The sequence below is a fragment of the Mesoplodon densirostris genome, chromosome 11, assembly GCF_025265405.1.
Source record: "Mesoplodon densirostris isolate mMesDen1 chromosome 11, mMesDen1 primary haplotype, whole genome shotgun sequence".
Lineage (NCBI taxonomy): Eukaryota > Metazoa > Chordata > Mammalia > Artiodactyla > Ziphiidae > Mesoplodon > Mesoplodon densirostris.
In genome coordinates, this window is record NC_082671.1 from 80,736,357 (window position 1) to 80,854,508 (window position 118,152).

The following is a 118,152-nucleotide window of genomic DNA, read 5'->3' on the forward strand; positions in this document are numbered from 1 at the left end:
AAACTCTAAGCACTTCTGTGAAAGCCAGTTTACAAGGCCTATCAGAAAACCTGTCTGTTTATTGACGTTATTTTAACTGAAAGTGGCATTATCCTTCTTGGCATCAGACTTCACTTTGAAAGACTTTAGACTGTGTCTGAAATCACAACCACCTTCCACAGAAGACTGTCACCGACTAGTTGTTTTCATAGACATACCCAGGGTAGGGCTATCAGAGTTAGCAAATAAGAATACAGGATCCCCAGTTAAATTTGGATTTCAAATAAATAGTGAACACTTTTTTAGTATAAGTATGTACCATGCTTATACTAAATTCAGATTTAACTGGGCCCCTGTATTTTAGTTAGCATCCCTACCCAGGTATTGAAGATAATTCTAGAAGAGGAGTTTCTGTAACTGCTTTGTGTAGTGGTGGCATTACAGGACTAAAATACAGTCTCTCAAGGCAACTACCTTAAAGAGGATAATCCTCGTTTACACATTTAGATCATGAGATTTTTTTTAAGGTTCACCTTATCTTATTGTCAGACTTCATAACATCATAGCCAAGAAAGCACACATTAGGAGGTAACAAGCTACAAAAAGCATGTGGATTTCATTAGTATACGTTGTTTATTATACCTTGACCAATTTCTTAAATTTTAAAACAAACTACTTCCTGGCATCCTCTCTAAAATCAACCTATGCTTATTTAATGAGTCAGATCAACTGTTTTTTTTTTTTAAGAAACCATTCTATTGAGGTAAGATTGGCATGTAAAAAGCTGTACATATTTAATGCATACAACTCAATGAGTTTGGTCAGATCAACTAGTTTTATTCAAGTATCTTAGGGAACAATGAATAAAACAAACAGAAAAGTTGTACTACCATAACAAAAAATGAAAAGGGGAATTCCACATTAGAAATTGGCCTTAAGTTTGACCAGTTCCTGGTCTTAACTCTGTTTCCTCTAACTTCAGTGGTGAAGAAGCATGAGAATGTCTAAGGGAGTACCCCAGTGACTCATACCTTTGTTTACCCATCATCTAGTGACGGCAACTTGTCCTTAAGAACCCAGCAGTAAAACACCACCAGCTTATAGAAATAAGAGGTCTGAGGCTGTGAGGTTTGAGGCATATGGCCAGGTGTTTTGTATACTTTCAAGTATTTTAATAATGCTTATTAAAATATAGTCAGTGCTTCCTGACATAGTACGCCTTCTATACTCAACATGAATTTGCTTTGAATCATTTTCTTTGTGCTTCCAGTAGTTTCCAGTTTTGTTTTTCAAAGCAAAAAGTTACTTTTCTTTTTTTGAATATTTATTTTACTTATTTATTTGGTTGCACCGGGTCTTAGTTGCAGAGGCTCCCTAGTTGTGGCTTTCCAGCTTCTTAGTTGAGGCATGTGGGCTCCTCATTTGTGGCAGGCAGTCTCCTTAGTTGTGGCTCACGGGCTCCTTAGTTGTGACCTGCAAACTCTCAGTTGTGGCATGCATGTGGGATCCAGTTCTCTGACCAGGGATTGAACCCTGCATTGGGAGCGCAGAGTCTTAACCACTGTGCTGCCAGGGAAGTCCCAAAAAGTTACTTTTCTATAGAAGGCAATCAGTAGAAGAATTTGGCCAGAAAGCAGGAAAGGCAATAAGGCATCTTTTCTCATTCTGTCAAGAGGAAATGTCTTTTAAAAACTTAGACTTTCTTTGATTAGCCAATTATTGTTTTTCAACAATCGTATCTTACTAATTACAAAGTGAGATGCCTAAAGTTGGAAGAAAGTTGAGAATTGTTACTGCTTTGGCAAATCTGAGTCTTGGCCTAAGGGTAGAAAGTAACTGAGATGTTAAAGATGAAAGAATTGCTAAGAGGTTCAAAGAAAACAACCAAATGAAAAAGAAAAGAGAAGGAAACAATTTTTAACTCTAAGAAAAGCAACAGCATACATAAGAAAGTCAATTTCTTCTTAGTACACTATGTGCCTTGGCTGTGAATGATATTTATACAAAATACATGCTGAATTTTCTCTAACACAAATCATGATATAGTTCTACCAGGAAAATTGGAGACACGATGTGTGTGTATATGTGTGTGAAGGTGGGGGAAGGAGGGACTTGATAAGGGCGCTAAGTCTTCAGTTTCCCTGGCAGGAAGGTAATAGAACATACTTAAACTATAAAACATCAGGAAATAGTTATAGTACATAGCTACTTAGAAATCTGGAGGTCAATACTAGAAGAAACAGCTAAAAAAACATAAAGTGGTTTTTCTGGAGAGTGAGAATCAAGGGTGAGGACACTTGTGGGAATGGGTATTGCTGGCTTGGTGATAAGCCTTGTGATACCATTTGACTTTCTTACCCATATACACGTATTAGCTTAACAAAATTAAAACTTTCATAAAATCAAGGACCTCTCCTAAAACTAAACTAATATCAAAATTTTTAATAATAATAAAACAAAAAGAGGAGATGACTGTTTGGGGGCAGGATATGGAATATATTCTTAGTTTCAAATAAGTTCCACAAATAAATAAGACTTCAGGAACATAACCTGTTTATAAGGATGGGCCTTTCTACATTTCAAACCAGCAATGGTGTGAGATCTGCCTTGGGAGGTTCTAGATACAGCCTGGCTTCCCCCACCTTGTCACCTTGTTCAATTCTTTCCTGTTTCATGTTGGGAATAAACAGTTTTACCTCTCGGAGGATTGCAAATCACCAACCTTAACAAAGCTAATGTTTCTAGGTCCATCAAACTCAGTTTTCCTAGAAGTGAACATGGGACTGAACTTTTGAGGCCCAACGGCCCGTTTTGGATCTGAGAATGAGCTGGGAAACTCAAACCTCCTTCCTTTTTTTACTCTTTTCAAGGAAGTAAAGGGACTTGTGATGACGCTTAACGGGGAGGACTTTTTCCAGATTAAGCAAACGGGGTGCCATGGAAAATAAAAAGTGGACAATACATTCAGCTTAGTGGGACTTTGCAAACTTCCAGAATTGTTCAATCAGACTTCAAGTCTCTGGGGAAAAGAGAAAGTTCTTAGTCTACTAGGTTTATACTTGGGTTTAGGTTAGGTTGCAGGTGCTTTCCGCTTGGCTAGCAAAATCCCTCCAACTGCTAGAATTTGAAAAGCAGCCAGGGCTGAGCTGGGAGCATTTCTCATGTTTGTGCTGGGCCAGGCTTCCCCCAGGAGCCGGTTATCCTTTGCCATCAAACACCCATTGGTCAGAGAAAGTTCCAACGTATCACCTGATCCAGGTGGCTGCCCTGAGGAGAAGAAAGGAGTGGAGGGGACACTCACAGAGCCAGTGAGCAGGGCTCTTGCAGTGTAGGGAGACACTCCTTCCCTTCTACCTTTACAAGAAGGGACATTCTGGTGTGTTTGTTCTCTGCTATGGGCCCTTCTCCTCATCCTAGAAGCTCTGGGCCCATTCACTGCAGTAGAAGGATCGTTCTCTGCTAGTTCCATCACAGAGAGGACTGGCCAGGGACCTTTGCCTGAATCTCCAGTGACAGCAGCCCATGCCACATAGAGCTTGAGAGTCAAGGACAACCTTGTTTCTCTGGTGCCGCATTCATAAGACATTTCCCTTAGACATTTCCAGGTTTCAGGAACAGTAGAAGCACATCTTCACTTAAGCCTGAAATGCAAAAGTTGAATTACCTAGTAAATTAGAGAATGGGTATCTATTTTGAGATAGGTGTCTTTATAAAAAGCTTCACCATGGAACTTGGGCTATTAGACTGATTAAAATTCTACTTAAAATACAACTTTCTCAGACATGTATAGCACAGTAGTGCTAGGTCTGGGTATAAATGCTAAATTAAAAAATGCCCTCGGGCTTCCCTGGTGGCGCAGTGGTTGAGAGTCTGCCTGCCGATGCAGGCAGGGGACACGGGTTCGTGCCCTGGTCTGGGAAGATCCCACATGCTGCAGAGCAGCTGGGCCCGTGAGCCATGGCCGCTGAGCCTGCGCATCCGGAGCCTGTGCTCTGCAACGGGAGAGGCCACAACAGTGAGAGGCCCGCGTACTGCAAAAAAAAAAAAAAAAAAAATGCCCTCAACTATTTTTATGGATGATTTTCTGCTATAATAGAAATAATAGTTTGTTAACTTTCCTCCTAAATCCTATTCCACAACTAGAATATAAGATCCTTGAAGTCAAGGACTATATGACTCATTTCTTTTTATCTCAATTCCTGACCTAGATCTTATACATACTAAATTCTCAATATATTCTGTGTGTTGATAATGACATTTACAAATACATTCTTTTATTTATACAAAATATTGAGGAATAGCCATCAAAAAATAAGATTTAGATTAAGAGTATATTAGGTCTTTTTTTTTCTTTTGTGCATATTCTAATTTTTCTACAATGACTGGGGGTGGGTGAGAATCTCTGCCCTCGACAACATTCTTTCCCCTAAGAGAGCAAATGGGCCACAAATATATTTGAATGTAATAATAAAACATAAATAAAAATAATCAAAGGTAATTATTGAGCACTTACTGTATGTCAGGAACTGCTTTGAGCTCTTTAAATGTGTTAGCTCATTTAATCCTAAAAATGATACAGCTAATCACAGCCATCTCAAAATCATCTTAAATATCCTGTGCTCAAAAACTGGGTTATTTCCTGATTTTATGCAAGCAGAATAACATACTTACTGTACAATCCTATTCATCACCACATTATGTGTTATAAGTAGAGGTGCAAACAAACTAAGGAATTGTTTATGTGGTTTTTTTTTGGTTATTTTTGGCTGTGTTGGGGCCTCGTTGCTGTGCTTAGGCTTTCTCTAGTTGTGGCGAGTGAGCACTGCTCTTTGTTGCCGTGCGCAGGCTTCTCATTGTGGTGGCTTCTCTTCTTGTGGAGCACGGGCTCTAGGTGCATGGGCTTCAGTAGTTGTGGTGCATGGGCTCAGTAGTTGTGACTTGTGGGCTCTAGAGCGCAGGCTCAGTAGTTGTGGCGCACGGGCTTATTTGCTCCGTGGCATGTGGGATCTTCCCAGACCAGGGATCAAACCCACGTCTCCTGCATTGGCAGGCAGATTCTTAACCACTGTGCCACCTGGGAAGTCCTGAAATTGTTTTTTATGAGTAGAGATTTTGAAACTGACAGTCTACTGGGTCTCACATCACTGCCTTGTGGCATAAAGAGGACTGACTCACTAGATAAAAATTCTCCAAGTACCACCCTGACTAATTCATCTTATAAGGCATGGAGTGATCACACATGCATTTAAAATGATTCTATTTAAAGTAAAATACAGCCTGTAATATACAGAGTTTTCGAGGTTGGTCTTCTAGCCCTGAGAATTCCCCCATCAGATGGGCAGTGGAAGCTAGTTTACCCTACCCACGGTTCTCTAGTGTTTCCAGGGAAGCAAAAACCATGAATAATGAAAGCAAAGAGAAGTCCGTGCAAATCCAGGGCCAACCCATCACCCCACCCAAACCAGAAAATCAGGAGCCTAATACCATGGAATGTGCTGTGCCTCTCCCTCCCACCAGCCACCCACCAGCTGGATGCAGGACTTCCTGATATGTTCCTGGAACTCAGGGAGGATGCAATTGGGAGAACAGGTCAGACCATCACTGCCATAAACTGGAGCAGTCACTGCAGTACAACAGAATTTATTATGTTAAAGAAAATAATGATAAAGAGTGCTAGTACTGAAAACCATTTCACTTATTTACTGTAGATCAGCCTCCTGACATTCTAGGACATTTCTGCCGTCAGGCCCAGAGTGAAGAACAGACACTAAAGAAGGAAGGAGTGGGAGTGACTAGTGTTGATAGAAAGGAGAATCGGAATTTTGGAGCTGAGAAGCCCTAAGATCTTCCATTTCCCGAAGAGGAAACAGAGGCACAGAGAGACTCAGGGAGTTACCTAAGATCACACAGCATAGTCAGTACTATTGGAATCTAGAAGTCCAAAGCACACTGGACTTCCGGTTCAGTGTGCTTTCACCAGGGATATTCCTTTTTTATTTAGTTAGTTTTCTTTTTTAAATAAAACAATGAAACATTTCAAAAAATTTGGAAATTTTGGCAACAACAAAAAAAATCACCCATAATCACAACTTTCCAATAACTATTATCATTTTTGTATATTTTCTTCCCATGTCTTTATTTTCATGTTTAACATTACCATAATCATTAACCATACATATTTCCATTTTTTAAAACAAAAGAAAAAACATTTTCTTACAATTTCAGTAATTTTTATGTGCATTCCTATTTCTTTATTGAATGTCTACATGCACCAGGTACTGTTCTAAATAAAACAATGTCCCTGTGCCACAGAACTAACATTTTAGTGGGGTGGACATAGAACATATAAACAAGTAATATATGACATTCCCCAACCAATGATGATAATTTGTGCCTGAAAAAGGGTGAATTGTGGGGTGAATTCTCATAGGCTGAAAATGTAATTAACATTAATTTTCAACAAGAAAAACATTTTTTTCTTGAGCCTCCCTTTTATGTTAAAAACAACACCAAACCCATCAAAATAGACACAAGGATCTCATAAATAAGTAATTATCATAGGATTTATGTCTGTGTTCACAAAGCATCCATGTGATACCCAGAGTTTATGTAATTAGATGTTTAATGCAAAAAAAGAAAAGATGAATAATAAAGACTAAAAATATGGATGAAATGATGCACAAGATGAACACCTCCGTGAGTCCTTTTTTTTTTAACATCTTTATTGGAGTATAATTGCTTTACAATTGTGTGTTAGTTTCTGCTTTATAATAAAGTGAATCAGTCATACATATACATATGTTCCCATATCTCTTCCATCTTGCGTCTCCCTCCCTCCCACCCTCCCTATCTCACCCCTCTAGGTGGTCACAAACCACCGAGCTGATCTCCCTGTGCTATGCGGCGGCTTCCCACTAGCTATCTATTTTATGTTTGGTAGTGTATATATGTCCATGCCTCTCTCTCACTTTGTCACAGCTTACCCTTCCCCCTCCCCATATCCTCAAGTCCATTCACTAGTAGGTCTGTGTCTTTATTCCCGTCTTACCCCTAGGTTCTTCATGACGTTTTTTTTTTTTTTTCTTAGATTCCATATATATGTGTTAGCATACGGTATTTGTTTTTCTCTTTCTGACTTACTTCACTCTGTATGACAGACTCTAGGTCCATCCTTTAAAAGGAGGAACTTAGGGCACCCCTCATCATTTTCAAGACTGCAAGGATGATACATGGGTGCATCTACTAAATGTGCTCAGAAGCTTCCTAAACCCCAGAAATCCAAATCCATCCTCCTAAATGTGAAGAATGACTCATAAGCTAAATTGGCGGTATTAAATAAAACTGATTAAGTCTCTCTACCTGTGACTGGCACAGATGGCACCTCCAGTGGAATCCTATGGGACATAATTCATTTTCCTTGTGGATATGAATTATCAAAGCAAAAAATGCACTGGACAGAGTTATAGAGCCGTGTAGCTGATAGGGTCTTGGTGCTCGGCCATGTATCAAGCCTGAGCCTCTGAGCTGGGAAAGCCAAGTTCAGGACATTGGTCCACCAGAAACGTCCCAGCCCCACTTAATAACAATTGGCGAGACCTCTCCCAGAGATCTCCGTCTCAACACTAAGACCCCTCTCCACTCAACGACTAGCAAGCTCCAGTGCTGGACACCCCATGCCAAACAACTGGCAAGACAGGAACACAACCCCACCCATTAGCAGAGAGGCTTCCTAAAATCATGATAAGTTCACAGATAACCCAAAACACACCACCAGAGGTGGTCCTGCCCAGCAGAAAGACAAGATCCAGCCTCATCCACCAGAACACAGGCACCAGTACCCTCTACCAGGAAGCCTACACAACCCACTGACCCAAGCTTATCCACTGGGGGCAGACATCAGAAACAATGGGAACTATGAACCTGCAGCCTGTGAAAAGGAGACCACAAACACAGTAAGTTAAGCAAAACGGGAAGACAGAGAAGTACACAGCATAAGAAAGAGCAAGGTAAAATCCCACCAGACCAAACAAATGAGGAGGAAATAGGTAGTCTACCTGAAAAAGAATTCAGAGTAATGATAGTAAAGATGATCCAAAATCTTGGAAATAGAATGGGGAAAGTACAACAAACGTTTAATAAGGGCCTAGAAGAACTAAAGAGCAAAAAACAATGATGAACAACACAATAAATGAAATAAAAAACTCTCTAGAAGGAATGAATAGCAGAATAACTGAGGCAGAAGAATGGATAGGTGACCAGGAAGATAAAATAGTGGAAATAACTACCACAGAGCAGAATAAAGAAAAGGAATGAGAAGAACTGAGGACAGTCTCAGACCTCTGGGACAGCATTATATGCACCAACATTCGAATTATAGGGGTCCCATAAGAAGAAGAGAAAAAAAAAACGGACTGAGAAAGTATTTGAAGAGATTATAATTGAAAACATCCCTAATATGGGAAAGGAAATAGTCAATCAAGTCTAGGAAGCACAGAGAGTACCATACAGGATAAATCCAAGGAGAAACATGAAAGACATATATTAATCAAACTATAAAAAAATAAATACAAAGAAAAAATATTAAAAGCAGCAAGGGAAAAGCAACAAATAACATACAAGAGAATCCCCATAAGGTTAGCAGCAGATCTTTCAGCAGAAACTCTGCAAGCCAGAAGGGAGTAGCAGGACATATTTAAAGAGATGAAAAGGAAAAACCTACAACCAAGATTACTCTACCCAGCAAGGATCTCATTCAGATTCAATAGAGAAATTAAAACCTTTCCAGACAAGCAAAAGCTATGAGAATTCAGCACCACCAAACCAACTTTACAACAAATGCTAAAGGAACTTCTTTAGGCAGGAAACACAAGAGAAGAAAATGACCTACCAAAACAAACCCAAAACAGTTAAGAAAATAGTAATAGGAACATACATATCAATAATTACTTTAACTGTAAATGGATTAAATGCTCCAACCAAAAGACATAGACTGGCTGAATGGATACAAAAACGAAAGCCATATATATGCTGTCTACAAGAGACCCACTTCAGACCTAGGGACACATACAGACTGAAAGTGAAGGGATGGAAAAAGATATTCCATGCAAATGGAAATCAAAAGAAAGCTGGAGTAGCAATTCTCATATCAGACAAAATAGACTTTAAAATAAAGACTATTTATTACAAGAGACAAAGAAGGAGACTACATAATGATCAAGGGATCAATCCAAGAAGATTTAACAGTTGTAAATATTTATGCACCCAACATAGGAGCACCTCAATACATAAGGCAAATGCTAACAGCCATAAGAGGAGAAATTGACAGTAACACAATCATACTAGGGGACTGTAACCCCCCACTTTCACCAATGGACAGATCATCCAAAATGAAAATAAATAAGGAAACATAGGCTTTAAATGACACATTAAACAAGATGGACTTAATTGATATTTATAGGACATTCCATCCCAAAACAACAGAATACACTTTCTTCCCAAGTGGAGAAGAACTTGAGAAGAACAAGTTCTTCTCAACTTGAATGTTCTCATTGAACATTCTACAGGATAGATCATATCTTGGGTCACAGATCAAGCCTTGGTAAATTTAAGAAAATTGAAATTGTATCAAGTACCTTTTCCAACCACAATGCTCTGAGACTAGATATCAATTACAGGAAAAAAATCTGTAAAAAATACAAACACATGGAGGCTAAACAATACACTACTCAATAACCAAGAGATCAAAGAGGAAATCAAAAAATACCTAGAAACAAGTGACAATGAAAACACGACGACCCAAAACCTATTGGGTGCACAGGGAAGAGGGAAGTTTATAGCAATACAATCCTACCTTAAGAAACAAGAAACATCTGAAATAAACAACCTAACCTTACACCTAAAGCAATTAAAGAAAGAAGAACAAGAAAGCCCCAAAGTTAGCAGAAGGAAGGAAATCATAAAGATCAGATCAGAAATAAATGAAAAAGAGATGAAGGAAATGATAGCAAAGATCAGTCAAACTAAAAGCTGGTTCTTTGAGAAGATAAACAAAATTGATAAACCATTAGCCAGAGTCATCAAGAAAAAAATGGAGAAGACTCAAATCAACAGAATTAGAAATGAAAAAGAGGAAGTAACAACTGACACTGCAGAAATACAAAGGATCATGAGAGATTACTAGAAGCAACTATATGCCAGTAAAATGGACTACCTGGAAGAAAGGGACAAATTCTTAGAAAAGCACAACCTTCCGATATAAACAGACCAATCACAAGCACTGAAATTGAAACTGTGATGAAAAATCTTCCAACAAACAAAAGCCCAGGACCAGATGGCTTCACAAGCAAATTCTATCAAAAATTTACAGAAGAGCTAACACCTATCCTTCTCAAACTTTTCCAGCACATAGCAGAGGGAAGAACACTCCGAAACTCATTCTATGAGGCCACCATCACCCTGATACCAAAACCAGACAAAGATGTCACAAAAAAAAACATAGGCCAATATCACTGAAAAACATAGATGCAAAAATCCTCAATAAAATACTAGCAAACAGAATCCAGCAGCACATTAAAAGGATCATACACCATGATCAAGTGGGGTTTATCCCAGGAATTCAAAGATTCTTCAATATACGCCAATCAATCAATGTGATACACCATGTTAACAAATTGAAGGATAAAAACCATATGATCATCTCAATTGATGCAGATAAAGCTTTTGACAAAATTTAACACCCATTTATGATAAAAACCCTCCAGAAAGTAGGCATAGAGGGAACTTACCTCAACATAATAAAGGCCATATATGACAAACCCACAGCCAACATCATTCTCAACGGTGAAAAACTGAAACCGTTTCCACTAAGATCAGGAAAAAGACAAGGTTGCCCACTCTCACCACTATTATTCAACATAGTTTGGGAAGTTGTAGCCACAGCAATCAGAGAAGAAAAAGAAATAAAAGGAATCCAAATCAGAAAAGAAGTAAAACAGTAACTGTTTGCAGATGACATGACACTATACATAGAGAATCCTAAAGATGCTACCAGAAAACTACTAGAGCTAATCAATGAATTTGGTAAAGTAGGCAGATACAAAATTAATGCACAGAAATCTCTTGCATTCTTATACACTAGTAATGAAAAATCTGAAAGAGAAATTAAGGAAACACTCCTATTTACCACTGCAACAAAAAGAATAAAATACCTAGGCATAAACCTACCTAAGGAGATAAAAGACCTGTATGCAGAAAACTATAAGACCCTGATGAAAGAAATTTAAGGTGATACAAACAGATGGAGAGATATACCATGTTCTTGGTTTGGAAGAATCAACATTGTGAAAATGACTTTACTACCCAAAGCAATGTACAGATTCAGTGAAATCCCTATCAAACTACGAAGGGCATTTTTCACTGAACTAGAACAAAAAATCTCACAATTTGTATGGAAACACAAAAGACCCCAAATAGCCAAAGCAATCTTGAGAAAGAAAAATGGAGCTGCAGGAATCCGGCTCCCTGAGTTCAGACTATACTACAAAGCTACAGTAATCAAGACAGTATGACACTGACATAAAAACAAATATAGATCAATGGAACAGGATAGGAAGCCCGGAGATAAATCCACGTACCTATGGTCACTTTATCCTTGATAAAGGAGGCAAAAATATACAATGGAGAAAAGACAGCCTCTCTTCAATAAGTGATGCTGGGAAAACTGGGCAGCTACATGTAAAAGAATGAAATTAGAACACTTCCTAACACCATGCACAAAAATAAACTCAAAATGGATTAAAGACCTAAATGTAAGGCCAGACACTATAAAACTCTTAGAGGACAACATAGGCAGAACACTCTATGACATAAATCACAGCAAGATCCTTTTTGACCCTCCTTCTAGAGAAACGGAAATAAAAAACAAAACTAAACAAATGGGACCTAATGAAACTTAAAAGCTGTTGCACAGCAAAGGAAACCATAAAGAAGACAAAAAGACAACCCTCAGAATGGGAGAAAATATTTGCAAACAAAGCAAAAGAGAAAGGATTAATCTCCAAAAAGTACAAGAAGCTGATGCAGCTCAATATCAAAAACACAAACAACACAATCCAAAAATGGGCACAAGTCCTAAATAGACATTTCTCCATAGAAGATATACAGATTGCCAACAAACACATGAAAGAATGCTCAACATCACTAATCATTAGAGAAATGCAAATCAAAACTACAGTGAGTTATTACCTCACACCAGTCAGAATGGCCATCATCAAAAAATCTATAAACAATAAATGTTGGAGAGGGTGTGGAGAAAAGGGAATCCTCTTGTACTGTTGGTGGGAATTTAAATTGATACAGCCACTATGGAGAACAGTATGGAGGTTCCTTAAAAAACTAAAAAGAGAACTACCATTTGACCCAGCAATCCCACTACTGGGCATATACCCTGAGAAAACCATAATTCAAAAGAGTCATGTACCACGATGTTCACTGCAGCTCTATTTACAATAGCCAGGAATGGAAGCAACCTAAGTGTCCATCGACAGATGAATGGATAAAGAAGATGTGGCACATATATACAATGGAATATTACTCAGCCATAAAAAGAAACGAAATTGAGTTATTTGTAGTGAGGTGGATGGACCTAGAGTCTGTCTTACAGAGTGAAGTAAGTCGAAAGAGAAAAACAAATACCGTATGCTAACACATAAATATGGAATCTAAAAAAAGAAAATGGTTATGAAGACCCTAGGGGCAGGACAGGAATAAAGACGCAGACATAGAGAATGGACCTTAGGATATGGGGAGGGGGAAGGGTAAGCTGGGACGAAGTGAGAGAGTGGCATGGACTTATATATACTACCAAATGTAAAATAAATATTTAGTGGGAAGCAGGTGCATAGCACAGGGAGATCAGCTCGGTGCATTGTGACCACCTAGAGGGGTGGGATAGGGAGGGTGGGAGGGAGACACAAGAGGAAGGAGATATGGGGATATATGTATATGTATAGCTGATTCACTTTGTTATGCAGTAGAAAGTAACACAACATTGTAAAGCAATTATACTCCCAATAAAGATGTTAAAAAAAAAAAACCAAACTGATTAAGTCTAATTCTTGTAACACCACCTACCCCTACAGCACAGTTCTCTCCATGGACTAACCAGTATAATGGAAGGTAGTGATGTGATAGGGGGAAAAGTGTACATATATGTATATATCATCTCCAGATAAAAGAGGATAGGGGATGAGGAGTAGGGATGGGGTTAGGAGAGTCACATCTCATATAGAATAATCAGAGAAAGAAGGTCTGACTGCTCAGAGGTGACATTTCAGCACAGCTGTGAATGACATGAGAGAGTGAGCCATGGGACTATCTAGGAAAAGACCATGCTGGGAAAGAAAAAGTAAGTGCAAAGGCCATGTGGCAGAGCTTGCTGGATGTGCTCAAAGAATGGCAAGGAGGCTGGTGTCAGGGAGCCCAGTGAGAGAGGCAAGGTGGTAGGAGCTAATGGTGTCCAGGTGCTAGGTTAGGAAGGGCCTTTCTGGCTGTGCTCAAGATCTGAGTACTTTGGAAGTCAGTGGAAGATTTTGAGCAAGGAGTGACACAAACAGATTCATATGTGAAAAATAAACTATAGGTCAGAGAGATAAATTAGGAGAATATCATGGGATTCAACTGAGAGAAGGAGGTAGGTTGGATCAGGGTTACAGTGATTCAGACAGAGAGAAGTAGTTATATTGAATATTTTAGTTGTATTTTGAATATACAGCCACCAGGATTTGCTTTGAGTTGAATGTGACCTATCAGAGAAAAAGAGGAATCAGTACTATTAACAATAGCAACAGCTAACAGTTACGTAATGCATGGTCTGTGCCAGGCCCTGTTTCTATGCTTTACATGTATTAATCAGAACTGCAATAATACTTCATGTCTTTCTAGTGCCTTCTCTATGCCAGATTCTAAATGCTTGAACACACATCACTCGCATCATCCTTACAACAGTCCCATAGAGTAAGCACTATTATTGTCTCCACATTCAGATGAGAAAAATTGAGGCAGAGAGGGCTTCAGTGGTGTGTGTAAGAGTGACCCAATAGGAAACGGTGGAGCTGAGCTTTGACCCCTGGCATTCTGGATGCAGGGTCGAGATTCCTAAATGCTGCACACAAGACCTCTTGTGACGTCAAGGTTTTGACCTGAGCAACTGGGTAGGTGGTGTTGTGATCAACTAAGACAGGAATATCTGGGGCCTATTAGACCTCCAACTGGAGCTGTTGTGTGGTCGTTGGATGTAAAGAATCTGAAGTTCAGGGGAGAAGCCAGGGCTGAATGATCAGCATATATATGGCATTTAAGGATAAGGGACCAGGTAGAGGAATAAAGTTCATTTGACGTCAATGTTAATTTGTTAATTTGAATTCAAATTAAATGTCTGTTGGGTATCAGGTATGGTACTAGGCACCAGACATACAGAGGTAAGGGAATCACAGAGTTCTTGCTCTTGAGAATGCATCAGGCAAGAAAGAAGAGAAAGAGGAGGAGGAAAGGGAGGAGGGGAAAAGGAGCCAGAGCAGGAAGAAGAAGGAGAAGCCATTAATGCTATTGGCCTGTGGGCTTTGCCTAATGAACCCAGCCGCAACACCCCATCAAAAAGCCGGATAATTCACAAGCCTCTGCCCAATGATTCATCAAGTATGAGGGGAGAATAAAGGGTTTTTCAGGCATACTGGCTCTCAAAAGAATTACCTCCCATGGACTCTTTCTCAGGAAGCTTCTGGGTAGTGTGCGCAGCCCAGAAAAGGGAGTCTACCAGAAAAGAAACCTGAGATTCAGGTAATAAGAGACCGAAAGGATAAAGACTGGGGAAGTCCCTGGAATCTGATACACTGAGATCCCAGGGCAACAAGTGTGCAGCGGGTCTGGAGGTCAGTTAAGTCCACAGTGATTACATGTTGTATTGAGACATATTGATGGAGATTTACACTCTTGGGGAAGAGTTTGGGAAAGAAATGACTGGGGGAAGGAGGCAGGGGGTCTCTTTTTGAGAGTATGTAGATACTCCCTCAATCTCCCAGTCTTCGGTATAGAAGCCCAGCCACAGTTGTCCCCAGTGACCTCTGTCCACAGTTGCTCTGGGTTGACCTCTTCCGCGAGTGAAACTTCAGTTTTCTGCTGGGGTGGGGAAGGGACAGTTGCCCCCTGTGGGGGGCGGGAGGGAAGGCAAGGAATTGGGATAAAATTTCCTTATGTACACATTTCCACCAGTTGTTTTCAGACCCCTCCCCATCAACTTGTCTCTCTTTAAGAATTATTGTTACCTCCAAATCCTAATCCTTTGGTGGCCTCTGAGTCACATATAAGCCTACTTCTGGGCCCTCCATACTGCTGGCTTGAAGTTCAGCTTCCTCTGGTTTTTTAAGTAGGTTTCTAGTTATTCATCTGCTTTCCAGCTTCCAAAATTTTATCCTAGTTCTTTTGTCTTTCACTCTATCTTTTATGGTTTATGCTGTTTTTATCCCACTACAATCAATTTTAGTGAGGTTTGGGAGGAAACAAAAGATAAATATATGTGTTCAGTCTGCCATGCTGTTTAAAAAGTAGTTTTCTTTTAAATTGTAAAATATTTGCTTAGAGCTTAATGAATAATTATAAAGTGAACAGTCATTAACCAATCCCAAGTCAAGAAATAAAACCTAGCTAGCACCCTAAAAGCCCTCCAGGTGTCCCCTTCCTGATGGCAACTAGCTACCTCTCCCCAGAGGTAACACTAATCTGCCTCTGACTATTACAGCTTTTCCTTCTTTTTCTTTATGGTTTTACCACCCAAGTCTCCATTGTGAAACAACACAGTTTAGTTTGATCTGTTTTGGAATTTTATATAAATGGAGTGAAAAGTGAATATTCTTTTGTGTTTGGCTTCTTTTACTCAGCTCTGTAAAATTCACTCATGTCATTGTTCACATCCATTTTGATTGGATGAGTATGCCCCAAACTGTTTATCCGTGTTTCTGTGGATGTGCTTTTGGGTTGTTTCCAGTTTGGAGTGCGTCTCCTTGTTGTGAACATTCTCGTACATACTCCTCAGCGCACATGTACACAAGTTTCATTTGGTACACAGCAGGGAGTGAACATTCTGGGTCACATTACATGGATATCTTCATCTTTCTATTACCCATCATTTTCCAAAGTGCTTCTACCAACATTATATGCAAGTTCCCAGTGCTTCACATTCTCGCCAACGCTTCATATCATTTGAGTTTAGTTTTTGTCAATGTGGTGGCTGTGCAAACCTAACATGTATCGTGGGAATTATTTTGCTTTGTTTTCCATGTACTTGCCATCACTTTATCACCATGCTTTATGAAAGGATTTCTGAAACTCTTTTCTCATGAAGGCCAAATCTGTAAGGCAATCTGTTTGCTCCATTGTTATTTCTTGTAGTTGTTCCACGTGGAGCCTTCTGACCTCCTGCTCCCATCTGGACTAGCTGCTTACTCGTCCTTCTCCACCTGCTGTTTCTTGTCATCCTTTCTGCGTTTTCTCCCTCTTTTCGTGGAGCACATTCTCCAGAAGCTTCATGAGAAACAATGTGTAGGGAATAACACTCGAGGCTTTGCCTATTTGAAAACATCGTGATCCTCCTCTCACTCTTGATTTGACAGTTTGATTTGCTCTAGAATTTTAGATTGGAAATAGTTTTCCTAAAAGAACTGTGAGGATATTATTTTATTGTCCTCTAGCTTTCAATGTTGCTGTTGAGAAATCTCATGCCATCCTGATACCTGATGTTTTTATGTGACTTTTTTTTTCTCTCTGGAAGCATTTAGGATTGTCTATGTGGTCTGGTGTTTCACAATGTTGGGTCTCAAGTGGGTGTTTTTAAATTCACTGTCTACACACAGTGAGAACTTTCGACCTAAAGAATCACGTTCTTAAGATTTTTAGAAATTTTCTTGTATTTTCCTTTGAAAGTTTCATTCTCTCCATTCTCTCTCTAGAATTCCTATAATTGTGTTTTAGACTTCCAGGATTGAACCTCTAAATTTCTTTTCTTTTAGCTTCTGTTTTTCATCTCTCTGTATTTTTTGTTCTGCTTTATAAAAGGTTTTCTCAGCTTTACCTTTTAACTCTTCCACTAATTGTTCATTTCTGTTCCTTATTTTTTAATTTCCAGGAGCTCCTTCTTATTCCCTAAATGTGACATTTTAACAGCCAACTCTTCACATTTCATAAATATGGAATTTTCCTTGTTTTCTCAGGAAATGATAACTCTAGCTTTTTTTTTTTTTTTCTTTTGAAGGTTTTCCTCTGCTTTCTGCAGTGACACTGTTTTCTTAATGTTTCATTCCCAGTTTGTTTTGGTCTCTGTCTTTTACGTGAAAGGTTTTCCCAAACGGATAGTGATCCCCGGCTGTCATTCAATCAAGGAGAGAGACACCACAAGCTAATCAGAAACTGTGTGGAGACTGGGCTTGTGGATGAAAGGGTCTCACTTTAGGATGATCATGTGAGGGCCCTGTCTTTATATAGAACCCCTAAATGCCAGTGTTCTCTTGGGCTGGTTGGTTTCTCCAGAAAGGAATCCTCTCCAGTCCTGCCTGAGAGAGTATAAAAATTTGGCAGTCAGCATGCTGGTATCCAAATAGTGGAAAGGATGGGGAGGGTGTCTCATCACTCTTTAGGCAAACATTTTCTAATCCCTGTTTTCTAGGAAAACACCTCACTCCAGGCCTTAGCTGTGACTGGTTCCTCAGCCAGAGGTTCTTTAATTTAACCTTTCCAGGAAGGGTGTTTTTAGTTTTCTGACAAGAAAATGGAGAGGGAGTTACCTGGCTGCCCAGAAAAGCCTTCTAGGTTTCCATTCTACGTCCCATCCTTACCTTTAAAGGTATACGGCACCTTTGTTTCTGACTCTTCCTGGGGGGTACTGTGCTACAATCTGTTTTGTTCTTGTTGGCCTCCTTCCCTTAAGGTATTTAATAGGTGAAGAAAGCTAAAACCCAAGTCAATTTCCACTTGTTTATCTGCATTCATTCTTCCAAAATTGTCCTAAATCTTTCACTGGCAGTCACACCTTCTCACCTTCTCTTTGTTTTTTTTTTTTTGTCTTTATTTTTTTTAATTCCTTTGATGGCATTTTAGTCATCTTAGTGCTGTTTCAGGAAGTAGTGGAGTATGTGCAATCAACATATTTTATTAGACATTGTTCCTTCTTTGTGTTTAACTTTCTGTATCCAAAAGAGGAGTTGAGATTGCTTGCAATAAAAGATACATAGGCAAAAAAGATTGAAATCTGGGGAAAACAACAGAAGTCAAGCAGCAAAAGAAGGGAAATATCTGTGCCAGAAAACCAGGCTAAGGATGTGGGCTGTGATAGCACAAAAGTTGGCCTTACTGAGCTACCATAGCAGTTCTGCTAAAAACAGAAACATAAGGAGTTTCATAGCCCTCATTCCCTAACAGGAAGCACACTAGGGCATCAGATAAATCTCCTCCTACTAAATTTATTGAGCTGGTTGATCCTATTACCTAGTCAAGTACCTAATACTGCAACTCAGAATTGATTACACTGAGTTGGTTAGAGTGAAACTCAGATAAGAAACAAAATAAAAGAAGACCTGTGGGAGTAGTTCTGAGTCATTTACACCTCTCCCACCTCAAGCCCTGTGGTGACCCCTGTGGATGATGAATGTCACCTGCCACATCAGTAAACAAAGGATGTAGTAAGTCATCTGTCACTGCAGCTACCCCCCAACCGTGCACCCTGAGGGGATTCAGGATGGAGAAAAACAGGATACTGGCCCTAGATAGTTAAGGTGTATACCAAAGGAGTGATTTCAGTAAGCCCAGACTCTTGCATCTTCCCATATATAGAAAAGCACTAAATGCATTAACTTGGGATGTCTGGTTTTCTTTAATTAACAGTAATCTTTTGATGTTCTGACTACTTGGTTTTTGTTGTAAAGACTCCTATATATCCTGATTCCTCCCTTACCTCTTCAGAGCAGTTCCTCAGAGCTATCTGAGAGACTATCTCCCAGGCTTAAGTCCTCAGTATGTCTGCTGAATAAAACATAATTCTCAACTTTCAGGTTGTGCATTTTCTTCAGTCGACATCACTGACTCTTGTACTGCTTTAAATTCCCAACTTTACTCAGTGTTCCTAGGTGGAAGTGGAACCGAACAGGACACTGTGGGGCCTTCCCAGGACAGGCCTTTCCCCCATATCCTCTGCTTTAGCTTCTCTCCGAAGTACCTAGATAACAGTATTTGATGTACATTTCCTGAGTTGTTTTACAGATGTGAAACCCCCCTCACCAAATGGAAGATGTTAACTACTTGATGACCATAAGCACACAGGCCCAGGCCTCCTGGAGCCTAAGGACTGACAATGTGAACCCCTGTGATACCACCCTGTTCCCTCACCATCAGCTAATCAGAGAATTGTGCACAAGCTGATCACATACCCTGTGACGCCCCGCCCCACCCACCTGGCTTTTAAAAATGCTTTGCGGAAACCCTTCAGGGAGCTTGGGGCTTTTTAGGGCATGAGCCACCCGTCTCCTTGCAGGGCCCTGCAATAAACCTTTCTTTGCTCCAAACTCCAACGTTTCGGTTTGTTTGGCCTCACTGTGCGTCGGGCACACAAACTTGCGCTCACAATTTTGGCTAAGCCAGCCGAGGAGTCTGTGCCCGTGGCAGGTCGACCCCAGCAGAGGGCAGCCCCTTCCCTGAGCCTCCAGCAGCTGCCAGAGCCCATTTCGCTCAGGAAATCTTGGAGGCACTGTCCCCGACAGGTGTCGGCCGCCCATGGCACGAGGCTGTTTGGAGCCGAGAAACGTCTGGAGCCGCAGTCCACATTCGGTGTCCTTGGGTGAGTCACTCCAGCTTGCGCAGGCTGGGAATTCTCTCCACTGCATCTGGGCTGCTTCCCTTGCGGGAAGTGAGCCACTGGGTCCACTTTCTTTTGAGAGCTGGGCCAATCTGTTTGGAGGCCTCCGTCTGGGAGTGGAAGCGGAATTTTAGACTATACCTCCTCAGATTTTCTGTCTTTGTGACCGTAGCTTAGTGGTTTGTGTTTTTGTGTGTATCATTTTGGGGTGAGCCACTCATGGTCCATTCTCTTTCAGGAGCCAGGCTGCTCTGGAGCCTCCGTCTGGGAATGAACGTGGAATTTCTGGACCATGCGTCGTCTGATCCTTTGTTTGTGGGACCATATGTGTGTGTGTGAGTACTTGCATTGACCAGTTGAGACGTCTTTGGAGAATAATGGGGTTCGTGTGTGATGACCCCAGGGTATCCTTCCCTGTTGCATTAGTTTCACCCGAGGCAGAGCATTGGGCTTTTCCCTTGTGAACTAGCCTTGGTCCTTCATTCAGCTTCATCTCCTATGGGGCATTGGTTGGCGTTCTCTCCTTTTGGACTTATGGGGCATCGGTTGGGAATCTTCCTTTTGGGGCTAGGGAACTGTGACCCTGAGAGACCGATCTGAATTGCTGTTTGCTTGATATTTGATAACACTGGCCATGAGTAATTAAGTATGGACGATCAGAGCTCTGTTCCATCTTACAGTCCCCTGGGGTATATTTGCAAAACTAGGAGATCTTTAGCTATGCTCCCTAAATGAAAGAAAATGCCTCTATACTCTCTGAGATCTGGAGAGCAAAAGCCCTTAAGGGCTCGGCTATTACATCAAAGTTGGTCTTTTGCAATTGCTTTTATCTTGAGGGTGTGTGTGTGTGTGTGTGTGTGAATGAGTGTCTCGGTACCTGAGTTCAATCCCTTTTTCTCTTCCTGGTTTTGCTGAAAGTGAGGCATGCGAATGTGAGCAGATGATATGTATTATTGTCTATTACTGTTATTTGTTTAAACTGAAGTGGATATTTGGGAACTGGAAAAAAAAGAAAGTTCCCTGAAAATAGCCTAAGATGGCTAGGTTTTGTATTAGTTAAAGGAGGAATTTGCATTTCTCTTCCTGTGCCTTTGAGATGTAAATGATCTACCTGGGATCTCTGGAGCTTATCTAATCAAACTATATTGCTTGGAACTGAAGAAAAAAAGGGATGCAGGAATAACATTTTAAAAAAAAAACCCTCAAAACTGCTAGGAATGCTCCCTCAGCCAAACTTTAATTCATAAGCTTCATAAGAGTCAAGAACAAATAGTAAAGCCTTAGTCATCTGAGCAAGCAACTTTAATGTATTCCAACTGTTCTTTGTAAGCTAGTAAGTTTGTATTGTAATACCCCATTCATAACTGAGTTTTTTCAAGTGACGCTATGAGATCTCTAGTATTGTTTGTTTATATGTCTGTGTACACATTATACACATGAGATATCTCTGCCTTTGGAAAGTATTATCAAAATTGAATTTGTAGGGCTTCCCTGGTGGCGCAGTGTTTGAGGGTCCGCCTGCAGATGCAGGGGACATGGGTTCGTGCCCTGGTCCGGGAGGATCCCACATGCCGCGGAGTGGCTGGGCCCGTGAGCCATGGCCGCTGAGCCTGTGCGTCCGGAGCCTGTGCTCCATAACAGGAGAGGCCACAACGGTGAGAGGCCCGCGTACCTCAAAAAAAAAAAAAAAAAAAAAAAATTGAATTTATAAAGAGCTCTATTTAATTCACTTTAAGTGCTTACAAAGTAAATATAAAAGAAGCTAGACAAAATGAGTTTCAAGTTCACATGAACAGGGAAATACTCTATTAAGTTAATACCTGATATTAAGGTTAGTTTAAGTTTGTTGATCTAATTAATATAGATCTGTCTTTAGAGTCATCAACATTAAGTATAATACGTTTACTGCACCTAGGTTTAATAGAAGTTAAATGAAATCTTGTTATATCTGTTGCAAATCTGTCAGCAAGAAAAATAACTTGGTATGATGATTTCAAGATCCAATTAGATCACTCTCAGGTTTCCAAACTTCACTTTTAGAAATTCTTGGGAAATTCTTTTATTTATTTTTTTTTAGTGGCTTAAAAGAACAAATATTTATTATCTTACAGTTCTGCAGGTCAGAAGTCTGACATGGGTCTTACTGGGTTAAAATCAGGGTGTTGTTACAGCCGCTCCTCTTATCCAGAGAACCTGTTTTCTTGCCCTTTCCGGCTCCTAGGGGCAACCTGTATTCCTTGGCTCGTGGCTTCTTCCTCCATCTTGAAAGCAGGCAAAAATCTTAATGCTGACAAGCACGGTAAAGTAGCGTCAATACGACAGCATGTTTAGCATTTTCTTTTAGGCAACAAGCAGTGCTGGGTTGTGGGGATTTATGACGATGAGCAAGCCCAGTCCCTTTTCCCAAGGAGCTTATTTTACTCTCACAGGAGATAACAAAATGGCATAGATGTTTGATAGAGGAGGCACCTTTCAGAGCAGCTCACCAGCTCACCACCTCCCACATGGGAAACTAGTCCCCCTTCCCCACTCTCAGGGTGAATCTGTACAGCCACAATGGGAACCCTGCCCTTCTGGCCACTGCTGATGAGATTGGGGTCCAGAGACATGGGACCCAAGCTGCACCAATCAGATTTCCTCTCCAAGGGATTGAAAATTAAAATTCAAAGGTGCTAATCAACCTCTGTTGTTTACTGAATTAAGGGCATATAAGCACTGGCTTGGACATTTCTGGCCCTATAACTGTGGCAGTGCAGAGAAAACCCATCTGGAGAGAGAGGGGAAAATGAAGCAGGTATGTAGAGTGGCTTCCTAGTTTCTGCTTTTGGACTCATGGAATCTGTGAGATTATCCTGCATTAATAGCCTTGATTAAAACGACTACAAGACCATACCAGTATGAAGGCCAAAAATGCAGTACAAACATGGTAAAAATGCTCAAGACAGGGAGAGAGTACATCTGGTTGTGGGCTGGTAGGATTAGGAATAGTGAAATATTTCATGAAGAATGTTGAAAATTGAGTCCACCTTTAATGATGGGTGAGACTCTATCACCCATCTCACCCAGGAGGAGGTGGGGGTGAGAGCAATTATACAGAACCATAGATGGGAGAGAAAACTAGGGGGGAGGCATGTGCCAAGGTGAGTGGGGATGGTTGTCTTCTTGTGAAGGTTTGAGTTCCTCGCATGAGCTATGACACATGTCAGCACATTCTAGGTCGTTTTTCCACTTGAGCATAATTACCAGCAAGTGTCAGTCTGTTCTCATTGACCTCCCTAGCTACTCTGCTTTAAAAAAAATTAAAGAGGCCATTCAGAAAAACTCCTATATTTCTACAGAAGACAAAAGGATGTGTGAAGCAACTAATAATACAGTGCTATAATTTTCAATATAAATTTCTTATTTCCTTGTTTCAGGATAAATGGTAAATAAACATGTTCCCAGCAGTGTGAGGTGAGTAATAGGAATACCAAACATTATTTCACTCCAAGGAAACCTGTTTGGCTCTGTTGGCCATCTATATCTAGGGCCTTCAGATGTAGCAGGCCACCAATTTTCAGGGCCACCGATTACTTTTCTGGGGAAAAAGTTTATTTTGCCAAATTTTAAAAACATACCATAAATGGGACTGGGAAAAAGGTGTAATATAAACCTATTGTGGTTTAAGTTTCTATTTTTCACAAAATATTAAATGTGAATATACTTCTAAAACCTGAATGAACTGTGCAGTTATAAGGCATTGCATGAATAAGCTTATTATGTATTTTTATATGTTTATAAGTACACTGATTAGTGAGAGGGATAAAAGTGAACTCAGTAGGAAAGGTCTGGAGAGAAACAAAAAATGTGAGACCTTCTACCCTATAGCTAATATTATTTACCTTATTTAGGGAGGGATCTGGTTTATAAACTAAAGTAACTTTTAGGCAACAAGACAATAATGTTTTAAACTTGAAGGCAGCTCATGTAACTTTCTTAACTGCTGACTTGTTAATAATTTTAAATATTATTTGTTCCCAAACCAATCTTTTTTTTTTTAATTTATTTTTTGGCTGCATTGGGTCTTCGTTGCTATGCTCAGGCTTTCTCTAGTTGCAGCGAGCGGGGGCTACTCTTCGTTGTGGTGTATGGGCTTCTCATTGCAGTGGCTTCTCTTTGTTGTGGTTCACAGGCTCTAGGCATGCAGCCTTCAGCAGTTGCAGCACGTGGGCTCAGTAGTTGTAGCTCATGGGCTCTAGAGTGCAGGCTCAGTAGTTGTAGTGCATGGGCTTAGTTGCTCCGCGGCATGTGGAATCTTCCCAGACCAGGGCTTGAACCCGTGTCCCCTGCATTGGCAGGCCGATTCTTAACCACTGCTCCACCAGGGAAGTCCACCAAACCAATCTTTATCATAGCCTTGTATTTAGAGCTTCTGTGAGCTTGAAATCCTGTCCTTCCTTCAGCAAGTGTCTGACACAAATATAATCCCATTACAACAGATGTCATTGCAACATTCTGTGTATCACGGGAAGTGTTTCCTATTGCAGCCATGACTCTTCCTTAAAAGGATGTAGTTTGTATAACAAGACAGTTGGGGATAGTGCCTGTACCTAATCTTAATGAGCTTTGACTTTACAACATCCTGTGTACTAAGTGTGTTCCTAAAATCAATGCATATTGATTATAAAACCAGCAGATCACATGTCAAAATGCACTTGAGAAATGCTTTCTTCAAGGGCTGTGAGCAACTGAGTAAGGGGTAGCCCGCTGTGACTGGGCACCGCAGCGTCCCTCTGTGTCCCCCATTCTGAATCAGCCACTTCACTCGTGCTCCTGTCTGCTTCTATGTGGCCCTAGTGTTAGGGGTCTTCTGAGTGGTTTCTTGAGGAGAGAATAGCTGTTTGTCAAAACAAGAGGAAAAACCAGAGACTGTCAACTTTAAGTAGAGAAGGGTAAGGTAGGAACTAGTCATTGGCATAGTTGATTTGTGTTTTTAAACCTGAGGACTTCTAACTTTGTCAGCTAAGGATGACCCATGGGGAAATAGTAAAAATTCTTGGGAAACTCTGAGAAAGAAGTTTGTTTGGTGAAGGTTGTGGTTAAGTTAGATGTGGCAGAGACTGCTGGTCATCCCCCAGTGTCTATTCTCCTGTTCTTCTTTAGAAGTAGGGCCCCCAAATTTAGTTTGGCCCGTGGCCCCTTAGCACAAAGACTTCATTTCCCAGCCTCTCTGGAAACTAGATGTGACCATGTGACTAAGTTCTATTCAATGAGATATAAGTGGAACTGTCACATAAAATTGATGGGAAATGTCCTTGAAGGATGTGGACATACCCTAAGCAGCCCTTTCCTTCCTCTTGCTGAGATGGAAATCAAATCTGAAGATGGTAGAACTGTAAGAGAGGAGTTTGGATCCCAAATCATTTCATGTAGCCTCACCCCTCTCCCCACCTCCATCCTCAGCTACTTATCTTTGGACATCTTTAAATGTGAAAGAGAAGTAAACATTTATCTTGCTTACACCATCGTTATTTTGGTTCCTGTTGTTCTCAGCCAAATGCAATATTAATTGATAAAATGGGTAAAGAAAACATAATGATAAATTAAAGACAACTGCTGTAGGTCTAAATGTAGCTTTAAAATAAAAAGTAGTTCCTGATGTAGCTTCGCTCATTTTTCCTCCAAAATGTCTATGAAACACAGAAAAAAGATGAAATTTGCAACATTAAAAACCAAGACTGGGCTTCCCTGGTGGCACAGTGGTTGAGAGTCCGCCTGCCGATACAGGGGACACGGGTTCGTGCCCCGGACTGGGAAGATCCCACATGCCGTGGAGCGGCTGGGCCCGTGAGCCATGGCCACTGAGCCTGCGTGTCCGGAGCCTGTGCTCCGCAATGGGAGAGGCCACAACAGTGAGAGGCCCACGTACCGCAAAAACAAAAACAAAAACAAAAAACCCAAGACTGAGTCAATTTATTTGAGAGAATTTCCTAATAATCCCTTCCTTTGTCTATTCACATATTCAACAAATATTTTTAAAAATAACTACCATGTACCAGGTTTTAGACCCAGGGAGTATAGTGATGAACAAAAGAAAGAGAAAGTCCCTGCCTTCATGGGGCTTCTATTCCAGCTGGAGAAGACAGACTACAAACAAGATAAACAAAGAATTATGTCAGAGTGTATTTGTATATTAAACAACAACAACAACAACAACAAGGTAAGGGGAGTAGAAAGCGATAGGTGGAATGGGCAGGGAAGGTTTTTGGAGGAGATGACATTTGACCTGAATGAAGTGAAGGTCGGAGTCATGGTGATATCTGGAAGAAGAGCATTCAAGGCAGAGGATGCAACACATGCAAAGGCCCTGAGACAGAAACAGGCTTGACATGTTCCAGGAACAGTGAGAAGATAATGTGGCTGGAGTAGAGTAAATGGAGAAAAGAAGTGGTAGGAAAAGATGTCTGAGAGCTGGTCAAGGGCCAGAAAATGTAGGATGAATTGCTAGGAAGTCACATTTAACTGGACTAAAAACATGCATCGTGGTCCATTTTGAAAAGGAAATGTCTCCCTAAAAGTAGGTGGGAAGACCACTTGTCCTCCCCACAACTACTACTACTATGCTGGGTTCAAAGTCATAACATCTCCCATCATCAGAGAATTGGACAGCCAACCCTCTGTTGTCTGGGTGTTTTCCACCAAAATGCCTCTCTCTCCGTGCAATCAGAGGCCATCATCTCCGGAGAACATATCATCTCACTTAATCCTCTGGCAGGACGCTAATGGGGGTAGAGTACACTGGCAGCACACAGTGAATCTTGGGAGGGGTCGTAAAGTAAAGCACTATAGTTTGTGTGGAGATGGAAGAACCCCAGATGTAGTGGATGCTATAACTTTTATGGTGCTGTTTCATGGTGAGAGTTTGAGCTCCAGGCGGTGACAGTAGGAGAAAATACTGTCTCTGTCCAAGAGAGTCATAATAAGTGCAAACATAGTATATTTCACACAGTTGGGACATAATTCCAAACCATGTAATTGTTTAAATAATTAAATCACTTGGATTTAGCTTATATTTCCTTCTTTATTTCCTTTCAAAAGTGTTATACACATAACGTCAGTTTACAAAAAAATAAAGTCTGATATAGCTTTCTTCACATAGCAGGCTGGGCTAAATGCATTCTGTGGGTTGTTTACCAAGGGTCAACAGGTAAATTATAAAGATGTATGAAGATGAACAAGGATGGCTTGAAATATACCTATGCCAGGGCTTATTTGGCCAGAGGGCCTATTTTAGAAGAAAAACCTGAGGATCACATTGCTTTACAGGCATGACTCATGTTGTTAGTAATATTTCAAGGCAAGCCACTTAAAATACTGAGTGCTACTACTGCAAATGATCTTGTCTTCATATGCTTTCAGGTATCTTCATTTAGGTGTACATATTTGTGCCTACATTTAACATGTGTCTACATTTGTACTCTACAAAGGTATAGCATTGTGATTAAGAGAACAAATTCTGTAACAGACCTGGATTAAAAATCTTAATCTCTACCGTTTCCTTGGGAAAGTGTTTTGGCCAGCTTCCTTATTTGAAAAATGGAGATGATTTCTATACCAAGGGTAATTGTAAGAATTACACTAGTTAATGTACAAGGTGCCAAGCGTGTTATATGTCACATGGTAAGGCTCATTAAATAGTAGGTATTTCTGATATTATAGCAACTATCATTTGTAGCAGAGACTGTTGGGAATCAAAATTGTTTGTTGAATGAAAGCGCAGGCAACCAGTAGCACAGACTTGTTCCTGTCCTTTGTAACTGCTTACGTGCCTAAGGACTGGGTCCTCAGCTCACTGCACACTGTCACCCGAATCGCCCATCAATTTGTCACATAAGGCAATTGAAAAATTCCAGGTGTATCTTCCTGTAAGGACCCGGTCTGTTGAACTGGAAAGCTAAAAGTAAAGGCATGTTAGCATATGGTATTTGTACGGGTGGGATAGGGAGGGTGGGAAGGAGATGCAAGACGGAAGAGATATGGGGATATATGTATCAGTATAGCTGATTCACTTTGTTGTAAAGCAGAAAGTAACACACCATTGTAAAGCAATTATACTCCAATGAAGATGTTAAAAATAAATAAATAAAGGCGTGACAATTGCCCTTCGACCCACCTCTCCCATAGGTCACCTGCTCATTTAAATAGTGCGTTCCCTAGGGTGCCACTTGATAAAATTTTCTCTGAGCGCTCCTTGAGGATTCGCCAGAGGCGGCTGGAAGCTTCAAGTTCTCACCTGCCCAGGTGTCCGCGGCGCTCGGGGAGCCAGCCACCCTGGCCTGGCACCTGGGGGTGGGGTCCCCGAAGTCCCATTTCGGGGGGCTCTGCTGGCTGCGGTGGGCGCAGAGGCTGCTGCCAGAGCGTACCCTCCGTCCCCTTTCGCGAGACGCTGGGTGCCGGCGGGGACCGACACCTGCCAGACGCCTCTAATCCCCTTAGGGCGCCGCGCCCGCCGCGCGCGGCTCGGGAATCAGTGAGAGCAGGGCGCGCAGGTGAAGCTCCGGCTCCAGCTGCGAGCCGCGGAGCCGCCAGTTTACGCGCAGGGCCCCGGCAACCGCGCGGCCATGGACTCACCGCGGGGCATCGGCACCTTCGTGGTGTGGGACTACGTAGTGTTTGCCGGGATGCTGCTCATCTCGGCCGCCATCGGCATCTACTACGCCTTCGCGGGGGGCGGCCAGCAGACCTCCGGGGACTTCTTGATGGGCGGCCGCAGGATGACCGCCGTGCCCGTGGCGATGTCCCTCAGCGCCAGCTTCATGTCGGCTGTCACCGTCCTGGGCACCCCCTCCGAGGTCTACCGTTTTGGGGCCATATTCAGCATCTTTGCCATCACCTACTTCCTTGTGGTGGTCCTCAGCGCGGAGGTCTTCCTCCCGGTATTCTACAAACTGGGAGTTACCAGCACCTACGAGGTACAGGGTGAGGGAGGGCCCGGGGAGAGGTGATGGGGTGAGGGGAGTACTTTTCAGGCTCCTGGACGGGTTTTCCTGGGGGCAGACTCTCCACCACATCCAAGTCTCTCTCCGTTCATATCCATCACCTCTTCTGCCCGCCCCTTTTGGGGAGAGGTGTCTTGTAAAGGCGAAAAATAATCTTGGGACTTAACTTGCATGAGCTCAGGGGAAGAGAGAGGCTCCCAGAGTAGACGGAGTTATCCGGACTAGTGCTCAGTAAGGCCATTTCTGCTTTAACATCTTTGATTCCAAGTCAAGGGGAAAGATTTTTCAACTTATTATCTTGGGGAAGGGTAAGTCTCAGCTCCTCCTCCTTGAAAGGAATCCCCTCATTCCGGGTCCTTGGTCCACTCACTTCTCCAGGAAGTATGGGTACTCTCCGCTCCTTCCCTCTCCACAAACATGCCTTCCACGGAGAGTCAGGCACCCACATGGTTAAGGTTCTGAATCTCGTGTTTGAGACCAGATTCTACGCTTACTAGCTGGGTAACCTTGGCTGACTTATTTAACCTTTTGTGCCTCTTTCTTAGTCTCAAAATGGGAATAATTATACTACCTACCTCATCTGGTTGTTGGGGGGATTAAATGAGATGATGCAAGGGCAGCATTTAGAATCGTGTCTGGCACAGGGTAAGTGCTGAATGAATGTTGACCATAAGTATTGGGGTGATTGTGGTAGAGGTTGTTCCCTTGGGATCACTAGGAAAATTTGGCTGCAGAGTTCTTAAGCGTCTCTGCCTTCTCTGTGGAGAGATGATTAAGGGAAACCATCTTTCCAATTGCACAGGTCCCCTGGTTATAAATTTTCTCAAATTGTCGGCCAGAAAGGGCTTTGCAAAGATAGTGTGAACGTTTGGTTTAGTTTAAAGAGCTGTTGAATGGGAGTGTCGGGCGGGGGGGATAAAAGTTTAGAGGAGTGGTCGGGCCCAGTTCCATGAGTTCCATGGACAAACGTGCAGAAGTGTTCCCTCTAACAGACCATTATCCAAGGACCCCGAGCCTCATTCTCAGCAGCCACCTTGTCCTTGAGTTCATGTAGTGTTTGCCCCAACCCAGAGCCACTGGATGGTGGTTTCTTAGTGAGGCTGGTTCAACTGGTGCTGGGGATGGGCCCCAAAGGCACAACAGGTGTTGGTGACACACTGCCTGGGCTCTAATGAACTCATTGCAGGGTGAGGTGCCCCTGGTGCAGCATTGCCTTCTTTGCACTCTGGTCATCGTGTTTGAGAGCGTTTAGTCATTGCCCCAGAAGTGAGCAGGGTAGAGTTTCTTTGTTTTGCTCAAAAGTGACAAACTGATTACCCCAGACAAACTCAGTCTTAGGTCTTTTTTGTTGTTGTTGGCCCTTATAGTGTTTTGAAAAAAATTTAATTTAGCATTTAATGATGAGAAGTCAAATAAAATTCCAGATTCTGACTTCTTCTGAAACTTAAAAGACTAGTGACACTGGGCTCACATTCCCTGTGGCAATGGGAACCCCATTTTATAGCTGTTGCTGTCATTCCCTATTAATTTCTATATTGAGGTCTCTTCATTGTATCTGCATGGTTACTGTCTTATGGTAGAGAAATCTATCTGCATTTAGGTCTTTATCAAAAATGCAGAAGGGAAAATGGAAAGGACTGAAGGGAGTTCTTGCTTTGAGGGAGATGTCAGAGGACATATTTCTTAATGGATATGAGGAATATTTCAACCTGGTAATATATGAACGCCTGGCTGATCCAGTTGGTGTATTTTACGTGATGAGATCTGTAGGCATTTTGAGTCTGTGAGCTCTGATCTGTAGTTAACTCCAAAACCCAGAAAGGGTTTGAAGAACCTGGCAAGAGGACTTCAGTCCCCATAGGTGAATGCTCCTCTCATAATCACTGACCTGTGCCTCTTTGGGTCAGCAACATTAACTCAACCAGAAACAGATTTCCCACACATTTGCAGGGGTGGAGGCTAAGTTAGCAGGGTTCCAGCTAAAAATGGCAAAAAGTGAACGTTTACTGAATGCTTAATACAGGCTGGGCACTGGGTTGCCTGTTTGACATACATTATCTGACTCAATACTCAAAATAATTCTTATACTGTGAGAGCCCCATTTTGCAGACAGAGATTCCGAGTAAGTTAAGCTACACAAGAGAGCCTGAAGCAAAGTGGACACATGCCTAGAGGCTGTGCAGTGGTGCATACTGGCTGCTTCTGAAGGCTCCGGTGAGTGTTATAACCCTGAGCGGAGCTTAGAATGGTGCAGGCAAAAGAGATGTGGTGCAGGACACAAGGGGTTGTGGACACACTGGGGGTGTCCACGCCTAGCAGATGCCAGACCACTGGGGACAGGGAAGTTAGGTAACATGCTATGTCCCTGGCAGTTGGTCATGGAAAACACTTTCTTGTGGCATATTTTGTTTGTTTTATGCTGAGAGGTGGAATCAACTATACAGAATAAGAAGTCCAGCATTGAGATACCCTGGCATTCTTGTGCAAGTATGAAATCTTTCCCTAGTTCCAGATTGTTAGCTACAATTGGCTGTTCAGAAGCATTTGTGATATCTATTTATCACTGCCTTCAAGGTGTAGTCCTGATAGGTGTATAGCAACTTCCAGATTCACAGAGAAGAAATATACAGGAGCCCAACTGCATTCACCGTTTCTTCAGGATGTTTCTGGATCCAGCAAAATCAATGTGTTTGAACTACGTTGCCAGACTCTCTCTCTCTCTCTCTCTCTCTCTCTCTCTCTCTCTCTCTCTCTCTCTCTCTCTCTCTCTCTTTTAAAAAACATTCAATAGAAATCTTAGTGTCCCTAAGTTATTCAAAGTACTGAGGACTATGAGAGATCTCAACTGACTATAGGTGTTACTGAACCAAACTTGGGTCCTCTCGTCCATGTGCAGTAAAGCCAATCTACTGACACCAGGTTGCAGTGGAGGAAAGTGCAGCTTTTATTATTAGTCTGGGGCAGCTAATGATAAAAAAATCCTGAACTCTCCAGTGGGTTTTAGGGAAGCATTTTTAAAGGCAAGGTGAGGGAGGGGAGTCACAGAGTTTGTGACCACCTTGTGCACAATTCTCTGATAGATTGGTGGTGAGGTAATAGGGCAGTGTCACAGGGGTTCACATGATCAGTCCTCAGGCTTCAGTAGGTCTGGGGCTACATGCTCATGGTCATCAAGTAATTAACTTCTTCCATTTGATGGAGCTTTTAGCATCTGTAAAACAACTCAGGAAATGTGCATCAGATACTGTTATCTTGGTACCTTGGGGAGGAACTAAAGATTCGGTGACTGCCATATTGCTGATTTACTTTTGAATTGTTACTAGTTCTCCAGGCCCACCTGCTCCTTTGTCACTACATGCTCACACCCTTTCAATCATTAATTCTTGACCCAGGCTTTTGTGACTCAGGGGAGGCCTGGAAGACTACAGCTCTTCTATAAACAAGAGGCAGGCAGAGGACATGGGGGCAGGGGTCTGTCCCGGGAAGGTCCATAGGGTCCTGCTTGGTAACATAGACACCTACTGTTATTCTGTAGTTTTGTCTAGAAATCTAGAGCTATTCTCTGAGCCTACTGATCAGTGACTTGATCTTTAGGTATTTCTTTAGCAGCCCAGTATCTGAGATGGACAAAGACTGTCCCTGCCATTCGGTAAACAAAGGATGTTGTGGCCACCAAGCCATCAGCCACTGCAGCCACCCCCATGGTGCACCCTGAGAGGAATCCAGGATGGAGAAAAATAGGATAGTGGCCCTAGATAGATAAGATGTATATGAAAGGAAGGCTTTCAGTAAGCTCAGACTCTTGCATTTTCCCATACACAGAAAAGCACTAAAATCATTAACTTGAGACATCAGTTCTTTGTGATTAGCAGGAATCTTTTGACGTTCAACTACATGTTTTGTTTTGTTTTGTTTTGTTTCCCAGCAAATACTCCTATATATCCTGGCTCCTCCCTTACCTCTTCGGGACAGTCCCTCAGAGCTGTCTGAGAGGTTGCCACCCTGGGCTATAGTCCTCAGTAAGGCCTCAGAATAAAACATAATTCTCAACTTTTAGGTTGTGCACTTTTTTCATTCGACACTGAGTTAGTGATAGAATTCTTGGTTCTGTCTTGAGTTAGTATTGTGAGAGGGGGAAAAAAGAAAAAATATATATATATATTTTTCTTCAACTTGCTACACTCTTACCTCCATCACATTTTCCTCTTCAGTTTTCTTTAGTCTCCAGTGGTATGGATACACGTACCTAGAAAAGGCAAAGACTTCTCTGTCAATTCATGGACATTTTTTTTTTTTTTTTTTGTGGTATGCGGGCCTCTCACTGTTGTGGCCTCCCCCGCTGCGGAGCACAGGCTCCGGATGCGCAGGCTCCGGATGCGCAGGCCCAGCGGCCATGGCTCACGGGCCCAGCCGCTCCGCGGCATATGGGATCCTCCCAGACCGGGGCACGAACCCGTATCCCCTGCATCGGCAGGCGGACTCTCAACCACTGCGCCACCAGGGAGGCCCGACATTTATTTTTAATAGAGTTTTACTAAAACAACTCAGAAGAAATAACACAGCTCTGTTCCCATGCTTCAAGACACTTCTTGGGTTTTCTAAAAAGTCTTCCAAAATATACTTGGATGATTTCGACTCATGTAATTCACTGAGATTCAAATTCTCAAGGCCTATGGATTTGGTTACCAGCTTTTTAATGTCTTAACTCTTAAGTGAACAGTTTACAACATTTCCCCATCCACTTACATCATTTGATAGTCTCCAAAATCCTGCAAAGTAAGTGGGGAAAGAATGATTACTATGATCCACATTTTCAAAAGGAGGAAATTGAGATTTAGAGTGTCCCAAGCTCGTAGAGTCAAGAGTAAGGCTGGGGGCTTCCCTGGTGGCGCAGCGGTTGAGAGTCCGCCTGCCGATGCAGGGGACACGGGTTCGTGCCCCGGTCTGGGGAGATCCCACACACCGCGGAGTGGCTGGGCCTGTGAGCCATGGCTGCTGAGACTGCGCATCTGGAGCCTGTGCTCTGCAACGGGAGAGGCCACAGCAGTGAGAGGCCCGCGTACCGCAAAAAAAAAAAAAAAAAAAAAAGAGTAAGGCTGGAACAAGGGCTGGAACTCTTGCCCCAGAGCACTCACTACACTGCATTGTATATTCTTTACTCATCAGTTATTTTAGGAGTTCCTATTATGTCAGTGCCACTCACTCACTCTGGATGAATCTTAGACACATGGACAGTTTTCTTGTTATTTTGAATAACAGAGTGGTTAGGTGCACAGAGTTTGGCATCAAATGGTCCTAGATTTGCATTGTGTCTCCAACAATTATTAGGTTGCAGCCTTGGTATTCTCTCTGTGCTCCAGTGTCCTGGTTTCCAACATGCACTTATGTATAGTAACTGCCTCATGGAGTTGTTGGGAGGACAGGGCATGCAGCAAAAACTCTATAAAGGGCTTCCCTGGTGGCGCAGTGGTTGAGAGTCCGCCTGCCAATGCAGGGGACACGGGTTCGTGCCCCGGTCCAGGAAGATCCCACATGCCGCGGAGCGGCTGGGCCCGTGAGCCATGGCCGCTGAGCCTGCGCATCCGGAGCCTGTGCTCCGCAGCAGGAGAGGCCACAGCAGTGAGAGGCCCGTGTACCGCAAAAAAAAAAAAAAAAAAAACTCTATAAATGTTAGCTGTGATTATGAAGCAAAAATATCTGGTGTCTTTTCCTCTGATATTTACCTAATGTCAGTTTTTCCTTCCTCATTTTTTCTGCTATATGAAAAGACTACTGTCAGCCTTAGAATTCTCTCTATGTGTAGTAATAATATTCAAGTTAAACAATGTCTTGGACCCCGGCTTCCTTCCAGCTCTAAAATCCTAGGATTCTAAATCTGTAATACATTCTGATATATGATTTTGGAGATAAGCACACTACTGACATACCTTGGAGATATTACAGGTTCAGTTCCAGACCACCACAATAAAGGGAATACTGCAATAAAGCGAGTTGCAGGAATTTTTTGCTTTCCCAGTGCATATAAAAGTTATGTTTACACTATGCTGTAGTCTATTAAGTGTACAATAGCTCTATGTTTAAAAAACAATGTACATATACCATAATTTAAAAGTACCTTATTGCTAAAAAATGCTAACCATCATCTGAGCCTTCAGCAAGTCATAATCTTTTTGCAATAGTAACATCAAAAATCACTGATCAGAGATCACCATGACAAATATAATGATAATGAAAAGTTTGAAATATTGCAAGAATTACCAAAATGTGACACAGAAATATGAAGTGAGCAAATGCTGTTGGGAAAATAGAACCGATAGACTTGTTTCACGCAAGGTTGCCAGAAACCTTCAATTTGTAAAAAATGCAGTACCTGTGAAGAACAAAAAAGCAAAGTGCAATAAAATGAGGTATGCTTGTGTATTATAAGATATCGCAGATGTCACGCTTGGCTCTGAACAGAAACTCACTTAGGCTGATTTAAGTTAAAATTTTTTATTGTAAGGATATGGGAGTAGCTCATAGAATAGGTGGAAAAGCTGAGCAAACAGACTTTGAAAAGGACAGAAGCGAGGGCAGCCTCTTCAGGCCACCCTGTCAGTATCAGCCTGCTTCTGCTCCAATCATTTTCTGACTTTATATCTTGCCTCTAAGATTCAAATACCCATTGAGAAGAGAAGCTGATTGGCTGAACGTGGGTCATGTGACTATCTTTTGGCTGAGGCTGGGCACCTTGATTGACATTTCCACCACAATTGCCTAAAGTGGGAAAGGGTTGATTCCCTAAGTGTATCAAAGGAAATGTACTGGGTAGATACCAAGAGAAAGGGGAGGACAACACTTTGCTCATTCTAAAAATGCAGAATATAATTCCATTGGTATGACATTCTGCAAAAGGCAAAACTCGTAGGGATGGAGAACAGGTCAGTGATTGCCAAGGTTTAGGGGTGAGAGGAGGGTTTGACTACAAAGGAGCCAGAAAGGAGAAACTTTTGACGGAGTTTCCTGTGGGTGATGGAGCTGTTCTGTGTTAAAACCCATTGAACAGTACTCTAAAGCAAGGGTCAGTTTTTCTCTATGTAATTTAAAATAACAGTGAAATAGGAATGCAGAATACGAATTAGTTATGAAGTTGCTTTAAATTTCTAACTCCTTTACTTCTTAAGCTGCTGGTTTTTAAAAAGTGTCCAGAAGTTTTACATATTAACCATTTTTCCTTTTTTGGAAACAGTATTTAGGACTCCGATTTAACAAGTATATTCGTTTCTGTGGAGTAATCCTCTTCATTGTTCAAACAGTAAGTAGCCCTCAGTTCATTTATTTTCTCTTTTTTTCATGTACAGTGTTTTTAAACAGGGCATCTGGGTCAAGCTTATTTGGTACATACATGACAGATAAAAAAGGGATGTTGAAAATAGGAGGAAACAAAAAAGGACAAACACTTGTCACTACATAGCATTAATCCTTAAGATCATTAAACAGTGTTTCAGCAAATGCATTACTTCCTGGGAAAACAGAATGATTTAAGTAAACATGGAATATTATATTGATCAAGCAACACTTACGTTACTTTAGGAAAGTATGCTTTTCCCTCTCACACCTCCCTCTGTCCCCACCAAAGTGACAGTAAGGGCATTACTGAGATGACAAAGATATTTGAAGGAACTGTAGTAGCTGATAGTAGGAATTGTAATAAAAGGAAAACAAGTTGTATGTTTCATAGTATTTTGCAACATATTAAGCAATAAATTTAATAGGAAAATTAACTGACATAGGAAGACATTAGGAAATAATTTTCTTTGTTTGAAAGCATACTTTAAAAAATGAGTCAGTGCTCTCTTTTAAAAATCGAACTGTAAAACCCACTTGATGCACTCATTGATGTAAAACAACAAAATCATGCACTCTGGCGGAGTTTTTAAAGCCAAGAACACAGTCCAGTACTTCAAGAATATGCAAGTGTAGATTTACTGCTTGGCACAAACGGAAAGCAAAGATTTGCCAAGCAATCAGTGACAGAGAATGCTTCCCATCCTTCATCCAGGCTGCTGGAGGCTTATCATGATCATTGTCACATCATTTAGACCTATCTTCCTCTTGGTAGCTAAGTGCTTTAAGAATGAGTTTAATAATGGAGGTCCAGGAAGGCGTTTTCATTCTCATCCGTTTTTATAATTCATTTCTCCATTCAAAAGCGACCCAAGCATTTGCTACAGCAGGACAGAGTGCCTTTGCAATTATTTAACTCGACTCCATTTTACATGTTTGTAAATTATGTAACTTAAATTGTATCTGTCCTTAACACTTGCAGTATAAAAGGAAAGAGCCCTCTGGGGTCTGGTAGAGATTCTGACACAGAGCTGAGGCTGGTAGCCCTCATTCGACAGCGGAGTTCAGACACTCTTTGGATCATTGTTAGAACTGCCAACAGAAATGAAAAAGTGGGGACAAATGTTAGGAAGGTGGCCTGTGGTCACATTTTCAAATCTTTAACTTGGACAGAATAATGACTGTGAAAAGCTAGTTCATTCTTGCAAAAAGAGGGGAGCTTTAGAATCTGCTATTTGAAAGACTTACTTCCATAGGTCACTCGTGCAATTTAATCATTCAACTACTGTATAACATGTTTTTTTCATATGTTTTATACAGTAATCATAGAATTAGCTTCTATGTATTTGAAAGATCAAATGCAATGAAAATGGTATTCTGAGAAAAAAGAACATATTTATCTTACTGTTGTACCCCAGATTAATAAATATTTGTTAAGTGTATGAATGAAAAATAATAAATAATATTAAAAAGGTAGAATAGAATTTTTGTTGGCTTTCAGGAAATTTTAGGGCAGATTTACACTTTTGTTTAATTAGTGGTCATGCAAACTTTTACAAACAAGGTTCCACAATTTTCACTGTTTTCCCAATTAATTATGCAGTGATTAACAACAGCTTGAAAGCATATGAATGAGGAAGCATCTCCTTTTAAATTTGTATTCTTTCTCTCTTTCTAATTGTTCTAGATCTAGGAAAATTGATTTCAAACTTGAATTGATGTATCAATGACTATCTGCACTAAGCACAACATGAAAAGTCCATATTTTTACACAAAATTGGTCATAAAAGATTTTTGTGACCTATGACCACACCACAAATGGAAAAGGAGAGTCAACTTCACTTAAATAACATTTTTCAAGTTACAAGCAAATTTTATTAAGTATATTGAAACTGTAGTTTTAATTCATAATTAAATTTATAGAAAAATATCAATATTTCATTTTGTAATTCATAAACCATTTATTTGGTTTTCTTTTTTCCCCTAGATTTTGTATACTGGAATTGTTATTTATGCCCCTGCCCTGGCTTTGAATCAAGGTATGTTTTAGAGTTACCAATATGTTACTCACATTTGGGGGTTCACTTTTAACAGAACTTATTCTATCTTTGGGGAGATGGGGAGGTGGAGGAATGCTTCCAGTAACCTGCATCAGCTTGAGGCGGGCCAGGTGGGTTCAGTGTCTACACTAGCAGCTTCTCTGGGTTCCTGGATCATAGCTTCAAAAGGTCTGTAGACTTCACTGGGCGGTGTTTCTCTGGGATGTGCCAACCAGCCATTCTCCATCCCTTCAGAATGAACGCCCCCTGTAGTCAAAATCATGAAAGACTGCACTTCCTCCCTTTGTGGCTCTAACTTGGAGCCCTTCTCCAAGAGGCTTCTGCATTATTCAGCTCAGACTCGGTCCCGTTGTAAAATCTGGCAGGGAGAGAAACTTTTCTTCTCCCCATTTCTAATGTGGCCCAAAAAGAAGAAAAAGAGATCTGTGTGATTTGAAATATCAGATTGCTCCTAGTTACCAAAGGACAGATGGCTATAGTATCCCTGTAAACAAATGTGTGATGATTCTAGTGATCAACAAATTACTATACTTTCTAGATTTGGGCAGATAACAGCTGTGAAACTGAGATTGTTTACTGTGGCAAATGTGTGTGTTAGTCATACCTTCAAAAGGCTTCAGGGGAACTCTACATTCTCTGAATTCTTATCAATCAGAAGTGAATTTATCTCTAAAACTTCCTTGTAAAATGGACAAGTGGACTCTGTGATGGGAACAATGTGGTACAGTTCCTCAAGTTAATATAAAATGGACAGACAACCCCAAAGAAAACAAGAAAAAAAAGAAAGAAAATGGAAAACCCCAGCTAACTCCACATTCTAATTTCTTGATTTCATAATACATAGATAATAAAGCACAACAGTATTGTTACAAAGAAGAACTCCATTATATAATGTGCTATTGAATTCTGAATGTTAGGCATGTTCCATGTCGATATTACCAACATCATGGTTGGATCACTTCATATGTAAAGAGCTGAACTATAAACTTCATAAGTTACCTATTGGCTTTAAGTGTAACTAAAGATGTTGGCTTTAGAGGTTTTTTTTTTTTTTTGCAGTACGCGGGCCTCTCACTGCTGTGGCCTCTGCCGTTGCGGAGCACAGGCTCTGGACGTGCAGGCCCAGTGGTCATGGCCCACGGGCCGGCTTTAGAGTTTTAAAGTGCAGTTTTGGGAATAAGAAAGCACTGCCTTCAGTGCTTCAAGAACTCTGTTCTTATCAGTTATTGAGCCACTCCCTAGGAGTAAATTAGGATCCAAAGACTGCATTTTGACTATTTGAGTATCAGTTGTGTATTTTGCTGTACCAAGGGAGTAGACACAAGCATAGACAGGGTACTTGGTGTGCAACAGATGCGCCATAGAAACTTGTTTAGCTGAGTTGGAACTTAACATTCTCTAGATACAATTTTTTTAAACTTTTTTTTTTTTAATTACGGAAAACTTCAAACATACACTAAAATAGAATAGTGTATTGAACCCTAATGGACCCTTAACTCTACACTAATAATTATCAACTCTTGGTTTAATTCACTTCCTATTTCCCTCACTAGATTATTTTGCTGTAAATCGGAGATATTTTATCATTTCATCTGAATTCCATATGTCTTTTACATACTTTTTTTTTCATTGAGGTATAATCAACATATAACATTATATTAGTTTCAGGTTTACCATAATGATTCAATATTTGTATATATTACAGTGATCACCACAATAAGTCTAGTTAACATCCATCATCATACATAGTTACAAAATTTTTTTTCTTGTGATGAAAGCTTTTAAGATTTGCTCTCTTAACAACTTTTAAAATATGCAATACAGTATTATTAACCATGCTGTACATTACATTCCCATGACTTATGGATTCCATGACTGGATGTTTGTACCAGGATGTGTGTTTTTTGTTTTTTTTTTGATAAATTTATTTATTTATTTTTGGCTGCATTGGGTCTTCATTCCTGCGCGTGGGCTTTCTCTAGTTGTGTTGAGCTGGGGCTACTCTTCGTTGTGGTGCGCAGGCTTCTCATTGCGGTGGCTTCTCTTGTTGCGGAGCACGGGCTCTAGGCATGTGGGCTTCAGTAGTTGTGGTGCGCGGGCTCAGTAGTTGTGGCTCGCAGGCTCTAGAGCGCAGGCTTAGTAGTTGTGGTGCACGGGCTTAGTTGCTCCGCGTCATGTGGGATCTTCCCGGACCAGGGCTCAAACCCGTGTCCCCTGCATTGGCAGGCGGATTCTTAACCACTGCGCCACCAGGGAAGTCCAGGATGTGTTTTTTTAAACACAATTGTACCTTTATCATTTCTAAAACATTAACATTAATACCTTACTGTCATCGATATAAGGTCAGTGTTCAGATTTCCCTGATTTTTTTTTCAGTGTTTGTTAGAATCAGGATCCAGATAATTTTATGTAATTGTAATTATTTCATTTGTCTCTTACGTTTCTCTTTCTTGCTTTTTAAAATCAAAAACCATATTTTATTGAGATATATTGTAGCTTATATACAATAAAATGCCCAGAACCTAAGTGCACATTTGGATGAGTTTTAACAATTTTGTGTACTTGTGTGACAACCACCCAACTCAAGATATACAATATTTCTATCATCAAATCCCAGAAAAATTTTTTTGATTCTTTCTAATGAATCCCCCCTTCCATTCCAAGCAGCCAGTTTTTATCACCATAAATTAGTTTTTCCTGTTCTTAGATTTTATATAGTGCCTTTTTGCATCTGGTTTCTTTTGCTCAACATAATGTTTTTGCGGCATTCATTCACGTTGCTACATGTATCAGTAGTTCATTCCTTTTTATCGCTAGTATTTTATCATATACATCTACGAAAATCTGTTTATCCATTCTGTTGTTGATGGATGTTGGGTTATTTCCAGTTTTAGGCTATTTTGAATTAAGACTGCTAAGTGCATTCTTGTACAGGTTTTGTTTTGTCTTGCTTTGCTTTTTGACACACGTTTTCATTTTTAGTGGATGAATACCTGGAAGCAATATACAGTTAAATACACACTATTCTGACCCAGCACAGGGTAGGTGCATGTAAAAAATTTAAGAGAAACTGCCAAATAGCTTTTCTAAGTGGTTATATCATTTTGCATGCCCACCCCACAATGTGTGAGAGTTCCAGTTATTCTGTGTCCTTGCCAGATTTTGTATTTGTCTTTTTGATTGTAGCCATTCTAGTTGTATGATCTATTATCTTATTATGGTTTTAATTTGTATTTTTCTGACGACTGTTGATGTTGAGTTTACTGAGTTTACTGGCTCATTCATAAAATGAATACAAAACAGACAAATAACCTAGCAAAAAGTAGGCAAAAGACTTGACCCGTCACTTTACAAAAGCAAATATTCTACCACCCCATTACATAGCCTATTTATACGTTTACCCAGGCCTTTTAAAATTTCTCTCAGTAATGTTTCTTAGTTTTTGATATTGAAATCTTGTACATATTTCTTAGATTTATTTCTAGATAATTGATGTTTTTTATGCTATTGCAGATGGTATTGTTTTATAATATCATTTTCTAATTATTCATTTGCAAGTAAGGAAAAATACAATTGCCTTCTATATGTTGATCTTCTATCCTGAGAACTTGTTAAATATATTCATTAATTCAAGTAGGCTTTTGGCATATCCCTTATGATTTTCATGTTGTTTATGAATAGAGACAGTTTTACTACTTCTTTTCCTGTCTGCATGCCTCTAATTTCTCTTCTTTGTCTTAATGCGCTGTTAATGTAGAAAATTTTATTGATTTTCAAATGTTAAACCAATTTTCATCCTTGGGATAAACCTCACTTGGTCATAATGTATTAACCTTTTTATATATTGCTGGATTTGATTTGCCAATATTTTGTTAAGGATTTTTACAGGTTATGAGGAATATTGCCCTGAAATTTACTTTTCCTTTAATATCTTTGTCAGGATTTTGGTATCAATTATACTGGCTTTATATGATTTGGGAAGTGTTCCCTCCTCTATTTTCTGAAAGAGTTTGTATAAAACTGTATTTCTTTCTTAAATGCTTGAAAGAATTCACAATGTGGGCATCTGGGCCTGATATTTGTTTGTTTTCGTAGAAAGGTTTTGGTATATGGATTCAGTTTCTTTAATAAATATAGAGTTATTCATATTTTCTTGTTCTTATAGAGTCATTTTGGTGAACTGTATTTCTTGTGAGCTAGATCTAGAAGCTTTCTCAGACTTCATTTCAACTTTTTGGAGAGACTATTCCATATGCAGTTTTCAACTCTTTTGAGTTAATACCAAAGAGCGCAACTGTGGGATTATATGATAAGAATATGTTTAGTTTTGTAAGAAACCACCAAACTGTCTTCCACAGTGGCTGTTACCATTTTGGATTCTTATCAGCAATGTGTGAAAGAGTTATGTTGCTCCACATCCTTGCCAATATGTGATGTTGTCAGTGTTCCAGATTTTGGCCATTCTAATAAGTTTCTTGTTTTCATTTGCATTTCCCTGATGACATATGATGTGGAGCATCTTTTCATATGCTTATTTGCCATGTATATATCTTCTTCTGTGAGGTGTCTATTAAGGTCTTTGGTACATTTTAAAATCAGTCTTTTTTTTTACTGTTGAGTTTTAAGAGTTTTTGTATAATTTGGAGAACAGTCCTTTATCAGGTGTGTCTTTTGCAAAATTTTCTTTCATTCTGTGGCTTATCTTCTAATTCATCTGATATTATCTTTCACAGAGCATATGTTTTTTAATTTTAATGGAAGTCCAGCTTGTCAATTATTTCTTTTATAGATTGTGTCTTTGATGTTGTATCTAAAAAGGCAGCATCATATATAGGTCTATGAGCCATCTTGATTTAATTTTGGTGAAGGGTGTAAGGTCTGTGTCTAGATTCTTTTTTTTTGCATGTGGATGTCCTGTTGTTCCAGCACCATTTGTTGAAGAAACTATCTTTGCCTCACTGAATTGACTTTACTCTTTGGCCAAAGTTCAGTTGACTTTAATTATGGGGGTCTATTTCTGGGCTCTCTGTTCTTTTTCATTGATCTATTTGTCTATTCTTTCACCAATATCACACTCTCTTTTCTTTTTTTTTTTAAATTTATTTATTTATTTTTGGCTGTGTTGGGTCTTCGTTTCTTTGTGAGGGCTTTCTCTAGTTGTGGCAAGCGGGGGCCACTCTTCATCGCGGTGCGTGGGCCTCTCACTATCGCGGCCTCTCTTGTTGCCGAGCACAGGCTCCAGACGCGCAGGCTCAGTAGTTGTGGCTCACGGGCCTAGTTGCTCCGTGGCATGTGGGATCTTCCCAGACCAGGGCTTGAACCCGTGTACCCTGCATTAGCGGGCAGATTCTCAACCACTGCGCCACCAGGGAAGCCCCATACTCTCTTGATTATTCTAGTTTCATATTAAGTCTTTTCTACTTTTTAGTTTTATCTTTTTATTTTTGGCCGCATTGGGTCTTCGTTGCTGTGTGCAGGCTTTCTCTGGTTGCAGTGAGCAGGGGCTATTCTTCATTGCGGTGCATGGGCTTCTCACTGTGGTGGCTTCTCTTGTTGTGGAGCACGGGCTCTAGGCGCACGGGCTTCAGTAGTTGTGGCTTGCAGGCTCTAGAGCACAGGCTCAGTATTTGTGGCACATGGGCTTAGTTGCTCTGCAGCATGTGGGCTCTTCCCAGACCAGGGATTGAACCTGTGTTCCCTGCATTGGCAGGCAGATTCTTAACCACTGCACCACCAGGGAAGTCCTCATATTAAGTCTTGAAGTCAGGTACAGTCAGTTCTCCAGCTTTCTTCTTCTTCAATATTGTGTTGGCGATTCAGAGTCTTTTGCCTCTCCATATAAACTTTCGAATCAGTTTGTCAATTCTCCACAGTTTGTCATTACCCACAAAATAACTTTCTGTGATTTCCATTGGGATTGCACTGAATCTGTAGATTAAATTGGGAAGAACTGACATCTTGACAGTATTGAGTTGTCCTATTCATAAACATAGAATATCTCTCCACTTATTCAGTTCTTTCATTTCATTCATCAGAGTTTTATAGTTTTCCTCATATATACATCTTGTATATATTATACATCTTGTATATATTACATATACATCTTGTATATATTATATTTTTTTAGATTTATAGCTAAGTATTTCATTTTGTGGGGTACTAATGTAAATGGAAATGTGCTTTAAATTTCAAATTCCACCTGTTTTTTGTTGGTATATAGGAAGCTGATTGACTTTTGTTTATTAACCTGTATCCTGCAAACTTACTATAATCATTTATTAGACCTAGGAGATTTTTTGCCAATTATTTCAGATTTTCTGCAAAGATGATCATGTCATCTGTGAACAAAGAGAGTTTTATGTCTTCCTTCCTTCCTTTGTACCTGATCTTAGTGGGAAATCTTCGAGTGGCTCACCATTAAGTATAATGTCAGCTGTAAGTTTTTGTAGATAATCTTTATCAGATTGAGAATGTTCCCCTCTATTTCTAGTTTATTGAGAGATTTTATCATGAATGCATGTTACATTTTGTCAAAGGCTTTTTCTGCACCTATTAATTTTATAATATGATTTTTCTTCTTTAGTCTGTTGATGTGGTGGATTCCATTAATTGATTTTCAAATGTTGAGCCAGCCTTGCATATGGTGTTTAATTATTTTTATGCTCTTAAAATTTGATTTGCTAATATTTTGTTGAGGATTCTTGCATCTATATTCATGAGAGATATTGGTCTGTAGTTTTCTTTTCTTGTAATGTCTTTGTCTGGTTGGTATTAGGGTGTTGCTGGCCTCATAGAATGAGTTATAAAGTATTCCCTCTGCTTCTATCCTCTGAAAAAGATTGGTATAATTCCATCCTTAAATATTCAGTAGAATTCATCACCCTCTGAGCCTGGGGCTTTCTGTTTTGGAAGGTTACTAATTATTGGTTCAATTTTTAAAGTAAATATAGGTCTATTCAGATCATTTATTTTTTTCCTGTGTGAGTTTTGGCAGATTGTGTCTTTCAGGATATTGGGTCATTTCATCTGGATTTTCAATCTGTGGGCATAGAGTTGTTATCCTTTCATTAAAAAAATATAATATGCCCCTTTACTTCTTAAATAAATGGTAACAAATTATATAGATTTTTCTCTATCTTGGCCCCATTTTAACACGCACAACTTGCCTTTCATGGACTGGTAGAATAATGTGTTTATTTGAACCATGACAACAAATATCCTATGACCCCATTCAGTCTGGGTAACTACCTCCCAATATCAAGCGGTGTCTTAGCTTAATTACAATATAAATGCTTTTTCATGTATTTGATTTAGCCCATGTTGGATACTGTATGGTACCTGAGGGTAGAAGCCAGGTCTATTTAACTCATCAAATAAAGTTTTAAACTCCATTTGTTTTGGTACATTTTTTGATACTTGGACCTAGTTTATGGCTAGTAGGTGTAGAGGTAGGTGCCCAATAAATGGTATAGCTTCCCCCTGATGATTTTTTGAGAAGTGCTTATATATGTTTCATAGTTACACGTGCATTTTCTTTTCTTCTACAGTCACAGGATTCAATCTGTGGGGTGCTGTAGTGGCTACTGGTGTGGTCTGCACATTCTACTGCACCATGGTATGTCAAGAACATTATTTCTCCTTTCACTCTACACACTTGCTTTGCAAAATTGAAAATTTCAATCGTTGCATGCTGCAATCTGGGTTCTTCATACCTGCCTCCCACAGTATAACTTTTTTTGTAAGGAATATTCAGTCCAGGGTAAAATTTGATCCTTTGTAGGACATTGATCATAACTGATATTTTTTTCTTTCATTTGAGCCATGCCATGGTCCCCAACCTTGTCTCCTAATTCACTCTCACTGTTGCTGTGTTACTATAGCTGTGCTCATAGTATTCCTCAGCTTAGAAACCTGAGATAACTTCCCATTGCCTTTAGGCAGGAGCAACAGTCAAAATATGTAAGAACCAGTATGGCATGGGCACTGATATTATCATGGTTGCTGATCCTTAGCAGTGGTGCACGTCTTATGCAACCCCTGATATTCTAGGTCTTAATCCTTTAGTTGCTCAGTGTTTTGGAAGACAAGGCCCTCAAGGAGGGGCTGGTTCAGGGACTGGAGGGGGACACTTGGGAAATTTGTGGCGGTGGCTAGTACAAAACAATTTTAGTTTTTTCAACAACTGGTATGTCCTTCTTTGTGCATACTGGTTGAATTTCAGCCCTGCCTATGGGATAAAATCTATGATATTGCCATTTGCAATTTGACTCTGAATTTTTTTCCCAACAGTATTCGCACACCACTCCATGGCACTCCAAAATATATATCTGGCTGCACTCAACATGCCACATATTTTAACTTCTCTAAGCTTTTGCCCATGCTATTTTCTCTATTGGGAGGACCTTACATCTTGGACTCTGCTTATATTTGAAAGTTTGGTCTAAGTATTACCTTCCTGACTATCTCCCTTGGGTGCACTTCTTGGCCAAGATCCACGTTTTCGTTATCTTTGTCCAGCATGGTGTATAAGCATGTAGATGCTTAATAATGTCTGGTAGAAGCATTAATCCTAATGTACTTTCCCTTCAAAGGGTGGTCTTAAAGCGGTTATCTGGACGGATGTTTTTCAAGTTGGGATCATGGTGGCTGGATTTGCATCTGTGATTATACAGGCTGCATTGATTCAAGGTGGAGTCAGCACTATTCTAAATGATGCTTATAATGGAGGAAGATTAAACTTCTGGAAGTAAGTTGCTATTTACTTCTTGGTTAATATAACATTCCTTTTGTTTTTTTCTGTTAAAAAAATCTCTTGGCTGAAATAGTAAGTTTACATTAGAAAACAAACAAACCGTTAAGGATGTGGTACAAAAATTTGAAGCTGGGAAGTTAATGCGTAAGGAATTTCCACCAGGTCTTTAAGGGGTTAGTCAGTTGGTAGTTAGCTACATGGAGCTGAGGATGGTGCTTCCTCCTGAGAAGGGATTGATAGCAAAAGAGTATTTTCTTCCAGATATTAAAGTCTGGAATAGGTTGAAAGGTGTGGGTAGGGAAATAAGGGAAGATATACTAGAGAGAGAAGAAAAGGAAACCTCTTAAGAAAAAAACACTAAAAGACAGTGATTCCATTTTGACAGTTCTTTGTTTCAAGCAGCCTAGAGAATTTCTCTTTTAACATTACCCTGATAATGTATAGTATATTATTATTATGCTACATATATATGTGTGTATTATATGTGTATAAATGTTACATAATGTACATTATATATTAAATATTATTTATTGAAAATTGACTAGAAAAGTTACAGCTGATGCCTCAAGTCTCAGTATAGCATAAGATATAACATCTTCAACAGCTATTTACTTTTCTGAAAGAAGGCTAATGGAGAAACTAGGTATTTCATCACAAATATATCACACAATTAAAAAAAATAGTTTAGGGCTTCCCTGGTGGTGCAGTGGTTGGGAGTCGGCCTGCCGATGCAGGGGGCGCGGGTTCGTGCCCCGGTCCGGGAGGATCCCGTGTGCCACGGAGCAGCTGGGCCCATGGGCCATGGCCACTGGGCCTGTGTGTCCGGAGCCTGTGCTCTACAACAGTGAGGCCACAACAGTGAGAGGCCTGTGTACCGCAAAAAAAAAAAAAAAAAAGAAATTTTAAACACCTTGGGATCAATAGTGTCTTCCTTGTACATCACATTCAACATGCAGGGGGGGCTCATTTTGACATAGACCAACTTATTTTCTCTTTCAGTAGCCCTGTTCTGAGATGAGCAAGCTGAAATCATTGGCAAAAGGAAAGAAAATCATTTTGCACTTGGTGGCTCTCTTCCCAGTTTTCTGAAAATAGGAGCTAATGTATGAGAAGAATGTCAGAAATTGAACAGGGTCAATGTGTTAATTTGCAAGAATGAATTACAGTGAATCAACTTCAGCTATTCTCAATAGTTTTTTTTTCTTTTACCGCAAGATTCAGATTCCAAGGAAGAGAGCCTCCAGTTGGCCTAGCGTGGGCATGATTCCATCCTGTAGCTAGTGCAGAGCAGAACATTTTGGTTGACTACTATTTAGACTATTTAATGGAGAAATGGTAGTTTCCCCAAGACAAACCTAGGTTGCTGTTACCAGAAGAAGGGGGAATGGATACCAAGAGGCAGAAACAACCAGTGGCTACTTGGGAGATGTGGATTACTCCCAAATCTCTTCCTAGTCAGCTAGGTTGAGGGGAAAGAGTGTGGAGTCAATCATTTTTATGCAAAATAACTGTCACTTTATACAAAGAGTACATACATTGCTGCATTGAAACGATAACTTATACATCAGTAAGAGGTTCTAAAAAGTAAAAGATTAGACATTTTTATGACTGTTACAAGGTTGCCAGCAATTAAGAAATAATGAAAAGCCTTATTGTATATCCCTTGTTATTCAAATATGTTTTGAGAATATGGTGGGCAATAGATCTGCTCTTGTTTTGATAAATGAAGGGAAGGATTTTGTGTTGGTATTTTCTGTATGGTCTATAGTTGACATATGTATTCTGTATTGCCAAAACCACTGAATTGGATGTTTTAAATCTTGTCTTACTTCCTTCAAGTAACTCACTGAACCCTTTGGTTCTTGACTTTTATTAGCTAGTATAGTAGCTACTTTCTCTATGGGAGAAAGGGCCAACACCCTTAAAACTCTTAGACTTTGATATTAAGTGTTAGAGAATGGAATAGAGAAAGGGCCAACACCCTTAAAACTCTTAGACTTTGATATTAAGTGTTAGAGAATGGAATAGAGGCTCTTATCTTTCCATAAGAATGCTGGAAAAATACATAAAAATGTAGCACTTTACTCAACTGATCTCAAATATAAGCTTTGAAGTGGAATTGCAGAACTTCATAATTTTCAGAGAGTTTCCATTGAAACTAATTCTGCAGAAAATTTTCAAGCTTATATTGTGTATGAGAGATGAACAGACTCATTCCTTCCAAGGTGATACATTAAGAAGGATTAAAAGATGTGTTGAATGTGGAAGTTGAGCTTTCTTTGTAGCAATGTTTTGTAAATGTCATAACGACTTTGAACTATGAGTACTTAGTTTGTGCACACAGCATTTTTTTTTTTTTTTTTTTGCGGTATGCGGGCCTCTCACTGTTGTGGCCTCCCCCGTTGCGGAGCACAGGCTCCGGACGCGCAGGCTCCGGACGCGCAGGCTCAGCGGCCACGGCTCACGGGCCCAGCCGCTCCGCGGCATATGGGATCCTCCCAGACCGGGGCACGAACCCGTATCCCCTGCATCGGCAGGCGGACCCTCAACCACTTGCGCCACCAGGGAGGCCCCACACAGCATTTTAAGAACAGATTATAATGACATGAAAACCATTAAACTGCATTAATTGAATTCTTAAGCTTGAATATAAAGTAGAACTATGACTATACATGTGCTAGGGGAGGAATTACACACACAAAATGTGTCAGTATTGTGTTCATTTCAGTACAATTTCTATTGCTGCAGTGTACCTAGGAATCTCTTTCTCTCTCTCTTTTTTCAGCTTCATGCTCCTCTCTGATTACAGCATGGCAAACTTGTTTAAATAATTTCCTATGGCCATGGGAGAACAATTTCTGTAAATGCTCAGAATGATTGGAAAATTCATTTTTTCCCCCAGTCCCATCCAGAATTTCCAAATCTCTGAAAGTATCCATTTTTATTTCATTGAACTTAAGAATATTTCTACCTTTTATATTACTTAATCGATACATATTTATGTATGTATATTTATAAATATTTATTTATATTTATGTAGGTATACATTGCTTGTTTCCAAAATTACTCTAGGAAGTTTTCTGTAGTGTTTGGCTGAGACTTCAAATTTGTTTTCTGTTTGTTTTCATTTAGTTTTAATCCTAGCCCTTTGCAAAGACACACATTCTGGACGATTGTTATAGGAGGGACCTTCACATGGACCAGCATCTATGGAGTCAACCAATCCCAAGTGCAGAGATATATTTCCTGTAAAAGCAGATTCCAGGCAAAAATGTAAGACAAACTATGGTATATGAATCATCAATAACTATCAGTTGTCTTTATGGAAACTCTTTCAAAAGTCAAGCTTTGCTCAAGTTTAAGTCTTTTGTGTCATGAAATTCTAAGAGATAGATAAATGATATACTACAAAAGGATCACATAGAACAAAGTGGCATTGTATGTTTTAAATCAGATATTTAAAAATATTTATATCAATTATTAAGTAAAACAAATCTTATCAAATAAATAGGCATTTATTCTGCATCTGTTTGTATGAGGAACTGTAGAGAATAAAAAATGATAAATATATGGCTCTTGTCATGTAGGAACTTAGCATCAAATTAGGAAAATATATGCAAGTATGTGAAACGTAAACTAACACTAGAGGTATAACAGTTCTGTGAAACAGTATAACAATATAGAGGAAATGTTCTAGAGCATTATATTGCCAGATGTGCTGGTGCATTTTATTTTCAGACACAGTTGTGGGTTTATAACCTTGTTCTAATACTTGCTACTTGAGTGATTTGGCGTGAGTTACTTAGACTCTCCGAGCTTCAGTTTCTAAACTTGTAAAATGAGCATAAGATATCACACATCTCGTGGAGGTATTATAAAATACTGGGTTTGGGACACATGTGGTAGGGATCCAGTAAATGTGAATTCCTTTTTCCACGTCAAATCATGGGATGTGAAGGCAGGGGATAAGTGAGAGATTCCTGTCAAGCAGGCAGGTCCTGAAGAATGACCATATGTGGGCAGGTGAAGAAGTGTGGGAGAGCATTCTGAGTAGGCAGAGTGATTTGGGCAAAGCACAGAGGTGGGAAGGACAGCATGGTCAGGGGACTCTCCAGCCTATCTTGGCTTCAGCGAAGAGTACGAACAGTATCTGGTTCTTTGTCAGGAGGCCTCAGATAAGCTTGGTGACTAGTGCTCTTCATGCTGATATATCAGGCTATGCATTTAGGGGCTATAAAACTCTAAGTAGCTTCATTAATTGTAACAAGGGGGTTGGAGTAGGAGGAGTGGCAGTTCTGTTGCTATTCAAAGGGGAATGTGAGAAATATATGAGGTCACATGTCAATATATGAGAGTAAATTGGTTTAGACATTATCTGTCTTTGGTAAATTCCACAATGAAAAATCTATATGAATATGAGTATAATAACTGGATATGGAATCCCCCAAAAGTGAGCTTAGGAGTTCTGCTACTTTAAGACACTCTAAAGGAATATAATTCATATATCTATTAATCCATGTACGTTAGCACTGATGCCTCTCCCAAAGTAATTGTGCACATGCTCTTCTTTGGGAACACGTTTCTTTGAGAACATGGAACTCAAAAAGCCAATTTTATAACTGAAAGAACAGCATTAGAGCTTTCTTAGTAAGAAACAGTTTCCTTCAGAATAGTCCAATGTGTCTCTTTAACAAGAGCTCAGGGGGACCATTTTCTCCCACTTTTTAACATTGGCTCCATGGGAAGAATGAGTCCCAGCCAAAAAGTCAAGACCTACTGACATTGATTGACTGGGTACAATATCAGATCTACATGAATGGCATTAAAGTAAAATAAAACAATATAATAAAGTGTTAACTCATATATAAGTGAGGTGTGGTGACTGAGAAAGTGTCTGGGTATATTTTCTGATGATTTGGAAATGAGATATAGTTACAGTACTTTTAGACAATAACAAAACATGTGGTGAATGTAGTCAGTCAAGGAAAAAGGCTAGCAATCTGTTGTGGGACCTGCTGCAAGGTAGCTTCTCCTGGAAGCAGACTCTGAGATGGAGGTTAGCATGCCAGAGTCTACTAGGGGATCACCACTGGAACAGAGAAGGAAGGGAAGGAAGAAGGATTGGCTAGAGGGAGAAGTTGGACTGTAATGCGGTCTCAACAGAGGCCTCAAGGGGAGCCCCAGAGCTGGGATGACCCTTCAGACTGTCCCAAGTTGGCCTGAGGGGACTTAGCCTTTAAACCTCTGAATCCAGTTGTCATCTTATGCAGGCTTCTCTGGGGAAGGAGGTACGAGTTGGTGGGTGTGGGGAGACCTCTCTTCAGCCTAGGGCAGCTTATCAGTGTCCACTACAGCACCCCCCGGGGGGGGGGGAAATGTAAAAATGTAGCCACCCTAGTGGGAGAAATATTTACTATCAACTGATTATTAAGACATAGCATTCAATGATATTAACACTAATAATACCAATAACTACCATTTAACAAGTGTTTATTACATGCCGTTGTACTATATGATATATACTATTTTATTTAGTTTCACATATAACTCGGTGAGGTAGGCATTGTTATTTCTAGCTGTAAATGAAGAAACTGAGGATCAGAGAGGTTAAATTACTTGCCCAAGGTCACATATGGTAGGGAGAGCTAAGATTTATGCTCAGGACTGACTCCAGTGCTATTATGTAAACATTTACACTCTACTGGAGCACACACCATTTATTAAAATGCTGGACATTGTTTTGGAAGATACCTGTCCAAGGAATACAGGTTTGCCTTTCCTATTTAACGGATGGCATCACAAACTACATTTAAACAAGCTTGACGAGTTGCTATGTAAAGGCTAACAGTGTTTAGCAGTTTATAATTGCATCACTTTTAAAGGTAAAAGGAATAATAGTCACTGCCCTGTTGACTATTAAAACCTCTATTTCGTGACAAGACGTCCTGAAGGACGGTAACTAGACACAATTATAAAGCTAATAATGCCCATGGAACTCTGACCAGGAGGATACATTCATTCAATGGCAAAATCCCATCTGTTCCAAGTATTCCCAAATACAGTGTTGACTGACATCATAAACAGAAAGTTAGGCCAGAATAAAATCCGTAGCATTTTCGAGAACCAAAAGAGAATGCACATCTATTGAATATAATCATGAAAGTCTCGTCTATTTATGTAACAATTTTCCTCATCTTTGAGATGGAAATTAAAATTGTCAGCTGCTGGTTTGTTTTCACTTCTTTAGGTCTCTCTACATCAATCTTGTGGCACTCTGGTTGATCCTGACCTGCACAGTGCTATGTGGGCTCGCCATGTATTCCAGATACCGTGACTGTGATCCTTGGACAGCCAAGAAAGTGTCTGCACCAGACCAGGTCCAGTACCATGTCTTTCTTACACATGCAAGAATGACATTCAGAAAGCTTATTAGCTGGGAGGAAAGAGTGTTCATGTTCTTGTAAAGTAAGAGAAAATAGGCACAATATAATCATTTTTAGTTTCTATAAAGCATTTGGAAAAAATTTATTTTAGCAGCTATAGCAAAAATGAAGAATGCTACATCCAATAAAAATATTGAAATACCTGGCTAAGTTTCAAGGTAGGTGTTAAATAGAAATAGCTCAAGGCTGGGAGTAGAAATATAAACACAGTTTTAAAAAAAGCCCAAAACTATATACAAACTGTGGTACCGTAGAACATTTTGTGGGTTTAGATTGTTCATTGATAAGCAGTTTACCTTCCAGTTGTTTTTTTTTTTAATTTATTTGGCTGCGCCAGGTTTTAGTTGCGGCACACGGGATCTTCGTTGCCGCGTGCAGGATCTTTTTTAGTTGCAGTGTGCGGGATCCAGTTCCCTGATCAGGGATCAAACCAGGGCCCCCTGCATTGGGAGCGTGGAGTCTTAACCACTGGACCACCAGGGAAGTCCCACCTTCCAGTTTTTAAATGATAGGGAAATGGATCTAAAAGTGAACATTTATTGAGCACCCGCTATGTGATGAGGTTCTGTGCCAAGAGCTTTGCATGCTTTATTTCTTTCAATTCTCACAACCCTATAATTCTAATTTTATAGACAAGGAAATGAATCTCAGAGAGGTTATATAATTTGCCCAAGTTCACGTAGTTAATGAATAAGAATAGCTGCAAGCACTCATCAAATACCATGGGCCAGGCACGATTCTAAGTGCTTTATATAAATTTTAACTTTTAATCCTCACAGAAACAGTGCTGTGATGATCTCCCTTTCAAAAATGAGGACACTGAGGCACAGAGAACTTAAATAACCAGCTGGTAAACCTGGAGCCAGGATTCCAACCCAGGCAGGCTGCCGCCAGTGTCCTAACTTTGAACCTCTATGCCATAGACCATCTTTCAGAAAGTGTAGCTAGAATCCAAACTCAGGACTGCCAGAGTCAATTGTAAATTAAGGGCCCAGGGGACTTATTAGAATGATGACAGGTTGAACTTTATGTTGGTGTAAATGAATAACATACTCCCAGAAAAATACAACTTTGTGGGGTTAGGAAATGAGAGCATCCTTGATCTGTGTATCTCAACCCTATCTTTTTTTTTTTTTTTTTATGCAGTACGCGGGCCTCTCACTGTTGTGGCCTCTCCCGTTGCGGAGCACAGGCTCCGGACGCTCAGGCTCAGCGGCCACGGCTCACGGGCCTAGCCGCTCCGCGGCATGTGGGACCCTCCCAGACCGGGGCACAGACCCGCGTCCGCTGCATCGGCAGGCAGACTCTCAACCACTGCGCCACCGGGGAAGCCCTCAACCCTATCTTAATCTTTGCCCTGCTGTTGATAAACGGATCTTTCTATTTGTTCAGAGAATCCAAGAATCGTATTTACTCTGAAGATGGAGGCACTATTCCATTATATTTTCTCTAGTCAAGAATATTTTGTGATTTTTGTCAATCGTAATTATCTGTGAAGACCATAGGGGCTAAATTTTTTTTCTAATATGGCTTCCTCTTACCCTGGGCCAAAAAAATCCCCCAAAAACCAAAAAAACAACAAAAAAATTTTTTTTAACCTACAACTTCCTAACCTTGAGACCACTTGTCATAAATTGTACACAGGGGGTGTCTTGCATGCATGCATTTATCATTTAGAGAGCATGTGATAAATTTTTGAAAAAGAGATTTTCTGTGAATGATTCCACTAGTGTATTGATTATTAACCAGTTAATTCAATTGACATTTTCCTGGGGTTACAATGGAAGTAAGGCAGTCAGTAGAAGATCAGGTCAAAAGCTTAACCCAAGAGAGCAAAGATATGTTTCTGCTACACTCCGCTGTAGCTCACAGTGAGGAAGCCAGATTAGTGCCTAGTTATAGTTTTACTATTTTTCTATCAATCTTACCTGGTGGATTCTACCTATACCTGAGGGGTCATTCAGAATCTAAAATATAAGGCTGAAGATTTTTGAGAAAGTTGACGATAGGGTAGAGGATTTTGGATCTCGTTTTAATACTAATGATGGAAACTTAACTTTGGCTTATGTATAGAATACTTCTTGAAGTTAAACTTGTAAGATGTCTTGGGAAAATGGGTGTTGAACTCATAGAGTAGTGTTATTCTCTTTTTCTGAGAATAAAGAATTAATAAGCTTTAGTTGTTAAACGAGATCAAAGAGGCTGATGAGAATGGGCATAGCATCCACTGTGTACTATTGGGAGAAGGAATCAATGATGTTTCAGTGAAATGAGAGGGCATTTTTCTAGAAAATTATCCTCTTAGGACTCTTTTGATTGAAAAACCAGTTTTGCCGAAAGACTGCCACGTAACACCATGCTGAAGGCATACACCTCCCCATCCTTATTTAATATTTATTTTTTAAAAGGTAACTTATCAAAAAGCAAGTATTAGGAGGTTTTTTTTTTAAAGAAGCAAGTTGAGGGATTTTGTGAGGTTACTCTCCACTCATCACTATGTCTCATACAACAGTTGACCCTTGAAAAACATGGGGGTTAGGGGTAGCGACCGTCTGCACAACAGAAACCTATGTATAATTTTTGACTCCCCTAAAACTTAACTACTAATAGCCTACTGTTGACCCGAAGCCTTACTGATAGCATAAACAGTTCATTAACACATATTTTGTATGTTATATGGATTATATACAGTATTCTTACAATAAAGTAAGCCAGAGAAAAGAAAGTGTTATTAAGAAAATTATGAAGACAAGAAGACACGTTTACAGTACTGTACTGATTGATACCATAAGTTTACCTTGTCTGTTTACAAGATGAATCGTCTGTCAGTACCTACATCAATGTTGTGTTATGTGACACAAAACACTGCAGATGTTACACTTTTTACTAGCACAGGATGTCAAAAATGAAAGATAATGTACAAAATAAATTCATATTCATTTACAGGTATAACAAGTCATGCATTGATAAAGAAGCAGCAATATGATTGCTTTATTATAGCCTAGTGTAATCGATACGATCGCTTTGTGGTAGCCTCGCCTATAATAATAAATGAATCATTATAAAGTTTGGATGGCATACAGTATTACAGTCATATTGATCATACAGCATTGGAAAGATTGTTTGTTTTTTTTAACTCACCCGTGATCATCGGTTGATGCACAGTTTCTCCAATTATGAGAGAGGCATACTGTGTAGTATAATTATATAAATATAATTCTTTGAAAGCAAAGTTATAAAACAGTAAAAAAAACCCCTAACACATTATTTTTATATTAAATGTCACTCACCTCATGCCTATGTAAGGGTAGGCTATCCTTGCATACATACTATGTAATACAAATCATGCATACAATGTTCTATACGTACATTTTTCTGTATTTATTGAAAAAAATCAACATTTAAGTGGACCTACACTGTTCAAACTTGTGTTGTTCAAGGGTCAACTGTATGTGCAACTATAATTACATTTTCAATCCTGAGCAGTGATTGACGTTCACAAATATAATCTTGAGTCATCAAGTAAAGTTAAATTAAGTGAATTCTTCTTACTTAAGTGCAGAGGTATGTAAAATATTTCCTTTAAATTGATTTATTATTCCAAAGAATGAGAACAACTACCTATTACTGAGCCTATTCTGTGTACTATACTAAGAATTTACACAGATTATCTAATTTAACTTTTATAGCAACTCTATGAGGTTAGGATTATTATTCCTATTTTATAGATGGGGAAACTGAGGCTCAGAGAAATTAACTAACAAAAGCCACATCTGTCTGAATCCAGAGCCTGTACCCTTAACTACTGTGCTATTCTTTTCTTTAAGTGTTAGCAGGTAAAGAGTTTAATTTTATATATTTGGACATTTCAGTTATGTGGAATAGCTTCCTCCAGTTCTTGAAGAACACAAGATAAAGGAGGTGTTAATTAATTTCATTTCATAGCAAATAGTACTCAAGAGTAAATTTTGGAATTTTTCAGCTCATGCCTTATTTGGTACTGGACATTCTGCAAGATTATCCGGGACTTCCTGGACTTTTTGTGGCCTCTGCTTACAGTGGAACATTAAGGTATGAACTATGACTCTAATAATACAAGATTTCCCTTTTGGGATCTTTCTTTTGTTATTGGATATTTGGGGGGGATAAAGCTGAATTCTGGACATGAGCACAAATGGCCCCCATATAGGTAAAGTACTCCGTGTCTTCTCTCTGTTGGTCCAGCTCTTCTCTCTACGGGCTGGATATTGTCATCAGTCTCTTTTGTTTTTTTAATTAATTAATTAATTAATTAACTTTTGGCTGTGTTGGGTCTTCGTTGCGGTGCGTGGGCTTCTCATTGTGGTGGCTTCTCCCGTTGCGGAGCACGGGCTCTAGGCACTTGGGCCTAAATCAAGTATACTTCAATAAAAAAAATTTTTTTAAAGTAATGTAGTAGAAATCTGGTTATATTTCAGAAGTGACAATATGTTTTCCCTTTTCTTTTACCTTGTTAAAGTATTATTAAAGTTTAAACATTATTCATCAAAATTGTGATTTTCCCTTACAGCACAGTGTCCTCCAGTATTAATGCCTTAGCAGCAGTAACTGTGGAAGACCTAGTAAAACCTCACTTCCGATGTCTCTCAGAAAGATCTCTCTCTCGGATTTCCCAAGGAATGAGTAAGTTTTTGTTTCACAGTTCCATTTTAGCTCTGGGAGATGATTTTTAGAAATACCAGAAATTCTTTTCCATGGAAAATATAGAGTAAGTGAGTGTGAGTGTATATACACTCACATGCGTGTGACTTAATGCAGTCATGCCCATTTGCAATCAAGATTTGAGACATACTTCAAACAATTGTCAGGCTACCACAAAAAACAATTGCCAGGGGTGCTATTTGGCTAGCCTTCTTTCCTACCTTCTTCCTATCCCAAATCTATGTTAAAATTCTTAGCCATAGTTAAAAATTTAACCCTTTACCATCTGAAACTTAGACCACAGTTTTAAGAAATATTCTTAGTTTGGAACCAAGAGCTGTGCTTTTTCTGTATTACCTAAGAGGGCACTGCCAGTTTAAGATACAGTCTGTGTGTATGGATGGAAGATAAAGGAACAGAGCATTATGAGTTTTTACTGGTCTTGATTGTCTGTTCTCTCTGCACATGTAGACTGTCCAGAAGGTAATAAAATTGTCCAAGGTATGCTCAACTCCTTCATTTAATATGAATGCTTAAATTCATAGATTATAGGACCTTATTAGGGGTTAAATATCATATTGAATGGAAAGGTCTTTAACCTCAGTTCCCAGATGTCCCAGCTGTAATAGCTGACTCAAAAAAACCTGGCTAGCGTACTCCCTTCTTCATTTTCAAATCTTGGGTATACATATTTTGGGATGAATGACTAACGAACTTATTATTTTAAAAAGAATCTTTAACCTCAATAGCACTAACAGACTGTCAAAGACATAGTAAATAATATTCTGTTTTAAACCATAGTTCTATATATAATTGTCATGACTGTAGCCTGGAATAAGTACTTAATTTATATTCTTCAGTGTCCCCTAAATTTAACTAGCATTGCATCATTTTATTATGTACCTGATTTTAATCCTGGAGCGTAATTTCAGAATGGTACAATGTTTCCTAAAGGGTATTTAGATGGGTTCATTATGGGATTGTTGAAGCTGTGTGGTTTAGTAGAACGAATAGAAGCTTTTGAAGCTAGACAGACTCCGTCTTGTTTCACCAGTTAACTAGCTGTTAGCCTTGAGCAAACCCATCTGAGCCTCTGTTTCTTTATATGGAAAATGAGAACAAAAAATATTCACTTTGCAGGTACTATGAGGTTTAGAGATAATCCATGTAAAAGAAGAGCCACTAACTGGTACTCAGGAATGATGTTGATGATGATTAATAACAAATCAACTCCGCTAGTGTAGATGAGGCTTTCATTCATTTTGAAAGGTTGTATATAGTCATTATCTTGAGGTATATACAGTAAGGACATCATAGAGAAGAACACGGCAAATGACTTGAATGTTTCCGATAACTTTGAGTACAAAAAACCACAATGGTGACCATTCATGAGCTGCCAATTAGAGAAGAATTTAGCTAAATATGTTGGAAATACTGTTTATAATAGAGTTTGGAGGTATGAAAAATCATTGCAACAAAAGCACTTTGAAAAAAATTAATGTAAGTTTTTCCATTCGGGTGCAATAAGATTACTCACTACGCTTAACAAAGGTGTGAGTGCTTGTGTTAAGTAAGATAGAAATAACATAAGGAATTCAGTAATTTTTTGATGAGCACATTTCTCATTCATTTTATTTTTTGTATTTTGAAGTTTATATGTGGAAAATTATATTTTCAGATTTCAGATTTCAGGTGATTTTTGCTGAATGGAAGTCTTTAAAAATAAGAATAGAGGGTGGGTTTAATAAAAAAAAATTTTCCTATAGTAATTTTGAAAGCAAAATGTATACTTGGAGAAAATCTGGAAAATACTGAAAGCCAAAAGAGAAAAAAAATCCCGTAAGCTGACCACTGATGGTGGCTTGAGAATTTGTATAAAGTTTCAGGAAAATAGTTTGGTAGAAGGAGGAATATAATACTTGTCTTGAAACTGCCTTTCTTTCCTAGATTAACAGGAAAGGTTTGTGGATATTCATGGAGATTATGAGAAGGTTAAAGGTCCTAAAACACTCTTTGGTGTGGATTGCTACTTCCCAGGAGAAATGAACACTTAAATTCGGAAGACTTTCTGAAGTTTATTACTCCCTTCCCCCATTATGTTATACAGAGCAGAGCTGAATTGTGTCCTGTTTCTGGCAAACTGAAAACAGACACCTGAGCCTTCCTTTTTTTTTTTTTAACATCTTTATGGAGTATAATTGCTTTACAATGGTGTGTTAGTTTCTGTTTTATGACAAAGTGAATCAGATATACATATACATATATCCCACATCCCCTCCCTATTGTGTCTCCCTCCCACACTCCCTATCCCAATCCTCAAGGTGGACACAGAGCACGTAGCTGATCTCCCTGTGCTATGCGGCTGATTCCCACTAGCTACCTATTTTACATTTGGTAGTGTGTATTTGTCCATGCCACTCTCTCACTTCATCCCAGCTAACCCTTTCCCATCCCCGTGTCCTCAAGTCCATTCTCTATGTCTGCGTCTTTATTCCTATCCTTCCCCTAGGTTCTTCAGAACCTTTTAATTTTTTTTAGATTCCATATATATGTGTTAGAATATGATATTTGTTTTTCTCTTTCTGACTTACTTCCCTCTGTATGACAGACTCTAGGTCCATCCACCTCACTACAAATAACTCAATTTTGTTTCTTTTTATGGCTGAGTAATATTCCATTGTATATATGTGCCACATCTTCTTTATCCATTCATCTGTTGATGGACACTTAGGTTGCTTCCATGTCCTGGCTATTGTAAATAGAGCTGCAATGAACATTATGGTACATGAATCTTTTTGAGTTATGGTTTTCTCAGGATATATGCCCAGTAGGGGGATTGCTGGGTCATATGGTAATTCTATTTTTAGTTTTTTAAGGAACCTCCGTATTGTTCTCCATGGTGGCTGTATCAATTTACATTCCCACCAACAGTGCAAGAGGGTTCCCTTTTCTCCACACCCTCTCAATCATTTGTTCTTTGTATATTTTCTGATGATGGCCATTCTGACTGGTGTGAGGTAATACCTCATTGTAGTTTTGATTTGCATTTCTCTAGTGATTACTGATGTTGAGCAGCCTTTCATGTGTTTGTTGACAATCTGTATGTCTTCTTTGGAGAAATGTCTATTTAGGTCTTCTGCCCATTTTTGGATTGTGTTGTTTGTTTTTTTGCTATTGAGCTGCATGAGCTGCTTATAAATTTTGGAGATTAATCCTTTGTCAGTTGCTTCATTTGCAAATATTTTCTCCCATTCTGAGGGTTGTCTTTTTGTCTTGTTTATGGTTTCCTTTGCTATGCAAAAGATTTTAAGTCTCATTGGGTCCCATTTGTTTAGTTTTGATTTTATTTCCATTTCTCTAGGAGGTGGGTCAAAAAGGATTTTGCTGTGATTTATGTCATAGAGTGTTCTGCCTATGTTTTCCTCTAGGAGTTTTATACTATCTGGCCTTATATTTAGGTCTTTAATCCATTTCGAGTTTACTTTTGTGTATGGTGTTAGGAAGTGTTCTAATTTCATTCTTTTACATGTAGCTGTCCAGTTTTCCCAGCACCATTAATTGAAGAGAGGCTGTCTTTTCTCCATTGTATATTCTTGCCTCCTTTATCAAGGATAAAGTGACCATACGTGTGTGGGTTTATCTCTGTGCTTTCTATCCTGTTCCATTGATCTATATTTCTGTTTTTGTGCCAGTATGATACTGTCTTGATTACTGTAGCTTTGTAGTATAGTCTGAAGGCAGGGAGCCTGACTCCTCCAGCTCCGTTTTTCGTTCTCAAGATTTCTTTGGTTATTCGGGGTCTTTTGTTTCTCCAAACAAAGTTTGAAATTTTTTGTTCTAGTTCTGTGAAAAATGCCAGTGGTAGTTTGATAGGGATTACATTGAATCTGTAGATTGCTTTGGGTAGTAGAGTCATTTTCACAATGTTGATTCTTCCAAACCAAGAACATGGTATATGTCTCCATCTGTTTGTATCATCTTTAATTTCTTTCATCAGTGTCTTATAGTTTTCTGCATATAGGTCTTTTATCTCCTTTGGAAGGTTTATTCCTAGGTATTTTATTCTTTTTGTTGCACTGATAAATGGGAGTGTTTCCTTAATTTCTCTTTCAGATTTTTCATCATTAGTGTATAGGAATGCAAGAGATTTCTGTGCATTAATTTTGTATCCTGCTACTTTACCAAATTCATTGATTAGCTCTAGGAGTTTTCTGGTAGCATCTTTAGGATTCTCTGTATAGTATCATGTCATCTGCAAACAGTGACAGTTTTACTTCTTCTTTTCCAATTTGGATTCCTTTTATTTCTTTTTCATCTCTGTTTTCTGTGGCTAAAACTTGCAAAACTATGTTGAATAATAGGGGTGAGAGTGGACAACCTTGTTTTGTTCCTGATCTTAGTGGAAATAGTTTGTTTTTCACCATTGAGAATGATGTTTGCTGTGGGTTTGTCATATATGGCCTTTATTATGTTGAGGTAAGTTCCCTCTGTGCCTACTTTCTGGAGGGTTATATCATAAATGGGTGTTGAATTTGGTCGAAAACTTTTTCTGTATCTATTGAGATGATCATACGGTTTTTATCCTTCACTTTGTTAATATGGTGTATCACATTGATTGATTTGCATATATTGAAGAATTCTTGCATTCCTAGGATAAACCCCACTTGATCATGGTGTGTGATCCTTTTAATGTGCTGTTGGATTCTGTTTCCTAGTATTTTGTTGAGGATTTTTTTTTTTTTTTTTTTCATTTTCAAAAAAATTTTATTTTCTCAATATGTCATTTTTGCCAATATACACAATGAAGTGTGTATATGACTGCAGTTTCTTAATCTCTCTGAAGTTCAGTTTCCTTATCTGTAAATGTAGATTTCACCTACCTAACAGGGTTGCTATAAATAATGTATTTAAAGCACATAACACAGTACATGACACATGATAAACAATACAGAGTACTATTTAATTGCAAAGAATGTGTTGTCAATATTAATTCATAACGACTATCTATTTTCTTTCACTACTAATAAGATGTTCTTTAGCTTTTCCTAAGTAGAAAACAGTTACCGTATTCAGAAGAACAATTACTTATGGGTTCTTTCCACTGCATTATGTAAGAAGTAAGAGCTGCTAACGTTCTCCTTCTTCATGAAATGCATACTATTTTTCCCATGATAAAACTGTTCTATCAAATAAAGTTCTTTCAAAGGTGGCTGTCCCATTTCTAGGAAATGAATTGTTTCTTAATTATTTGGCCTAAAAGATGATGTCATGGATGTCACAAGGAGAAAAATACTTTCTGATATAAATGTCTTTTAACATTCTCTAGCATAAAAGTTTTTATTAAAGTTCTAGGGAAAATGCTAATCACACATGAAAAATAAAAAGCTGACAATGCATACACAGATAATACATTTAATACATATTCTTTAGTTTTCAGATAACTCCTGATATCTCAACTGAAATAAACCTTTTTCTGGATACCAACCTGTTTGTGGGTTGATCAGAATACTGCCAGGTGGTATGCCTGTCGCTTCCAAGGGAAGCAAAAAGAAGCTAGTGCTAGGAGATGCGACTTGCCCATTTAGGCCACCATCAAAGGAAAGAGAACTATGAGTGCTGACAGTTGGATAGACGACAGGTGCGCCATGAGAAGACTGGCTGAGAGCTGTACCTGGAAGAGGCTGCTGGATGTGAGAGAGAGAGCCCGTAGATGACCCTACACTACCAGAAGACTCAGAACCTAGGGGAGGAGTAATGAAAAAGAGGGAATTTTTTAAACCTCATATAAAAACGCAGGTTTTAAATATGTAACAATAAAATTCACATTGCATAACATGCAGTTACCATATAAAAGCATGAACTATTTTTGACTTACTGTACAATTTTGCTTCCCCTCCCCACCAAGAACAGGTTTAATACAGCAAAACTGATCACATAAGTTGCCAGAGAAGTCATAGCCAAAGCATGCAACTAAAGCAAGTCTATAATACTGGGTTGGCCAAAAGATTCGTTCGGTTTTTTTCCGTAAGATGGCTCCAGTAGCACTCAGTCGTCCCCAACTTCATTCGAAACAAGTTTGTTAGACTGTATGCGACAGCTGCAGTTAAAAAAGGCTTACCAAAATTGGTGAATTTTTGTATAGCCATTTTAATATTGAAGATGGAAGAAAATAGCAACATTTTCGGCACATCATGCTCTATTACTTCAAGAAAGGTAAAAACACAACTGAAATGCAAAAAGAGATTTGTGCCATGTATGGAGAAGGTGCTGCGACTGATCGAACACGTCAAAAGTGGTCTGCAAAGTTTCGTGCTGGATACTTCCTGCTGGACGATGCTCCACAGCCGAGCAGACTAGTTGAAGTTAGCGATCAAACTGAGACGTTAACTGAGAACAATCAACGTTATACTACGCGGGAGAAAGGTGACATACTCAAAATATCCAAATCAAGCACTGAAAATCATTTGCACATTTGCATTGCTTGGTTATGTGAATCACTTTGATGTTTGGGTTCCACGTAAGTTAAGCGAAAAAAACCTTCTCAACTGTATTTCTACATGAAATTCTCTACTGAAACATAATGAAATCGTTCCGTTTTTTTTTTTTCTTTTGCGGTAGGGGGCCTCTCACTGTTGTGGCCCCTCCCGTTGCGGAGCACAGGCTCCGGACGCGCAGGCTCAGCGGCCATGGCTCACGGGCCCAGCCGCTCCGCGGCATGTGGGATCCTCCCGGACCGGGGCACGAACCCGCGTCCCCTGCATCGGCAGGCGGACTCTCAACCACTGCGCCTCCAAGGAAGCCCTGAAATCATTCAGTTTTTAAAACACATTGTGACGGGCGATGAAAAGTGGATACTACAAGATAATGTGGAATGGAAGAGAACATGGGGCAAGCGAAATGAACCACCAACCACACCAAAGGCCGCTCTTCATCCAAAGAAGGTGATGTTGTGTAAATGGTGGGATTGGAAGGGGGTCCTCTATTATGAGCTCCTTCTGGAAAACCAAATGATTCACTCCAAGAAGTACTGCTCCCAGTTAGACCAACTGAAAGCAGCACTCAACGAAAAGCGTCCGGAATTAGTCAACAGAAAACACATAATCTTCCATCAAGGTAACGCAAGATGGCATGTTTCCTTGATGACCAGGAAAAAACTGTTACAACCTGGCTGGGAAGTTCCGATTCATCCGCCGTATTCACCAGACATTGCACCTTTGGATTTCCATCTATTTCAGTCCTTACAAAACTCTCCCAATGGAAAAAAATTTCAATTCTCTGGAAGACTGCAAAAGGCACCTGGAACAGTTCCCTGCTCAAAAAGACAAAAAGTTTTGGGAAGATGGAATTATGAAGTTGCCTGAAAAATGGCAGAAGGCAATGGAACAAAATGGTGAATATGTTGTTCAATAAAGTTCTTGGTGAACATGAAAAATGTGTTTTTTATTTTTACTTAAAGACCGAAGGCACTATTTGGCCAACCCAATAACATCAGCCACAGACAGCCACAAAAAACGCATTACCCAAATTCCCAAAAGGACAAAGTTATGTATATTTTTACCTTTTAGATTAACACCTAGGAATATACAGATTATAATTTTTCCCCCAGGACAAAGAACTTAGCACAGCCAAATGCCCAAAACCTCTTATATCAGAAACCCCTTATCTATAAGAACACAGAAAGATTAAGAGTAGTGTAGGAAATAACAAAAATGATAATTCTCTATCAAGAGAAACAACTGTCAGGTTTCACTGCAGACTTTCATTTTCAGCTCGTAATCATAGCATCTTCCTGTAACGTAAAGTCAACTTTCAATTTTTTATCATAGCAAGGGACAAAGGTAGAATAAAAATATTCCAAGTACTTATATTAGCATCAGCTTAAAATTTATTTCTCACTGTACTTAATGAGCTAATTTGATAATTTATTTTTAACTGCTTTCCCACCTCTAATCTACTTAATTTTCTATTATACAGAGACTGAAGAAGTCACTGACTTTCAGTATAATGGCTTAAGGCAGACAATGAGACAATGAAGGAAAGGAAAAGATTTTGATGATGTAAATAGTTAATTAGGTTTTGAATAACAGAATGGACTCTGGGATGGAGAATTAATTTTTAATGAATGACATAAACAAATATGATACACTATAGAGATTGCCTCGGAAGGATAACTTCTATTTTAAGTTGTGCCAAAAAAGACTATCTCTAAGAACTATATGAAAAAAATTTTTTTCCTAAAAAAAGAATTAAATATTTATTTTCATCTCTGAAGATAATATAGATTATAAATAGTACATGTTCTAAAAATGTTTTAGGGACTTCCCTGGTGGTCTAGAGGTTGAGAATATGTCTTGCAATGCAGGGTCACTGGTTTGATCCCTGGTCAGGGAACTAAAATCCCACACGCTGCTGGGCAACTCGGCCTGTGCGTTGCAACTACTGAGCCTGCGCACTCTGGAGCCTGCGCACCGCAACGAAAGATCCCCTGTGCCATAACTAAGACTCGATGCAGCAAAAAAATATAAATAAATAAAAATGTTTTAATTTGGCTGTGTGTCTAAATGACTTTCTCACGACACATGAGTACTTTATTTTCCTGTTATGATGACACGATGACTAAGTGACCGTTTATCAAATAAATGCATATTTGGTACATATGCATATTTCTTATATTCATAAAATTTACTATCTTTAACAAGAGTCTATCATATACACTAAGACATTTTAAATATCCACATTATAAGTTAAAAAGATGACAAGTGCAATTCACAAACCTTAAGAATTTAAAGTACTGAATTACAGTCAGAGATGAGAAAAATTTACTGTCACCTTCAAATTTACACCTCTCCCTTCAATTGTTATCTGTGTAAAACCATAATTCTAGGCTTTACCTGAAAGGATAAAGAGCCATTTCTGCTGATTTTCATGCTTATTTTGGGATACAAATAAAGATCCGTGAGGATCCTAAAAGAGACGTGAACTTTAGTATCGAAGCCAGTGAAAGTGAAAAGAGAAATATGCTAGGAGCCTAAAAGTTACATAATCTAAAAGCAAAGAAGCTAGTAGAATGAGAATGTTATTGAAATTTCTACTTATCCATAATTACATTGTATTATATTTCTTTAGTTTTTAAATTCCTCAAAAACTTCTCAGCAATTTTATGTTTTTTTGGAATGGCAAACGAACTTTATCATGAAATGCACTCAATAATATGATAGTATTAGCTGAATTTCAGCTAATAGTATTAGCTGAAAATGCAATCAATGTTAACTAATCCTAGGTAAGGAAAGATGCCTTCTGTAAATCTCTCTCACACAGAGAATAAATCCTAATGTCAGTAAACGTGTTACCTCTTAAGTACTTTGGAGGTGCTCAATGTACGGCTGGTAGGAATCCTATATTTTAGGATAATTACAGAAGCCACATGATGAATAAAGAGCTAAGACAACATTAGGGGAACTAATGTTTTGACTGCACAGTTCTAGACAGATATTTATACCTGTTTTTGAAAGCCTGCCTATGCTTTTGCTGCTTCCAGAACTATCACCTCTTGTCAGAACTGAAATTCCACTGAAGCTGCTGGCTTTAGTTACAGCAGGCTTGAAGTTTCGGAGAGAGCTGTCTGAATCTGTGCTGCTCCAGGGTCGGGGTTCAGAGTACTTCAACTCGTTCTCAGTGCTGCTTTGATGGCTATTTGTTGATCTCCCTGAAGAATCTTTATTAACTCTAAATATCTGGCGCCTCTGCTGGGTGCTACTAGCATCCTCGTCTTGGATTCTTTTGTCAATAATATAATTCTCTTGGGAACACAGGGAATCTTGGGAAAATATTCGGTCTCTAGCTCTCTGGTACTCTTCTTCTCTTTCTTCTATAGATTTGCTTCTTCTGTCATCTTTCAAACGTATTCTCATCTGGTTATCATCTTTGTCAAAGCTAGAGTTATCTCTCTTGAGGATATATCGTTTCTGAAAGTCTTCACCTTTATCATCCTTAATATGTTCATTAAATTTCTGATCAGGTATTCTTGTATTGCTAGTTTTGTTTACTATGACAGACTTCCCACTCTGATCAACATTGTGGTCTAATCCAAAGTAAGCAGCGACTCTGTGTAATAGCATCCTATGGTAAGATGTCATTGGGGGGAATTTTTTACGTGGAGACTCATTATTACCAATGAAATCTAAAATTTCTTGTTCCAATTTCAACAGCATCATTCTGTCCCTGGGATTGTTTTTTAATGTATTTACTAAAAATTCATGTAGATCTATGCCAGTTGAATCAGTGTATTCTTGACTGGAATCTCTTGATAACATTTTTCTGGGCAACTTATCACTGGCTTTTTCTTTTTCTGCTTCATCTTTTGAGGGCTTCTCCTCTTTTTCAAATGATTGTGTTAACTGGATCTGAATTTTCTCCTGCAAATCAATATTGTTGTCAATGCAACGTTCATTCTTCTCTGCCAAAATCTTCCCATAGTTTTCGGATTTGATAAGATTTTCAACTCCGGTTGTATCTTTCACTTCTGCCTCCAAATCCTTCATTGTTTCAGTTTCATTTTTTACAGTAACAGTATCAGACATCCTCATTAGCAAAGGTTATTTTAGAATTCTACAGGGAACTTGAAGCCTTATGTGTTCTATGGATTTGGGATTGTGGTGTCCCACAAAAATAAAATAAAATAATCCAAGGTTCTTTCTCACAGTTGTCAGCCAGGATGTCAATTGTCTTGACCAATTTGGAATCTGGCAGGAGGAGTCCCATGTCCTTGTCACCACTGTAGATTCCTGGACTGAAATGGACTGTCTTGAATCAAATATATCATACCTTTCAGTGGCCCGCGTTACTGAGGAGGAGGAGGAGGAGGAGGCAGTTGGAGCGCGGCGCGGCGGGGCGACGGCGGGGCTGGGTGGGTGCAAATAAGAGTCTTACGAAAGGGAATTAACCCCATCACCAGCCCGGACACCGGCTCCTTGTTGAGGATTTTTGCATGTATGTTCATCAGTGATATTCGCCTGTAGTTTTCTTTCTTTGTGACATCTTTGTCTGGTTTTGGTGTCAAGATGATGGTGGCCTGCCTAGTAGAATGAGTTTGGGAGTGTTCCTCCCTCTGCTATATTTTGGAAGAGTTTGAGAAGGATAGGTGTTAGCTCTTCTCTAAACGTTTGATAGAATTCACCTGTGAAGCCATTTGGTCCTGGGCTTTTGTTTGTTGGAAGATTTTTCATCACAGTTTCAATTTCAGTGCTTGTGAATGGTCTGTTTATATTTTCTATTTCTTCCTGGTTCAGTCTCGGAAGGTTGTGCTTTTCTAAGAATTTGTCCATTTCTTCCAGGTAGTCCATTTTATTGGCATAGAGTTGCTTGTAGTAATCTCTCATGATCCTTTGTATTCTGCAGTGTCAGTTGTTACTTCCCCTTTTTCATTTCTAATTCTGTTGATTTGAGCCTTCTCCCTTTTTTTTCTTGATTACTCTGGCTAATGGTTGTTCAATTTTGTTTATCTTCTCAAACAGCCAGCTTTTAGTATTATTGTTCTTTGCTATTGTTTTCTTTGTTTCTGTATCATTTATTTCTGCTGTGATCTTTATAATTTCTTTCCTTCTACTAACTTTGGGTTTTGTTTGTTCTTCTTTCTCTAGTTCCTTTAGGTGTAAAGTTAGATTGTTTATTTGAGATTTTTTGTTATTGCTTGAGGTACGATTGTATTGCTATGAACTTCCTTCTTAAAACTGCTTTTGCTGCATCCCATAGGTTTTGGGTCATCGTGTTTTCATTGTCATTTCTTTCTAGGTATTTTTTGATTTCCTCTTTGATTTCTTCAGGCATATCTTGGTTATTGAATAGTGTATTGTTTAGCCTCCATGTGTTTGTATTTTTTACAGATTTTTTCCTGTAATTGACATCTAATCTCATAGTGTTGTGGTTGGAAAAGATACTTGATATGATTTCAATTTTCTTAAATTTACCAAGGCTTCATTTGTGACCCAAGATATGATCCATCCTGGAGAATGTTCCATGAGCTCTTGAGAAGAAAGTGTATTCTGTGGTTGTTGGATGGAATGTCCTATAAATATCAATTAAGTCCACCTTGTTTAATGTATCATTTAACACTTGTGTTTCCTTATTTATTTTCATTTTGGATGATCTGTCCATTGATGAAAGCGTGGTGTTAAAGTCCCCTACTATTATTGTGTTACTGTCGATTTCCCCTTTTATGGCTGTTAGCATTCACCTTATGGATTGAGGTGCTCCTATGTTGGGTGCATAAGTATTTACAATTGTTATATCTTCTTTTTGATGGATCCCTTAATCATTATGTGTGTCCTTCTTTCTCTCTTCTAATAGTCTTTATTTTAAAGTCTATTTTGTCTGATATGAGATTTGCTGCTCCAGCTTACTTTTGATTTCCATTTGCATGGAATATCTCTTTCCATCCCCTAACTTTCAGTCTGTATGTGTCCCTAACTCTGAAGTGGATCTGTTGTGGACAGCATATATACGGGTCTTGTTTTTCTGTCAATTCAGCCAGTCTATGTCTTTTGGTTGGAGCATTTAATCCATTTACATTTAAGGTAATTATCGAGACGTGGACCTGTCCACCAGAAAGACAAGATCAAGCCTCAGCCACCAGAACATAGGCACTAGTCCCCTACACCAGGAAGCCTACACAACCCACTGAAACAAACTTAGCCACCGGGGACAGACACCAAAAACAACGGGAACTACGAACCTGCAGCCTGCAAAACGGAGACCCCAAGCACAGTAAGATAAGCAAAATGAGAAGACAGAAAAACACACAGCAGGTGAAGGAGCAAGATAAAAACCCACGAGACTTAACAAATGAAGAGGAAATAGGCAGTCTACCTGAAAAAGAATTCAGAATAATGATAGTAAAGATGATCCAAAATCTTGAAATAGAATAGACAAAATACAAGAAACAGTTAACAAGGACCTAGAAGAACTAAAGATGAATCAAGCAACAATTAAAAACACAATAAATGAAATGAAAAATACTCTAGATGGGATTAATAGCAGAATAACTGAGGCAGAAGAACGCATAAGTGACATGGAAGATAAAATAGTGGAAATAACTGCTGCACAGCAAAATAAAGAAAAAAGAATGAAAAGAACTGAGGACAGTCTCAGAGACCTCCGGGACAACATTAAATGCACCAACATTCGAATTATAGGGGTTCCAGAAGAAGAAGAGAAAAAGAAAGGGACTGAGAAAATATTTGAAGAGGTTATAGTTGAAAACTTCCCTAATATGAGAAAGGAAATAGTTAATCAAGTCCAGGAGGCACAGAGAATCCCATACAGAATAAATCCAAGGATAAATATGCCAAGACACATATTAATCAAACTGTCAAAAATTAAACACAAAGACAACATATTAAAAGCAGCAAGGGAAAAACAACAAATAACACATAAGGAAATCCCCATTAGGTTAACAGCTAATCTCTCATCAGGAACTCTACAAGCCAGAAGGGAGTGGCAGGACATATTTAAAGTGATGAAGGAGGAAAACCTGCAACCAAGATTACGCTACCCAGCAAGGATCTCATTCAGATTTGATGGAGAAATTAAAATCTTTACAGACAAGCAAAAGCTGAGAGAGTTCAGCACCACCAAACCAGCTTTACAACAAATACTAAAGGAACTTCTCTGGGCAAGAAACACAACAGAAGGAAAATAGCTACAATAACGAACCCAAAACAGTTAAGGAAATGGAATAGGAACATACATATTGATAATTACCTTAAATGTAAATGGACTAAATGCTCCCACCAAAAGACACAGATTGGCTGAATGGATACAAAAACAAGACCCATATATATGCTGTCTACAAGAGACCCACTTCAGACATAGAGACACATACAAACAGAAAGTAAGGGGATGGAAGAAGATATTCCATGCAAATGGAAACCAAAAGAAAGCTGGAGTAGCAATTCTCATATCAGACAAAATAGACTTTAAAATAAAGAGTATTACAAGAGACAAAGAAGGACACTACATAATGATGAAGGGACCAATCCAAGAAGAAGATATAACAATTGTAAATATTTCTGCACCCAACATAGGAGCACCTCAGTACATAAGGCAAATACTAACAGCCATAAAAGGGGAAATCAACAGTAACACACTCATAGTAGGGGACTTCAACACCCCACTTTCACCAATGGACAGATCATCCAAAATGAAAATAAATAAGGAAACACAAGCTTTAAATGATACATTAAACAAGATGAACTTAATTGATATTTATAGGACATTCCATCCAAAAACAACAGAATACACATTTTTCTCAAGTGCTCATGGAACATTCTCCAGGATAGATCATATCTTGGGTTACAAATGAAGCCTTGGTAAATTTTAGAAAATTGAAATTGTGTCAAGTATCTTTTCCGACCACAATGCTATGAGACTAGATAACAATTACAGGAAAAGATCTGTAGAAAATACAAACACATGGAGGCTAAACAATACACTACTCAATAACAAAGTGATCACTGAAGAAATCAAAGAGGAAATTTAAAAATACCTAGAAACAAATGACAATGGAGACACAACAACCCAAAACCTATGGGACGCAGCAAAAGCAGTTCTAAGAGGGAAGTTTATAGCAATACAATCTCACCTTAAGAAACAGGAAACAACTCGAGTAAACAACCTGACCGTGCACCTAAAGCAATTAGAGAAAGAAGAACAAAAATCCCCCAGAGTTAGCAGAAGTAAAGAAATCATAAAGATCAGATCAGAAATAAATGAAAAAGAAATGAAGGAAACGATAGCAAAGATCAATAAAACTAAAAGCTGGTTCTTTGAGAAGATAAACAAAATTGATAAACCATTAGCCAGGCTCATCAAGAAAAAAAGCGAGAAGACTCAAATCAATAGAATTAGAAATGAAAAAGGAGAAGTAACAACTGACATTGCAGAAATAGAAAAGATCATGAGAGATTACTACAAGGAACTCTATGCCAATAAAATGGACAACCTGGAAGAAATGGAAAAATTCTTAGAAATGCACAACCTGCCAAGACTGAATCTGGAAGAAATAGAAAATAAGAATAGACCAATCACAAGCACTGAAGTTGAAACTGTGATTAAAAATCTTCCAACAAACAAAAGCCCAGGACCAGATGGCTTCACAGGCGAATTCTATCAAACATTTATAGAAGAGCTAACACCTATCCTTCTCAAACTCTTCCAAAATATAGCAGAGGGAGGAACACTCCCAAACTCATTCTACGAGGCCACCATCACCTTGATACCAAAACCAGGCAAGGATGTCACAAAGAAAGAAAACTACAGGCCAGTATCACTGATGAACATACATGCAAAAATCCTCAACAAAATACTAGCAAACAGAATCCAACAGCACATTAAAAGGATCATACACCATGATCCAGTGGGGTTTATTCCAGGAATGCAAGGATTCTTCAATATACGCAAATCAATCAACGTGATACACCATATTAACAAACTGAAGGAGAAAAACCATATGATCATCTCAATAGATGCAAAGAAAGCTTTCGACAAAATTCAACACCCATTTATGATAAAAACCCTGCAGAAAGTAGGCGTAGAGGGAACTTTCCTCAACATAATAAAGGCCATATATGACAACCCCACAGCCAACCTCATCCTCAATGGTGAAAAACTGAAAGCATTTCCACTAAGATCAGGATCAAGACAAGGTTGCCCACTCTCACCACTCTTATTCAACGTAGTTTTGGAAGTGTTAGCCACAGCAATCAGAGAAGAAAAGGAAATAAAAGGAATCCAAATTGGAAAAGAAGAAGTAAAGCTGTCACTGTTTGCAGATGCCATGAGACTATACATAGAGAATCCTAAACATGCTACCAGAAAACTACTAGAGCTAATCAATGAATTTGGTAAAGTAGCAGGATACAAACATAATGCACAGAAATCTCTGGCATTCTTGTACACTAATGATGAAAAATCTGAAAGTGAAATCAAGAAAACACTCCCATTTACCATTAAACAAAAAGAATAAAATATCTAGGAATAAACCTAAGGAGACAAAAGACCTGTATGCAGAAAATTATAAGACACTGATGAAAGAAATTAAAGATGATACAAATAGATGGAGAGATATACCATGTTCCTGGATTGGAAGAATCAACATTGTGAAAATGACTCTACTACCCAAAGCAATCTACAGATTCAATGCAATCCCTATCAAACTACCACTGGCATTTTTCACAGAACTAGAACAAAAAATTTCAAACTTTGTTTGGAAAAACAAAAGACCCCGAATAGCCAAAGCAATCTTGAGAACGAAAAACGGAGCTGGAGGAGTCAGGCTCCCTGCCTTCAGACTATACTACAAAGCTACATTAATCAAGACAGTATCGTACTGGCACAAAAACAGAAATATAGATCAATGGAACAGGATAGAAAGCCCAGAGATAAACCCACACACATGTGGTCAGCTTATCTTTGATAAAGAAGGCAGGAATGTACAGTGGAGAAAGGACAGCCTCTTCAATAAGTGGTGCTGGGAAAACTGGACAGGGACATGTAAAGGTATGAGATTAGATCACTCCCTAACACCATACACAAAAATAAGCTCAAAATGGATTAAAGACCTAAATGTAAGACCAGAAACTATCAAACTCTTAGAGGAAAACATAGGCAGAACACTCTATGACATAAATCACAGCAAGATCCTTTTGGACCCACCTCCTAGAGAAATGGAAATAAAAACAAAAATAAACAAATAGGACCTAATGAAACTTCAAAGCTTTTGCACAACAAAGGAAACCATAAACAAGACCAAAAGACAACCCCTCAGAATGGGAGAAAATATTTGCAAGTGAAGCAACTGACAAAGGATTAATCTCCAAAATTTACAAGCAGCTCATGCAGCTCAATAGCAAAAAAACAAACAACCCAATCCAAAAATGGGCAGAAGACCTAAACAGACATTTCTCCAAAGAAGATATACGGACTGCCAACAAACACATGAAAGAATGCTCAACATCATTAATCATTAGAGAAATGCAAATCAAAACTACAATGAGATATCATCTCACACCAGTCAGAATGGCCATCATCAAAAAATCTAGAAACAAATGCTGGAGAGGGTGTGGAGAAAAGGGAACACTCTTGCACTGCTGGTGGGAATGTGAATTGGTACAGCCTCTATGGAGAACAGTATGGAGTTTCCTTAAAAAACTATAAATATAACTACCATATGACCCAGCAATCCCACTACTATGCATATACCCTGAGAAAACCATAATTCAAAAAGAGACATGTACCAAAATGTTCATTGCAGCTCTATTCACAATAGCCCGGAGATGGAAACAACCTAAGTGTCCATCACCGGATGAATGGATAAAGAAGATGTGGCACATATATACAATGGAATATTACTCAGCCATAAAAAGAAATGAAATTGAGCTATTTGTAATGAGGTGGATAGTCCTAGAGTCTGTCATACAGAGTGAAGTAAGTCAGAAAGTGAAAGACAAATACCGTATGCTAACACATATATATGGAATATAAGAAAAAAAATGTCATGAAGAACCTAGGGGTAAAATAGGAATAAAGACACAGACCTACTTGAGAATGGGCTTGAGGATATAGGGAGGGGGAAGTGTAAGCTGTGACAAAGCGAGAGAGAGGCATGGACATATATACATTACCAAACGTAAGGTAGATAGATAGTGGGAAGCAGCCGCATAGCACAGGGAGATCAGCTCGGTGCTTTGTGACCACCTGGAGGGGTGGGATATGGAGGGTGGGAGGGAGGGAGTTGCAAGAGGGAAGGGATATGGGAACAGATGTATATGTATGACTGATTCACTTTGTTATAAAGCAGAAACTAATAAAAAAAAAAGACCCGGTGCAGCCAAATAAATAAATAAATATTAAAAAAAATGTAATTATCGATATGTATGTTCCTATTACCATTTTCTTAATTGTTTTGGGTTTGTTATTGTAGGTCTTTTCCTTCTCTTGTGTTTTCTGCCTAGAGAAGTTCCTTTAGCATTTGTTGTGAAGTTGGTTTTGTGGTGCTGAATTCTCATAGCTTTTGCTTGGCTATAAAGATTTTAATTTCTCTGACAAATCTGAATGAGATCCTTGCTGTGTAGGGTAATCTTTTTTTTTTTTTTTTTTTTTTTTTTTTTTTTTTTTTGCGGTATGCGGGCCTCTCACTGTTGTGGCCTCCCCCGTTGCGGAGCACAGGCTCCGGACGCGCAGGCTCCGGACGCGCAGGCTCAGCGGCCATGGCTCAGCGGCCATGGCTCACGGGCCCAGCCGCTCCGCGGCATATGGGATCCTCCCAGACCGGGGCACGAACCCGTATCCCCTGCATCGGCAGGCGGACTCTCAACCACTTGCGCCACCAGGGAGGCCCCTGTGTAGGGTAATCTTGGTTGTAGGTTTTTCCTTTTATCATTTAAAATATGTCCTGCCACTCCCTTCTGGCTTGCAGAGTTTCTGCTGAAAGATCAGCTGTTAACCTTATGGGGATTCCCTTGTATGTTATTTGTTGCTTTTCCCTTGCTGCTTTTAATATGTTGTCTTTGTGTTTAATTTTTGACAGTTTGATTCATATGTGTCTTGGCATATTTCTCCTTGGATTTTTCCTATATGGGATTCTCTGCGCTTCCTGGACTTGATTGACTATTTCCTTTCCCATATTAAGGAAGTTTTCATCTATAATCTCTTCAAATATTTTCTCAGTCTCTTTTTTTTTTCTCTTCTTCTTCTGGGACCCCTATAATTCAAATGTTGGTGTGCTTAATGTTGTCCCAGAGGTCTCTCAGATTTTCCTCAATTCTTTTCATTCTTTTTACTTTTTTCTGCTCTGTGATAGTTATTTCTACTATTTTATCTTCCAGGTCACTTTTCCATTTTTCTGCTTCAGTTATTCTTCTATTGATTCCTTCTAGAGAATTTTTAATTTCATTTATTGTGTTGTTCCTCTTTGTTTGCTCTTTAGTTCTCCTAGGTCCTTGTCAAACGTCCCTTGTATTTTCTCCATTCTATTTCCAAGATTTTAGACCATCTTTACTATCATTACTCTGAATTCTTTTTCAGGTACACTGCCTATTTCCTGTTCATTTGTTTGATTGGTGGGTTTTTACCTTGCTTCTTCATCTGCTGCGTATTTCTCTGTCTTCTCATTTTGCTTAACTTACTGTGTTTGCAGTCTCCTTTTCGCAGGCTGCAGGTTTTTAGTTCCTGTTTTTTTTGGTGTCTGCCCCCAGTGGGTAAGATTGATTCAGTGGGTTGTGTAGGCTTCCTGGTGGAGGGAACTGGTGCCTGTGTTCTGGTGGATGAGGCTGGATCTTGTCTTTCTGGCGGGCAGGACCACGTCGGTGGTGTGTTTTGGTGTGTCTGTGAACTTATTATGATTTTAGGCAGCCTCTCTGCTAATGGGTGGGGTTGTGTTCCTTTCTTGCTAGTTGTTTGTCATTGGGTGTCCAGCCCTGGAGCTTGCTGGTTGTTGAGTGGAGCTGGATCTTAGCATTGAGCCGGAGATCTCTGAGAGAGCTCTGGCCGATTGATATTAAGTGGGGCCAGGAGGTGTATGGTGGACCAATGTCCTGAACTCAGCCCTCCCACCTCAGAGGCTCAGGTCTGACAGCCGGCCAGAGCACCACCCTGTCAGACACACGGCTCTGAGAAGCAGTGGCATGCTGGCATGCAATCTGGGAAGGATGTAGGACATCATTAGAACCAGTGATGTTTTAAGCCAGGCCAGATGTTGGAAGACTTTTTTAGATTGCTGGATTGTTTTAAAAGGATATACCTCAAAACCAGCCAGATGGAAGAGATGAATTTGGCAAGATATGGAAAAGGGCATGGAGCATCCATGCCCTCTCTGAGCATGCCACGTGTTCGCCAACCCAGAAGCTCTCTGAGCCTTCCTTTACCAACAAATGTTTATGGAGGATTACATTAATAACACAATAGTTATTAGGTTTTAAATCCCTATAGTTAATCTTAGGGAATCTTTACCAATATAACCTAATGTAATTAATCCTGGGCCAGAATATCAGTGTTTTCTTTCCTCTTTGCACACTGCTGATCCTGTAGAACAACACCCCTTTCCTTTTTTAGCTGGCTCTGAGGTAGGTGACCATTCTTTATTATAGTCATATTATGTACTTTGAATCAAGGTGTGGTAGCTTATTCTATTGAGAATCCTAATCCTCTAAGTCTGGATTTTACAATGGCTTTTACATCATCCATCTAGGTGTGCTGTTTGGAGCTTTGTGTATTGGAATGGCTGCGCTGGCATCACTAATGGGAGGTTTGTTGCAGGTAAGAGCTAATCCTGGAAGGTTTGAGTCATAATCACTAAATTCTTCTTCTTTTCTGTTTTTTTTTTTTAACTGTTGATGTGACCATCCTTAACAGGCTTTTCTCTCTATATGTCTACACATAGACATACCAAGGAACATAGATGACTAAATTCTTAAAAATTTTTTTTTAAATTAATCTTTCCATTTTGAGATCATTATAGATTTACATACAATACTAAGAAATAATACAGAGAGACCCCATATACCCTTTACCCAGTTCCCTCAATGGTATGAGACCTAGGTTGATGTTCTTTTTTTCCCTTTTCCCCGTGGATGTCCTGTTGCTCTAACACCATGTGTTGTGAAAGCTGTCTTTCTTCCATTGAATTGCCTTTGCACCTATGTGAAAAATCAGTGGGGCATATTTGTGTGGGTCTATTTGTGGTTTCTTTGTTTTATTCCATTGGTCTATGTGTCTATCCATCTGCCAAGATCATACAGTCTTGATTACTATAGCTTTGTAATAAGTCTTGAATTCAGAAGTACTGATTCCTCCCACTTTATTCTTATTTTTCAAAATTCTTTTAACTGTTCTGGTTCCTTTGCCTTCCCATATAAAGTTTAGAATAATCTTCTCTATATCTGAAAAAAAAATCTTGCTTAGTTTTTGACAGGATTGCCTTAAACCTGTAAAACAATTTGGGAAGAACTGACATTTTTACTGTGTCGAATCTTTTAATCCATGAACGTAGTGTACCTCTTCATTTATTTAGATTTTCTATGATTTTTTTCCACCACTACTCTGTAATTTTCATATACAAGTCATGTTTATATTTAGTTAGATTTACACCTAAGTATTTCATTTTTTTGAGTGATTGTACACAGTATTGTATTCTTATTTATTTATTTATTTTTTATTTATTTTTTGCTTTATAACAAATTTAATCAGTTATACATATACATATGTTCCCATATCCCCTCCCTTTTGCGTCTCCCTCCCACCCTCCCTATCCCACCCCTCCAGGTGGTCACAAAGCACCGAGCTGATCTCCCTGTGCTATGCGGCTGCTTCCCACTAGCTATCTACCTTACGTTTGGTAGTGTATATATGTCCATGCCGCTCTTTCACTTTGTCACAGCTTACCCTTCCCCCTCCCCATATCCTCAAGTCCATTCTCTAGTAGGTCTGTGTCTTTATTCCTGTCTTACCCCTATGTTCTTCATGACATTTGTTTTTCTTAAATTCCATATATATGTGTCAGCATACAGTATTTGTCTTTCTCTTTCTGACTTACTTCACTCTGTATGACAGGCTCTAGGTCCATCCACCTCATTACAAATAGCTCAATTTTGTTTCTTTTTATGGCTGAGTAATATTCCATTGTATATATGTGCCACATCTTCTTTACCCATTCATCCGCTGATGGACACTTAGGTTGTTTCCATCTCCGGGCTATTGTAAGTAGGGCTGCTATGAACATTTTGGTACATGTCTCTTTTTGAATTATGGTTTTCTCAGGGTATATGCCCAGTAGTGGGATTGCTGGGTCATATGGTGGTTCTATTTGTAGTTTTTTAAGGAACCTCCATACCGTTCTCCACAGTGGCTATACCAATTCACATTCCCACCAGCAGTGCAAGAGTGTTCCCTTTTTTCCACACCCTCTCCAGCATTTATTGTTTCTAGATTTTTTGATGATGGCCATTCTGACTGGTGTGAGATGATATCTCATTGTAGTTTTGATTTGCATTTCTCTTACAGTTGATTTTTGTATATTCGTTTGTATCCTGTGACTTTGCTGAACTTATTAGTTCCTGGGATTTTCTACAGATAAAATTATATCATCTTCAAATTGGGATAGTTTTATATCTTCTTTTCCAATCTGTATATGTACCTTTAATTTCCTTATTGCCCTGGGTTGAACTTCCACATTATGTTGAATAAGAGTGGTGAAAGTGGACATCATTGCCTTGTTCTCCAATCTGAATGAGAAAAACATTCAGTGGTTCATTTTGAGTACATTAGCTGTAGGATTTTTGTACATGCCCTTTACCAAATTAAGGAAATTCCCCTCTATTCCTATTTTTCTGAGAGTTTTCATCATGGATGAGTGTTGAATTTTGTCATATGGCTTTTCTGCAGCATTCGATATGACAATATGATTTTCTTCTTTAGCCCTTTAACATGGTGTATTATGCTGATTGATTTTCAGATTTTAAGCTGGCCTTGCATTCCTGGAATAATCTTCTCTTGGTCATGGTGTATAGTTATTTTTATATATTGCTGAACTCTATTTGCTGATATGCTAAGAATTTTTGCATCTATATTCATGAGAGATGCTGATCTGTGGTAATATTTTTCTGTAATGCCTTTTCTTGATTTTGGTGTTAGGGTCATACCAGCTTCATAAAATAAATTGGGAAGAATTCTCTCCTATTTTCTGGAAGAGATTGTGTAAAATTGGTGTTAATTCTTCTTTAAGTGTTTGGTAGAATACTCTAGTGAAACCATCTGGGCTTGGGGATTTCTTTTTTGGGAGTTTAAAAATTATGAATTCAGTTTCCTTAATAGTTATAGCTGTTCAAATTATCTGCTTCATAGTGGATGAATCATGGTAGTTTGTGTTTTCGAGGAATTGCTCCATTTCATCTAAGTTGTCAAATTTAGGTGTGTGGAATTATTCATAGTATCCCCTTATTATACTTTTGATGTCTGCAGGGTTTTTAGTGATATCTCCTGTTTTATTCATAATATTGGTAATTTTATCTTTTATCTCTTTTTTTAGTCTTGCTAGAGATTTGTCAATTTTATTGATATTTTGAAAGAATTAGCTTCTTGTTTCATTGATTTTCTGTATCATTTTTCAGTTTTAAATCATTGCTTTTTAAAATTATCTTCATTATTTTCTTCCTTCTGCTTGCTTTGGGTTTATTTTGCTCTTCTTGAAGTGTGACACTAGATTACTGATTTTAGACTTTCTTGTAATGTGTGCACTAATTGCTAAAAATCTCCCTCTCAGCACTTTTAGCTATGTCCCATAACTTTTCATATTTTGTATTGGAGTTTTAAAATTTCCTTTGATATGTCCTTTTGACCCATAGATTATTTAAAAGTATGTTACTTAGTTTCTAATTGTTTGGAGATTTTCCTGTTATCTTTCTGCTATTGATTTCTAATTCCAATTAGAAATTCATTCCAATGTGGTCAGAGAACACGTTCTGTATGATTTTAATTCTTTTAAATTTGTTGAGGTCTGTTTTATGGCCCAGAATATAGTATTTTGGTATCTGTTACATGGGCACCTGAAAAGAATGTGTACTCTGCTGTTGTTAAGCATAGTGTTCTACAGGTGTCAGTTAGATCCTGCTCATTGATGGTGCTGAGTTCTTCTGTATCCTTCTGATTTTACGCTTATTTGTTTTTATCAATTGTTGACAGAAGTGGTGAATTCTCAACCTAAAGTGTGTAGTTGTCTCTTTTCCTTTTAGTTCTATTAGTTTTTGTTTGTATTTTGCAGTTCTCTTGTTTGGTGCATATACATTTAGGATTTCTATGGCTTCTTGGTGAATTAGTCCTCTTATCATTATATAATGTTCCTCTCTGATAATTTTCTTTGTCTGAAAACTACTTTATCTGATATTAAATAGTTACTACTGCTTTCCTTTGATTAATGTTTGCATGATATCCTTTCACTTTGAACTTGTCTATATCATTATATCTTAAGTGAGTTTTTTGTAGACAGCATATAGTTGGGTTATGTTTTCAAATTCATCCTGCCAATCTCTGTCTTTTTATTGGGGTATTTAGACTTTTAAATTTTAGTATAATTATTGGAATATTAGGGCTTAAGTCTGCTGTTTTTTGTTATGTTTGTTCTTTCTGTTTTCATTTTTTTAAGTGGGATACTTAAACATTTTTTAGAATCCCATTTTGATCTATCTATATTGTTTTGAGTTTGTCTATTAGTGTAGCATTTTCATTTGTTGCTTTATGTGTATATACATAACTTATCACAGTCTACTTGTTTTGTCCTTTTACCAATCCGAGTAAAGTATAGAAATCTTACCTCACTTCTGTCTCTTTACCCAGTTTATAACACACTTGTCTTAAATATTTACTTTGCATACGTTTTGAATTACATTAGACAGTGTTATAATTTTTTCTTCAACAATCAAACATGATTTAGAAAACTCAAGAGGAGGAGGAAAGACTATTATATTTATTTTTGCTTATTGTGTTCTTTCTTTCTTCTTGATTTCTCAAGGTTCCTTCTTTTACCATTTCCCTTCTATTTAGAGAACTTCCTTTAGCCATTCCTTTAAGGATAAGTCTGCTGGCAACAAATTTTCTTAGTTTCCCTTTATCTGAGAATGTATGGATTTCCCCTTTATTCCCAAATGATATTTTTGCCAGGTATAGGATTCTGAGGTGACAGTTCTTTTTTTCCAACACTTGAAAAATATTGTGCCACTTTCTTCTGGCTTCCATTATTTTTAAGGAGAAATCTGCTGCCATTCTAATTGTTTTCCCCATAGGTAAGGTGTCATTTTTTTTTCTCTGGCTGCTTTCAGAAATTTTTATTTGAAGTTAGTTTACAGAAGTTTAATTACGATGCGTCTTGGCATGTTTTTCTTTGGGTTTATTCTGTTTGTAGTTTGCTTAGCTTTTGAATCTGTAGGTTTATGTTTCTTGCCAAAGTTGGGAAGTTCAAACATTATTTCTCTGAGTACTTTTCAGCCCCACTCTCTTTTCTTACCTAAGATTCGGATGATATGAATGTTAGATTTTTTGTTATATTCACACAGGTCCTAGTGACTAATTTTTAAGCCTATTTTCTCTCTGATTTTTTCAGATTGGGCAGTTTTTATTGGTCTATCTTCCAGTTCACTGATTCTTTTCTCTGTCCCCCCCAATTCTGCTGTTGAACATATCCACTGAGATTTTTATTTAAGTTATTATATTTTCAGTTCTAAAATTTACATTTTTTTCTTCTTTATATCATCTATGTTTTTGCTGATACTTTCTTTTTCTTTTTCTTTTTTTTTTTTGCTAAGGCCTTCTACTTTTTCATTTGTTTCAAGCATGTTCTAATTGCTCAAGCAGTTTTATCATGGCTGCTTTAAAATTTGTGAAATAATTCTAATATATCTGTCACTTCTCTATCAGCATTTATTGATTGTCTTTTTTCATTCATTTTGAGATCTTCCTAATTCCTGCTCTGAAAAGTGAACTTCAGTTGAAACCTGGACATTTTTATATTATGTGATGAGACTCTAGATCTTACATGCACCTTCTGTTTTGATTTTCTTTCTCTGATACCACTTCAACAGTGTAAGGGAGGGAGCTGTCTCATTACTACCAGGTGGATGTAGAAGTCCAGGTTCCCAAGTTGGCCTCTGTTGACACCCAAGGGAGGAATTTCTTATTTTGCTGGGTGGGAACAGTCTCCACTGACATCATGGTGAAGGTGGTCTTGTTCCTGCTGGGCAATGGTGAAAGTCCTAATTCTCCATTAGGCCTCCTATGACATTGCCTTAGCAGGGAGGGAATGGGGTGCCTTGTTATAGGCTGGTAGGGGATGGAATCTAGGCCCCCTACTTGGCCTTTTCTGGCATGTGTATGTGGGAGAACAGTTTATTCTGTGGCATTTGGCTGGAATTGAGCAGTTATTATCTAAAAGTTTTCTTTCTTGCTAAGTTGCTCCTTTTCTGGTCTTTGCTGGATTTTTTTTGGCCTGCACATGTTGTCATTTCTGAATTGCCAGCTTCTTCAGCTCTAAGACTGGGATATGTGGGCCAAAAAGAAAACTCAGAGACCTCACCATTATATTGTTCTTCAGGTCCCGAAGTCCTAGCTAGTCTGCCTTCTTCTCTCGACCTTTTAGCTTCTTCTTATGTTTGTTTTATATGTAATGTCCAGGAGTCTTAGTTTTATTAGCAGGAGGAATAGGGAAAAGTACACCTACTCCATCTTCCTATGAGTGGAAATACATTTTTTATTGCCTAAAGGGTCCTTCATGTCTTGTGGCATTTGCTAAATTTTTGTTAGAGAGCATTTTTGTGTTGGAAAACTGTCTTGCTTCTTTGGAGGTGTTGGAATGGAGAGGACAGATTAATCTTTGGAATAGCCTCTTTTTAAAAAAAATATTTATTTATTTACTTACTTACTTGGTTGTGCTGGGTCTTAGTTGAGGCAGGTGGGCTCCTTCGTTGTGTCAGGTGGGCTCCTTAGTTGCAGCATGCGAACTCTTAGTTGTGGCATGCATGTGGGATCTAGTTCCCTGACCAGGGATCACACCTGGGCCCTCTGCATTGGGAGCGTGGAGTCTTATCCACTGCGTCACCAGGGAAGTCCCCTAGCCTCTTCTTTCTGAACCTTGAGTGGACTTCACTGTTTTTAGCATCCAAGCCTCAGCATGGACTCTTCTCCCTGTCTGGAGTACCCTTCAACTGTCTAAGTGTCCTTCAACTGTCTAAGTCTTATTTGTTCTTCAAGTTTCAACTTAAACATTATTTTTCAAAAAGGCCCTTTCTGTTCCCTGGATAGGTTTGAGTTCCCCTCTACCAAATGTTCCCAGAGCACCTTGTATTTCTTGTATCATCCCCATTACAATACTTTATTGCAGTTATTTATTTAATGTCTGTTTTACTAAATAGTTTATAACTCCATGAAGGTGAGGATTATGACATCGTTCTTTGATACTGTATCAAATACCTGGTGCCTACTGCAGTGTCCAGGACAAAGTAGACATTCTACAGATTCAGGTTGAATGTACCTATTTATGTATTGGTTCATAAATACCTACTTATCTGATCACACCTAAGTGGTCCATGAAACTTCCATGGCCACCTGGGCTCCAACTCTAGGACCAGGACCCAGAAACTTGAAGGTTAATGCTGGGCACAGCAAGTCCTCCAGGCTCCTGCTTCAGCCCCAACTTGGGTCCTTTCTGCTGGTGGTTGCTTAGGGCATACCAGTTGTTAAAATAGTGTGATCTCATTCTGAGTGTATGAATTAGTGAATGAATGAATTAGGTCCAGAAGCTCTAAGCTTCCCTGGTACAAGTAAGCCATAACCAACAAAACTCCTCTTTGTGTGCTTTCCTCCATAGTCTGCATTATTACTTATAGTTCTTATTGTGATTGATTTCCCCTTTTTCATATACCAGCTCTGGCCTGAGTATAGATAATGAGATATTAGGAGAGTCATCATAGGTCCAAGGCAACTCTTCCTTGCTTTATCTCTAGCCAAGGTCTTATTTCCTGAGATGGGTATTTTGGGGGTGTATTCTTTATATCTCCAAAACTGGCTCTAGGTCACACTGTCGCAGTGACCACTACATGGGCCAAGTGACTTCTTTCACATTTTCCATAAAGTCTACCTTCCTTCCTACTGGACTCTGGTTCAAGAGATGCTGTGAAATGACTCCTTAGGATCATATCCTGAGTCCATATCCTCCTCAAACACTAGTTCTCCTCTGTCATCATATCCTCACTCCTTTCCCTAGTCCATGAGTTAAGCCTCTTTTTTTTAACCCAGGACTGTAGTCTGTACGCTCTCAAATTTTTCTTGACTTGATATATATTTTTTTGATTTATTCATTCTGTTCTCTCTGTCACTTTTACTCTGTGGACAAACCGGTGTGTCCCTGATTCTTCTTTTATGGTTCTGTCCACTTTCAAAAATTAGCCATTTGAATATTGGGAACACACATCTCTTGAAAGTTTCAGCTATTTGCATTTCTCTATTCTTCATACTGTACATTTTCTTTCACTATCATGATTTTGGCATCTCTACATCAAAGCAAAGATTGCAATTAGTTAGGTTTAAATCTTTCTACATGATTTGATCAATCTTTTTTTTAACCATACTTCTCATTCTCGTTCTATCCTTAGGAAATCAAGGATAGCATTGGGTTTCATTGCCATCTCTGGTCTCTTAGCAGTAATTATCCACAATCTTCTTTTGCAGGGGATTTTGAGACTACCAAGGCACAAAGAAGTGATGTGGTTGATTATTAATATCTACAAGAACAATACCAGGAGGAGTAGTGTCCCTCTTGTCTCATGAGTCTCTAACCTCTTTACATTTTGCTTTTTTTATTGAGGGTACTTGAATGAACTGATGGAACTTGCGACTGAGAAGTAGAAGCTTCCAAGTTCTGATTATCTCTTTGTCAATGGCAAGGCTGCCGTGATTGTCAGGAGGAGGCTGAATACTTTAAATCCTCATCCTGATGAAATTACTTTAAAGCATTTTAACTTTGGATTTGAGATTGCTAATTGATGACTTCTTATTATTTTTGTAGGCCTCACTCAGCATATTTGGTATGATTGGGGGACCACTTCTGGGCTTATTTGCTTTGGGGATTTTGGTTCCCTTTGCCAACTCAATAGTAAGTATTAAAAATGAGTATGTGTAAAGCCTACTTTTCCAACTGCAGTAGCGTCTCTATAATGTTTTCTCAATTGTAAAGATATGGTTCCTTTGATATTTGTCATTAGTGACCTGTCTTGATGACTTAAATTACTCATATTGACTTTGCTGGGATACACAATGAACGTACTATGCATTGGGACCCTGCATGTGTGAAACTAAATGGAAACTACCAGAATAATATATATTATGAATATCACATAATTAAATTATATAATAACATAATGATATTTATAACTAAATTATGATATTATAGAGTATTATATAACATAACTAAAGGATATATATTATGAAACAATGTACAATATGATATATATTACAATATATATTATGAATATTATATAACTAAAGGAACAATATTTTGTACGCATCTACTTTTTTGCTGTTCTTGAAAATTAATCACTAGGATTCAAAGGAGATCGACAGGCTCAGATATACAAGATTTCAGGGCAGTAGAGCTGAGGATACCTGTGACTAGCCGGAGTACAGTAAAGAGAAGAAATAGGATAAGATCTTCACCACTTTGGTCAGAAAATTTATACTCCTGATATTTAAAGATGTAGCTCCACCAACATGGTTTTAGACCCAAAGGGGTGATTATAACTGGGAATTGTATTCAGGAAGAGGTAATAGCTCATTTCTTCTACATGGACATATCTGTGCTTTGAGGCCAAGTTTTGTTTAGAATAAGTGAAATTGAAATTACTTCTCTGAAATCCAGGAGGAACTCCACTAGTTCAGTCCTGCTATAAGCTGAAGTTCAGGAAAAGCTGGTAATGTATGTGTGGTTGTTTCAGACAGATGGAGAATAACTGCAGAACTATGACTTTACATTCAGAATTCCATTTTCCTCATGAGGCATTAGGAATTGGTAAGGCAGATACTACTAAGGGCTATCATCATTGTTATTATTGTTAACAATAATTCTCAACAAAGTGTCTTATGAAAAGCTAGTTTGGCAGAAATTAATCAAAATGAAAGAGAGCAATTTGTGTCCACCTCAGAATCTTGAAGCTTTGATGAGATTCTTTGCATTATGAAATGCATAGTGGTTTGTTGAATGCCTGAAATATTAAAAGAAGACTGCCTTTTGATTTTTGACATTTATTTCCACCATGAGTTGCCTCCAGAAATGCTATAGCTGACTAGGTCCAACACGCCCTTAGAAGGGGAAGTAAGAACTGTTATTCCTGTCGTAATATCTGATCATTATTCTTAAAGAAACGGGAGAAATTTCACCACAGAGGAAGCAGCTTCCCAGCTCAAGATTTGCTTTCATCTCCATCATTTGGAACTAGGGCTTAAATCATTCAAGGACTGACTGACTGATCAAAAATACTTGGATTACTGGTGAAAAGCAGGCAGGGGAACCCACGTCTTCCAAAGACTGGGAAACCAAATGTCTTCAGAGAGGAAATCTCCACTTATCTCTAGAGATGGTTTGGTTGTATGTACCATTGCTGTCATTTGTGAAAACAGCTGGCTATTTTCCCCTAATTTTCCTGCAGTACAATTACAGTCATGCATGTTGCTATGTATAGGAATAAATTCTGTGGATGTTTTCTTCTTTGTATCTGTTGCTGCTCAGATGGCATGCCATTTTTTCACAGATTAAATAAAAATAGAGGGAACAGTTGGCCTGAAGTCAGCTGCATGACTGTTGTAGTTATTGAGTGTAAAGAGACAAGGAGGCCAAAGCAGAGTGCTGGCCATGGAAACAGAGTGGAAGGAATGGAATTATGAGACAAAGGAAAAGAAAAATGGGCAGGAATTGGTGATTGGTGAGATAGAGATATGAATTACGGGGTGGGGTTCCAGAGACCCCAGGACTTTGGGCTGAGGGACCAGGGACCCATGCTGCTCTTGGCAAGATGCAAGGAGCTTACAGGGGAAAAGAGTTTTAGGAGGGGACTGGTAAATTTGGCTTGGACCATGTTGAGCTTAAGCTCCTAATGTTAATTTCCATTTCAAAGCAAACTGTATTATTGTTTTTGAAAAGCACTCGTGTTTTGCAGGGAACACTTGTGGGTCTGCTGGCTGGATTTACCATTTCTTTGTGGGTCGGAATTGGAGCTCAAATTTATCCTCCACTTCCTGAGAGAACTATGCCATTAAGCCTTGAAACCTATGGCTGTAACAGCACATACAATGGGACAGATTGGATGACAACCACAGAAATGCCAGTTTCTACCAGTACTTTTCAAGTATACAACATTGAAAGGTATTGAGTTGAGCTTTATAATGATGTATTTTTTTTAAATGTGTGTGACAGGTAGAGAACCCCAGTTGCTTTTCTTGCCTTCCGTGCTGTGATTTTGCCTAATTCTGAAATGGGGAGAGCCCATGTGGCTTTCTGGCTATTATATTTTGTTCAGAAATAGCAAAAAATGCCATATTTTCTTAGTTTCAATAGAAACGTCTACCTCACCTACAGATGCAGAGAAGACTTGAATAGTAACAAAAAAAATTATTTTATGGGTAAATGCTGATAAATACTGGCTCCAGTTGAATGAAAAATTGCCTCTGTCCACTGAAAAACCTTTAAAATGAAAAGTAAAATGATAAAAGACACATTGCATATATAGTTTTTGAAGTATAGCCTTTACCAACTAAAAGCTACAGTTTATCTAAATATGTTGGATAATTGCTATTTGTTCAGTTTTAAAGATTCCAAATCTTTAGAGCATTGGCAATAAGTCTCAGCAGTGATCTTCCTGCTAGAGTTTTCAGTTATGCAATACATTTTTGAGCTTCTGGATATTGATATTGTCTGATTTAATGAAATGATGTAGACCTTTTTTTATATCACTATTTCACTGCACAGTGGATGTGAGGGCAAGACTACCCTTAGTGGATATATATCAATACATCTCCAGCCTTAAAGCACAAAACCCATGGATACATTCAAGGAATACAAAGATGAGGCCACTTCCCCTAAAGTATTGCCCCAGTTCCAGCTTGCCTAGAATGAAACCATTGGAGAATCATTCCATTTAAGACAAGACATGGCATCTCCCTCTTAAAATGGACACACTCCTGGGAGAAAGAATGTGACCATACATATAAACATCATTGGTGATTTATGTCCCAGAGGGAATTCAGCAGTGAGAACACTTGTCAGTGGGAGTTCAAGGCTGGTAAACTCTGCATGGGTAGAGAGAAAAGATAGTTCCAGAGCCTGAGGCATATATGGGGGAAGGTTTGACTAGGTGGGGTGCTGGGGTGAGAGGGGTGCACAGAAATACAGTGAGTAGTCCGGATAAGCATGAATGCACTAATGTGGGGGGTGTAGTCAGGAAGTCATTAGAGAGTGAAAAAGGGAGCAATTATTAATTAATTAAGTGTAAGTAGGAGGACGTTGAAGTTGTGCTTTTTGTTTTAAAATTTTGCTTAGCATTTGTCCTGATTATGTAAATGTCTCTTTTAATTTAAAAGAGTAAGGCAAATTGGTTATTCAGATTTCTGAGACAAATGAATTAGCTGAGGTTTACTATGTGCCTGGTACCATAACAATCACTTTTATATGTTAGCTTATTTATAAAATAACTCAGCTAATAAACAAGAATTTTTGAGCATGAACTATGCACCTGGCACTGGGCTGACCATTTATGTAATATCCATAGACAGTCTTCCCCTCCCATCCACTGTGGTTCCTGCCTTCCAGGCAATTATAATCTAGCTGGAGAGAACATGCTACTATACACAAAACAAGGAACTCAGTATGCATGATAAGTATAATAACTAGCTAATAAATAGTTGAAAGTTTTTGTTAAAAGAATGATTATAAACAAAGTTGGAGTGTAGATTAGCACAGACTTCAGGATCTACTAATACTTGAAGAATGCAGACGTTGGCTAGAGGAGAAGGTCTGGAAAGTTATTCTTGTCACAGAAAATGACCAGAAGGGAAGTTGAACAAGAGAATAAACAATTAAACAATGTTGTGAGCAGTAGTATTCATAGGCTCTCATGGGATCCAGGAGGAGGAAGAGCCTAACTCTTCCTGGGTGGAAGATGCTTCTTAGAGAAGTATTCCATGAACTGGAGTTACTCAGGTGAACAGGATTGGGCAGAGGGGACCAAAGGAAGATGGAGTGTATGTTGCAGAATGAAGGCAACATATGCAGAGGCATGAAGGCCTGAAGCCACATGGCATCTTAGGAAATCATGCATAGTTCAGTATGGCTAGAGTCCAAGGGGAACGAACGCACAGCTAAAGGTGAAGTAAGATACTTTTTGGTTGCCTAGGTATTGGGTTTCAGTTACCCAGATTCAGTTTTTATTTAAGTTTCTAGTACTTGATGGGTACATATTGATAGCTTGTTGTGCTTTTAACTTGCATTTCCCTTATGATTAATGAAGTTCAATACCTTTTTACATGTTTATTGGCCATTCGTATAACTACTTTTGTGACTTGTCTGTTGAAATCTTTGGTCCATTTTTAAATGGGTTCTCTGTCCTTTTCTTTTTTTTTTTTTTTTCTTTTCTTTTTTTTTTTATTTTACAAATTTAATCAGTTATACATATACATATGTTCCCATATCCCCTCCCTTTTGCGTCTCCCTCCCACCCTCCCTATCCCACCCCTCCAGGCGGTCACAAAGAACCAAGCTGATCTCCCTGTGCTATGCGGCTGCTTCCCACTAGCTATCTACCTTACGTTTGGTAGTGTATATATGTCCATGCCGCTCTTTCACTTTGTCACAGCTTACCCTTCCCCCTCCCCATATCCTCAAGTCCATGCTCTAGTAGGTCTGTGTCTTTATTCCTGTCTTACCCCTATGTTCTTGATGACATTTTTTTCTTAAATTCCATATATATGTGTCAGCATACAGTATTTGTCTTTCTCTTTCTGACTTACTTCACTCTGTATGACAGACTCTAGGTCCATCCACCTCATTACAAATAGCTCAATTTCATTTCTTTTTATGGCTGAGTAATATTCCATTGTATATATGTGCCACATCTTCTTTATCCATTCATCCGACGATGGACACTTAGGTTGTTTCCATCTCCGGGCTATTGTAAATAGGGCTGCTATGAACATTTTGGTACATGTCTCTTTTTGAATTATGGTTTTCTCAGGGTATATGCCCAGTAGTGGGATTCCTGGGTCATATGGTAGTTCTATTTGTAGTTTTTTAAGGAACCTCCATACCGTTCTCCATAGTGGCTGTACCAATTCACATTCCCACCAGCAGTGCAAGAGTGTTCCCTTTTTTCCACACCCTCTCCAGCATTTATTGTTTCTAGATTTTTTGATGATGGCCATTCTGACTGGTGTGAGATGATATCTCATTGTAGTTTTGATTTGCATTTCTCTAATGGGTAAAGATGTTGAGCATCCTTTCATGTGTTTGTTGGCTGTCTGTATATCTTCTGTGGAGAAATGTCTATTTAGGTCTTCTGCCCATTTTTGGATTGGGTTGTTTGTTTTTTTGCTATTGAGCTGCATGAGCTGCTTATAAATTTTGGAGATTAATCCTTTGTCAGTTGCTTCATTTGCAAATATTTTCTCCCATTCTGAGGGTTGTCTTCTCGTCTTGTTTATGGTTTCCTTTGCTGTGCAAAAGCTTTGAAGTTTCATTAGGTCCCATGTGTTTATTTTTGTCTTTATTTCCATTTCTCTAGGAGGTGGGTCAAAAAGGATCTTGCTGTGATTTATGTCATAGAGTGTTCTGCCTATGTTTTCCTCTAGGAGTTTGATAGTGTCTGGCCTTACATTTAGGTCTTTAATCCATTTTGAGCTAATTTTTGTGTATGGTGTTAGGGAGTGATCTAATCTCATACTTTTACATGTCCCTGTCCAGTTTTCCCAGCACCACTTATTGAAGAGACTGTCCTTTCTCCACTGTACATTCCTGCCTCCTTTATCAAAGATAAGGTGACCATATGTCCGTGGGTTTATCTCTGGGCTTTCTATCCTGTTCCATTGATCTATCTTTCTGTTTTTGTGCCAGTACCATACTGTCTTGATTACTGTAGCTTTGTAGTATAGTCTGAAGTCAGGGAGCCTGATTCCTCCAGCTCCGTTTTTCGTTCTCAAGATTGCTTTGGCTATTCGGGGTCTTTTGTGTTTCCATACAAATTGTGAAATTTTTTGTTCTAGTTCTGTGAAAAATGCCATTGGTAGTTTGATAGGTATTGCATTGAATCTGTAGATTGCTTTGGGTAGTAGAGTCATTTTCACAATGTTGATTCTTCCAATCCAAGAACATGGTACATCTCTCCATCTATTTGTATCATCTTTAATTTCTTTCATCAGTGTCTTATAATTTTCTGCATACAGGTCTTTTGTCTCCTTAGGTAGGTTTATTCCTAGATATTTTATTCTTTTTGTTGCAATGGTAAATGGGAGTGTTTCCTTGATTTCACTTTCAGATTTTTCATCATTAGTATATAGGAATGCCAGAGATTTCTGTGCATTAATTTTGTATCCTGCAACTTTACCAAATTCATTGATTAGCTCTAGTAGTTTTCTGGTAGCATCTTTAGGATTCTCTATGTATAGTATCATGTCATCTGCAAACAGTGACAGCTTTACTTCTTCTTTTCCCATTTGGATTCCTTTTATTTCCTTTTCTTCTCTGATTGCTGTGGCTAAAACTTCCAAAACTATGTTGAATAAGAGTGGTGAGAGTGGGCAACCTTGTCTTGTTCCTGATCTTAGTGGAAATGGTTTCAGTTTTTCACCATTGAGGACGATGCTGGCTGTGGGTTTGTCATATATGGCCTTTATTATGTTGAGGAAAGTTCCCTCTATGCCTACTTTCTGCAGGGTTTTTATCATAAATGGGTGTTGAATTTTGTCAAAAGCTTTCTCTGCATCTATTGAGATGATCATATGGTTTTTCTCTTTCAGTTTGTTAATATGGTGTATCACATTGATTGATTTGCGTATATTGAAGAATCCTTGCATTCCTGGAATAAACCCCACTTGATCATGGTGTATGATCCTTTTAATGTGCTGTTGGATTCTGTTTGCTAGTATTTTGTTGAGGATTTTTGCATCTATGTTCATCAGTGATATTGGCCTGTAGTTTTCTTTCTTTGTGACATCCTTGTCTGGTTTTGGTATCAAGGTGATGGTGGCCTCGTAGAATGAGTTTGGGAGTGTTCCTCCCTCTGCTATATTTTGGAAGAGTTTGAGAAGGATAGGTGTTAGCTCTTCTCTAAATGCTTGATAGAATTCGCCTGTGAAGCCATCTGGTCCTGGGCTTTTGTTTGTTGGAAGATTTTTAATCACAGTTTCAATTTCAGTGCTTGTGATTGGTCTGTTCATATTTTCTATTTCTTCCTGATTCAGTCTTGGCAGGTTGTGCATTTCTAAGAATTTGTCCATTTCTTCCAGGTTGTCCATTTTATTGGCATAGAGTTGCTTATAGTAATCTCTCATGATCTTTTGTATTTCTGCAGTGTCAGTTGTTACTTCTCCTTTTTCATTTCTAATTCTATTGATTTGAGTCTTCTCCCTTTTTTTCTTGATGAGTCTGGCTAATGGTTTATCAATTTTGTTTATCTTCTCAAAGAACCAGCTTTTAGTTTTATTGATCTTTGCTATCGTTTCCTTCATTTCTTTTTCATTTATTTCTGATCTGATTTTTATGATTTCTTTCCTTCTGCTAACTTTGGGATGTTTTTGTTCTTCTTTCTCTAATTGCTTTAGGTGCAAGGTTAGGTTGTTTATTCGAGGTGTTTCCTGTTTCTTAAGGTGGGATTGTATTGCCATAAACTTCCCTCTTAGAACTGCTTTTGCTGCATCCCATAGGTTTTGGGTCGTCGTGTCTCCATTGTCATTTGTTTCTAGGTATTTTTTAATTTCCTCTTTGATTTCTTTAGTGATCACTTCGTTATTAAGTAGTGTATTGTTTAGCCTCCATGTGTTTGTATGTTTTACAGCTCTTTTCCTGTAATTGATATCTAGTCTCATAGCATTGTGGTCGGAAAAGATACTTGATACAATTTCAATTTTCTTAAATTTACCAAGGCTTGATTTGTGACCCAAGATATGATCTATCCTGGAGAATGTTCCATGAGCACTTGAGAAAAATGTGTATTCTGTTGTTTTTGGATGGAATGTCCTATAAATATCAATTAAGTCCATCTTGTTTAATGTATCATTTAAAGCTTGTGTTTCCTTATTTATTTTCATTTTGGATGACCTGTCCATTGGTGAAAGTGGGGTGTTAAAGTCCCCTACTATGATTGTGTTACTGTCGATTTCTCCTTTTATGGCTGTTAATATTTCCCTTATGTATTGAGGTGCTCCTATGTTTGGTGCATAAATATTTACAATTGTTATATCTTCTTCTTGGATTGATCCCTTGATCATTATGTAGTGTCCTTCTTTGTCTCTTCTAGTAGTCTTTATTTTAAAGTCTATTTTGTCTGATATGAGAATTGCTACTCCAGCTTTCTTTTGGTTTCCATTTGCATGGAATATCTTTTTCCATCCCCTTACTTTCAGTCTGTATGTGTCTCTAGGTCTGAAGTGGGTCTCTTGTAGACAGCATATATGTGGGTCTTGTTTTTTTATCCATTCAGCCAGTCTGTGTCTTTTGGTGGGAGCATTTAGTCCATTTACATTTAAGGTAATTATTGATATGTATGTTCCTATTCCCATTTTCTTAATTGTTTTGGGTTCGTTATTGTAGTTCTTTTCCTTCTGTTGTGTTTCTTGCCTAGAGAAGTTCCTTTAGCATTTGTTGTAAAGCTGGTTTGGTGTGCTGAACTCTCTCAGCTTTTGCTTGTCTGTAAAGGTTTTAATTTCTCCATCAAATCTGAATGAGATCCTTGCTGGGTAGAGTAATCTTGGTTGCAGGTTTTTCTCCTTCATCACTTTAAGTATGTCCTGCCACTCCCTTCTGGCTTGTAGAGTTTCTGCTGAGAGATCAGCTGTTATCCTGATGGGGATTCCCTTGTGTGTTATTTGTTGTTTTTGCCTTGCTGCTTTTAATATGATTTCTTTGTGTTTAATTTTTGACAGTTTGATTAATATGTGTCTTGGTGTATTTCTCCTTGGATTTATTCTGTATGGGACTCTCTGTGCCTCCTGGACTTGATTAACTATTTCCTTTCCCATATTAGGGAAGTTTTCAACTATAATCTCTTCAAATATTTTCTCAGTCCCTTTCTTTTTCTCTTCTTCTTCTGGAACCCCTATAATTCGAATGTTGGTGCGTTTAATGTTGTCCCAGAGGTCTCTGAGACTGTCCTCTGTTCTTTTCATTCTTTTTTCTTTATTTTGCTGTGCAGCAGTTATTTCCACTATTTTATCTTCCACCTCACTTATCCGTTCTTCTGCCTCAGTTATTCTGCTATTGATCCCATCTAGAGTATTTTTTATTTCATTTATTGTGTTTTTAATCGATGCTTGATTCGTCTTTAGTTCTTCTAGGTCCTTGTTAACTGTTTCTTGCATTTTGTCTATTCTATTTCCAAGATTTTGGATCATCTTTACCATCATTATTCTGAATTCTTTTTCAGATAGACTGCCTATTACCTCTTCATTTGTTAGGTCTGGTGGGTTTTTATCTTGCTCCTTCTCCTGCTGTGTGTTTTTCTGTCTTCTCATTTTGCTTATGTTACTGTGTTTGGGGTCTCCTTTTTGCAGGCTGCAGGTTCGTAGTTCCCGTTGTTTTTGGTGTCTGTCCCCAGTGGCTAAGGTTGGTTTAGTGGGTTGTGTAGGCTTCTTGGTGGAGGGGACTACTGCCTGTGTTCTGGTGGATGAGGCTGGATCTTGTCTTTCTGGTGGGCAGGTCCACGTCTGGTGGTGTGTTTTGGGGTGTTTGCGGACTTTTTATGATTTGAGGCAGCCTCTCTGCTAATGGGTGGCGTTGTGTTCCTGTCTTGCTAGTTGTTTGGCATAGGGTGTCCAGCACTGTAGCTTGCTGGTCGTTGAGTGAAGCTGGGTGCTGGTGTTGAGATGGAGATCTCTGGAAGATTTTTGCCGTTTGATATTATGTGGAGCTGGGAGGTCTCTTGTGGACCAGTGTCCTGAAGTTGGCTCTCCCACCTCAGAGGCACAGCACTGACTCCTGGCTCCTCAATTTGGGATGATTTGTTGTCTATTCATGTATTCCACAGATGCAGGGTACATGAAGTTGATTGTGGAGCTTTAATCCGCTGCTTCTGAGGCTGCTGGGAGAGGTTTCCCTTTCTCTTCTGTGTTCTCACAGCTCCTGGGTCTCAGCTTTGGATTTGGCCCCGCCTCTGCGTGTAGGTCGCTGGAGGGCGTCTGTTCTTCGCTCAGACAGGACAGGGTTAAAGGAGCAGCCTCTTCGGGGACTCTGGCTCACTCAGGCCGGGCGGGAGGGAGGGGCACGGAGTGCGGGGCGAGCCTGCAGCGGCAGAGGTCGGCGTGACGTTGCACCAGCCCGAGGCGCGCCGTGCCTTCTCCCCTGTCCTTTTCTTATTTCTTTAGGATTTCTTGATATATTCTAGATACAAGATAAGTTTTGAAAGTATTTTTCTCCCACTCTGTGGCTTTCCTTTTTACTCTCTTAGTGATGCTTTTTAGTGGTCAGAAAGTCTTAATTTTAATTGAGTTCAACTTATCAGTCTTTTCCTATATGGTTAGTCCTTTGTGAATTCCGTTTAAGAAATCTTTGCCTACCCTGAGGTCATAAAGCTATTCCTCTATTTTTTTATTTAAAAGTTTTCTTGTTCACCATTTCCATTTGGGAAATGTAATCCACTTTGGAATTGATTTCAAGTGATCAAGATTCATTTTTTCCCATATGGATATTCTTTTTTTTTTGGACTAGAAGAACCGTTTTTTTGTTTGTTTGTTTTTTCACAACTCACACACACACACACACACACTGTATTTTATCTTTACAAGAGATAAATAAACTGACACCAAGCATTGTAAATGGATAACCACAACAAAAGCAACAATGATTGCAATTACCAAACACGAAACACATTCATACTATGTCATAATATTGACATTCAGTCCAGTAATCCTCCACTGTAACAGCTCCTTTACTTTGCAGTGAAAATTGATTTGTATATTTTTTGCCTCTGAGTCCTTGTGGGATTTTTTTTTATTCAAACAGAAAGTCAGAAAAATTATAATCATCCTCATCAGTTCACTCAGTCCCATGTAATTAATTTTTTTATCTTGATCTTTTGTTAGCACTTTTATGAATTCATCAGTTTACCATTAGCGTTCTGAAAATGATTATTCATTCAGTTCAGCAGTATAGTCAGTTACCAGAAAACTGTACTTGTCAGAGTATTTTCCATGAATTCCTTGAAGATGAAACCCTTTTATAGGAACATTTTTGCGAAAGCATCAGAGTACACCCAGAACTGTCTGTAAATGACAAAAGACTTAAAAATGACCCATATGGATATTCTATTAACCAAACACCATTTATTGAACGGAGCCTCCTTTTACCACACTTTGCAATGCAGTGGCAACTTTGACATAAACCAAATGTCTATTTTTCTGTGGGTCTGTTTTTCAGTTTTCTATTCGGTTCTATTTTGTCTGTCTTTGGCCCAATATATCACATTATCTTAATTTAACTAGCTCACCTCTATTTTTCCCTTCTTTCTGGGATGTTGGCTTCTCAAGTTCTAACTGCCATGATCTCTCTGAGGTCTTCAAAAACCTGCCTCCTCCCATTTCCCAGTTATCATATTTTGTTCTTGGCAGAATGGTGGGTCTACTCTATCAAAGCTGAAAGTGGAATCCTAGAGCAGTTGTTGTAGAAGCAGATCAGGTCATGTCACTCCTCCACTTAAAATACTGCAGTGTGCCCTCCAAGTTCATCCATGTTGCTGCAAATGGAAGTGAAATAAGTCAGACAAAGACAGATACTGTATGATATCACTTACATGTGGAATCTAAAAAACAACATACTAGTGACTGTAACAAAAAAGAAGCAGACTCACAGATATAGAGAACATACTGGTGGTTGCCAGTGGGGAGAGGGAAGGGGGAGAGGGGCAATATAGGGGTCGGGGATTAAGAGGTACAAACTATTAGGTATAAAATAAGCTACAGGGATATATTGTACAACACGGGGAGTATAGCCAATATTTTATAATGAATATAAATGGAGTATAACCTTTAAAACTTATGAATCACTATATTGTACACCTGTAACATATAATACTACACATCAACTCTAATAAAATGTAAATTTAAAAAATAAAAATAAAATAAAATAATAAAAATACTGCAATGTGTGCCGCTATCCAGAGAGTAAGATCCAAACTCATCCAAGTCCTACGAAAAGACCTCTAACTCATCTTGTACCATTCTATATCTTGTTCTTTATGCTACCATCTGCTGATGTTTACCTCTCTCTGGAATGCTTTCTCAAGAACTTCTGTTATTCAGATCTCAGTTCAAATGTCTCTTCTTCACAAAGACTTTCCCTGACCACTCCTTAGTGTAGTTCCTTTTTTCTACCCTGTTAGTGTCACATTACCTTGTTTCATTTTCCTTATATAATTTCCACCAGTGGGAATTATTATGTTTATTAATTTGTTTACTTGTTTATTACATTTCTGTATTAGAATGTAAACTTTCTGAGGGCAGGAACAACCTTATCCAGCTTTTTTATGGCAGACTTTCCAATAACAAGAACAGTACCTGGGACACAAAGCAGAGTTGAATGAATAAACATGGACATTTAGTATTCTAGTATGTGGTTAAGATTAAGTCATACTTTTAGTTCCTGATCCAATAAGATAAAATTGGAACAGCAGATGTGGACATTAAAAACATGATTAAATATTATATTTTGACTTTGCCATGAGGTTTATTGACACATACTGTTAGCTGCTAGTAGCATGCATGAAATCTTACGGTTATGTTTTTCTCTCTCTTAGGACTCCACTGATGGATAACTGGTATTCTTTATCATATCTATACTTCAGTACTGTTGGAACTTTGGTAACGTTATTTGTGGGAATGCTTATCAGTTTATTAATAGGTAACTAAACATTAATATTGCTGTATTACCGTTGCATTAGTTTTTACTATATCTGTTTTATAGGTATTTATGTTATTTTACTATAGTCCTAACAACTAGTTTAATTATTTGTTCCATTTTACTCATGGGAAATTTTATGGCCTGGTCTTGAAAACAGAAGACCCACCTCAATTTGAATCTTTGTTATGCCATTTATTAGCTGAAAGAACTTATAGCTATAAGTCTATATAGCTACTACATAGCTACTCTGAGCCTTAGCTATCCTATGTATAAAATGAGGATAATGATTGACCTGCCTATCTCACAGGTCTCTGTAAGATAAAAATAAAATGCTTGAAGAAATTGTGTATAGCTACTACAATGCTAGGGATTTTACACATACCATTACAATAGCTCTGTGCCATGATCTTCTCATTGTCCTGCACTGACTCTTTGTACAGAAGTATACACATGTAAGGAATAATAATTATGATCTTTATATCTAAACATAGTGTGAAGGCTTTTCTCAGATGTTCATAAACTTTAAAAAAATATTTTTAAAGGAAATCAAACCAATAATACACATAGCATACACAGCTCTCTGGGATTGCTATAGAACTGTTACCCTGGGACTTCATTTTGTCCTCGTTCTGTGAATTCTCTTGGTCTCCCTCCAGTGTTGGATTCCCTGCTGCCTGTATCCCATTACTCCTAATTCTTGTTTACACCCTTAACTGAATGGGGCACATACTACAGCACATTCTCGAGAAAGGGTGGACAAGAGATCTTGGAAACATTGCATAGCTGAAAAAAAAAAGTCTTTAATTCCTCCTTATGTTTGATAATTGCTGATAATTTGAGTAGAGAATCCTAGGTTGAGAGTAACTTTCTTGTTCCTGGAGGCTGTGTTACTTCTCTTCGACTTGCCTTGTTGCCGCTGAGGATACCAGTGCCCTGCTGCCTGCTGGCCGTTCGCATGTGACCCATTTCACAATGACTGCCTTGCCCTAGCCTCTCAGGAGGGTTTCAATCTGAAGACCCATGTCCTGCAGTTCTAGGGCACTTTCCGATATTATTTCTTTTGTAATTTTCTGCCATTTTCTGTTTTCTCTTTCTGGAAACTCCTGTTAGTCAAATGTTTTAAACTTGGACAGTCCTTCTGATTTTCTTATCTTTTCTCTCCTATTTTCCATCTCTGTATCTCTTATGTTTACTACATGGGTTATTTTTAAAATGACTTTTCCAGTAATTTTCAAAGGAGTGCTCTGATTCAGTTTTGAGAATACTCTGTAAGGGAAGGAGGGCAGGTAGAGGCTATTGCAGTAGCCCACGTGAGCAATCACGGTGGCTTGGAGCAGGGCAGTAGTGTGGAGTTGGGGAGAAGTGCTGGGCTCCCTAATTTCCTACGTTTCCTCACACATACACATCCAGAGCAACCAAGCAGGGGGAGGCAGCTCCCCTGCCTTCTTTATCAAATGTATTATGACTAGTCAGAAATCCTATAATTTGTCCAAGTATGCCTGATGTCTTTGTTTGCTTTATACTGTAAATCTACCAGCATGGTGCTACTTTATAGAATTCTACCATCTCTCATTGTTTTTTGGCACCTGGATAGAACTGTCTTTGAAACTTCTGTGATACTTATATCACAGGATGTATATTTATAATTAATAAATTATATTAATAATTAGTGGTGATATTAATATAATTGTATCAATGATTATATTAACATTATATAATTATAATTATTTTAGACATTATAATTTATAATTATTGTAAACTTATAATAATGTTTGTAACTATTTGTTACCTCTCAAACAGTTGTTTAAACTATTCTCTTTCTTTTCAAAAAGGACTATGCTTTTTCTTGTAAGTAAAATTTCCAGCACAGTAGGTTTACTCTCTTATCTGTTGTGATATATTTTAAGACAGATCTTAAACTTTTCTCACCAATAACCCAACTGTTCAGATCTGGAACACACCTAACCAATCTCATTTTCCTATTTGACCTTTGGTCCTTTTTCAACCCTTTTTTTTTTCCTTTAAAAAAATGGGAGTGTCAGTGTACTCCCTCTGAGTGCTCCTTTTTTCCCCCCTTAAATACTTTGATTCTGATAACCTTCTACAACTTTATCTTTTGCTTTAAAAAGTGAAGGTGAACAGGCATCCAGTGATTTAAAAACACTTCAACTTCATTAATCTCATATATAACTTATTCCCACTTCATACCATCAGTGAGAACCTTGCAAAAAAAGTCTAGAAGCATAAAATCCTGATGCTCCTTGGGAAATATATTTAAAGATCTACTGTAGGATACTAGGAATATGTAGGAGTTCAGGCCAAACAGACTTGGTTGGCATTTCAGCTTCACCTAATCACAGATGGTGCACGATGAATGTGTCTCTTCACTGGTAAAGTGGGGTAAATTTTTTCCTATGTAGACTATGAGCTATGAGTGCAGTGATTATTTTATTTATCTCTGTCTCTCCAGCACCTGGTAGAGTCTCTAGAACATGGTAGGCACTCAACAATATTGAATGAATTAATTTTAGGTTGAACCCATCTCCTGAACAACAGAGGTTCCCTTAATTAAAAACCTAGTATTTATACTAAAATGGTGTTTCTCAAACTTTAGAGGGCAGAAGAATCACCTTGGAAATTTGGTAAAAATCAGGACTCAGTGGCTCCACCCACAGAGGTTCTAATTGGGTCAGTCCAGGTTGGAATCCAGGAATCTGCATGTTCGGTACATCTCCTAGGTGATTTGGATAGAGGTAGTTGGAGAACAACTCTTTGAGATACACAGTTTTAAAAGCCTCCTCTCTGATTCACAAATAAAATACCGAGCCAAAGAATAATTTTTGTAGAGCAAAACTTTAGGGAAGAGAATTTGGATCAAGCACCTATCATCATACTGGTTTTCATTTAAATAATTTATCCAACAATTCATAATTTCCTGCATTTCTTCACACATTCATAGCCACTAAACTGGGGAAGGGCAACTCCATCAAGCAGAGGTTTGATATTTTATTGGTAGATCATGAAGGATGCATTTAAACCAGTTTTCCTACCAGTATTGGGCCAGATGACTCTTCCCTAGTTGATACCAGATGAGACAGTTGGCTTGCATTTAAGAACCACCTTATTTATCTTTAAACACTAGACTCATATGTATCCCAGTGACAGGCTTGCAGAATCTGAGACTGACTGAGGGAAGAGAAATGGTAGGTTATGTCTCCAGCACTACTTAAAAGACTCTTTCTCTTTGTGTTTTATAAATGCATAGAAGTGAATGTGCCCAAGTTAAATGTGTGTATGATGGTCCGTCACTGGGTAGTTACAGATATCTTTTTAACAATGTAAATAATGTATGTTTTTCAGGAGGAAGAAAACAAAACATAGACCGCAGATTCCTACTAACCAAAGAGGACTTTTTATCCAATTTTGACATTTTTAAGAAAGTGAGTTGGCTTTCTTTTTCCTTAAATTAGTAAGACTATGCTTTTATCACCAGGGCAGAATACTAGTTAATCCTCAGACTTTCTTTTGGACAAGGAAGGTATTTGCCTTCCTTTTTTTAATGATTTATTTCTGTTGTTTATCTCTGCCTCAATAGACTACAAAGCTGATTTAGAGAAAGAAAAGTAGTAGTAACAATTATTTAGAGTTGAACGAACAGTTTCTTTTTTCTAATCACCATGTTAACATTTTCTTTTAGAAGAAGCAAGTTTTAGACTATAAATCTCATCCAGTAAAAGATGGTGGAACTGATAATCCTGGCTTCAACCATATTGAATTGAACTGCACAGATCAAAGTGGCAAGATCAATGGGACTCGTTTGTGAAGCAGCTGTGATGCTAAATTATCTTAAACAGTGTCCCAGTTTTATGTTTTTGAAGATAGTTGGATCAGGTTTAGATTGATTTTTTGTCCTATCATGAGTGTTTTGGGGGAACTTTGGGGGGATTAATTTTTATTAAAGCAAATTTTGACTTTTACTTTCTATACTCATTAATTGATGCTACTCTGGATGTAAGAGTTTCAGCATCAGTATTTTCCTGTCTCTCTACTATTATTTCAGTGAAGCTGTAGTTGTGAAAGTTTTGAAAGTTGTGACTACATATGTGCTGAAAAGCTAATACACACATATACACACATACTCGACGGTCAAAAGCATATTCTTAAATTAGGGCATCATTAAAAATATTTCCCTGCATTTGGTGCTAGCATATATTTTGGGGTTTTCTGAAATCATAATTAATATTGAAAAGAACCTTTCTCCCTCCTACCACATACTCTGTTCTTAGGGAGCAATGAAGTGACAGGTCTGTGCTGTCTCGATCTTTGCTTCTCATCAACCCCTGTCAGCCCAGGGCACGTTTAATCTTGGAATTGATTCTGGCTCGGGAGGGTGGTAATCAAGAAACATCCTGTTTGGGACAGAACATGGGCCCAATGGTCAAGGTCTTTTTGGTGCTATGCATCTCCTGTGCCTTTTTGCTTGTTAACTAGAGTTCCTGGCCATTGGCTGCTTATATTGCCTTTCTTAGACTCTGGTTCTTATCTGGATTCCTAGTTTCTCACCCACTAACTTTGGTTTTGTTGAACATTTTACCTTTGCTCGCCTTGCTAATTTCCTGTTCACTCTATTGCTTTGGGCTTGTGTATGTCTTGAGACACCCAATGTGAATCATGCTACCCCAGGTCCTGGTTCACTGCATCCTGGCCTATAAATATAAACTCCCATGAGGCTTATACTGACCAAAGTACTTTCAGCTAGGTACTTACAGATTTGGTGATCCAAGAACATTTACACAATTAAAAATGGGTAAGCTCTGTGGAATTAGATGATTCCATTGAATGCTATGAAGCTGAATGTCAACTAATTTGCAATGATTTAAATTTAAAGGTACATATGCTTAGACATATTGAATTCCAATGTATCCACCTGGTTGATGAGCTAAATTACATGGGCAAATACTACTATTTTTGTTTAGTGTTCCGGAATTACTGAATATATGCTATGTTCCACGCTTTAAAATTTCAAGTAGCAATCTCAAAGTTTATTTTGTTTATTTTCCTACATTTCTAGCTAAGACTTTGGTTACAGGCTTTCATCAATAACTTATTTTTTTTCTACAGTTCACACATTAGATACTATTTAGAAGGGTATTTTTTTAGCATTACACTGTTTCAAAATAATAATGTGTGAAATATTTAGGTACATTAAAATATTTTATGATTAAATAATTTTTGCTTATTGTCTGATATTTAGGTGAGCATGCTGTACAGAGGTTGACAATTAAAAACATTAAGAAATGTTTTTAATGTTTTATTCATGTTATTAAGAAACATTAATAAAAAAATAAATAGCATTAATCTAAAGCAAAGAGATTTATACATTTAAATTAATGATATAGTCACATATTTTCTAAGTGTATAGTTGTTATTTTTTAATCAACATATTTGTAAGCATCCATCAAACTTTGTAACTCTTTCTATGATTTTTTTTTTTTTGCTGTACGCGGGCCTCTCACTGCTGTGGCCTCTCCCGTTGCGGAGCACAGGCTCCGGACACACAGGCTCCGCGGCCATGGCTCGCGGGCCCAGCCGCTCCGCGGCATGTGGGATCTTCCGGGATCGGGGCACGAACCCGTGTCCCCTGCATCAGCAGGCGGACTCTCAACCACTGCGCCACCAGGGAAGCCCTTTCTATGATTTTTTAATGAGTAGGAAGATATAATCTTATTTGTTTTATGTGAGTGTGATTTGAACAATTGTTATTTATTTAGTAATTCTAAATGCACATGTGTGTACTTTCCTTCAATTTTGGAAATCAAAATCAGGTTATTTAAATAATTTTTTCTCTTTTCTGACTGCCAAGGAGTTATGGAATATATTCTTTTTTTGTGTGTGTGTGGTATGTGGGCCTCTCACTGTTTTGGCCTCTCCCGCTGCGGAGCACAGGTTCCGGACGCACAGGCTCAGCGGCCGTGGCTCACAGGCCCAGCTGCTCCGCGGCATGTGGGATCTTCCTGGACCGGGGCACGAACCCGTGTCCCCTGCATCGGCAGGCGGACTCTCAACCACTGCGCCACCAGGGAAGCCCTGTATTCTTAATGAGAGATATAATACTTCCATTCTTGTCCACTTTCTTTTAGGAAAATATGTCTTTGTGACATTAGGAATTGTCAATATTTTACTTTTATAAACACATGAGAGTACCAGATCCCTATCTTAAGAAATCAAAGTAATGTTACTATTAATAATTAAAAATTATTTATCTTATCTAAATCTTTGGGTTAAACCAAATAAAGGTAAAATGTTAATATAATGTAAATTTAAAAATCTAATGTTCTTAATTATTTTGAATTACAACAGTGCTAGTGGGAGGGAAAAGCCACATAAGTTACCTATTTCTTTTGCCACTAATAAGTTGTATGACCTTGAATTTATCCTTAATCTCCTCTAATGATGGAACTTAACACTAAACACATACCTACCTCACAAAAATAATGTGACCATCAAAGATCAGATAGTGCTTTATTAATTCAAATAGTGTTACTTAAAATTTCAATTGAAATTGATTGGGAGTCAAAATTTGAGACAAAGTTTATTTGCTAGTTTTGAAAAAAGATAAGCCGTTAATAATTTGCAGTGTAATGATATGGAAATAGTTCCTTACTCTAAAAAAATATATGCCATAGAAATACTAAAATGTAGTTAGGAATCAGCAGGATTATTCTAACAGAGAGAATGTAAACTCTAAAGAAAGCTACAGACCAATCATATTCACTCCATAGAGCAAAGAAAATTTTATATGTAGGATATAAAACAGTATACATGTATATTCATCTATTTAGTTGCTTATGCAATCATTTTCTCTCTAGACCAGTGGTTCTCAACGGGGCAATTTTGCATCTCAGGGGACATGTAGAAATATCTGGATCCATTTATGGTTGTTACATCTGGTGAGGAGGTGCTACTGGCATCTAGTGGATAGAATTCAGAGGTGCTGCTAAATGTCTTATGGTGCACAGGGCAGCCCTTCTCCTCCACAACAACAAAAAATGATCCTGCCTCAGCTATCAATAGTGTGGAGTTCAAGAAATCCTGCCCTAGAGGCCAAGGTTGAAATCTTGATTTTCCTGAAGTCACACACCTTGCTTGTGTTCTTTTAGGGAAATTGCCTTGACTCATCTACAGGTGAGGATTAAAGTATCGCTAGCATATGGAATGTTATGATGCAGAATAATGACCATATATTTTCACAGCATTTTGAAAATATTAAGGACTGTAGAATTGTGAATAACTATGAAAACAACTCTTAAGAGAGTTCATTTCTTGGGCTTCCCTGGTGGCACAGTGTTTAAGAATCTGCCAGCCAATGCAGGGGACACGGGTTTGAGCCCTGGTCCTGGAAGATCCCACATGCCGTGGAGCAACTAAGCCAGTGCGCCACAAATACTGAGCCTGTGCTCTAGAGCCCGCAAACCACAACTACTGAGCCTGCCTGCCACAACTACTGAAGCCCACGTGCCTAGAGCCCGTGTTCCACAACAAGAGAAGCCACCGCAATGAGAAGCCTGTGCGCCACAATGAAGAGTAGCCCCTGCTCGCGGCAACTAGAGAAAGACTGCACACAGCAACGAAGACCCAATGCACCTAAAAACAAACAAACAGATAAATAAACAAATTTATTAAAAAAAAGAGTTTCATTTCTTAACATGATTTCCAACATTAACACATATTAGGATGAAGGAAGTATTAAATATGTGAGTATGAAGTTTTCATAATTTTATTTATGATAACTCCAGAAAATATAGTTTATTGTTAACAACTGAGTGTCTGTCCATGATGTAGATACATGGGACAGAGATGGAGCTGAGATGGGGGAGGTAAGTCTCTGTGTTGATTCTTATAGGAAATTCTGAGTTTTATCCAATAACGATTGTTGATATGGAGTCAACTAAGTGAATGACCCTTTAGTTACTGAAATTCACTGTATAATCACTGTAAAATTCACTTTTAGGGCTTCCCTGGTGGCGCAGTGGTTGAGAGTCCGCCTGCCGATGCAGGGGACACGGGTTCGTGCCCCGATCCCGGAAGATCCCACATGCCGCGGAGCGGCTGGGCCCGCGAGCCATGGCCGCGGAGCCTGTGTGTCCGGAGCCTGTGCTCCGCAACGGGAGAGGCCACAGCAGTGAGAGGCCCGCGTACAGCAAAAAAAAAAAAAATTCACTTTTACATTTAAGTTGTATGCCCATTGTTTGTGAAAAAACTTGAGGAGACTGAACATTATAATGTAAAACATGGTTGCATTTCTGACTTTTCAACTTGCTGATTAAACTCTACAAGTGTCTTTCAGCTGTCTATTCTTGGGGGATAAGTATCAAATTGAATGTAATTAACTTTATCAGCTTTTACAGAAAGTTATTTCCACTCTATTTACCACACAAAGGACTCTTCCTATGTACTATGTATGGATTATAAAAGTGTAAGCAAATAAACATGTAGAACATATCACTGAAGGATATTTTATATTTTAAGCAATTAAGACTATATCTGAAAATACAATAGAAAATAACATATTTAATACTGGAAATTTCTTAGCCATTATCTCCTTGAATATTCCCCCTCTCCCATTTTCTCTATTCTGTATCTCCTTACCTCCTATTAGATGACTGTTGTAACTTTTGATCTCATCCCCCATGTCTCCTGATCTGGTTCATAATTGTTATATTTTTATATTCATCACAATCTTAGAACATTTTAATCACCCCCAAAGAAACCCCATATCCATTAGCAGTCAGTCACCATTTCGCCCAACCCCATTAGCCCTAACTGACCACTAATCTACTTTTTATCTCCACAGATTTTTCTATTCTGGAAATTTCATATAAATGAAATCACATGAAAATCAAAAGACCCCAGTATGTCTTTTGTGACCACAGTGGTCTTTTTTGACTGGCTTCTTTCACATAGCATAATGTTTTCAAGGTTAATTCATGTAGCATACATCAGTACTTCATTCATTTTGATGGCCTACTAATATTCCATTGTACGGCTATACCACATTTTATTTATCCATTCATCAGTTGATGGACATTTGTGTTGTTTCCACTTTTAGGCTATTATGAATAATGCTGATCTGAACACTGTGTACAAGTTTTTGTGTGGATGTGTGATTTCATTTTTCTTGAATATATACGAGCAGTAGAATTGCTGGGTCATGTGGTAACTCTATGCTTAACCATTTGAGGAACTACTAGACTGTTTCTAAAGTGGTTGCACCATTTTACGTTTCTATCAGTAGTGTATGAGGGTTCCAATTTCTCCACATCCTGACCAACACTTGTTGTTAAATGTATTTTTTATTATAGCCATTCTAGTGGGTGTGAAGTGGTATCATTGTGATTTTGATTTGCAGTTTCCTGATAGCTAATGATGTTGGAAGCTTTTTATGCTTATTGGCCATTTGTATATCATCTTTGGAGACATGTCTATTGAGATCCTTTGCCCATTTTCAGTGGCTTATTTGTCTTTTTATTATTGAATTGTAAGCGTTCTTTGTATATTCAAGATACAAGTTTCTTATCAGATATATAATTTACAAATGTTTTCCTCCACTCCGTGGGTTGGAGAGAGTTTTCTAAGTCTCTGAGTTATAAAGTGACGTGATCTAAACAGATCTCAAGTTTCAAAGTAGAGAACGTAAAGCCTCCTATTCACACACTTAAGATAGAGTAGGAAGCATGATGTTTCAGTAAATAAGACAAAGTACAGTGCAATTTAAAATAGGGCCAGTTGTGGCGGTAGTTGGAGAAACAAAAGGAGACAGGTGAAGCAGGTGGAGAGATAAGAAATAGGAGAAAGATAAACACATAGACTTATTTCCCCACTGAGGCCATGCATGGGTGGAAGCCAGGATACCCAGGCAAAGGCAAGACTGCAAAAAATGATAGGAGAGTCAAGGTATACCTTGGTTTACATGCTGTTGGAGAGGTAAGAGGCTGGCTCAAGAAGGCCATCTACAGGGGAAGTGATCAAGCAGAGAAAAAGATATTCAGAAAATTTAACCAATGATCTTACCCATTCCCTGGAGCATTTGATTGCCTCCTTGGCTCTTCTTCACTTTCAAATAATCAGGTGTTTGATGTTTATAGCTCGGAAAAGGAATGCTTCCACAAATACCAGAGAAAAAAAGAGATTTCTTCTTGGCTTTTAAGTGTCAAAAGTCTAGCCTCTTAGGTTGACAGGATAAAATATCTTGGGAGGTAAGAGCTAAATTCTCAAATGCCTAGAGTAGAAATGGATTTCTGATGCTAGGAGGGTTTAGAGGAAGCCAGGAGGGTTAATATATTAATGAGTCTCTGAGGAAGGGTCTGTGTCCCACTTTATGTGGTGAGCCTTGGGATGGCGGCAGCAAACCACCATAGGTTAGTGGGATTTGAGAGAAACAGCAAAACCTGTGCCCCGTCTCCTGCTTAGAGCTGAGAGCCACAAGACCCCAGTAAATACACAGCTGAATGGTGTATCTGGGCAGGCATATGACCTTGGGGTGTTAGACTTTACCATGGTTTATAAGCACAGAAGCAGAAATTACTGCATGAAATGTCTAGGTGACTAGGATTTTAGCCTCACAGTTTCGTACAACCTAGTGTAGTGTAAGAGCAGTATGGAAGTAAAGAAGGAAAACAACAGGGGAATTAGGCTCAAACAGGCTGAGACTGGCTGAGATTGACAAGTATTTTATGGTTTCCGAACAGAAGATGAATATTAAAAGCTTAGACAATTAAAAAAAACCTAGGCAGATGGGGGAGTGAGGATGGGAAGAAGTATTATTCCCTTTTATAGCAAGTAGTCAGTCAATACTGTAGCTAAAAATTGATTTCAATCTCTTAATGCTTTTCACGATCTCTCTTCTTAAACTTAGTCATCTTTGTTCACTGCTGTATTCTGAGCGTCTAGAATAAGAGCCTGGCCCAATAAATACTGTCGAATGAACGAATCTATAAAATTACTGCCTCTTAGAGTTTTCATCCACTTGTTTGTTTGTTTTTAAATGAGTCACAGGTTTGATTCCCTGAGAAGCAGTCTGACACGGAGTTTGGTGTGCTTAATGTTTATTATGGGGAGCCTTTAGGATCCACACCTGTGGAAGGAAGATGAGAGACGCAGGTTTCGGCGGAGGTGGAAGTTGAGCTGTAATGCCAATCCAAGGACAGTCTCCCCACAGAGGCTCTGAAGTGCGGGGAGTTAACTTCAGAGTTAACCCCATTGGGCCAAGGTAGTCCAGGCTTTCACATCCCGGCGTCAACCAGTCGTTGATGTGGGTAGGCACAGGAAGAGGTGTGGTCTTGGACCACGTGATCCTCTGCAATAAGGCCTTCCCGAAGAGCTGAGAGATAAAAGCTGTCTGCCGTAGCCCTCCCAACGGCAGGGGCTAGCAGTCCTTCGCTGAACGGGGATCTCGGCAGTGTACTACGGTGTCCACTTCACAAGGTAACTTATCTATTTATTTGTTTTATTTATTTATGTTTTTTGCGGTACGCGGGCCTCTCACTGTCGCAGCCTCTCCCGTTGCGGACGGAGCACAGGCTCCGGACGCGCAGGCTCAGCGGCCATGGCTCACGGGCCCAGCCGCTCCGCAGCATGTGGGATCTTCGCGGACCGGGGCACGAACCCGTGTCCCCTGCATCGGCAGGCGGACTCTCAACCACTGCGCCACCAAGGAAGCCCCGGTAACTGCATTTTAGCGACGTTAAATCATTTGTCTAAGGTCAGACACCTTGGATCTGAAGTTAGTTTTGTCTGACGCCAAAGCCCAAGACCTTGATATTTTGCTCTATTGAACGTGTTGATGTAAGCTCACTCCTAAATTGGTGAGGGTGGGGCTTGGAGTTAGGAGGGCTTATTCTCAGGCTTCTGAGATACAAAGTGCAAGTCAAAGTGGCAGACCTCTGTGTGGCCCTGACCCACTCCTTTAAGCAACGCCCAGTGCCCTGCTCAGCAAGGAAACTGCAGTGACAGTGCTTTGTATTAAATATGATTAACTGGTAACTATTACAGTTTGAAATTGCTCCCCACCGACCTTTCCACCGGGGTAATATTCTTTAAAATATTATACAGTCACAAAACGGAACCATTCAGCTTGCATTGTAGAGTGTATTCAAATTATGGCAAAATATTGAGTAGATGGGTGGTTTTCAATGTGTGGCTCCCAGCCAACAGTATCAACACCACCTGGGTACTTGTAGCAATTGAAATTCTTGGGCCTACCTTAGAACTCCTGAATCAGAAACGCTAGTGGTCGGGTTCAGGTGATTCTAATACAAGCTAGAGTTTAGTTTGAGAAATACTGGACTAGATAGTGATAATTAGTAGGAAAAAGAAACTGCATTTGCAATAGCAAATAAACTGTATATAAGTGTTTCCTTTAAAAATGGTTTGAATATTTCCTCTATTTGTTCACTGGATTTGCTTTGCATATTGGACCCCAGCCCTTCTAAATGATCACAAATTCCTAATTAGTGAGGTCTGAATTAATGAAAGTTAAAGATTACCTCTTTGAGGGCTAAGGTCTAGGCAAGCTGAGTGCAGCTGTGTATAGGGTCCCACTGATAACACCTTTAGTATTTACCCCTCCCTACCAGGGTATTAATGGGCTCCAAATTGAATACTTCAAGTATTTAAAACCACTACTGCCATAGAAACATTATTCAGCAAGCTTCCTTAATTTTTTTTGTTGAAAATATTATAAAATTGGTGTCTAAAACCAGGTAGTCAATGGGTGATCTGGGGAAATGGCTCAGTATCCCTGTTAGGAAAACAGTAGCTGGACTTAAGTGGGTTTAACTTCTTCACTAAGATAGAGGATTGTATGAATTGAGGTTTTACACTTGGCTCTTTCATGTTGAAATTTATTTACAGGAAAATGAGTTAACACTGATTGCATCCTATAAGCACTAAATCCTTGACGCTTTGTTAGGCACTGAGGAAAGTGAAGGTGGGATTCTTGATTTCTGTCACTTGCAAGCTCTCTGGGGATATAGACAGATATGCATGCACCAGTGGAGGAATAACACACGGGGAAAGAGTCTGAGTGAATGGGGCAGGTTGTGCGATAGGAGACTTCTGGGGAGAGGGGAGCCCAGTGGACAGGACTCTCTGGGAGACACACTTGCTGAAAAGTTGAAGTCTGAGCTAGACCTTAAAACTAGAGATAATCTGACTAGGTAAAGAAGAGAGGAAAAATGTTTTTCCAGGGAGTGTGGTGCCTGGAGGGAGGTGTAAGTAAAGCTTGGGAAGGAGTGAAGGAACCTGCTCTTCTAGGGGATGTGAGGAGATCCTGGCTAGCATGGAGGTTGGTACTGAGGTGAAGAAACATTATGTAAGTAGTATGGCTGGTTTGAAGGACTAAGATGCGGAGTTAGGACTTTTACCAGAACTTCCCTTTGAATCCAGGAGGGTCTGCTGCCTGCGAGGGGCATTTGCTGTATTCTTAATCTGCCTCTAGTGTACATTAGACTATACTTACAGTAATGCAATGCATCATCAAAGGAAGGATAAATGGGTTGCAATTTCCTTTATTATTTTCTTTATTTTTATTTTTTTTGCTGTACGCGGGCCTCTCACGGCTGTGGCCTCTCCCGCTGCGGAGCACAGGCTTCGGACGCGCAGGCTCAGCAGCCAGGGCTCACGGGCCCAGCCGCTCCGTGGCATGTGGGATCTTCCCGGACCGGGGCAGGAACCCGCGTCCCCTGCTTTGGCAGGCAGACTCTCAACCACTGTGCCACCAGGGAAGCCCCAATTTCCTTTATTTAAGACACCCTGGAAAGCATATTTATAGAAAATTTACGTAGAAAGTTATTTCTAGAGAGATTTCCATTTTAAAAAATCAGCTAAAATAAAATTTTGCCAGTTCCACGATTAACCCCCCTGCCAACTGTTTGGATAACTTTATATCCACACAGGTGAGGTTTTAATGAAGATTATAGTGTTGAAGTAGGATATTTCTAATATTTTAGTCTTATGAAGACTCGTTAGGTATATTAAAAAATCCTCAAATGACGGCCTACTCATTACACCTGATAATTAACATTTCCACCATCAACACTGGGAAATAGAGTTCATCAGAAACATATGCTAATTTTTTTGCTGGCTGTGTTGTTTGTTTTTGCATGCATTCGTTCAATAAACACTTGATTTCTTTCTTTTTATTTTCCCAGTTTTACTGAGATATAATTGACATACTGTGCTGTATAAGTTTTAAGATGTACAGCATAATGATTTGACTCACATAAAATGTGAAATGATTACCATAATAAGTTTAGTTAACGTCCATCATCTCATATAAATACAAAAAAGAAAAAGAAAAATAAAGTTTTTTCCTTGTGAGAGCTCTTAGGATCTTAATACTTTCAAATATACCATGCAGCAGTGTTAGCTATAGTCATCACGTGCCTTATATCCCTATACTTATTTATCTTTTCTTGAGATATAATTGACATATAACATTATATTGGTTTCAGGCATACCACATAATAATTTGATATTTCTATATAGTATGTGTATATTACTAAATGATGACCATAATATGTCTAGTTAAAATCCAGTATCACAAATAGTTATAAAATTTTTTGTGTGTGATGAGAACTTTTAAGATCTACTCTCTTAGCAAATATACAATAAAGTATGATTAAGTGTAATCACCATGCTGTACATCATATGCCCACGACTTATTTATTTTATAACTGGAAGTTTGTAACTTTTGACTACCTCTCCCATATCACCCATTCCCTGACCCTGCCTCTAGCTACCACCAATTTGTTTTCTGTATGAGTATCCTAAGCACCTCACAATTGGCTGCCTCTGTGTTAGTCCCTGGGATGAGTGAGTCTGAGCATGTGAGCCCTCTAAGAGCCATTTATCAGTTTGCTCTGCTCTTAGGGATGTGAGTCCTATTGGTTTTCACAGCTAGCTGTTTTGGGGGCTCATCTCTCAGGTGCAGGTCTTAAAAGTTGTGGTGCCTGATGTGGGGTTCAAACCCTTTCCTCCTCAGGGAGAAGGTCCAGGTTTTGAATTCTGATTGTAGATTGTCACACTGGGGGTGGGGTTTAGGGTGAGTTTGTCTCAGCCTCTTCTACCCACTTTGTGGGTTTTTAATCTTTTCCCCAATGTGTTGCTCACCTAGTTTTAGGGGTTTTCTGTTTTTTGTTTTTTTTCCAGAGGAAATTGTTCCATATTTAGCTGTAGATTCAGTGTGTCTGTGGGAGGAGGGGAGCTCAGGATCTTCCTACCTTGCCATGTTGAACCAGCCATATTTTTTTTTTTTGATTACTGTAACTTTATAATATAGCTTGAAATCAGGAAATGTGTTGCCCCCCTCTTTGTTCTTTTATTCTCAGGATTTCTTTGGCTATTCACAGTCTTTTGTGGTTCTATATAAATGTTAAGATAGTCTTTTCTACTTCTGTAAAAAAAAAAAAAAAAAAAGCCATTGAAACCTTAACAGGGATTGCATTAAATCTATAAATGGCTTAGGTAGTATGGACATTTTAACAATATTAAATTTTCCAATCCATGAACAAGGGATATTTCTCCATTTATTTGTGTCTTTGATTTCTTTCATCAGTGTCTTGTAGTTTTCAGGGTAGAGATTTTTCACCTCCTCAGTTAAATTTATTTTTAAATATCTTATTTTTGTTGCCTCTGTGAGATTGTTTTCTGTATTTCTTTTTCAGATAATTTGTGTATAAAAAGCTTCTGATTTTGTATGTTAATTTTGTGTCCTACAACTTTACTGAATTGATTGATTAGATATAACAGTTTTTTTGTGGAGTCTTCAGGATTTTCTATATATAAAATCATGTCATCTGTAAATAGAGACCATTTTACTTCTTCCTTTCCAATTCTTATGGCTTTTATTTATTTATTTATTTTCTTGCCTAATTGCTCTGGCTAGGACTTCCAGTACTATGTTGAATAGGAGTGGTGATAGTGGGCACCCATGTCTTTTCCTGATCCTAGAGGATCATCATTAAGTATGTTGTTAACTGTGGCTTTGTCATATATGGCCTTTACTATGTTGAGGAACATTCCTTCTCTACCTAATTTGTTAAGAATTTTTATTATGAATGGATGTTGAATTTTGTCAAATGCTTTCTCTGCCACTATTAAGATGATCATATATTTTTTCTTTCTTTCTATTAATGTGATGTATCCCATTTATTGATGTATATTGAACCATTTTTGCATTCCAAGGATAAATACCACTTGATCATGGTGAATTATCCTTTTTATGTGCTGCTGAATTTGATTTGCTACTATTTTATTGAGGATTTTTGCATCTATATTCATCAGGAACATTGTCCTGTAGTTTTATTTTCTTGTAGTGTCCTATTCTGGCTTTGATATCAGGCCCATGTTGGCTTCATAAAATGAGTGTTCCCTCCTCTCTGATTTTTTGGAAGTTTAAAAATAAGAATTGGCATTCTTTCTTCTTTAAATGTTTGGTAAAACTCACCAGTGAGGCCATCTGGTCCTGGAATTTTTGTCATCGGGAGATTTTTGATTACTGATTCAATCTCTTTACTAGTAATTGGTCTGTTCAGATTTGCTGTTTCTTCCTGATTCAGTCTTGGTAGGTTGTATGTTTCTAGGAATGTTTGCATTTTTTCTTAGTTGTCTAATTTGTTGGTGTATAGTCAGTCGTTCATAGTAGTCTCTTATGATCCTTTGTATTTCTGTAGTATCAGTTGTAATGTGTCCTTTTTCATTTATAATTTTGTTGATTTGTTTCCTATTTTTTCTTTGGTTAGTCTAGCTAAAGTTTTCTCAATTTTGTTTACCTTTTCAAAGAACCAACTCTTAATTCATCACTCTTTTCTATTGTTTTCCTATTCTATATTTTATTTATTGTTGCTCTAATCTTTATTTCCTTCTGTCAGTTTTGGGCTCAGTTTGATCTTCTCTTTCTAGTTCCTTTAGCTTTAGAGTTAGGTTGTTTGAGAGCTTTCTTGTTTATTAATATAGACATTTATTGTTGTGAGCTTTCCTCTTAGCACTGCTTTTGCTGCATCCCATAAATTTTGGTAGGTTGTGTTTCCATTTTTGTTTCAAGAGATTTTATTATTTCACCTTTAATTTCTTCTTTGATCCATTGGTTGTTCAGGAGTGTTAATTTCCATGTATTGGTGAATTTTTCAGTTTCATCTTGTTACTGATTTCTAGTTTTATCCCATTGTGATTACAGAAGATACTTGGTATGATTTCTGTCTCCTTGAACTTGCTAAGATTTGTTTTGTGACCTAACATATGGTTTATCCTAGATAATGTTCCATGTGCACTTGAGAAGAATGGGTATTCTGCTGTTGTCAGACAGAATGCTCTGTGTATGTCTGTTAGGTTCATTTGATGTATAATTTTGTCCAAACCTGTTTCTTTATTGATTCCTTATCTGGATGATCTATGTTGTTGAGAGTGGAGTATTAAAGTCCCCAACTATTATTATATTGCTGTGTATTTCTCTTTGCAGCTCTGTTAGTTTTTGGGTTACATTTTTAGATGCTCTGATATTGGGTATGTATTTACAATTATATCTTCTTGATGGGTTGACCCCTTTATCATTATGTATTGACCTTTGCCTCTTTTTACCATTTTTAATTTAAAATGTATTTTGTCTGATAGAGCTACCCCTGCCTTTTTTATTTATTTATTTATTTTTTACTACAATTTGCTGAAATCTTTTTCTACCCCTTCATTCTCAGTTGATGGGTGTCTTTAAGACTAAATGAGTCTCATATTGTTGGATCTTTTTTCTTTTCTTCTTTTTTTTGGGGATCTTGTTTAGCCATTCTGTGTCTTTTGATTGACTGGAGAATTTAATCCATTTACATTTAAATGGATTGCCATTTTATTGATTATTTTCTAGTGGTTTTGTAGATCTACTCTTTCTTCTTACTGCTATCTTTTTTTCTATTTTGATGTCTTTTGCTATCAGTTTGCTTTATTTCTTTATCATGGTGTGTGTGTGTCTGTGTGACTACTATAGGCTCTTCCATGTGGTTATCATGAGATTTGCATATAAAACCTTAAAATTTTAACACCCTATTTTAAACTGATAACGATTTCACTTTGCTAGCATTCCTAAACTTTATACTTTTACTTCCTGCCTCACATTGATGTTACAGGTTACATACTTTTTATATTGTGTATCCAATAACAGATTATTGTAGTTGTGGTTATCTTCTACTACATTTGTTTTTTTTTTTTTTTTTCCCTTTTTGCGTTATGTGGGCCTCTCACTGTTGTGGCCTCTCCCGTTGCGGAGCACAGGCTCCGGATGCGCAGGCCCAGCGGCCATGGCTCACGGGCCCA

At 38.7% G+C, this 118,152-nt stretch overlaps 2 protein-coding genes across 2 annotated transcripts; one reads left to right on the plus strand and one right to left on the minus strand.

The window, feature by feature from the left end:
- Positions 1 to 28,473: 28,473 nt before the first annotated feature.
- SLC5A8 (solute carrier family 5 member 8) lies at positions 28,474 to 103,727 on the plus strand. The gene is made up of 15 exons (XM_060114236.1): positions 28,474 to 28,824; positions 36,080 to 36,145; positions 38,165 to 38,216; positions 45,785 to 45,852; positions 46,829 to 46,983; positions 50,122 to 50,262; positions 53,237 to 53,366; positions 57,415 to 57,503; positions 57,982 to 58,094; positions 78,355 to 78,422; positions 86,713 to 86,799; positions 88,856 to 89,061; positions 99,689 to 99,792; positions 103,153 to 103,232; positions 103,490 to 103,727. The coding sequence occupies exons 1-15, from the start codon at positions 28,474 to 28,476 to the stop codon at positions 103,613 to 103,615; spliced, it is 1,836 nt and encodes a 611-aa protein (XP_059970219.1). The 3' UTR covers positions 103,616 to 103,727.
- Positions 63,539 to 69,076, minus strand: LOC132499009 (R3H domain-containing protein 1-like). Its single transcript, XM_060113313.1, has 2 exons — positions 67,612 to 69,076; positions 63,539 to 63,852 (listed from the first exon to the last, which is right to left on the minus strand). The coding sequence occupies exons 1-2, from the start codon at positions 68,696 to 68,698 to the stop codon at positions 63,539 to 63,541; spliced, it is 1,401 nt and encodes a 466-aa protein (XP_059969296.1). The 5' UTR covers positions 68,699 to 69,076.
- Positions 103,728 to 118,152: the final 14,425 nt, after the last annotated feature.

What these genes read in the sequence shown, in the direction of transcription:
- SLC5A8 (XM_060114236.1), top strand. Translation starts at nt 28,474, where the DNA reads ATGGACTCACCGCGGGGCATCGGCACCTTCGTGGTGTGGGACTACGTA. An exon ending in AGCAGATTCCAGGCAAAAAT is followed by an intron (nt 50,263 to 53,236) that starts GTAAGACAAACT and finishes TCACTTCTTTAG; the next exon opens with GTCTCTCTACATCAATCTTG. An exon ending in AAGTGTCTGCACCAGACCAG is followed by an intron (nt 53,367 to 57,414) that starts GTCCAGTACCAT and finishes GGAATTTTTCAG; the next exon opens with CTCATGCCTTATTTGGTACT.
- LOC132499009 (XM_060113313.1), bottom strand. Translation starts at nt 68,698, where the DNA reads ATGAGGATGTCTGATACTGTTACTGTAAAAAATGAAACTGAAACAATG. An exon ending in AGGCAGGCTTTCAAAAACAG is followed by an intron (nt 63,853 to 67,611) that starts GTATAAATATCT and finishes CTCCTCCCCTAG; the next exon opens with GTTCTGAGTCTTCTGGTAGT.